The sequence below is a fragment of the Rhinolophus hipposideros genome, assembly GCF_964194185.1.
Source record: "Rhinolophus hipposideros genome assembly, chromosome: 13".
Classification (NCBI taxonomy): Eukaryota; Metazoa; Chordata; class Mammalia; order Chiroptera; family Rhinolophidae; genus Rhinolophus; species Rhinolophus hipposideros.
The window spans coordinates 70,097,514-70,241,692 of NC_138059.1; the positions used below are offsets into that span (position 1 = coordinate 70,097,514).

At 36.7% G+C, this 144,179-nt stretch overlaps 3 protein-coding genes and 1 pseudogene across 11 annotated transcripts; 3 read left to right on the forward strand and 1 right to left on the reverse strand.

The window, feature by feature from the left end:
• The first annotated feature begins 25,667 nt into the window (after positions 1-25,667).
• On the forward strand, positions 25,668-63,155 carry ZC2HC1A (zinc finger C2HC-type containing 1A). 2 transcript variants are annotated; one of them, XM_081070272.1, is made up of 10 exons: positions 26,064-26,166; positions 34,441-34,514; positions 36,041-36,157; positions 42,221-42,362; positions 44,412-44,560; positions 49,274-49,370; positions 50,024-50,123; positions 55,080-55,196; positions 58,189-58,296; positions 60,764-63,155. In XM_081070272.1, the coding sequence occupies exons 1-10, from the start codon at positions 26,151-26,153 to the stop codon at positions 60,927-60,929; spliced, it is 1,086 nt and encodes a 361-aa protein (XP_080926398.1). In that variant the 5' UTR covers positions 26,064-26,150; the 3' UTR covers positions 60,930-63,155. The 2 variants fall into 2 exon arrangements, with proteins under 2 accessions (XP_080926397.1, XP_080926398.1); XM_081070271.1 differs by lacking the exon at positions 55,080-55,196 and having other exon boundaries at positions 25,668-26,166.
• Positions 63,156-63,362: 207 nt separating this feature from the next.
• Positions 63,363-64,525, forward strand: LOC308506595 (nucleosome assembly protein 1-like 1; annotated as a pseudogene). The gene has a single exon. The product of its transcript is annotated as a nucleosome assembly protein 1-like 1 (transcript).
• Positions 64,526-67,351: 2,826 nt separating this feature from the next.
• IL7 (interleukin 7) lies at positions 67,352-112,976 on the reverse strand. Of its 5 annotated transcripts, XR_013994741.1 has the most exons (7): positions 107,203-109,416; positions 78,578-78,658; positions 77,373-77,504; positions 72,640-72,693; positions 69,808-70,477; positions 68,843-69,136; positions 67,352-68,379 (listed from the first exon to the last, which is right to left on the reverse strand). XR_013994741.1 is itself a non-coding variant. In XM_081070276.1 (6 exons), exons 1-6 carry the CDS (start codon positions 112,639-112,641, stop codon positions 70,358-70,360), a joined length of 531 nt encoding a protein of 176 aa, XP_080926402.1. In that variant the 5' UTR covers positions 112,642-112,976; the 3' UTR covers positions 69,456-70,357. The 5 variants fall into 5 exon arrangements, 4 of the variants coding, with proteins under 4 accessions (XP_080926402.1, XP_080926401.1, XP_080926400.1 ...); XM_081070276.1 differs by lacking the exons at positions 67,352-68,379; positions 68,843-69,136 and adding an exon at positions 112,632-112,976 and having other exon boundaries at positions 69,456-70,477; positions 107,203-107,336; XM_081070275.1 differs by lacking the exons at positions 67,352-68,379; positions 68,843-69,136 and adding an exon at positions 112,632-112,897 and having other exon boundaries at positions 69,457-70,477; positions 107,203-107,326.
• LOC308506596 (uncharacterized protein) lies at positions 77,640-113,509 on the forward strand. 3 transcript variants are annotated; one of them, XR_013994740.1, is made up of 6 exons: positions 77,644-77,859; positions 89,603-89,718; positions 94,100-94,342; positions 95,049-95,140; positions 107,104-107,348; positions 111,140-111,442. XR_013994740.1 is itself a non-coding variant. In XM_081070273.1 (4 exons), exon 4 carries the CDS (start codon positions 112,021-112,023, stop codon positions 112,666-112,668), a length of 648 nt encoding a protein of 215 aa, XP_080926399.1. In that variant the 5' UTR covers positions 94,661-94,699; positions 95,049-95,140; positions 107,104-107,348; positions 111,140-112,020; the 3' UTR covers positions 112,669-113,509. The 3 variants fall into 3 exon arrangements, 1 of the variants encoding a protein (XP_080926399.1); XR_013994739.1 differs by lacking the exon at positions 111,140-111,442 and having other exon boundaries at positions 77,640-77,859; positions 107,104-109,422; XM_081070273.1 differs by lacking the exons at positions 77,644-77,859; positions 89,603-89,718; positions 94,100-94,342 and adding an exon at positions 94,661-94,699 and having other exon boundaries at positions 111,140-113,509.
• The last annotated feature ends 30,670 nt before the right edge of the window (positions 113,510-144,179 follow it).

Here is a 144,179-nt window from a genome sequence, read left to right on the forward strand (position 1 = left end):
TCATCAATTAAGACATTTCCTAACTCCAGCCAACCTGACGGACATAAAAGTGGATTGAATCCTTGATACAATGAGCCCAGAGGAGTAAACAACTTCTCCATGTATTAAATACCCAGCAATATTTGGCCTGCCATTTGTTGGAATTACAATTGCTTCAGTGTTTTGTTTTGTTTTTTCTTCTTTTTCCCTGTTCTCAGAACAGTCCCTTGTTGTACTTCCAGCCCATACAAGAATATTTTGAATGAGTCTGACTTTGCAAAAGACAGCCCTCACGGTTGAGAAAAGGAAAACATGGTCATTTGTTCTCTCCCTTCATGGTTCAATCTGACAATATCCTAACACAGCTGTCTTCCTCCTCGACTCCATCCCACTCGCCCCACCTGCCTCATTCCACCAGTTTCCTACTTGAGCGTCTGCACTTACACTGTATTTCTCCACATTATTCTCCTCCTACAACATATCACTACTTTCCTCCATTTCATCGCTTCATGATTCTTATAACCCTCAAGAATACCCAATCAATTGCTTTCCATTCTCCATCCTCCCAACTCTAGCTTTCTCCCCTAACCCCTCTGCCTAGGATTTTCTGCTGTTAGCTCAGCCACAATTGAATTTTGTGTGGGAGAAAGGAAAAAGGAAACGAGCCCCATACTTCAGCTTCTAAGATCAATCCAAAGTTTGCTGGAAGTATGGAAATAACCCCTAGGTACTGGGGAGAAAAAGGGGTATAAAACAAAGTGGAGAAGAATAAGGTATAAATAGCACTGGCGGCTAGAGTAATTTTTCACCTCCATTACTATATATTTCCACGAAGTCATTTATCAACTGTGGGAGAGAAGGTGGGAGATATCCAGTGCCACCAACTGTCACCACCACCAGAAGTCAGACTTTTACAAGCGTCCTAAATATCAGAGATTTTCCATCTGTCCATTCGGTAAAACTCCAAATGACTGATAATTTTAGGAAACACTTGGAAAATACATTTAAGAGAGACAGATCTTAATAACATGAGCTCAGAACCCAGACACCTTAATATTAATAAATGTATGATTTTGCCAAATTTAATTAATCATGTTGAGTTCCAGTTTATCTGTAAGAGGAAATAATATAGCATCTCTTAGGAATGCTGAATAATTCTAGGTAAGAAGAAAGTTAATTAGTTAACACATATAAATCACTGAGAATATTGCCTGGCTCTTAGTATAAATATTAGCGAGTATCAATATTATGGTTGTTGAGTTCTTATATGAGATAGTATTTATAGTCTTAAAAATCTCAGAAGGCATAATCAAATGGCTCTCACCTCTTAATTAGTAGCACCTCTCAATGGCACAGAGGTTTTATTTATTCACTTATTGAACAAACATGAATGAGTTCCTTTTCCGTGCCAGGTATTTTTAGGATGTTAGCTGCAAGCGTGTATATGATGGCTTATCCACAGGGATAATCTACAACCCTGCGAAGCTCACAACTATCAAAACTCAGTTTAGTAGAGTCCTAGCAAACAATATACCTAGAGCACGTCCTTTAGTTTAATGTAGGGAAGCACATTTTGAGCAGCCAAATGTGAATGGAGAGAGAGAGAGAGAAGCTACTTCAGGACTGTCTTAGAGTCAACTCAACTTCATGTCTAACTTTTTCTCACAACTGTTACCTTTGCGGTTTCACAATATCAATAGATAGTAGAAGAAGACATTGTTCTCAGAACAGATGCAAACGCCTCAGGGGTTGGCACTGGACAAACAGGAGGATCCAGGACAGGCTCAGTCATGTGATGACACTGACTTCCTCTGTCATTCTCACTGGCACCTCTGAGAGCTGTTTCTTTCTAGTCTTCTGATTCGATGCAGACAAAAATCCCATTCTCTTGATCCCCTTAGAAAAACTGAGACAAGACAGAGAGTCTGATAAACACCACGGGGACCCAAAGGAAGAAAACTAGAGTACAGATTGTTTGGTTTACTAAAGGAAGGCTTCTCGTTTTTAATCTAGTTATCCACGATCTCCAGGCCCACCATCTCCGTGACGTCTTCTGTAAGAGACGAGACACTATCCAGAAAGTTCCCCCTTTTCATCTATAGACTGCTTCCTATCCCAATTTCTAAGTGTAGAAACAGGCTCGTCTTCCACTAGTTAGAAACATCTTGAAAGCTGTATTTCAATAACTACCTACCTCTAGCACACACTATGAATTATACGATTAATATAACACTCACACATTATTCATACATACTAAAGAAGTGTTTTTAAGTTGATATATACTTAAAAAACGGTCCTGAAGACCTCATAATCTCCACAAGCATATACAGAGGTTACAATCAGTCTATTTACTCAGCCAGAAAGCTGACTTTTAAAATTATAACAATCTTAAAATAAAAGGCTTTTTCTTCTTAATACTAAGCAAATGCTGTATAACAGATATTCTGGCTAATCACATATTTGCTATAATTTTCCTGGAATAAATATTTTGTGCTAAATCGGGCACATTTCTCCATCCGATAGGAAAACCAAGTCATTTAACAATAATTAAACGATTCTTTCATAGATCTCAAGTGAAAAATAAAAATATGCCTTCCTATTTTTCTATGTTTCTATATTTTTCTAGAATTCTATTTTATAATCTGCTGTGACTACTGATACCTATCTGCCTCCTGCTGGCCATATGCAGTTCTAAAGTTAAAAAAAAAAATATATATATATATATGTATATATATATATATATACATATATATATATACACACACACACACATCTCCTGTGTCTCTTAAAACACAACAAAGAGATTTTGATTTAGAATTTAGTTTAGAAAGGTGCTCACTTTGAAAAGCAATGGTAGGGCAGCTTGGTACAAGGAAGGAAAGAAGTCAGCAGTGGCAGCCAACAGTGTGTCTTCCAAGGGCACAGTGGAACACACTTCCCCTTTCACTTCAGCCTTTGAGCCATAAATAAATATATGCACATAGTCTCCAAAGAGTCCTGTCGAGTTTAATAAACTAAAATGTTTGCCTGGTAATTCTAAAATATTTATGATAAATGTCTTCCTTCAAGCCTCAAAGTCCTAAGGTACAGTGCAATTTACCTTTATATCCTTTAGCCAAAAGGAATAGTCTTCATATCTATTCCCCTGATGTAAGGTTTCTGTGTCAGTCAGATATCGCCAGAGAAATATCTGCTTCTTTGTTGGGTTAAGTGCCTTTCCTTAGCAATGGAATAAAGCTTCAGGGAAGGATCAAACATGCCTCGACAGAAACAGCATTACTTACAACAACTCTCGTAGAAATGCAGGAAGCTTGGTCAACAGAAAAATTGACGGAGGCAATTTTTAAACCTATGATTCATCAAAATCATAGCCAATGTTTCAAATGTTGCCTCAGTAGGAATAATAGCAAAATATGTTGTATGGCATGTCACTAATAAATATTTCACTTAAATATTTAAAAGTTTTATGAGAGAATAATTTTTCAATAGAAGGAACATGTTTCAATAGACAATCTGAGCAGCTAAGAATAATTTGTAAAAATCATAATTTTGAAATTTTTACATGAATCGACTAGCCTAATTAAGTACTTGAATCACTTTTGATTGCAATATGTGTGTTTACTTGGAAAAGTGACACAGAAGATATTTACAATTTATTCCACATATCTCACAGTGTTCCTTCAAGTAGAGCTCGTCTGAAGAAGGAAAATAATTGAAAGGCTATTATTTTAAAATAAGTAATAAACATAATAAACAAGTTAACTGAACCCAAATTACTGAACATACCTGTATTTAAAAACTTTTGTTAAACAGCATCAAACTTATTTTACTATTGTTTTGAGACTATAAAAATGTTGTATTCTCATAAAAGAGTGTTTGTCTTAAACAATTATAGAAACAGTGAGTTCATGAGAAGAAATACTGTATTTGACGACCAAGGACAAATAATTTATTTGACAGTTCTCTAACATGAATTCTAACTTTCAATACTTACTAATAGAAAATTTTTTAAATATATAACAAGTGAAAAATAGTATAATGAACTCCTTTCTAGGCATTACCAGTTCTTGGGGAATCCTGTCTCCTCTACACTTCTACAATCCCCAACCCAAATGGATTATTTTCAGGAAGGTGCAGACATAGTGTCATTTTAACTTTAAATACTTCCGATTGTATCTCTAATGAATAAAGACTGTTTTACACATTATCGCAGTAGTATTATCTCAACAAAAGTAAAAGCACCATGTCCTACTGGCAAATATTTAGCCGCTGCTCCTGTTCACGATAGTTTCACAAATGTCTCTACAGTTAGTTGCTTTGAATCTGCATCCATAATGGGTCCATACACTGTACTTACTGAAAGTGCTCTTGAAGTTCTGTGTTTTAATTGGTAGACTTTATTATTTAGAACAGTTTTAGATGTGGAGATTGAGCAGAGATGTCCATATGTAACTCACACACATTTTCCCCTTGATACATTTGCTAGAATTTGTTTTTTAATATTGAATCTTCCCTTACTAAAACCCCAGTTAGATTGTGGCTTATTATTTATTAATGTTATAAGAGATTCTATTTACTAATACAAGCTTTAGAAATGTTTGGTTTGATATATGTGAGATAGGTATGTTGTAAAATCGTATTTTTCTGCCAAGTATGGCAAGGATTTTATTAAATTTTACAAAATCTACATTTCTCCCTGAGTTAGCCTAAATAAGTTACCCGAGAAACATATCAAGGCTCCTTCAGTCAGACCTAGAGCATATTTCAAGGAAGAAGTGAAAAAGCTCCTTCCCCAATTGTGAGTAAGACTCCAAGGTCCAGACTTTGCTTCCAGGGGGCCTGGTTTTGAAGAACTGAAAATCCCATTTCAAACTTTAAAGAATATTGGTGTTTCACATTTTATAAAATATAAGTAAGAATGAATTGTGATTGCACATTAGATAAAGGCCTCCTTGAAAATAAGGCGTATAGGAGAGGCAGCTTCGTGGCCTCACTGAAATAGTCACTACTTGTAACCTAAAAACTTTGTTTGTGTGTCAATTTAGATATTCAACATGTAACACACTTGAACCACATTACTCAACTTCTATTAAAAAGAAAAAAAATGCCTCTCCAGAGTTAAGGCTGTCTTTAAACTCTCTGCTTTGAGAGGAGATCAGTATAAGAAATCACCCACAAAAAACGGTTTCTGCATTTTTATCTGAAAATCATAGATGAAAACACTGAGCAACATCCTTTATACACTGACCTATAAAATAAACTCCTCCTAAAGTTAATGTGACATCAGGAAGAATGCATTTTCTCAAGACCTTCAATATAGCATCTGCTCCCTGGAAAATCCAGCCTGAGAGATAACTCAGACATATGTGACTTGAATAAAATCAAACAATATAACAGCAACAAACTAGCCAATGATGTAGAAACAAATAGGTTCGCAAAACTCAAGGGACCACTCTGACTACCAACACTCCTCTTTCTCGGACATTCAAACAACTTCTTTCCCTGATAGGATTCTAGAGTACCACCATTGATCCTAACCTGATTGAATGTAAATTGTTCTGTACCACCTCGGTGCCCACTACGTTTTTAGTCTTATCTTACCTGCCAATGATACCTCCATTTCCTACTTGATTTTTCACTGGGCAGCTTTTGTGCCCGTCAGCCAACACACACAGAACCCATGAGCACTTGTAAGATCAAACCACATCCATAGTTACAGACACGGGAAGGTTCAAGTGTGTGGAGAACTAGTGAAATGTATGAAGAATTTTAACTTAAGGTTAGTTCTATGATTTTAATACTAGAGACAGTTCTTGATTTCCATTCTGTAAGTTTAATACAACAAATAGTATTTCTCAATTGCTCTCACCGACGACTTTGGCAAAGTCTAAGAGATATAACAGCTAACCATAATTTCTCGGCACCTATCGTACTGTCTGTCCTTTGGTCACCCTGAGGACAACAAAACCAGAAGTGTCACATTTCTGAATGTTATTATATACCTTCTGCCAACATGAAAATGGACACTGCTGTACTACTGAAATAGCTGCTTCTTCTGAGCGCAAGGGTAAACTGGCCGATTCTGATACAATGATCTGAATTCTCAAGTCTTGCACATGTCAGCATTCCAGGGAAGAACAAGAACAAAAGGGAGTTGTTTCCATTTGCCCAAAGAATCCACAGTCTTGAGCTGACTTGTCCTGTGTTCTCGGCAAACCACAAGTGGTGCTCTGCTTCTGAGAACCAAAATACTTCCTGCTATTCTTAACAAAATTTAAATTTGTCTCCTGGCTGTCCTGCAGTTGTCTTTGTCTGTTAAGCAAGACACCAAATGGCTCCTTTATGTACCAGCTTGCCTATTATGAGAGACTATTTGCTTGGGGGATGCAAAGCAGCTTAAGTTAAAGAATAACAGATTATTCTTTCCTAACTTTGGTTGAAAATGACCACATTTATTTCACACACACAGAAAAATAACTTATGATTTGGAATAATATAGGGTTTAGTAATGAAGTTTCTGTTACAAATACACAAAGAACATTCCTCCTAGGAAATAAACTCCTATCTACAGTTGCCTCAAAAGATTTGCTCTCCTGAGAATATGGGGTAAAATAATATTAAAGGTTTAAGGTAATTATTTTGATTTCAGCTGTGGTTGATTGTACTCTGTCACATTGCTCAGAAATTGTCACAGATTAAATATTTTGCAAGTATTGTGGGCTATAAAATTTGACTATACAGAGAGCCATCCACTGAGCATTGCTGGACAAATTATGGGGTATGTTCTTCTTTTCAGCCCCTAAAGTTATACAGATAAAATTAGGCTAAAATGAAATGTCAAGGACAGCTGTAAAGACATAAATGTGCTACAAATGGATAATTTTAAAAGTCTGGAAGGAGGAGAGGCCAAAATGTCTGCGCCTGGACCTCATAGCAGCCTTGAGTGTTGAATCTAGCAGACTAAGATGTAAAAAAATTAGCTTTTTTTGCCAAAGCTATCAATAATAAATGGCCTGAGGAACATTCAAATTCAGTTCACTTTGCTTGAAATATTCCTGTAGTTGTTTCACAGAAGGGAACTAGACAGCTTCCCCTCTCCTTGATATACTAGTGGCATAGGCATCAGCTTTATATTTAGCAGCAACTGTTACCATCTTTTTCGACTCAATCCTCCCACCGTGTCTCCTCAACAGACTCAAGCCTGTAGCAAGGGATCGATGGAGGACATTTAAGCACACCATAATGGACCTATAATTTTGGCAATAGGAAACTAACATGATGTCCAGTTTATGATCTACTTCTTATTCATGAAGAATTCATGTTTTGTAGTAGATACTCGGATATCCTGCTTTGACACTTTAAAATATATTAGGAAAAAGACACCCCCACCAAAATCCAATGGATTTCTAATGAAGTAGAAATACACTTCTTAGAAATACACTTCTAAGATTTATCTGTGTTCTTGTTAATCCCAGGCTCCAACTTTCTTGCTCTCAAGTAAAGAATACTGAATAGAATTATGCTCTCAGCATAGCATCTAAATCACTTTCCCACCTGTCTTCTTTTACTATAAATATTGACCTTGGAAATGCTAAATCATAGCAGAACACAAATTGTCAACTTTATGTGTACATTCAGAGGTCCTTCTGGGTATAAACTAAACAAAATAAATAAAAAATGAAGATTAAAAAAAATTAAAGAATTATAAGGAACAAAACCAACCTTTTTGCTTTTTAAAAAAAGCAAACAACTTAAGCTCATGCTAATATGGATAGAAAAAATATTCAGGAAAAAAATAGCTACTATTCAGGAAAAAAAATCTTAATATTATCTTTTGAGTACTAGACCTTTATTTTGTCTGCTTTTCACTGGAGATATACATTTCTGTTTCACAGGTGAGAACAGAGACATAGGAAATAGAGTACTGTTATCTGCCTCAAATCATATTTGTAAGTAGCCAAAACAGGATTCAAAAATCAATTTTTTTTCTTAACTGCCAAACATAAATGCTTACCAGAAACTATAAAATGACAGATAAACGTAAGCATTGCATCTTAGAAGATACAATAATAGTAATTATAAGTAGACACATTCCAACCTACAGTCAGTAGACCCAATATATAATGACCCTATTAACTCTGGTCACATTATTAAAATATAAACAGATAATTATTGAATATATTACTTGTTAATAAGAAGAGTAAAATAAACATCTAATAATTGTAAGTTTAGAGCAAGACTATGCCATTTCCATGAGCAGCTGCTAAATATGTTTTATCTTCCAAAAGGAATGTTTAAATTACTTTCTGAGAAACTCTTTTTAGGTCTTATTACCTTTTTCTACAGTGATTTACAGACGTTAGAATACGATGTAGATTTAATGTAATCAAATAGCCCTGATAACTGTATCCATTTTACATATATATATATATATATATATATATATATATAACTTGCATACATATTTACATATACATGTAACTACATCTATTTTTTTAATTAAATTTATTGGGGTGACAATGTTTTTTATTTTTGTGGTTTCCCGTACTAGTGTAGTTTCTCCTAATTCCTAATAAAAAAACCACTAGGGGGTGACCAAGCATCATTTCTTTTTCTTGCTCCAGTTACTAATAGTATTTAGATAATATTAACACTGTATAAAAGTTTTACTATAAATTAATTCATTGATATTCCTGAAGATTTTCAAGTTACTAGAAATATATGGACAAAATTGAACCTAATACAAATTAGCCACAAGATGTTTAAGTATTTCTGAATCCCCCATTCCGTTTAGTTTTAAACAAAGCATGTGATTAAGCAATTGCAACACTCTGAAAATCTGAATAAAGGTCAAACGTGAACTATGAATTGTTTAATCAAGCAGAAGTGAATTTTTTATTCCGACCGAGATTATGTATTACATAAGTTAACCACAAATTTGAAAATATGTAATCTGAAAACAATGGGTTTTAGGAATATTTCTTAGCTTTTGAAAATTTATATGCTAACATAAAGATAATAAACTATAATAAATGGTAAATCTATTTTGATAAAAGTAATCAATTGGCTGGCATACGGATAAATATTTGTCTTATTCTATTTTTCCTGAAGTTTATCCTGATAAACATATATTTAATAAATACATAGTTAATATTTTATTTAATAAATGTATATTAATAATCACAAATAGAAAATTATAAGTCTTTATTTAAAAGAAATGTTTTAATAGTTTCAACTCTCAAAGGTCTGAGGCTTAATAAGAAATTTGGAAAAATACAAATTAAATCATCTATAACCTTTCTGAAACAAGGAGCAACTATGCTATAAAAAAAGTATTTTATTTACAAAAACGGAAAGAATATTTCTTATTTCAATCAATGACAACAGAAAGAGAAGGGGTTAAAAAAAAGTAGCTACCTGCCCATTCTCCCAGCCTTTGGACCATGAGGCAGGCTATTATGGACAAACAAGTCAATGGCCTCCTCTTATTTTCCAGAAAAAAATGTGCCTCTGGAGTCAAACCACTGAGCTTTGACATCAAGCTCTGTCATTTGCTCTTTGTGTGACCTTGAGAATACTGGTTAACCTCTCTAACCCAAAATTGGGAGAATAAGTTGTTCCTCTCTCATGAACTTGCTCAGTGAATTAACTGAGATACTGTGTACGATGCATTACCCAGGATACTGGCACAGAGCTCCTACTTAATAAATGTGGAGATATTATTACATGAGAAGCTCTACATCGTGATGAGTGGGTTGGGCAAAATGCATATATCACCTTCCCAGTCCTGTTACCATTGTCTCAGAGTAGTGATTGTCATATACCAACCCCTCCTCTCTTAGCTTTCAAATTCTGTCTCATGGGGGCCTCAAAATATCCCATTTCAAGCATTTTAAATGCTTGATTTAATTCAACAAAAGCTTTTGGAATCATAAAATAGAATTATAATGAGTACACACCCATGCTTAGGGTCTGGCGTTATGCTGGATTCAATAAGAGACTGAATAAAATAGAAAAACAGGGTCTCCTTCCTGTAAGACGACAATGAGCTAGAGCAGTTGATGGGAAGGGAGGAGGCAAAAGGAGAGGGGAGGACATTAAATTTCTGTTGTTTTAAATCACGCAGTTTGTGGTCACTTTTTACAGCAGCTCTAGGAAATTAATACAGATGGACTTCCTTTGAAGTCACCACAGACACCAAGAAAGGATACATAAATAACTATAACTGGAAAACTAAAAGATTTATGGAAGAACTGTGTGTAATGAGTAATGCAAAATTTCGCAGTTGGATATAGATAGCCAAACTGAAGTAACGGTGACAGTTTTTTCCAAAGTGCTCCTAGATTTTCTTTGGTTTTATTTTTATGTCCACTGTGCTGCAGAACAAATGGAACCATGACTGAAGTTTCACAGTTTAAGAGATTGGCTTTTTCGTCCGGTTTTTTTTAGTTTCATCATAGTTACCCAAACACGTTTGTCCCAGCCCCGTCCTCTCACAAGTGCGCTGGATACACAGGTGATGGTGCATGTTTGCTAATGGACCTTTCATGCAATGCTCATCACTCCTGCGTAACTGAGGACGTTCGGAGTCCTCAGTTACTTAACTTCCAGAAAAAACAGAAACTGGAATTTATATGAATCTGTTCATAGTAAATGATTATGTGCCCGGCATTCTGTTAGGTATATTCATGTATTACTCGATTAATCTTTACAACAACCTTTTGAAGAGCTATTACTACCTCCGCTTACAGAGGGAGAAACTGAAGCCGATGAAGTTATCAAAAGTCACTGGAGATAGGAAATAGGATTAGGATTCTAACACGCCTATGGGCCTGTCCAGGGACTTAGCGTTTCATCGAAGTAGCCTTTTAAAGTAGGTAATCTGCCCTATCTGAGCAGTTGGCTCAGAGTCAGGGTATTACTAATAATACTTGAGATTGGCTTTCTACAGCCTGAGGTAGCAATGAAACAGGTAAGCCTTTAACAAGATAGTTTTGGTTGGAACAAACCCTACCCAGAGCTATTCCTTCCATAAATGGCTACAGAATACTACTAGGATCACAAAATGTACATGTTTTCAGATGGAAAGGATCCTAGAGTTAGTATAAAATCCCTGTTTTATGAAAGAAGAAACGGAAGGTGGAAATGTTCATTGATTTGCTCAAGGAGTACATAGCTAGTTAGTGGTTGAACTGGACTAGTATCCCCGGGATTCAAAAGGAACAAGATTGCAAATGTTGCACCTCTTGGAAAACATTTTTTAAAAGTCAAGTCCAGACTACTATGGAAGGAACCTTGCTTTTATAAAGAAATTTTTACTGAAATGTTATATTTAAATTACAGTAGAAAAGCATGCATACCAAGACACCCTAAATGTAACCACTAGATAGAAAAATTTCATCGAGTTTAAGTTACCTGCATGATTTTGGTTCTTCTTCAGATCTACTACAGCCATTTTTAAAATGCATTCTTAACATTCCAAACATTCCAACATTTTGTCAAACAGTCAACCAACGAGGTCTGTTATAATGCTCAAAAAAACAACAAGTTCATCTTGGACCAAATCTCTGCCTCCCTCTTAGTCACTGCTATTCTAATTAATGAAGTAAATAAAGAAATCACAAACTGGCATTTGGGTTAATTTTTTTAAATTTACACACAGTCAAAATAGTGCGGTCTTTGGAGGTTTTTTGTTTGTTTGATTGGTTTGGTTTGGGGGGCTTTCTTTGGGGTACATTTCTTTAGATTTTAACACGTGCATAGATTCATGTAAGGACCACCACAATAAGGACGCAGAACACTTTCATCACCACAAGATACTCCATGGGCCATCCCTCTATAGTCATTTACTTCCTCCCCCCACCCTTGCTCTGTAGCAACTACCAATCTATTCTCTGTCCCTGCAGGCTTTCCTTTTCTGTCACATAAATGAAATCATATAGAATGCAAGCTTTCCAGAGGAGCTTCTTTCACCTCATATAATGCCTTTGAGATGCATTCATGTTGCTGAGTGGATTGGTACTTGTTCTTTTATATTGCTGAGTAGTGTTCCATTGTATTGACTCATCAGCAGTTAATGCAATCATTGAAGGACTTTTGAGTTATTTGCAGTTTTTTGCAGTTATGAATAAAACTGCTATGAAATTCATATGTAGGGTTTTGCATAAACAAAAATTTTCATTTCTCTAGGCTAAACACTTAGGAGTAAAATTGCTAGGTCAAATGGTTGCATCTACATTTAACTTGAATAGTCTGCCAAACTGTTCTTCAGAGTGGGTGCAGCATTTTGTATTCATATCAACAAAATATGATACTTCCAGTAGCTTTGTATACAGGCCACCCCTTGTTATTGTCCGTTAGCTTGTTTTTGTTTTAGCCATCCTAATAAATGCATACTATTGTGTATTGGTATCTCATTGTGATTTTAATTTGCATTTGCCCCATGGACTATTCAGAAAGGTGTTGTTTAACTTCCAACTATGGGGGGTGGGGTCCATATATCTTTTTTATTAATTTCTAATTTAATCTCATTATGGTGAGAGATACACTTTGATTATTTCAATTCTTTAGAATTTCTTAAGGTTATCTATCTTAGTGAATGCTCCATTTGCCTTGAAAATAATTTGTATTTCTGGTGTTGTTGAGTGGAGTGTGTACACATGTCAATTAGTCCCAGTTGACTAATTCAACTGACTGATTGTTCAATTTTTTAAACGTTTTTGACAATTAAAAAACAAGCAGGCAAAACCAGTAACAGGGGAAGGAAGTTAAAAATCTCCAACTCTAATTTTGAATTTCTCTATTTCTTCCTTTTTACCATGAGGTGTCTGTTGCAAATACTCAACTCTGACATTGTAGTGGAAAAGCAGCCATTTTTATGTAAATGTGGATAGTTGAGTTCCAATAAAACTTTATTTAAAAACACAGGTAGCTGGTCCATGAACTGTAATTTGCCAACCCCTGCTCTAGAGGCCAAAATTCTAACCATTGAATAGGACTACCTCTTTTTCCCACACAAATCACCTTTTTCCCACCTAGCTCTCTGAGGTCGACCTCACTTTCCTTTACAACAAATAACCAGAATCAGTTATAATTGGATTATTGTGTTATTATAAATAAATGTATTTTTTAAAGACAGAATGAACTTTTTATAATTTCAGATTTCTGTTAGTTTATTTGTTGTTGTTGTTTTTTTTCACTATTTTTGTTACATCAACTCATAACTTACTGAGCAAGGCAAATTTCCAACCAGTCAAATACCTCTGTAGAAAAACACAGCCAGCCAGAAAATATTACCCAGAAATGGTCACTGATTCAACCACCTTCTAAAATTTCTGTCAATGCTTCTTAACGTTAGTACAAAGTTACACTGGAAAGTAATGTCAAGCAAGCAGCCAAATGGAATCACAGCTTTCAAAAACTGAGAAATGATAAAGGGAATGGAAGTTCTGGGAAATCGTAAAGACAAGTTGGAAAAGAAAAGTAAAAGTGAATTCAACATTTATTTCCCCAGAAAAAAAATAGCATGAAACACTTGCCTCAATTCTTGCTCTAGTTTTTCTAAATCCTATTATTTTCATAAGATGGTATTCATATCTAATTTTATCAATCTATAGACTTTTTAGTGCCCTAGGTTTCATAACATATATTCAACTTTATCGTATTAATCTGTCTTCTCCTGTGTTTACCCTTTTACTTGGAAAACATGACATTAAACTTCATTAAATTTTATATCCCACATTTCTAAGAGTCAAGGTAAAATAGATAGATGACACTGCTGTCTAAGAGTGAACCATTAGACTGAGATGTGAAAAATCTTGTAAATCATTTGGATATTTTGAAAGTTCTACCTAGAAATACATCTAAAACAATAAAGAGGAGATACTAATCTTTTCTCCTCTTTTTAAATCTGATAAAATGATTTAAATTGAAATAGAAATTTCCAATGATTGAAAATGCTATTGATTTACGATCTGACTCTAACATTTGTTTTTAATTTCACCTGTGTAGCAAGTTTGTTAAAAATTTATCTAAAACTAAAATTTAATAGCTGCTTGACACCTATTGGAGAGGCTTATAGAAGACACTTCAAGTATTCCTTTAATATTTTAGTTTTTAAGTAACATAATCAAAATTTGTGATTTCAGTGTATTATTCTTAAGACTAAGTTTCCACAGATGTACAATACATGTGGATGTTTATGGAAATGGCACTTAGGGAATCAAAGGAAAGAATCTCACGTCCACAGTAGGTTCACTGAAACAAAGCACCATGGGTAAAGTTAAGCATTCAGCCAAACTATGTCCTTGGAGTCAGATATGACCAAGAAAATATAAACCCTGTAAGTTGGCAAAAATCTTAGACTTCCTACAAAAAAGAGTGTTCAATTTAAATAAACTCCCAAAGGACAGACTGACCTCAGATAGGTCAATTCTGTTCTAGAGTTGGGTGAAAGCTATGATGAGGCTGTAATTTTTTAGCCAGACTTCACAGAATAACAGGGCAAAGTGCTCATTATTTAGTTGGAGCACCAGAAGTAATTTTGTGATTTCTATGCTGTTGTCTCTAAGGTAGAACTATAAAGTATTTGTTATGAAGATGCTTTACTCTATGGAAAGAAAACAAATAAAATTCCAACAAAAGCACAGAATTTCCCTTTCTATTTTTGCATTTCTAAGGTCCATTTGTAAAGGATACGCCATTTAAACCTCATTTTTAATTTCACAATAAATTTTCCTTTACTTCAATTTCTTGGCTTTATTGGTACTACTACGATATCTCTGGAAATAAAAATAGTAAAAAGAGTATACGAAACCCCTAATATTTAGATTTCATATGTGTAAGCTATACTCCAATACAAACCTAATCATGTTTATTTTTTCACTATGTCAAAATAGAAAGTATGAACCCATATTAATTATTTCAACTCTGGCTGCAAAAATACATCTGAAGCCAGAATATACAAACCTCAGTTAGGAGTTTAATGACAAATCTTGAAAGAATGAGAAACTGTTACTATATATGTTTTTGAACAAAGAGAAACTTAAGCCAAACATTATATTGTGCAAGATAGATAAGGAAAAGTTTATTGGATATTTATAATTCCAAACCCCCAAATGTAGGTTACATCTATTTTAATCTGTATCTTTTTTCCATAAAAATTTTATCTGTGTATTTACCATTTAATTTGTATTGGTTTATTTGCAAAGAAAATCAAAGCACTTTCATAAAACAGTGATATACTGTTTACACTTCTAAGGAAGTCTCACTTATAACTTTGAGGTAATGACTATGTGTTATTGTAAACTACAATGTTTTGGAAACGTATTTCTTCATTATGTTGAATCCTATCTTAAAAAGGGTGATTAAATTTACTCACCAATCTTGTGATAATTAATAAGACCTCAGTATCTAATGATAAATGTTCTGTATCTAATGATACAGGATAATTTCTGTAATTTCCAATATACAAAACAATGGTTTGACTTGTTAGTAACCATCAAAACTCATAGTTCTTCATATTTTGCTACAGAAATATCTGTTAAAAACAAGTCTGTCACAATTCATTTCTAAAAACCAACACAATCCAAGTTTTTCTTTGACAAATACATCTGATATACTATTGAAAATACCTATTTAGCTTTATTTTTCACTTTGTAAAATTTCAATCATTATGAATTACCAAATGTATATTTTTGTTTCAAATGAACTTCTTTGCCAATTTCCCTATTTCTCCAATTAGAATTTCTATCGTTTTAATTATCCAAAGAAGTCATCTTAATTTTCTTATTTGTCTGCAAATCTCATGTCCCACTATATACTGCTCTATAATTCAGTTTTAGGGGAAAGTTTCCTGAATAATAGGAACACTTCCTAACATCTGATAAAGAGATCTTGTGACTCATTTTATTTCTTCTCAGGGTAATCATAACTGTCAGAAAGCCATGAAGTAATGGTTAATCCTCAATTATTATAGCCATTTTATCCTAGTTTGCGTAATATTGACAGATAAATATTTATTCAACAAATATCTATTGAACATATATGTGGTTGATTAAGCCTAGTTTTATATTATAATTTTATATCTATCTCTGTGATTTTTTAATGATAAGATTATATTTTAATGCTGCTATTAGAAGTTCCCTTAAATATTTCTGGAAGTAGATGCTTGTATAAAAACAAAATGAGGGAAAAAATGCACTGACCCAAATCCTATGAATTCCTTCTTTGAAATATTTATTACACCCTTTTTGATTTCTGTATTATCTTAAGGGAAAACACATTCTCCCTCCCTATGTCATCTTTTGCATACATACTCTTTCTGGGTGACATTTAATAGTAAGAGAAGTCATTGTAAATTACAGTGCCATATACACTGTATGTCACTTTTAATTCTCCAGTAGTATGTCTAAATAAGTGCCGCTATGGACTGAATTATGTCCCCCAATTCATACTTGGAGCCATAACCCCTATGACTATATTTGTATTAATATATAAGCTTTAAGGAGGTCAAGGTGGTTAAATGAAATCATAAGGGTGGGGCTCTACTGTGATAGGATTGGTGGCCTTATAAGAAGAGGAAGAGAAAAAAATCTCTCTTTCCACCACGTAAGACCTGTGAGAAAATTAATTTCTTGTTTTAGCACCCAATCTATGGCATTTTGTTATAGCACAAGCTGCCTCATACTTATACTATGGAGTCCCAACAAGTTTCATGGTAGTTCTACAATGGAGGTATTGAACATTAGCCCAACCAATAATAAAGTGGCACTTTGTTTCACATTTTGCCATTATTTTTTATGGATAATCTACTTAAGGTATCCCATTGGTGACTGGAGTAATTGGCTAGGGAAGATTTGTATAAAATTGACCCTTGAACAAGGGTTTGAACTGTGTGGGTCCACTTACATGTAATTTTTTTTAACTAAATATAGAGTAGACTCTCCATATCCATCATTTCGCATCTGCAGATTGGACAAACCATAAAAATCTGTGTATGCAGATGACCGACTTAAGTTATCAGCAGGCTTTTGACTGCCCAGGGGTCAGCACACCAACCCCCTCTTTGTACAAGGGTCAGCTGTACTTGTGTCCTGGAGTATGATAATATCAAACACAGGAAGTCCTCACTTAATGTTTTCAATTGGTTCTGGCAAACCGGGACTTGAGGCAAAATGACGGATAATGAAACTGATTTTACCATAGGCTAATTGATACAAAGGAGAGTTAAGTTCCTACTGCATATTGCTGGTCACAAAAACGTCACCGACCTTCTAAATAAAGATCCAAAACACTTCTAACAGTAAACATTGAAGTAAATGGGAGTTACACATACATTTAACAAAGATTCATAAAAACAAGTAAGATGATTCTTTTCTAATCCACTATTCCAGTTCAGGGTGGCTGGTGGCCAGAGCTCATCCTGGCAGCTCAGGGCACAAGGCAGGACCCACCCTGGGCAGGACGCCTTTCCATTGCAGGGCCACTCACACCCACATGCACTCAGACCGGGACAGTGGAGACACGTGGAGTCACCTGCCATGCGCATCTCTGGGGTGTGGGAGGACACCGGAGGACATGGAGAAAGCCCATGAGGACATGGGAAGCACACTGCAAACTCCACACAGACAGGGTCCCAGCTGGGAATAGATATTTTTCCTCATCAACATTATAGCAAAACCACATTGAACAAAACGACATATTTGAGGACCTGCTCTATTATAAAATCACACCCTGGATTCTACCACCTCTCTTACCAGCAATAGGTTAGACAATCGTCATGTTTGGCTGCTGTCATTTCAGTGTCCTTCTGAGAGATCACCCTGCTCACAGTCTCTACCAGTTACAGTCATCTTAACCTAGACTTTAAAATGGTGTTTCACCCTGTTCAAAAATCATCAAGGCTAAAGAGCCTTCAAATGTGTCTAGGAAACACATTTTAATCTGAAAGCTTATATCACTCATGATCCTCAGCAAATAGTTGTGTAATTCCTTTTCTGTCTTCCTCACGTTCTCACTGTCCCCAGAACCTGCTATTATCATTTCTGCTATGTTTTGGCCTTGATTCATCCTGTGATCAACCCCCTACCTAAAATACCTGTCGTAATCCTATACATCCTAAGAGAGCAAATACTAAATCCATTTCCTATAAGAAACTTTCCCAATTCCAAACCATGGGGACATTTTTTCCCCCTATAATGTCTCTGCCTCTTTGGATCTGAACTTTACATTCTGTCATTGAGTGCATTCTGTGTGTGTCATGTATTCCTAGCATTTTTAATATCTCATTAACCCATTTAGATTGTAAACTTCTGTAGGGCTACCATTCTCAGGAGCCAGTCTTCTCTATTAATCCTTCCCTGGAAACTAATAACAATCTCTCTATTGTTATTAGTTAGGACTTATATTCTTTAGCTTTCATGTGTCCTTTTATTATGCTATTTATTTGTTATTTGTTATGTATTATTATTATTATACTCTTCACATGCTCTTGCTCGATTCACTAGATTTAAAGCTCCTGGAGGTCACAGGCTTTTATGCTTACAATGTCTAGAGCTGAACTATGTAAAAATGTGTTTACAGAGAGAGACACAAAATTATCGCCAGAAGTCAGAAGACTTGAGTTCCAGCCCTCGGTTTAGCCAAGCAGCCATATTAGATCATATGGGAAATGGTAAAATGCTAATCATAACCACTAGGCGTTAAACCTCTCTGCCTACTTAAAAGAATTGTTTGAAGGCCATACCATTCACTCTTATCTAGTCATACACTTAGTAAATATGTATTGAATACCATTAACTGAAGTATCAAACTAAGTTTTTCAAAACCGACAATGCCTAATGAAAATGTAGAGAATTATCAAAAGTGCTGAATAAATACTTGATATTCCGTAGAGTTATCATTAACTCAAGTACAGGTGGGCATAAGATGGAATAACTTTTAATAATAGCAGTAGGTTGTGAACTTGGCACTCCTATCCATCTATAAAGTGGCCGTAGGTCAGGTTCACCCAAAGCAGGGACCGAGAGAGGGCTTCTTGGGGAAGTGATTTGTTAGATATGGCTCCCCAGAGTAAGGGAAGCAGGTGAGGAAAGGAGAAATAGAAAGGTAAAGCAAGGATGTGGTGTTGTCTGAAGACTGGCTTCAGCCCACCTTGAGTCAAAGGCTAGCCTGTAGTACCTCAGAGTTAGCTCATCATTGCCATAACTTCTCAGTTATGGCAGTACTCTATGAAAAGGGCAATTTTTGGAGAAGGAAGTAGCTGTGTGTTATCAGCCAACATTCTCGTTATCTGGGGCTGGATGTTACCTTCCAGAAAAGGTTCAGAGCTCTGAATTTTCAAAGACTGACCACATCCTCTGTAGTCTTTTATAGTATTCAAATTCTTTGAAAACTGGTGTTCCTTGAATTATACATAAATTAAGTTTCTATGAATATTAAATTATTATGTGGAATTTCTCTTTTTTATGAAAATAGAAACGTTAGTGTGCTTTGAAAACAGAGCCAGAGGAGACTTTTTCTTTCCACTTTGTTGATTGCCTGTTAGCTGCTAAGAAACATAAATGTACATAGGCAACTCTGTGTTTATTGGAAACAGCAAGCAAACAATCGTTGGATTCATACGATAAGATTAGACAATATACCAAGTTTATACTTTTGGTATACATTCTAACTAAGAAGTAAAGAGAATGTTGTACTTTCAATGTAAAAGTGCAAACAAGCAACTTTCCTGGAAAGACAGGTTTGCAAAAGTGAGCATTTGTATAAATAGTTAATGGCAGACAATTCTAAATACATCTGTATGCACGATGAAAATTAGAGCTTTGGTTTTTTACCTTTATCTGTTTGTTCTTAAGGCAAACCCAAGTAATCAATTATATTAATAGTCAGCCTGTATTTATAGGGTGAATTCTCATAAAGCTATCTCCTTGGAAAGGTAGCTGCAGACACAACCGGATCCAATAACTACTTGTTTTAAGAAACAGAACCATAAAGCTTTTGAAATTATAAAGATGTGCCAAGATATCCATTTAGGTGATTTATAATGGAAGGATTTTCTTCTCTGTGATCATCATCAGCATTATGTAATATTTATTTGCAAATACTTTACAACATTTTAAAGGAAACTCTTTTAAAGGCCCTGGGAAGTTCCTATGATTAATAATAAGGGGAAAGGGGGAAAAAGGATTCTGGATATTTTTCTCATTTTTCATCGCTCTTCAACTAGTTGGGAAAAGGAACACCTGAAAACACTTGGCTTTCTTGGATAAAGCTGAAGTTCACAACTTCTCGAACAGTTCTGGGCATTGGTTCCTATGTGCATTTTTAGTTACCCCAAAATATAAAAGGTACCAGGAAAAAATGCTTTTCTTGTCCTTTCTGGTCTGTATCTAAATTGTCTCTGTTTTTAAAGGGTTAGGTTTAGCTATACTAATAGAAAAATGTGTAAGCAAATACCCTCATAATCTGGAGGTGAAGAAAGCTTCCATAAGAACTCAAATGCACAATTCATAAGGAAAATACATTGAAGGATTTGATAGAATTAAAGCTAAGGATTTCTGTTCACTGAACGGCATCATAAATAAAGTTATAAGATAACTGACAAAGCCGAAAGAGATTTTTTAAATAATCAAACTTAGCAAGCGGTTAGCATCTAAAATAGACAAGGAATTTACAAATCCATAAGGAAAACATAAGGATCCCAACATAAAATACAGATAAAACTAGGCAATTCACTGAAAGCCAAATCTGAATTAGCAATTATGCGAAGAGATGCCCAACTGTCGACTCAACAGATTGGCAAAATTAGAGGTAAGCCAGCCATTAGTGAGACAGATGGAAAAATGCGCTCTTGCCCACTGCTGATGGGAGATACGCTAGCACAGCCATTGTAGAGAGCAATCCGGGCGTACTTACTGGAAATGAATATGGTCCAGCAATCCATTCCAGGGATGCATCCCAGAGAAACTTGAGTCCAGGTTCATTAGGGGACAGGCACAAAGATGGTCATTGTAGCCACAGGGTACAGGCACCTGGTTGCTCATCACTGCAGAAACAGGTAATACAATGTGGTGAGCGCATACGGTCAAATACCACCCAGCCTTCAGAAGCAACAAGCTAGTGCTACATACAGCAGGATGGGTGAATCTCGAAGTGAATTTTTACTTTCGAAGTACAAACTGAATGAAAGCTACAGTACAATGCCATGTTTATAAATTACAAACAGATGCAGATATAAAACAGTACTACCATTTATGTTTCAAGGAACCACATATATCCAGAGATATCTGTGAGCTTAGAGCTGAAATGCAATATAGTGGTACTTACAGTGAGGAGGCTGCTAGAGTTAAAATGAAGGATGAAAGAAAAAATAATAAAACAGTAAAAAACAAGATGCCTCTGCATGGACAGTAGATGTATGAGCTGTGCCCCAGGAAGCACTGTTAACTCAATACCCTGCACCTGAGATCAATTATATAACTATAATGCCTCTACTTTGTAACGTAAACAGGACAAAAATGTTATGACATGAGCCAAAAATATATAAATATTCTCCTTGTTTCTTCACTGACTGTCCCAGCAGTGCCCAGCTTTCGTTATTTCTTAGGGAGACTTGTAACATTAGCCCCTCATCCTCAGTGATCTTTGCCTAGCCAATGACACCCTTCAAGACACAATTTAGGTTCTACTTCTGTCTTTCAAGTGGTTCCACTCATGTAAATGTCTTCCTGAAACCAATTATTTTTATAATCTGTACCACATCTAAGTTTTAATCACATAGTGACTACATTGTTCTCTATTGCTCTGTATCATGCCTCGCCCAGGGCTTTCTCTAGTAGTTGTTAGCTTCTGAGAGACTTCTCTGAAGCTTCCTGTTGGGCCTAGAAAGGTGCTGGGTACATAGGAGTATCTCAGTATTTGGATTCAGAGATTTCCAGTTGAGATTTGAAATTGTGGTGGCAAGAGATGGAGAGATGGGATCATAATTGAAGGTTGAAAACAATTATCCTTTTGCAGCTGGGAATGAGGTGTGAAAGTGGAGGAGAATAGAGGTACCTTTTGGAATTGGAGTTTCTTTTGGAACTAGAGGAGAAAAAGATAGAACAATGGCCATCACACTGTGAATGAAGTAGCTTTCCAATCAATGAAGGGGATGAAGTTTGCTTCAGCTACCTCTATTTTTTCCTTCCTTCTGTGTTTTCTTCTCCAGGACAATCACTAAGTTTTTCCTGAACACCTAAATAACTTTTTTTATACTTCAATCTACAAAATAAAGCTAACAAGAGCCAACTCAGAATGCGTTTCCTCAATCTAAAACAACTGTTCAATGGCTCCTTCTCCTACTTTTAAGGGAAATATCCTTCCTTTGTTTTTGATGAAAATTATCATTTTGTTATGATTATTAAATGTATGAATTCATTTTTATATACTAAATTGTGGTAGGTTATTCCTCTGTGGGCTGTGAAAGGAAAAGACGCCCTCCATAGTTCAGGTGATAAACTGAGTTGGATTCTCACTGAGATTCAAATCTCATTCAGCTGTGCTCTGCAAACAATCTGAATGAGAGCCAAAGGTCTCTAAAAGGGAAAATGATCTTTGTGTAAGAAAAACAGGAGGTTGGAGCTTTGAAACAAGAAGATATGTGTAGCTTACTCAGCCCTTTGGAAGGTGTAGAAAAGATATAAATGGATTGTCTCCAAGGAGCGGTGATTGAATGGAAAGCAATGCAAAGTGGAAAGAATTGGAAATATAATGTAAAAAGAAAAGGCTACAATATCTACGTCAGCTACTGGCTAGTGTTGGGATCTGGATTGAATCAGTAAACATCTTTGAACTTTTGCTTTCTTTTTTGTATAAGGAGGTGGGAATATCTCTAATTCATATTCATCTATGAATGTTATCATCAGCTAAAAGGATAACTTGGCAGCTAAAATAATTATGAACAGATAAGAGCTTAAGAACATAAGAGAAGAAAGTGAGGTTTCTTCATTTTGGTAACTGGCTAGTAATGAAAGGAGCCTGAAACATTATAGGTGTTTGACAGATATTTGTTGAATGACTCCATCAGAAAAATGGAATATGTCAGAGAGGAAGTAAAGTCAGAATAGAGCGCCAAGACCAAAGAGACGCTCAGACGCTCAGGCATGTAGGAGGCAGAGGAAGGAATTTAGGATGGCAGATAAGAAATTGTCCTCTTTACCCTGGGGTCAGGACCACGGAAAAGCTGCAGGAGCCAGGGTACCTGTAGCATAAAAGTGCAGAGAGCCCAATACCTGTAGAGGAGGAGATTAGCAAGCATAGTTTAGAGAAGATTCACAGTAGTGAGTTATACCTTAAAACAACATATCGGAACATTTGGATTTACATTTCAGGCACCTAAAAAGCAAAGTGAAATCCCATGAAATCCTTAGGTAGAATCAGACAAACCAGAGTTTAAATCCAAACTGCCATTCACTAGTGATATAAATATTGGCAAACAAAACACAAAAAACAAAAAACAAAAAAAAAAACAACCCACAAACCAAAAAAGTCTGAGAGATCTAGAAAATGAAGACTCTAATTCTAAAAAAGTGAAATTTATAGTATCTATTTGTAGAATTGTTTTTAAGATTAAATAAGTGACTCTATGAAAAAGACCTAAAACATCACTAATGTGATTTTTAAAAATTTGTATGCAAATAAGGTGTGTATCAGCCAAGTCCAACTTAGTCTTGACTTCAAAATGATGAACGTCTAAGTATTACCTTGTTTTGTACACCTGAAACTAATAAATAAATTAATTAATTAAAAAAAAAAGAACTTGTAATTTGTAGAGTAAATTACCTCTCCATTTTTGGGTTTTCTTCTATGTGTGCTTTTTTCCCTCCTTAGTGCTCTTTTTAAAGATCCCCTCTTACCCCAGTTCTAACTTAGTCCCAGCAACACTGAGGGAAAAGGCCCTTTCCACACTCAGTCCAGGTGGCTAAGTCAGCCAGGATCTCATATCTCAGACGAGCAGAACAACCAGAGCAGAACAACCAGAGCAGAACCAGAGGAAGGGCAGGAGACCACACAGGCATGGCTGAAGTTTTCCTTAAATAACTGCAAATAAGAGATGACCCATACCACATTCCAGTGCACTTAGAACACCTTCCCACTAATATCTGATGTCCCCCTCAAGTGTTTGTTTACTTGTTTATAACATCCTCATTTGAATGGAGAATAGAACTCTCGCTTCCTAAAGGCTACTGTAAGATACATGCTGTTTGTAAAAGTCATACTTTTAACACTGAACAAAGTTAGATATAACGTCAAGACTTTGCAGTTGAACAGGGTAATGAGAAAATTAACGTAAGATTTGTTATGGAACTTATATTAACGTTGATAAATTGCTGGTAGTTATACTAGGGTTAACAAACAATAGGGCTAGCTTTCACTGCTACATCAAATTTTCAAAGAAATTTAGTTCTGGTGAAATTAATGTTGAAGTTACCTTTGTCAACAAAAGACCTCTGCCCATGTCAACAGGTGGCCTCAAACTGGGGTGAGTGAAAAGGAGAAACTTTATTCAGAGGAACAAGTCGCAAACCCGGGAAACTAGCCCCCCAGAGACAAGTGAGAGGCTGCTGATATAAAGTGCCTGCCCCAATCCCTGATTGGTCCATTTTAATGCAAATGAGAAATCCAAATTTGCAGTTTGATTGGTCCATATAGCACTGTCCTGATTGGTTAAAATTGTAGGTCGTTATGGAGCAGCTCTGATTAATCAGTAAAGACGCAAATACAATACAGCTGAACAGCTACCTTTGAAGAGGTGGCTTCTCCCCAATACTAAGCTTGAGAGACCTTCATAAACAAGTCTAGACTCGTTAAGAATTTGGGCCCAGGTAACCACAAGGGCTAACCACAAGGCATCCTTTTGTGTGTTGTTGTTTTTTCTTAATTTCATTGGGGAATATTGGGGGACAGTATGTTTCTCCAGGGCCCATCAGCTCCAAGCTGTTGTCCTTCATTCTAGCTGCGGAGGGCGCAGCTCAGCTCCAAGTCCAGTTGCCATTGTCAATCTTTAGTTGCTGGGGGCGCAGCCCACCATCCCATGCGGGAATTGAACCGGCCACCTTGTAGTTGAGAACTTGCCCTCTAACCAACCGAGCCATCCGGCTGCCCCTCCGGGGGCTCAGCGGCAGCTCGTTGTCTTCAATCTAGCTGTGGAGGGGCAGCTCACTGGCCCATGTGGGAATGGAACCACCAACCCTGCTGTTAAGAGCTCATGCTCTGACCAACTGAGCCCTCCGGCAGCCCCAAGGCATCCTTTTTGGCAGATAGAGCCCTTTTGGGGTCCACGCCTTCATCCCCATGAGTTAGGACTCTGTTTCTAACAGAAACAGGCCTCATTGGGTCACGTGTAGGTAAGCTCCCGCCGGTAGCTCCCTGACCTAACTTAGTTTTGGTGATAACCTCATAGAAGGGGAGGCTGGCAGGCAATTCGAGGTCAAGGGTGATAAAGCAGAGAGACAAGGCAACCCTCTGGTAGATGAAGATGACGGAGGCCTGCGTTTCGCTCACATTTTTGGCCCAAGCTCTCATGTGCTCCGGGCAATCTCAGTTCCACAGTCCTAGACAGAAAGTGTGATTTCTATGAGGAAACGGTGGTTCAACTCAGAAAGCTGCCACAGTACAATCTAGGGACTACGCTCAGGTCAGGTCACATGACCAAAGGGCGGAAAATGAAGAGTGCGCCACATTCAAGTGCGCAGGACTTGCTGCTGTTTTGCTCGTTGGCTTAGACAGCCCCGGGGCAGAGACGCCCGAGGAGAAGAACTGCACCGACTGCTTGAGGGACCCGCCATGCGGTGCTGGGACAGTCTGAACAGGATCAGGAGGAGTGAGGCCAACACGGCCGGACTGGAACCAAGGCGCTGTCGGGCGGCGGGAGGCCGTGGAGGCGCCGGCGTTCACCGGGAGGAGCGCCGGGAACAGCGCCGGGAACGCTCGCAGCCAGGAGGCAGGGCGCCTGCGGCGGCGGGGGACGCGCTCCCAGGCCCCGCCCCTCCGAAGCCCCGCCCCGTCGCGTCGGCCAATAGGAGCCCGGGATGTTAGCGGGTGGGAGGTGCGGTCGGGTTGCCACAGCCAGAGCTGGGCGGTGGCGGGTGCTGCTGGAAGAGGCTCGCAGGTTCTGAGTAGGTGGCGCGATGGAGGGACTGGAAGGTGAGGAGGAGAAGGGATGCGGGCCGGGCCAGTGGAGCAGGCCCGTGGCAGTTATGGGGCCCTCGACACCGGTACTGGGGAGGCGATGGCAGCTCCAGAGAGCCGAACCACGCGGGGCCTCCGGAGGCCCCGGTCGGCGGGAGCCGGACCGCCCCCGACGCGGTGGGGCCGGTGATCCTCAGGCGGGGACCCCGCCTAGGACGGGCTGCAGCCGAGGTTTGCCGCCCGGATCTCGTATTGCCCCTGGCACACGCCTGCAAGTCCCTCGCGGCCGTAGTCAGGGCTCGCTAGATTCCTGGGTGTCCGATCAGCCTCTGGCCGGATCTGATTTTCCTTCCAAAGGGGACCCTCCACTCCTGCCCGCGGCCTCCCCACCTCCAGCGTCCGCTGGGGCCGGAGGGTGCGTCTGCAGCCTCGAGCGTCCCACACTTGCCGTGGCCACTTCCCTCTGTAACCGTGTTTCCATCTCTGCAGCATCTTCCGTCGGAAGGATGCCAAGGGCGTCTTCCAAGGAAGCGTCACTGAGCAGCGTTAGAGCCGGGACGATAGAGCAACAGGAGGATTGGAGGGCTTATTTGCCACCACTGTGTACGGAAGAGCCAGCATTGATTCCTTGTCTTTCGGTTTAGCCTTGTGCTGTAACCCTGACTCCAGATTTTGCTTTGTTCCCAGGCCTGTGCCTTTTCTCTGGTCTCTGTACCCATTTTATTCTGTGTAACAGAGCATTCGACTAAAAACAACAAAGGAAATGACACCCAACTAGCATTGGCATCAACAGTTTCAGATTCTTTTTCAAATTACGCTTACTACTTTGATGAAGAATAAGCCTGCAGAAACGAAAGATCTATTGTCTCAATTTAGCTTTTTCCCCCCTCCTAATTTACGTAGATTCAGGTGGAATTTAGAATAAGCAGAGGCATTTGAGCCTCTAGACGTTATTGCTTGCTAGAGAATAAACTATTTCAGGTTGTGTTACGAAGTGAAGAGTAGTAACCGGTAACTTTTTGCAGTGACCTAAGCTCACCAAAAAGCCAACAGAAGAATAAGCATGATAGTATTTCATGCTTTTGTGCCGAGGTGAAGTTCTCATAGTTAACACCTTGAAGATTATAATCAGGAATTCGGATACTTTTCTATTTGTGGGCAGCTGTACTTTTTATGACACATGTGGCTCTTGTTTTTTTTTTTTTTTTTTGCTTATTTAATGTACTTTAGGCACATCAAGTTTCTATGAAATAAGAATTGTAATGATAGTAATTCTACTTTCAAGATAGCTTTGTTTAGAGTACTCCTGGAAGCGGCTTTTTTTTTTTTTTTAATGATTTTTGAAACATGGTGGTATTATAGCACAGTGGGTAGGAGCATGGGTTCTGGAATTCTCCTAAGGTTATCATAATACACACAAAGTGCTTTACAGTAGTTTCTCTGCAGATTTGTATTCAACGTTTATAACAAATAAAAAAAATCAAAGCCCTGCTCTCATTGAGCCTATGTTTTAATGAAGTTTATATTTTAGCAGTGCCAAGAGATTACTATTGAAATATTACTAAGAATGCTTTTTAAAATGCAATGGAAACCTATTACATGGGTGGAGAAATACATGAATTCTGATGTAATATGGTATGTTCTGATGGACATGTTTTACGGGCCCAGCCTGTGATGCATCATGTTAAACAGTACTTGCTCTTTACTCTTCGTTTGATTTTTTTCTGTTTTTGTTAACAAAATGAGTTGCTGTCATTAACTATGATATGTTTAATTGTAATGAATTAGGTTAACATTTTCCTTTTTGGAGAACAAAACAATTGAATATTGGTAATTTCAAGTAGTTTAACAAAAGCTCAGAGTTTTTTTGTTGAAGTTAGGACAGTGCCTTTCTTTCTTTTCCCTCTTTTAAAATCAGTCCCTGTTAAGTCAGTTTGCAAAGATTAAAACTCTGAGTCTTAAATTTACCATTTAGTAATTCATCTGTGCTTTCATTTAATAAACATTGGTACAATGATAGATAACTTTTTTGCCCTGTTGGAAGTTCAAGTCCAGTACTTTGAAGGTATCCAATAAACATTATATCTCAGTATCCAGTAGAAAATCTTCAGGAGTTTTGCTTAACATGTCGTAGTAGTTGAGCAAATATTGCACCGTTTGGCATTACACTCATGTTTCTACGTGAAAATGGTTACCACGTTAATCTTGATTGTGAAACCAGAAAGTATATAAACCCCTGAAAAATTCTATTGGAGAACTCTTACTCTTACTCTTTCTTACTCATACTCTTTCTTACAACTTTATTTCCATGTAGTTCTTATGTCACTTATATTATTTTTGGTCTTCCTGGACCTTTATGCTTCCTGGATAGTCAAGAAATGAGCTATTAGGCTAAACACTATTTCAAAAGCAAATGATTGCTTATGAGTTTGTATAATCTGTATCTGAACAACTTGCATTGTGTGGGTAATTAGAGCAAAGCCTTTAATTTCTTTACACCTAAAGCTATATGTATATAGCTTTATAGGCCTATAGGTGTATCTAAGGGCAGAGGAAGTAGTTGTAGACTTGGGAGAGTTCTAATCTCTTAAGATTTTTATCTGTAAAATGAGAGGTGATAAACCCTAAGGAGATTTTGTCCAGTGTTTGTGTGTGTGTAGGAGTACATAGGAATGTGTGTGTGTGTGTGTGTGGCATTGACATTCCTTTTATAACACCTTAACAAGTGGTTGTTAACAATTGTGACAAACCATCAGGCTGCCCATTGCTCCTTTGGGCTGCTAAAGTTAGTAGATCTTAGCGTACTGCTGTCTAAAACTCTGATTGCTCTTTCTCCAGTGTAGTCCTTGATCTAGTTGAAGCCATCTTGTCCCATTAAGATTTCTTGTTTTGTTTTGGTTTTCCCTAGTCTAAGCACATACTAGTTCTTCAGTAATTGTTCACTTTTATTAAGGCATCAAGCATTCATTGTTCTTTGGTACTTAGTCAAATGCTAGATATTTGAATAACCAATGTGTTGGAAAGGCCTGTGTTTGAATCTTTGCTTTGTTTCTTTTTAGCTCTATGATTTGGGCATTTAATCTGAATCTCCATTTTCTCAGCTATAAAAAATGGAACTATTAAAGACCAATCTGTCTGAAGTATATTAAGTTGTATTAAATGATTTAACATATATAAAACATTTAACGAAGTGCCTAGTACATAGGAGACCCCCTTAGTACTTGTTTATTGGATGGATAAAATCACAGGAAGCGTGTTAAGAGTGGTTCAGTATAGGGAAAACAGCATTCTTACAAGGGATTATGGGCAATCTCACTAGATAACCATGGCAACAGGATAGACTGGAGAAGGGAGAGGCTGGAAATGCCTATATGTGATGAGGATTTGAATTAAGGCAAAGAGCAGGAATTAAAAAGGGAGGATAGATTCAGAAGACATTTCTGAGATGGAAAGATGAGATATGACTGCTGGATATCAGAGGGTAAAGGAATCAAAGAGAAAGCAGCTTTCTAGCTAGGACCAAAGATAATATTAATATCTTTAACCAAGAAGAAGGCCAAGTTTGGGAGATGAGGTAATAAGTTTGGCTTTCGAAATGTGTTTGTACAGTACTCGGGGTGTATCTGGTGGGAAAGTCTCATAGGTACTTGGAAATATCTATGTGGAATTTTTAGTTTAGTAGTCATCAGCATATAAATGATAGTAAATGGATGCATTCACCCATGAAAGTTATATTTCATGAAATGAGGCAAGAAACTTGGGCAGCACTAATGCTGTGTGGTTGAGCAGGAAGGGAAACTGGAGTGTGTGTGTGTCTTGGGGGGGTTCTTTAAAAAGTTTTAAAAAATTGTCAAAAAAGTGCAGTGAGGGAGAAACTAATATTTATTGAGTAGTGAATATAAGCCCCCCCAAAAGACTCGGACACCTGGTCTTCATGGAGGTCTAAGCACTAACCAGGTCAGACTCTGCTTACCTTGTGAGATCTGAAAAAACGAGGGCTCGGGAGAGATAATCTAGATCATTGAAGCCAAGAGAGAAGAACTTAAAGCTGGAAGGGACTGATCAGCAGCCTAATACTGTAGCAAGAAGGTCCAGTAGGACAGAGATTCAGAAGAGAGCTTCGAATATGACAATTAGTAGATTAATGGTGTTTCTTACGGTGTCTCCGCTAAGGTCTCCTTGTTAAAGAAGCTCTCCCTGATCCTGCCCACGTCTCACACACGCATACACATGGTATTATGACTGTCTTCTCTCCCCTTGCTCTGCTGTATTTTTCTGCATTGCGCTTATCACCACCTGCCATTATATGTACTTCATCATCTTTATTTATATTTTCCTGACTAGGAGAGTAAAAGCTTTATAAGATCAGGGTCTTTGTTTTTTCATCACTGTTTTTGTAGAACAGTTTCTGTCTCATGCTAGGTACTCAACAAGTACGAACTCGTTGAATCAACAAATGGATCTATTTTAATATCGTGGTTAGACCTAGTAGTGGTTTGCCTGATGTTTAGATAGGCAGTGAATGAGACATCGGGAGGAGCTGGTCAGTCAATTTAAGTCAGTGTTTCCAAAATGTGTTACCCAGGACATTAGTCCTGACTATCTGTTACTGGTGGAAGGATTCTGTGGGGGAAAGAACAGAACACGGGATCTCTTTTTTCAAGACTGGGAAAGTTGTGTTGTAAGAAAACCCATTTGTTTTATCTAGCATTTTTCCAAACATTTGGCCATGGAGCCAGGGATTTGAGGGCGATTGGTAAAAGTAGTGGAAATTAGTCCAGTTCAGAGAAGGTAGAAAAGGAAGTGCAACCAGGAATAGGTTATGAAGAAAATGCAAGTCAGTCTGAGATCAAGAGATTTAGAGGAAGGTAGAAGCCTGTGGTTAGAGACAAAGTTTGAGTATTTTAAGAGTCCAGAGGTAGACCCTTTCTAAGTTGTTTTAACAGTGGTTGTTTTTGCTTAATTGGAGTGCAAATGACTCCAGAGTGGAGTGGAGGGTGAAGGTTATGTGTTGAGTAGGTTAAGTATAAATATTGAAATCTAGAGTGAGCTAAAAAAGGAAAGTCTTGTGAGATATTAAAAGTTTTTGACCTGGAAGTAATCTGATGTTAAAAAAGGACTGTAGGAAGAAAATTGATATAACATGCTGTATGTTTCAAAAGAGAGGCTCGTTGACTTTTAAAAGTTGGATTCAGATACTGAGGAAATAAACATACTACTCAGAAGCCAGAACTGTTCTTAATTTTAAGACTTGTTTTCTTTTGAAAATGTTCTATTTTGTAAAAAAAAAAAAAAAACTATATATTTTAGAATGTCACAATGATTTAATAGCATATTATTTCCCATCACCTATATAATAGTATTATATAAAGATACCATTTCAAGCCTTATTATCACACAGGTTTTGAATTTCCTAACTACAGCAACTCCTAACAGAATCAATAATGTGTGCGGGATAAACTTTGTAAGGAGAGATGGGCTTCTGAGAGTTTTTGAATATTAAAGTACTTTGTATACTTTGTTCTGTCCATCAGTTTGAGTGCTGCTTTCCACAGTGTATGTTCTCTGCTATAATAATCACCCTCCTGAAAATCATCTCTGTGCTGTATTTTTATAAGCCACGCAGTTCACTAGCTTCTGCTACTAAGGAGAGATTGGTGGAGGTGGCCTGCGTGCCCTGGAGAGTAGTATTTATTTATTTTTTTTTGGTTCATTGGTAATGAAGCATTTTTATATATAACATCTCAGTTGATCCTCTTAATTTTAAGGTAGATTGAGCAGATATTACATCCTCATTTAACAGATTTTAAACTGAGGCTACGTGTATAATTAGTCATACGTTTTCCAGTTCATGTAGTGAAGATTCTTCCAACAAGGAGAGAGTTACATTCTTTTCTCTAATGCTTGCAGACCTCAGTTTTGTATTTAGACAAGTGGAAGTAACTTCCTCAACATACGAGTCATTCATTCCATCATCTGCAGTCGGTCAGTTGGTTTAATCATTCTTACATATGACCAACTTTTTCTTTTTCTTTTTTCTTTTTTTTAATATACGATCAGTAAGGGAGATATCTTACCGTCCCTGTACTTTTTCTGCTAATGTGGCCTTCTGTAGATTTTATTAAGTAAATATGTTATATTTATCATGATAGATTAGAGATAGTAGGGGGCCATGTATGTCATTTAACCTAACTTCCTTATTTTATCCAAGAGGAATAGAACCTTAAAGAGGTTAAATACCTTTTCCAGGGATTCATAGTTCTAAGTGACAGAGGTAGGGCTTGAATTTAGATAATATAGACAAATTCCATTGTCTTTTCTACTACACTATCATGTCTTTTAATGAATATGTGCCTCTGTGACTCTAAAGCCTAAGCTGCGATCATAACTTGTCGGTAGTTCTTTCCAGGGGTATTGACACCAACACACATGTATATGCGATATTTTCTGAATTATAACACTATGCCCTAAAACTAGCTGATATGAGAAAATTACAAATGTATACATCTTTGTTTTACTAATTTTGAATGAAACAATTTTTTTTTGAGATAATTGTTTCAAAGTGTTTTTTCTTTCATGCTATTACCTCTTTTTATGCCCTTTAGTGATAATGATTTTCTTTTCCTTTAAAGACGATTTAAACATGTTTGATAATTTATAGGAATCCCAGGAGTTGGATTTTATTATATGTTAGTTTTCTAGTTGCTGTTTTGTTAAGTTTTAGGTTTTTAATTAGAAAAACAAGGGAGATGATTTGGTTCTTTGATAAATGAAGGCGTAGTAAATCATGTAGACTGTTAGCTTCATGAGAGCAATGATTGTGTAACTGCACCCTGTGTCATTATTATATGATACATACTTGGCAAGTAGTGGTGCTTAAGGGGGCACTCACATTATTTCCATGTGTTCAACTGATTTTCTTTATAAGATTTTACTTTGTCATCTGTTTAACAAGGCGATACTGAAATGTACTTTTAAGTAAGTAAAATATGTGATACTTTTTAACATTTTATGTTGATGAATTTTTAAATCATTGTGTAGAATTTAAAGGAATTCATGAAAATCATAAATAAGCAAGCTTAGTAGTTTATGCAGCATGTGGTATCACTTTGACCATCATTATGAAAACACGTTTATCTTAATGTACCTAATGGATGTCATCCAGCAACTGCCTCAAGTTTCGGGATAGTGGAATTAAGTGGTCCAGATAAATGAAGTTCCTCTCCCTAAATAACCTAGCTTCTGGGATTAGAGGACAAATCAGGCAGATCTTAGCTTTGCTATTGTAGTGTCCACTGCCTAACTGCCACCATAGACATTGCCTCCATTTGAGATGACAAATAGTCACTATCTACCACTAAAATAGGGCAGTGGAGGGTTAGAAGAACGAGGAAACAAAACAGTTCTGTCACTGTTTGACTGGATTCCCACCAATGTCTACTTTGATTCTCCTGATTAGTTTTTTAAGTATCATTTTTATAAAATTATAGGTATGGAAATCAATTTAGGTTTGATATTTGTCTAGATAATAAAATGCTAAATTGACTCAGTTATGTGGAATCCCAAAGAATGTAGGTTTTTGTTTTTTTTTTATCATTTTCATAACAAAATGTATTGCATATAAATACATGCTAGATTAATCTTTAATTTAGAAGTTGCAGCTAGTTCCTCCTTATTTAATGAATTGTGCCCATAAGGCCCAATTTGCTGGTTCAGTGAATCTTAATATAATACACATAAAATAATGAACAACTGACATAATATAGGCAGTTTGCCTAGTAATTGGGTGATCTTTTACTGTCAGCATTATACTTTCCATTGTCTGGTGCTAAACAGGACAAAATTCTTTCTATCCTAGGTCATATCAGGAAGCTACCTCACACTGATCACCAGTGTTATTTCTTAATGCTTTGAAAATTTACGATATATAATATTAACCTTAAGATAAATTTGGTTTTTAAAGTTTAGTAATTTACAGTAGCGATAGCTTGTAAATTAAGATAATATGACAAATTGATTTGGTTAAAATAAAAGTAAAACAGATATTTCCAAAGTACCAGTTTGGTTACCCTTAAATCATGACTTCTGTATTTGGCATGGCCTCTCTGATCACATAAAACTCTTAAGTCTTGGGCCCTTTTTAATTGATAATGTTGTTTACTTCAAAATGAAACAAGACATTTTTCACAAGAACTGATAATTCACATATGAAACTAAGGGAAGACATTAAAATTTGAAAGTGACACAATTTGAGTTATAGAATTTATTGACAATCCTTTCCTGTTTTAGAAAATGGAAGTGTCCAAGTTGGAGAATTATTACCTTGCAAGATTTGCGGAAGGACGTTTTTTCCAGTGGCATTAGTGAGTATCTTTTCCTTTGGAGTTTGATAGATCAGTAATTATTCAACAGTTCTGGACAACGTCCATGGAAAGAAACTCCATGGACGTTGTCCAGAACTGTTGAATAATTTTCAAAGCATTCAGGTGAATTTTCACCAAAAAAAAAAAAAAAAAAAAAAAACACGTCTTTTTTGCCCTTATTTAGTATTTAATTAAATGATGTGTCACGATAACAACTATAACTTGTATAATACATCAGTTTTGGGTACAAGCACTGCATACTTTTGACATATACAACTCAATATGAGAAGATATGTCTACTACCGTGTTTCCTCAAAAATAAGACCTAGACAATCAGCTCTAATGAATCTTTGTAGCAAAAATTAATATGAGATCCTGTCTTATTTTAGTATAAGACTGTGTCTAATAAAATATAATATGTAATATAATATAGCATAGTATAATATAATACTGGTATAATATAATATAAATATAATACCGGGTATAATATAATACAATATAAAAGACTGGGTCTTATATTAATTTTTGCTCCAAAAGACACATTAGAGCTGATGGTCCGGCTAAGTCTTATTTTCGGGGAAATAGGGTAGAAAGTCACTGGCTAGCCACACTTTAATTTTTTTAATATTTAAAAGCTTTCATTCTAATAGCTATAATCATAGTGCTTATTTGTTGTAATGAAGACTGAGAACAGATATGTAAAACAATTAATTACTAATTGTGTATTGAAAATATGAGTGTATCCATGACATCAAACCAACCAGTTTGGAGGTTTCTTCCTTTCCTAGATAAAGTTTAACAGTTCCAACTTATTCATTCAGTGTTTGTCAAAAAAAAAAAAATTCATTTAGTGTACTGATGTCATCAGTCAACATGTTTCATTTATCAGAGGGAGAATGATAATTTTTGATAGGTTAACAGGAGGTCAGTTAAGAGAGCTTTCATTGTTATGTCCTTGAAATGAATACATGAATAATTAAATGAATGAGTTGGCAGCCATGTTAAGAAAACGAAATCTATCGGAGTGGAAGCTGGATAGCTCGAGAAAAATCCTTGGTAAAGAAAGGTAGAAAACTTGAGTTCCAGAAAAGGGATGATTGTGAAGGAAGGACACAAATCTGACCACTTTGTCCTGTTATTTTATGTTAATTTTTGGTTAACATACTCCTGTCATGTTAACATTAGTAATCCAAACTACTGCTATTAACTTTTGTAACCCTAACATTAATGTATTCTCCATTTATATTCTTTTTTTAGTATCTACTTTCAGGTATTTAGTAATGAAAATAACATTTTCCCCACTCAAATAGCTTTGATGTGGTTACATTACTATCCTTATTCTTAGTAGTGTGAAAACTTAGAGAATATTAAAGACCTCAGTAAAATTGAGATCTTATTTATATATGTATTATTATTATTTATTTCATCTTCAGGTTTTTTAACTGGTCTCCATGACAATTTAAAATTTTATAGTCTTCCCTTCTGTAGAAAAGAAAATGATACATTGCGTTTCTTCATCTTAACAGAAAAAACATGGACCTATTTGCCAGAAAACTGCCACGAAAAAACGAAAGACTTTTGATTCAAGCAGACAAAGAGCTGAAGGAACTGATATTCCAACAGTAAAACCTCTTAAACCTAGGGTAATTATATAACCTTTTGAACATTATGAATCTTGCTGCTGTGTATGTTGAAAAAATTATGATCATCTATTATGCTAAGATTGGTGAATAACCGGAATTTTGTGTCTGTTTAGAAATGATCAGAAACTTATTTGCTTTAACTTCTGCAAAGGGAAGACCAAAGTCTCAAACTCCAACTATTACAGTGAAGTTTTTATAACATTGGAGAACCACTTGCTTAGCTATAGGTCAGAAATAATTAAAAGTCGTAACGTGTTCTTTGTAAATTATCTCAGGTATTGTTTAAGTATAATTTCAAGTCTATCTTACCAGTAGTGTAATCCCTATATACACAAATAAGACTATTGTTTATAGACACCCTAGTATAATAGATATTGATTACCTTGATTGATTGTCAGTATTTGTGATTTATTATGTTTTCTGGGGAAAAGTTTTATCACTTGCTCAATTGTCCACCTATAGTCATTGTCAACTTATTTTCTATCTTGTAACCAAAGCAATGAATCTCCTATGACAATATCTCCTTAATCCCACTATGATATATTATACTGCTAGGAATAAATCACGTAAATACTTTGTCTGACAAAGTTTTAAAGAGTTATTTCAGCAAAATAGTCAAAATTTGAGTACTTGATTGAATAGGTTTGTTAAACAAAACCCTGCTTTCAGTGGTAATAACTTCTGCCAGTGATACAGGAAAACATTTCCCTATAGATGAGTTAATCTTACTAATAAAATCATTTCGTAATAGAAAAATCAGGTGGTCATCTTTGTATTTCTGTCTATTTATTTAAGGGAAGAATGGTGACGTTTGGTACATAAACCATTGTTTGAAGATTTCCTTAGTAACCTGCCAGATATGTGATTGTATTAGCTTTAATTAGCTTAGAAGATAAACTAATGAAATCTTTGGAGGAGGTATAACACAGTGGGTATAAAAAAGGGCTCAAGAGCCAGACTGCCTGGTCTTTAACCCTGGCTCTGCTATTTACCACATTGTGTTGGGTGAGTTACTTAATACTTCTATTTATTTATAAAATGGTGATAGTAGTTGTAGCGCCTATCTCGGAGATTACATAATCTCCAAGCATCTGGAGATTACCTAAGTTTATCCATGACGAAATCTTAATAAATGTTATCATTTCTTTTTAAGGGTTTTTGTAATTAAAAAGTTAATCTCAGAAAAAAGCCAAATAAAAACCATTGCTTTACATTAAGTATTTATAGTCTTGCTACTTAAAGCGCGGTCTATAGAGCAGTAACATCAGCACTATTTGAGAACGTACTACAAATGCAGACCCTCAGGTCCCACTCATACATACTCAATTACAGTCTGCATTTTAACACAGTCCTTGGGTGAGTCATATGCACATTAAAGTTTGAGAAGCAATGCATTAGAAGATTTTGAACATGGTAGTGTAGTTCTCAGTATATTTTTCTGTATCAAAGAAGTCCTACAAAATCAGAAGAGTGGAGCAAGCAAATACAAACTCCATTTTTGGAGAAAGTAAAGCCAGATGTATAATCCACAGACTATGCAATGCAAGTAAGGGCTGCCCAAGGAACTGAGATCCAGGAGAAACTACCAATAGAGGACAATGCAGGAAGTTGCTGGGTCCCCGTGGCCCTGAATCTGGGAACCTGCCACCTTCAAGGTGAGGGGTCTGATCAGGAAGTGTATGTCCCTTGTTTACTACAGCCAAGGCAGGAGCTGGGATGAGTGTGGCCGAGATAGACGAAAGCCAGGAGGGAATAAGTGGGGAGAAGAGGCACAGAGAGTTGAAGAGGCCCAGCCAGCAGCAGAGACTCTTACAAAGCACTAACGGGGGAAAATAATAATAACAATAAAAAAACCTCTCTCTGAAGGTGAGGGGCCCACTCTCTTGAAGTAGTTAGTGTGGGAACTGGGGGGAGTATGGCTGGCAGGAGTAGCCCTCTTGGAGCCACATGGTTTTAGAGAAGTGGGACAGGTACGTCCAGTTACACAGAGAAACCTTATTTGCGTCTGTATGTGATGCAACAGAGAAGAGAGCTATTGGTTTCTGTAACCTAGAAGGCTACGGTGGGCTTCTCCTTCTCCCTAAACCTCTTGTAAGTAGCTGTACCAGGAAAACCTAACTCATTCAATAATGAGCAATAAAAAAAAATTAGATCAGCATTGATACAGAGATACTATGAGGGAAAACATAGAAGAGAGCAGCGAAACTGAGCAGTAGATGAATAACACTCATTATGGAGCACATAAATGTTGTGAACAGACATTTCACTATAAAATAAAAAACTCAGCATGGTACTGGCATAAAAACAGACACACAGAACAATGGAACAGAATAGAGAGCCCAGAAATAAATCCATGCCTATATGGTCATTTAATCTACGATAATGGAAGCAAGCATTTACGGTTGGGTAAAGACAGTCTGTTCAATAAATGGTGCTGGGAAACCTGGACAGACACATGCAAAAAAATGAAGTTGGACCACCTCCTTACATCATATACAAGAATAAATTCAAAATGGATTAAAGACTTAAATGTAAGATCTGAAACCATAAAACTCCTAGAAGAAAATATAGGAAGAAACTTTACAGACATTACCCTCAGTAAGATTTTTACTGATATATCCCTACAGGCAAGGGAAGTAAGAGAAAAAAATAAACGTGGGATTATATCAAACTAAAAAGTTTTTTCACAGCAAAGGAAACTATCAATAAAACAAAAAGGATCCTCCTGAATGGGAGAAGATATTTGCCAATGATATATCCAATAAGGGGTTAATATCCCAAATTTATAAAAAACTCACTCAGCTCGACTCCAAAAAAGCTAACAACCCAATAAAAAAATGGGCAGAGGACACAAAGAGACATTTTTCTAAAGAGGACATACAGATGGCAAACAGACATATGGAAAAATGCTCAGTCTCACTAATCCTTAGAGAAACGCAAATAAAACCCACAATGAGATACCACCTCACCCCAGTCAAAATGGCCATCATCAATAAATAAAATAACAAGTGCAGGAGAGGCTGTGGAGAAAAGGGAACCCTATTGTACTGTTGGTGGGATTGCAGATTGGTGCAGCCCTATGGAAAACAGTATGGAAGTATCTCAAAAAACTGAAAATGGAACTACCTAATGACCCAGCAGTTCCACTCCTAGGTATCTATCCGGAAAAATGCAAAACTCTAATTCAAAAAAACTTATGCACCCCGATGTTTATTGCAGCACCATACACAATAGCCAAGACATGGAAACAGCCGAAATGCCCATCGGTAGATGACTGGATTAAGAAATTGTGGTACATTTATACAATGGAATATTACACAGCCATAAAGAAGAATGAAATCTTACCATTTGCAACAATATGGATGGAACTAGAGAACATTATGCTAAGTGAAATAAGTCAGACAGAGAAAGACAAATACCATATGATCTCACTTATATGTGGAATCTAAAGAAAAGAATAAATGAATGAACTAATCAGATACAGTTTCAGAGACATAGAGGAAAAACTGAGGGTTGCTAGATGAGACGGGGATAAGGGGGGAAGGTGAAGAGATTAGAAAGCACAGTAGGTAAGCACAAGATTGCCATGGGGATACTAAAGTCAATTTTGGGAATGTAATCAATAATGTAAAGATTTTGTAGGGTATCCGATGGACACGTGTCCCATTAGGGAGACCACCTCAGGGATGATGTAGATGCTTGATCACTGCATTGTACACCTGAAGCTGAACAACAATGAATGTCAACTACAAGTTTATATATATATATATATATATATATATATATATATATATATATATATATATATATTACAAGAAGCGGAGTACGGCATTAGGAATACAGACAGTGGAAATGTAATGGCTGTGTGCAATGTCAGAGGGGTAGTAGATGGGGGGATATAAATGGTAAATGTCTATTACATTGTTTTGTATACCTGAAACTAATAATAATAAAACCCTCAAAACCATCTCAATCATGTAAATGTGCTTATATTTAGAAAAGGTTTTTACATCTATATTCATGAGAGGTGGATCTATCATTTTTCTTTTTATCAAAGTTTTGTTGCTCTCATAAGACTAGTTGGAAAGTTGTTCTGTTTTTTTTGAAAGAGTTTTTGAAAAATTGATGCTATTTATTTCTTCCTTAAATATCTGTAAGAATGCAACAGAAAGGCATCTGGTCTAGAAGTTTTCTAATAGATTCATTTTAAAACTGTAAAACACTATGATTTTCTGTTTCTTCTGGTATCTGTTGTGTTTTTCAAGGATATTGAAAATTACTCATTTCATCTTAATTGTCAAATTTGTTAGCATAAAGTTTCTTTATAATATCTTCTTTCTCATGTTTGTAAGAACTGGATTATATACTATTTTCCATTCATGAACCATCTGTTGACTTTGTTGATTCAACATATATTCTTGAGTTAAAAATAAAAACATAATAGGAATACTTGGATATTTCAATAATATTACAAAATAAATCTTTTGTAGCACATAAGCTAGCATCATATTTAGTGGGAAGACACTTAGAGGTGGTTCCATTAAAGTCAGGAACAAGACTGAATTCCACCCAATACAGTAAGTACTAGCTGATAGTTAGGTAATAACAAGAAATTAGTTTCATAGGTATTGGAAAAGAGAAGATAAAACTGCCATTGGTAAGAGATGAAAACCCAAGAGAATCAACCTAGTACATTACTACAATACAGAAATTACTAGGTTTCATATTTCAACAAATAAATGTAACATAAAAATGAAGAAAAGACCTTTTATGAAAGAACACCACCAATTATTAAAATATTTAGGAATAAAACTTATAATAATAAAGGTACAAGACTTCCACAAAGAATATTTTAAAAAACTACTGGAAGACAAATGAACACTTTTTCAAATGGAAATATTTCTCATATTCTTGGATAGGTAGACTTAGCATAATAAAGTTTTTAATTTCCTTGTTTATGAACATAATGTTTAATTTTCCCAGTTAAAATAGTCTTTTAAAAAATTAGACCAGCTGATTTTAAAGTTCATATGATAAAAGAATAACCAGAAAAATTGTAAAAGCAGAATAAAGCAGGTTACCCGACCAGATATTAAACTATTATTATAAAGTCTCAATATTTAAAATACTGTTCCAGACACAAGGATAGTCACAATAATGGAACAAAAGAAAAAGTTCAGAAATAAATCCAAATACAAAAGAGAATCTGGTAAGTGTATTATCCCAGATGAGTGGGGAGAAAGTCAGTGAAGTTTGGTGAGACAGCTGCAGAGTTGTGTTCACAAACAAAAGATCAAGTTGAATCCATATGTCACACCGTGTTTCAGGATAAATTCAAAACGAATAAGAGATTTAAACATTTTTAAATGACACTGCTAAAGTTCTGGATAGAAATAAATTTGCATTTTACTTTGGTGTGAGCCTGGGATTTGCTGACCTGTGACTGCAAATCTTCAGACCATAGAGGAAAGATTTGTAAATTAAACCATACTTAAAAAATAATTCTTCACATAAGAAGATCCTTAGACAAGGGCAAAAGACAGACATAATTGTTGGGGAGGGTAGGGCTAATCTCTAAAGAGTTACTGGAAATTGTTTTTAAAAAAAAAATTAAAAGGCCAGTAACCCAATAGATAAGTTGATTAGCCATGTGAGCAGTTCACAGAAAAGGCAATACAGATGATTCTTAATGATATGAAACGATACTCAATCTCATTCATTATGAGAGAAAAACCACTTAAAACCATAGAGAACTAGTTTTCACCTCTGTAATCACCTTATATACTCTGTTGGAGAAACTGGGAAAACTAGGAGATATAATGTGAGCTTAAGTGTATATAACACCTACGGAAGTTAATTTAGTAGTGTCTACCACAATTGCAATCGCGTTTTAAAAATTGCATATAATCTACGCTTGTAGTTGCATAAAGTGTTTTTTTTAATAATTGTAAATTGAAAGAAGACCGGTTAAGTACTTCTGGTAAGAAAACTAAGCAATGTGGCATTTCCTCAAGTTTTATCTCAATTTACTTAAGTTCTGAAACTGTTTTTCTTTAATTACAGCCTGAACCACCAAAGAAGCCATCTAATTGGAGAAGAAAACATGAAGAGTTCATTGCCACCATCAGAGCAGCTAAAGGCCTTGATCAGGCACTTAAGGAGGGGGGCAAACTTCCTCCTCCTCCTCCTCCTTCTTACGATCCTGGTACGTGGGGTGCTGCTGGCAGAATGTTTATGTGGGGAGAAAATACTGATAGAATTTGTATACATTTTCCATTGTTACTGAATTTAATTCAGTGTTGAACACAGAAATGCATATTTTTATAACAATAGTTCTATTTAAACATAAAGCATTATAATATTTTAGAAATTATTATAGTAACTCTTAAATATTAATATTCCAAGAAATATTTTAATAATGGCTCACTGTGGATTGAAATGTAGATTTAGACTGTTATTGTCTAGTTCTTTTGAATCTTCTCTCTCTGGGAAAGAAAAAAAATTATAGCATTGCTTCTAAAATGTACAGTTCAGGTGGGGAAACTACCAGATAGACTGATATAACTAAATTATACCCTAAACTTACATACTATTGTGTTTTCTTTGTTAGGTACATAAAAGTTGCTTGTTAATGTTAAGAAAAGCAAGGCAGGATGCCGGGAACACATGTGAGATATTAAGATCCTGAAAGATTTAAAATAGCACAGTTGACACTTTGACGTTGGTTATTAGACTAGCCTAAAGAGGTCGTTATTTTAATACAACAAATTAGCTACATTAAAATTATGTTAGTATTCTAGATTGGGATTTATTTCTTAGTAAAGAGAAATTTCTTTAGAAAATGTAGGTATGATCATTTTTTAACATTTTATTGTAGAGGAGAAGTTGGCAAACTATTTTTATAAAGAGCCAGACAGTAAATATCTTAAGCCACAGGGTCTCTCATTTTTGCAACTACTCAACTCTGTAAGTATGGCAGGAAATCTGCCACTGTTGCAAGAAATCAGCCACTGACATTATGTAAATAAATGGGTGTAGCTGTGTTCCAATAAAACTTTATTTATAAAAACTGGCAGCAATCAGTCTGGATTTGGCCTGGAGGCCCTAGTTTGCCAACTTTGTTTAGAGTAATTAACTTTAATTTTCTGAGTGTTTTGGGGCCGTCCTAACTGGGTTTGGGTCTCTCCTAATCCTCCCTTAATTTTCCCCATAAAGTTTAATTTTCTCTCTTTTGAAGTTATTTGTATGTTACATCTTATTTAACATGATTATATTTCTCAAGTTTACATAAACCAGGGAGCAAGGATGCCTGTTCTTCAGGAAATTTGGGCTTTAGAAATTCTTGAATCTCTTAGTCCTAACAAAATAATTTCTGTGCTATTAGACATTTTAGACTTATTCCACTAATTAGCAGGATAAATTTCTAAGCTTCAGAGGAGTATAAATTCTAAAGTGCAAACTCCAAATCAAAAAGTAAAACTGTTGAAATAACTTGAGATATTTTTTTTTTTTGACATTGCTAAAATTTTTATATTCATGTCTTCTCAGTGTCTCAGTTGAGTTCTTTTACAATGCAATAACATTTGGTTTGCTTTGGGATAATTTGGAGATTTAATTTTAAAAGAAATTTTATTTACAATATAAATTGCTTCTTAGACTATGTATCATGGAACCATTTGTTCTTTCTTAAATTTGAAATAATTATTTTAATTGTTATCACTTCTTCCATCTGTTGTGACTTATAAAAAGAAAACTGTATAAAGCTGATTAAACTATTTCTTGACAGTTTTCCTCTAATTGAAATAAAAGATTTTAGCAGGTGATCCCAATTTTTAAAATATATTTTAATGTAATGTGATATTACTGCTTAAGTAGTCTACCAGATAAAAATATGTTTTTATGATGAAAACATACAAGTATGGCATTATAGAGGCAAAAAAGAAATAACATTTTTCTTCTACTTATTAATTTTTCATACTGAGGATTTATCTTTTGGGGCTTTTTTTTTCTCCCTCTCAAATTTGATTCTAAGTGGGGAGAAAATTGGAATTGATCATATATTAGCAGGCTGTTTCTTTAAAACTCTTTACTAAGTTTAGATAAGGCAGGTTGGGTGGTTATAAAGAAAAGAGAGTTTTGGCTTATCAAATGTTATTACTTATACATACATCTTAAATTAACATTCATAAAACCTTATAATTCTTTACATCCCATTTCAAGTATTACGTTAATTTGTTTCTTTTTTCTATTTTAGATTATATTCAGTGTCCATATTGCCAGAGGAGATTTAATGAAAATGCAGCTGATAGACATATAAATTTCTGTAAAGAACAGGCAGCACGTATTAGTAATAAAGGCAAATTCTCTACCGATACCAAAGGAAAAGTGACTTCTCGGACACAGGTGAAATGCTCAACTTAATCGTTTCTACAGACAAATGAGAAAATGACTTTTTCAAGTTCACTGTTTTGTGTTTATACTTTACAGAACATTTAAGTACAGTTCTCTCACCTGTAAAAATTTATGTTACTGTTCAGAGATTTAGTGAGCAATTTGAATGGCTAATTGAAAACAAATAATGAGAATTAATTAGTTTGAAATGGACTTGAGTTAGTAGAGATGTGAAATTATACAAATTTTAAAGAGGTTTTAGGAAGTAAGAAATTAAGTCAAAAACAGGTAAAGCAGATTCAGAGGAAACGAGAAGAGTTAGAAAAGTGAAAAAATGGCAATGAAATCCTCGTTTGAAAATCATGTAAGTACTACATGTTTCCATGTTATATATAAGTAATATACATGAGGGAATGAGAATATAGGGTGAAATACAAACTGCTACCTTTGAACTTTTAGGCAAATAACATTTCATGTATGTAAGCCTTTATATTTTCATCTGTGAATGGGTAATCTACACGATTATTATAAGTAGCAAATGAAATAATGCATGTGAAAGTACTTAGCAAACCATAAACCGTACATGTGAAATTAATGTTCACAGTATTATTGTTTTTCTTCAAGCAGGTTGTTATACACAAAAATTGATAATGTCATAATTCCAAGCAAATGTCATTGTTTACGAAGTTTTCATTTGTAAACAATTTTTTTAGTGCTGTCAATCTAGCAGGCAGAAAATACATTCATTTCTCTTGTTACTTATGAAAATTAAACATTAAAAGACCCCATTACAGTTGGGGCCTCCTTGAGGGAATCCTCTTACTGAATTTTTGTTAATATTATTGGAAATAAAGTACATCATTATTAGCATCATCATGTGGGAAATGAAGAGTGACTCCTTTTGAATAATTTCCAAAGCAGGTGTGAAACAATGCATGTCTTTTACATAAGCAGTTAGAAACATTAATAAGACTTTTTTGTTTTGTTTCAAGAATAAAGTAGTCAGTAGAACAAAGGAAATACAATAGAATATGCATATTACAACAACTTGGTGCCAAATGATTGGTTAATGTAAAATCCAGGTAGTCAATAGTTCCCACCTTAAATTGTATCAGTTCAGATTCTATGCACAGTCATATACAGAGGGTGCAAAAAATAATGTATACACATTTTAAGAAAGGAAAAAACTGTTAAAATTGTAATATTCAATACATACCGATAACAAAAGATGAATACAAGTCATGTGTATACATTTTTTTGGCACTCCTGGTATATTCATTTTAATCTAACCCTGTATTTTCTCATTTCTGTTCACTCAAGAAATTTTTATTGATTACCTTCTTTGAATGAGACACTGTACCAAGTACTGGGTCTATACTGTGTTTCCCTGAAAATAAGCCCTAGCCGGACCATCAGCTCTAATGCGTCTTTTGGAGCAAAAATTAATATAAGACCCGGGCTTATTTTAATATAATATGAGACCGAATTTTATATAAGATCGGGTCTTATATTAGTTTTTGCTCCAAAAGACACATTAGAGCTGTTGGTACGGCCAGGGCTTATTTTCGGGGAAACACGGTATTGGTAAACTAAATGGAATACTTTTCCTAAAGATGCTTAAATGCATCCTTCTTATACTCATATGTGGCAACTTTAATCTGGCCTGCCTGCAGGCTACTTTTTGACCCTGCTCTGATCAAAATAATGATACAAATATGATGAAGATTATTTCCTACAGGTCAAAACCAGTTCTACTATTTAATTAAACTTTGGTTATTATTATTAGTTAGGAATTTTATCAAATTCAGGCATGGTTATATTAGAGAAGACCCATGAAGAAACAGCAAACCAAAAATGTCATTTAATTTATACTAAATCAAAACATCTTACTATTTTAAATGAACAGATCATACTGAAATAGCCCATCTATAACTTGGGTCCTGAAGTACTCTTTCACCACATTTGGCTAGGTTAAGTTACCTTCTGAATTGAAAGCAATATGATATACAGTTTATTATTGAGGTATTTTCAGTATCCTCATTGACTGTTATCCTACCTATTCCAAAATAATGCAGTTTTAAGTCTGACCCGCTTTTCATTACTACAGGTTGGTTTTCTTTTTCTAGAGTTTCGTATAAATGGACTTGTACATATATACTGCCGTGTCCTTCTTCAACTTAGAAAAATGATTTTGAGTTTCATGCATGTTGCATGTGTCAGCAGTTCTGAGTAGATTATTTCATTGTATTATAACCACATTTTGTTTAGTTATTCACCTATTGATGGACATAGGGATTGTTTCCAGTTCTAGGCTATTATGAATAAAGCTGCTAGTAATGTTTATGTACGAGTCTGTGTGGACATACATTTTCATTTTTCTTGGGTGAATACCTGAAAGCAGGTGGCTGGGTGATACAGTGGTCATCCATTTAAATTTTATAAGAAATAACCAAACAATCTCCACAATGCATATACCGTTTTACATTACCACCAGCATTATAGGAGAATGCAATTGTTCCTCGTTTTCATCAGCACTCAATAATACCAGTCCTGAGCATTTTCAGTGTTCAGTTGAAGGTTTGGTTCAAATAGTGCTTTCTACCATTGTATCAGAAATGAATGTCCTCCACGTTCTTTAGGCTTTTTGCAATTTCAGTAAAACGTCTTTGTAAATATAAACACTAAGGAAATTTATTAGATTTGCGATCTATATAAAAACACATGAAATAAGCACCTAAAAATACTTAATGAATGAAATGTATAGTGCCATTAAAATGAATTTATACAAAATTGTTGATAGCTAGACTCATCCTGAAAACTTTTATAGAATTTCAGCCAGATGTTGTAAAATAGATAAAATACAGCTCAGTAAGGAAGGAGTCAGATTATCTAGGTCAGGGGAACAGCAAGTTACTGAGAGGCAGGTGAATATGCTTTACACAAGAGGCATTCAGAGTAGTATGTGGATTCATTGAGAAAACTAACCTGACTCGTTCTGGGTGAAAGTCCTGGGAAATCTTATAGGCGATAGATAAGGTGGGCTAGGTCCTGGATATCTCAGGAAACCTGACAATAAAACAAAGTAAAATGGTAGGAGGCCAAATATAGAGAGGGGAAAAACAGAGCACCTTTTGAAAGGAATATTCAGCCTTTTTCTATTTGTAAGCCACCTAGTTACTACTAAATTCTAAGATGTACATAAAAATCTTGAGTCCCTGGTATGTGATGCTATCAGGCCCCTGTTGTCTAGGTCCAGCCTGGACACTTGACCTCTCCGTAGGAGATACACTGCATCAGCACCCTGTGTTTATGCTGGTCCTTTTGCTGCGTTTTGGTAGTTAGCACAAATGAGTGGACCTTCAATTCTTAACCCAGTTGCACGGACCCTATTTTCAGTAGACATGTCTGATTTTTTTTTTAATTAGTTTTAAAATCTTGCCTAATGTCTTCATTGGTATTTTAGTGGGAGAGACTGATTCTAACAGATGCCCTTTTAAACCGGAAACACCGCTTAGGTTTTCCAAGAAACTGTCTTTATATGGCTCATCTCCAGAGTCTTCTAGTCATTTGTTCATCTGATCGTTACTGAAGGTTTTCTATTTCCCAAGTGCTTAACAAATTTCAGTTTCTGGCAAAATAGTTCCAGATGTGCATGCTATTTGTGTGTGTGTGTGTGTGTGTGTGTTGTGTGTGTGTCCCTTTTGTTAAGATTCTTTTTTGTCAAGACTGAATTTCAAAGGGTTGTAATGTTTGAGTCATTTTATTCTGATTATTGGTATAAAATATGATTTGATTTGTGAAAATTAGGTTAAAACCAGTTTTCTCATGAAGTCTTGAGCGTTTACATAATGCCTGAGGCTAAATCCCAAGGACACATGCCAGCACAGTGATGACCTTACAGTTTGAAGCACTGGGCTAGAACGGACGTGGCATGCGTCTTAATTTCTGCTCTCTTGTTGAGTTGGGGTGTAATCCCAGAGCATGTTTGTTTATATTAGAGCAGGTGATTGATAAGATAGTTTTGTATTCAGTACTGAGCAAAATTTTGCTCATTAAGTGACAGTACAATAAAATTAATAATGCTGTTCCTCTAGAGAGTAGAGAAAAAATAAAAATAGACAAGATAAGCTGAAATACCCTATCTTTTCTCAACCCATACCCCATTCATCTGACATGATGTGGTGAGAATAGTGAAGCCAGAATTAGCTCTTTTTCTTCACATTGGGGAAATCTAAACGGCAGCTATTATAAAATTTGTCCAGACTGATACATAATGCTACCAGTTTTTATCAGGAAATATGGCTGGATTACATATATGAAATACAGAACCATAGCCAGGAACATGTAAAAGTCTTGACCGTTAAAGCACCACCCAGAGCATCACACGTGTTTTTAAGTTTTTCTGTTAATGTTTGCGTGGAGTTTAAAAATCTTAACATTGAGGGAATATTTTTGACTAAACTGTTTTTTTCCCCCATGTGAACTGGCAAAAGTTGCTCTTCTTTTAGCGGTGAGACATCCGAGTCGCACTTTCCATATATCAGTTTTGAGAACATGTTTTAGCAGACCTCTCTGAGGTGACTTATTTTAACCTACACTTTTTCAGTGTGGCTAACTCAGTGGCTAAAAAAAAGAACGCTCATTTAAGGGAATGTGAGCTTTTGAAATACTAGTTTACAATGCACAATCAAAAATGATGTTGATATTTTATTTTTATTATTTTAGTATAAGCCACCTGCACTTAAAAAGTCAAATTCTCCTGGAACTACGCCAGGATCTTCACGATTACCGCAGCCGAGTGGCATGAGCAAAACTATTGGAGGTAATGAGACCCACGAAAAATCTTTTTTACCTTCCTTCCTTCCCTCCGTCCCTCTTTCCCTCCCTCCATCCCTCTCTCCCTATCACTCTTTTTCTCTCTCTTTTTTTGTTGTTATAAAAACACTGTTGGTAGAGAAGGAAATGAAGATGGTATTCTATTCTTGATTATTAAAATAGATTATAATTAGCAAGAGATGGAGAGGAATAAGTAATTATTTCTAAGTAAAAATAACGTAACTTTCAATAGCTTATACTTGAGACATTTTATAGTTTTTTTAGATTAAATGTGTATCCTTGATGTTAGTGATATAATATCTGTTCAGAATAGTCAACCAGATTCTTTTGATTCTTTGACCAGAGTATTTTTCCCTCATTTCTACCTAAATCTGAACTTGACAGTTGTATTTAATAGACACATTTAATGGTTTGAAAAAGATATTGATCACTACATTGTACCGTTATTTGTATGTAATTTGTAAGAAAGAAAGAAATTAAAAATGAAGGATGATATATGTTATTCCCTGGAAGTTTCATTTTTAAAAAAATAACTTGTTTTGATTATTGCCACTAAAGCATTGTTTTCCTTGTCAGATGCTCTGTTTTATGTGATATTTTTAAAAGTGTCATTAAAACTAATGCCTTTTTTATTGCAAGGTGTGCCTTCAGGTAAAGTGTCTTCAGTTAGTAGCAATTTGGGAAACAAACTTCAGACCTTATCTCCCTCCCATAAAGGGATAGCAGCCCCTCATGCTGGGTAAGTCTACATTGAACTTAATTTATTTTATATATATGATATATATACATACACGTAAAATACTGAGGTTTTATTTTGCGTGAATAATTGGCTTTTTCGTTAACCTTACTTTTTAGTTCTTTTGTCCTTTAACGTATTGCTGATCAGAAATACAATCACTGCTATTGATGGTCTAAATTAGTATAACCATATTAGAAAAAAATCTCGTGGCATTTAGCAAGAGTGTTAAAAACATTTTTGATTGAATGATTTTACTCTGAGAATCTAAAGAAATCATTTGAAATACAGAAGATTTTTGTAATAACCATAATTCATCAAGCTTTATGTATTAGGCACTGTGCTAGATATTTCACATATAATTGTATTAAAACCACTCCATTACCAGAAGATGAGAGGTTCAGAAGCAAAGTGATTTACTCAAAGCCATACAGGTGTTAAGAGTTGGAAGAGGATCCAGATTGGGGTATTTTTAGCTCTAAACATTGGCCTCTTTTCAGGTGTTTCATTATAATGTTAAAAATACAAAATCACCTAAGTATGTATAGCTTTGTTGGAAGAGCAAATTTTGAAAATCTATAAAGGGATATTATGCAACTATAAAATGTACATAAATTTTAATAGGATGGTTCAGCTATAACAAGAGGACTATAGGATACAAACTCCATGTTTGCTGTGATAGAAACTAGAAAATGTGTGTAGACAAAAAAGGAAAAAATATACTGAAATATTAATAGTGGGTGATTCTTTTCCTTTTACTTCATTATTTTCCAAAGTACTTTTTATCTTTCTGCAATTTTATATACGTGCTTTCACTAAAGTAGCATAATTAAGCTTTCAACAATTATTTTAATGTGGGAAAATTGTTGATAATACTAGAGACTTTAGTAGAAGTCTTCCTTTTCCAATAGCAACTCACTTTCTCTTCCATTTTGATGTCAGCAAATTAAGGATTACTATATGACCATTAGAATAAGGGATTATGTCTATATCTTTAGAAATATTCATTAAATTGATTTAGGAAATATCAACTTTAGGAAATATTATTTTTAGTTTGTATAGGTTGTTACTTTAGTTTGTATGAAATATATACGAGGGTATACATCAGATAACAGTACTTGACTTTTGTTCCCTAATTTGGATTATAATAGAAAGTGCAAGAGCTAAAAGGAATTTAATTATTGTAGAAAAAGAAAAAAATCAACTAACAAGATCTGATTATTTAAATGTTGTTGTTTTTTTTCTTTTTGGTGTGCTTCCAAAAAGAAAAGAGAAGAGACAGACTGTCCTTAAGAAAGAGAGAGGTTATCAGTAGAACAGGTAGTTGAAAAGTAAAAGGTTCTCATCTTCCAGTGATAAAAACTGATTTGATTTTTTTTCTCTACTGAGTTGACTTTAATAAAGATAGACAAAACCACGTGTTTTAACTTTACAAAGACTTTTTAACCATATCACAGAGAACTGCATTTCACATTAGTTTCTAGGGTTTATAGTATTATTTATATTAGGTTGGTGTAAAAGTAATTGTGTTTTTGCAGTTATTTTTAACCTTTTAAATCGCAATTACTTTTGCACCAAGCTAATAGTTTCATTTATACTTGATTATGAATTAAAAGCTGGTAATTTCCAGTATCTCTGCTATCATACTGTTAATTTTATCAATTGCAATATGAAGTTGAACTGATACCGTGTTCTTCAATAGGGCCTGTGAAGCTGGCTGGGATGATCACAGGGGCACTGATTTGGATTAGAAAACTAAGCTTCTGGGTCCTGCTTTGCCACTAAATAGCTGTGTCATGTCACTTTGTGCTGATCTCTTTATATCTCTTTTCTGTGTCTCTCTGACAACATTCCGTGACTCTGGTTAGATAATGAGAACAGAAAGTCTGATCAACATTTACATCATCCCTGGGAGAAAAGACGTTTTTACTAACAATCAAAGATTTTGAGCCCATAATTTTATATTATGTGCTCCTATACATAATGCCACGAAGATTTAAAATTTCTGGTTCTCCTACATCATATTAAACTGGCAAACATAACTGTTCAAATCCCAATTGTCCATTTATATATGATCCTTACATGTTAAAGGAATGTTTGTAGCTACTGGGATGAGAACAGTGGTGTTGCTTCTGGCTAACGTATTGCTATACTAACTGGAACATTACTGTGTTACTATATGAAATAGAACCATTCATGGCTGTCTGTCTAGTGGCAGACTTCATTCTTTTTTTTAGAATTACTGAGGTAATGATCTGTTTGTTTCCCTTTGGATTGTAAGCTCTGTGATGGTAAAGCTTTGCATGCCCTCTTGCTTACAGATGTAAGCACAAAATGTAGTATAATGCCCAGCTTACAGGCACAAAATAAATTTTTGACACATAAATGAAAAAAATAATGAATTAATAAATTAAATCCCTCGTTTGTCAACCTGTTGGCACATCATAGAGTCATGGTCCTGGTACATACTAATGGAATAATTATCTTTGATAATTATTCAATCAAAATCTTTGATTGAAGTTTGTATGGCAGCTATTATTTTCACTGACAGAGGATTCAGGATCAAGTAAAGGAATAACTGAAATGTTCAAGAAATTGAGCATCTTCTGATATTAGTAAAATGGAATAATTTCAGTGACTTGGGATTGTTTAAAACCTGGCATATACATAATCTTTATTGCGGTGTGCTTTAATCATGCATACCAGTGGTCTGTAATATTTAGCATATATTGGAGTCATACAGGAAAATTTATCTTCACATTTGTAAAAATTCTCATGTTTGAAAATTAATTTCTCAATAATCATCTGTGGGTCAACTGATTTTAACAGATTTCTTTTTTAAAGTAAAATGTAAACCCACTAGAGTTTTTTCCCTTATTCTAAAAGATGACTATCTCTAATCCTAGATTTTAGAAGTATGATGAAACACAGAGCTTTTAAATAAATATTGCCACATTTGAATTGTCACAGAGTTCACATAGCCATGCTTTGAGAATCGTGTTTTCTTAATGGTTAATTACCAGCTTAAATGGATAGTTTAGCTGATGATTTTCAATAGCTAAAATATCAAAGTCAAAGAATCTCTGTTCAGTTACTGGGAAAAAGTTTACTTTGGAGCAACAGAATGCACATAAGGAACATTTCTTAACACAGAAATTGAATGTGGATTGAAGCCTTTAAATTCCCTTTGATAATATCACTTTTGCAGAGATTTCATTTTTTTCCCCCCAGTTTCCCCTCATCCCTTATCTTTAGCTACGGGAGGTTGAGTCACAGAAATATAAGGGGTTTGATAGAAAAGGAGACATGAGCAAGGAAGTGTTTATGTTCTCTAAAATAAATGTGGAGATGGTACATGAGAAATGATCTGTTACATCTTCTGTCCTGCGTAGTTTAGAGAAAGGGTTAAGTGTTTGAAAGTTCTTTCACAAACTAATACTTAAAAAATTTATTTAGTTACCCCAACATTGACTTTTATTACATGGCATTCAAAAATATATGTGTAATCAAGATTTTATATATATATATTTAGATATGTTTATTTTATATATCAATCAATTTATATACAGAGGATGCCAAAAAAATATATATACATTTTAAGAAAGGAAAAAACTGTATTAATAGATACCGATAACAAAAGATGACTACAAGTCACGTTTGACGTCTGCAATTACAAGAGGTGCTCAAAGTGGTTACCATCAGCGTCCAGACACTTCTGATTATGGCAAACTACTGCTTGAACAACGTTGACAAAAGTGTTAACATCTCTTAAAATGGATATATATATATTTTTTGGCACCCACGGTATAATATATTTATATGTGTAAATTTTTGTATATATACAGTCTTGATTATACTATTGAGATTTATAAATTTAGGTTGTTTTGTATGGTTTTACCTTGATATCAGCATACTATAAAGTAGCAAATTATAGCAGAAGTTTAAGTGATTTTTAGTTTAAGAATAACATTTACTTACATTTAGCCTAAGTAACATTTGAATTGTTTGTGTATTTATATATTCCCCGAAAAAAGACCTAGCCGGACAATCAGCTCTAATGCGTCTTTTGGAGCAAAAATTAATATAAGACCCAGTCTTATTGTACTATATAAAATAAGATATTAAAATAAGATAGTTCTCCTGATTTCATAATTTTCCCTGCTCCCTACTATGAATGCACATTGGTTGGTGACTGTATGTGTATATGAGATTCAGTTATTTGATTGACGTACAATGAAATATCTACAAACCAGCAATTCTTCCCTTATCCTCTAGGTGGAAATCCTTTATACTTTTGGTCTGGCCTCTTAACATTTTTACATGCGATTTTTCACAATCACTATCCATATTTGTTCACATAGGATCATATTTTATTTTCTCTGAATAAATTTCAGAAATAGCTATTCTTTGCTAGAAAGTCAAATTGGGTAAAGATATAAATATTTATATGATTTCTTATTTTTGGAATTTTAAAATGCAGGGGAAATGATAAAATAAAAGAATAAAGAAGAAAAAAGAGAAAGGTTCTATGAATTCAGGGAAGGGAAACAATGAGATTATTTGGGAGCTCCATAAGAACAAGCATCAGATCTGTCTTATTTACTAGAACAACTTTCAGTTCACTTCTAGCTTCACCAATTTTACTTGAAACAGTTTTTGTCTTAAGTGTCTTCATTGATTGCATTGTCCTGCTATGTGTAAATGTGGCATTTATTTGGAAATTCATCAAAACTGGTAGCGTGGCCTAATACTCAAAATTTTTATATTTAATAATGGACATTGTGTGGCGTATCTGAGGATTCTTTTTGACATTGGTCCTTACCCTGGCAGTCAGATAATTAAGAGTTTGGGGCTGTGGGGACTTTCTGATGAATCAGAATAATGTCATTTAAAAAAATATATACCCAGAAGCAAACAATAGCAATCTCCTTATGGGTACACCTTTATATATTTTAATAGTAAGATGGACAAGTTAGGCCCTCCACTTCGAACTGGAAGACATGTGCAAAGGTTGTATGACAGTGATACAAAATCATACAGTGCCGTCAAAAGACATGAGTTATTACCCATTTACAAGTAAGTATTTGTAACTCAGTTTGGTTAATCTTTTTCAGATATTTCCTTAAAAACTTTATATAGTGGAATACTATAAACTCGTATATGCCTATACTTAAAAAAAAAAAATTCTTCATTGTTTTTAAGCCAAGAAATGCTAAATAATATTCTCGGACTTAAAACACTTTGATTTTTGGTGAACATTTCTATTGTCCTGAACCTTTTTAAGAGCGTACATTTTATTCCATTAAATTTTAATTTTTAGAGGGTTGAAATAGTAGTCACTTTCAATAATTGTTATTTTTATGAAGCTTTTTATAGGAGTAATATTTTTGAAAAGAAGAATATAGGGATTATGCCATATATGTTATATAATATTGCTCGATTATCTCATAGTTGATGAATTATTATAAAAAGGCAGGGAAAGAAAGATCCTAGAAAGCATTTAATCTAGGGATCCTCAGTCTCTTTGTGGATGGTTATAAATTCCACATAAAACGGGGAGGATATGGCAGTCATTTTGGAGCACATAAAACTTCAAGGTTCATTAGATTGGGCTCCAACACAAGTCTAGGCTCTCATTTTTAAAGTGATGAAATTAGGGCCTAATAAGTTACTTACTAAAGTTGAAAAATATATTAGCTATACAATAAAATAAAGATGGGAGAAGTCTTGAAGATAGTCGCAGCAGCCCTGAGTATTTTAAGTATAATAGTTAATGATAAATCCTAGAAGGAACAATCTGTGCCCTAAGCCATTTTTCTTTTCGGTACTAGGACTGCATGAACGAACCACTGACTAGCCGGAAGCTGTATTAAGTGCAATTCTAGTATTAAACCTTCTCTTATAACTTCGTGAACTATAGCGGGCAGATTCCACTTTTCAGACTCTGGCCAGGAAGAAAAATGTGTTCCCCTTGTGAGACTGGGGCAACACGTTTCAAGTACTGATCAGGACTCTGTTTCCCAGTCTCTAAGAACGGTTCTTAACATTCAGATTCTCTCTCTTAAATGTTACTAAAAATACCTGATTGACATTTAATAATGGCAGCTATTATTTAAAATCGTATTTTTTCTCTAATGTTTTTACTTTCTAATTATTTGAACAACTTTAAATTATCGATATGGTAGTTGTGTGTGTGTATATGTATGGGTGTGTTTGTATTATCTGTATACCTCATGTACATACTATGTAAAAGTGATAGGATTTCTAACAGGACTTTGTTCTAGAGCCAAACAATAAAAAATGCTTCCTCTGCTTATGACTGTCACTGGAGGAATTGCCATTCTTTGGCAATGATTGTTTAGAGGTCGATTTTCTAAAAAGGGACTGTAGCAACATCCCTACAGGGGCTATATGAGAGTAGAAAACACCTCAAGATGGACTTGCAGTGACCATTTGAAGGTTATTTGAGGTCCGGGGTAACCCATGCATTCCCCAAGGTGATTTCTGTAGAAGTTTAGAAATAATTTAAAGTAACTATTCAAAGCAGCGTGCCTTTGAATGATAACATTGCATTTAAGTATAAGATTTGTAATATGACCCACTAAATGCAAGTTCAAGTACTCTGATCATGTAATAGCTTTGCAAATTACTGAATCTCTCTGACTCTTGAGTTTCTTCAGCTTTAAAATGTGTTCTTTTCTGAGTTTTTGTGAAGGTTAAACAAAGTGAAGTATGTATCATGTCTGACATCATATTTGGCATGTAGTGGGCATTTGAAAAACAGATTACCTGTATGTATTTTCAAGGTCACTATTTAAAATTCTGGGAAACTCTCTTCAACTTTGCTGTGTAAGTAAAGAAGGAAGACTCTCAGCCAAAGTTTAAGAACTTCCGTTCTAAAGGAATTTTAAAAAGTATTCTGCATGTTCGTCTAACATAACATTGCTTATCTCTGAAATGAAAAGACTCAAGTAAATCTCTCAGGAGGGGGAGGGAACTAATTTACTGAACATCTGACCCCAAGTTCAGCAACCTACTGACTGTCTCACTTTGGGTAAGGTACTTAACTGCCCTTTGCCTCTGTTGTAAAACGGAGTTATTAAATCTCCTTACTTGATAGGATTACTATGGTGATTAAGTAAGTTTATATATGAAGGCAATGAGAGATGTGGCTATACCAAATGTAGTGGGCACCATAATATAAATGCTAACTTGTAGTAGTAGCAGTAGCCACAGTGGTAATGAAATTATCATCATCAACTATTCCAAATGTTCAAATAAATTACAGTTTGTATCTCGTAACGTCCTATAAGATAAGTGATGATGGATTCAGAGAGGGTGACCACTATCACCAAGTTGGTCAATAACAGTGGGATTTGAGTAGATTCATTAGAATCCCAAAGCCTATGCTTTTACCTTTATACCGTCATATACTCTCCTAAGTTTTCTTTGATTCCTGAGGTTTCCGAAAGGGAATTTAGAGATGATCCAACCACAACTCTTCCAGTGATACCAGATAGCCAGGCTGTGTGTTGGTGAAATTAAATCTTTGAAGGGAAAATTATATTAACCCATTTATTTAGTTGCTGCTTCTCACAATAGAGTCTCAAAAATAAACTATTAGCCCCTCAAGTGGCTGGCTCATGTTTAAAGTCGTTAGTAATGTTTAAAGTCTTTTACTCCATCTCACATGCTTAGCATATTATTTAAAAGTTATTCTTTCATAGGCATTAACAGAACAGATCTCCATTTTGAGGAAATTGTATGTTTTAAACTTCAAAAAACTTGAAGCTTTTCAGACTTACTAACTTACAAATTCCATGTAAAGCATATGTACCTATTTTAATTGATCTTTTATACCATCAGGATAGTGTTAGTAAATGCAAAATGCTTTGATTTATCTTTAGTATTAACTACCATTGTTTTCATATTTAAAATAATTATTTGGATTTTAATCCTTTGACTTAACCTCTCAACAGCTTCTAATTATTTTTTTAATCATGCAAATAAGCAATTTGAGAAATAAATGATTACTATTCAATACTTTTTCATTATACCACCCTTCTAGAACTAACATCAAACCTCGAAATTCTACACCACCTAGTTTGGCACGAAATCCTGCCTCAGCTGTACTTACAAGCAAGAGAAAAACATATGCTGAAAGCTACATGGCCAGGTATGTTTTATTTTAATAAGTAAACTAAAAGTGAATACAGTTTTCCAACGACCGCCTACAAAAATATGTATCAGGCTTTTATACAAAATCTGATTTTTTTTTTGCTATATGATTTAATCTGGCTTTTAAATTGTACACTAAAGAAATAGTTTGTACATCAATCATATTTTCCTATACCTGATAATTATTGTTGTAAATTCTCAAGGATAGTTTGTTCAGTTACACTGAATTCAGTTGTGTTCTTTGTATCTGCATTTTTAACTGCATCATGGTTATTTTTACCTCTACAAGTTGAATAATGCAGTAACCAGTGCTATTACAATTTTCAGCAGCATTCTAATTTAAACCCCTGCTGAGGCTGTGACTATCCATGTACTTCCCTTTCTATTCTGTCACAAGGTTTGTATAACTTTGACATTCATTCTGTTTTTAAGCATATAATGAAATTGTCCCAGTTACAGATACTTATTTTTTATAGAGATCCTAACTTATTCTAGAAAGTTTTAAGGCAAGGTATATAAATTCATGATGTACAGTATGGTACAATGTTTTTTTAAATGAAAGTAGAAAGGAAAAATGAGAGTTAAAACACAACAGTGAAAAAGGAGTGAAGTTAGTCCACAAAATATTCCAGAAAAGTTTAAGGCAAGGTCCATGAAGCAAGATACTTAGCTCTCAGAAAAGTAAGAGAAATTTCCACAAGACAAAAATATGCAGGAAGCTAGAGGTCAGATTGGTAAATTACCCCTGGCAGCAGCTGCACTGAGGTTTTGACTGATCGTCACTACTTGGAGGCGTGGGCTTTAACGGCATTGTGGGAGAGAGTTGTTTTCTTGGACTGACACAAAGGGGAGCATTAGAACTCAGTTTTCCCTTCCTCTGCTCCCATGCCTCTTCCTCCAAGCCAGGACCCTGGAAATGCCCACCAAGGGGTCATCTCAGGCTCAGCTAGAGATACTCACATGACAGCGTTACGTGTGGCATTGGACTTATTTACAGGAAGTACGAATGATACCGTGTTTCCCCGAAAATAAGACCTAGCCAGACAATGAGCTCTAATGTGCCTTTTGGAGCAAAAATTAATATAAGACCCAGTCTTATTTTACTATATATAAGACCGCGTATTATATAAGTAAATGTAATACCGGTCTTATATTAATTTTTGCTCCGAAAGACGCATTAGAGCTGATTGTCTGGCTGTGTTTTATTTTCGGGGAAACACAGTAGCAGGGCAACATCAGGTGTCTCTCCTATTGGAGCCCTCGCTGCTGTCCTGGAGCTAGTCTTCTTTGGCTGACCAAGCGACAGCTTAAGTGTGAGAACAAGATCTCATAGGTGGCTGTAAGAATAGTTTAATTAGAAATTATGTGTCCCCAAGGGAACCAGTAGCTCTTAGGACAGTCCAGGGATAAGTCCTGAGGGATATGTTCAGTTTCAATCAACTATAAGCCTTCTTACCTGGAAGAACAGCTGGCATTCCACCATTATTAGGTTTTTGTTAAACAGAGCCAGGAAGTTGTCCCAAGGCCAGATGTGTCCACAGAAAGGGAGAAAGAGTGCTGTCAATCCTTTTCTCAACAATATTCAAAGGGTTGTCTCTCAGTGAAAGGATGGATTAGGAAAAAAAGATTTCATCAACCAGGACTCCATGGAAACTTGAGTGTCTCAGCCACAGCTCAGAACAATGTAAGAGTTCCCAGATCATTCATAACTATAGGCTTACGTTCACATGAGTCTAGGGTTAAAAGTACAATATCTGCCTGTTCTAAGAAATTCTTATCTGGTTAGATAACTTACGTAGACGTAGTGTAGTAGCTCCCTCAGAGCCCCTAAAAGCAAAAGCAAATTGTCTGGTGTGAAATGCTCTTAACCTAGGGCTTTCTGGTTCTCAGAGGTAAGCAAACATGAGCTCACAATTCTGACTTACAAGATACACATGGAAATTCCAAACTATACTAAGAAACTAGCAATCAGTCACAAGAGGTAACAGAAAACAAACACAAGCGCCCATTGCTTAAGATTTTGAAATCATCAAATATTGCTTTTAGAATAAGTCTGTTTAAAGTATATAAAGAAATAAGAGAGAGAATTGGACTCATAAACAATAACAGTATACTATCACAGAAAGATTTGAACACCTTTGCAAAAGAACCAAATAGAACTCAACATAAGGAAAAAAAACTTAACTCAAAAGATCATTTAAATTATAGAAGTCACAACAATATACAAGAAGTGAACTAGAGGATAGATTTAAAGACATTATTTAGGGACAAATATAATTCCAAATAAAACACTTCAAATTTTAATAGTTACAAAAAGGTTCTTTTTTATCTGAACTAGAAGAATATTAAAAATGAGATTAAGAAAGCTTTTAGTTATACTTAATATGCCCTTTTTTCCCAGGGTTATGGGTTGAAAACAACTGAAGTGAACTTTGTGTTTCTATTTTTTTCCTGTAATTCTCCAGGCCAGATGGAGACTATATATCTTCATTCAATGGTGGAAACATTAAAGGCAATGAAGGAAATTCATCTGGACACTTACCAAAATTCTGTCATGAATGTGGGACTAAATACCCTGTAGAATGGGCAAAGTTCTGCTGTGAATGTGGCATTCGAAGAATGGTTCTGTGAACAAAATCCCAAAAGAAAAAGAGCTAAGTCCAGAATTTTATGACTTGCTGCTTCCAGCTAGAGCACTTCCTCTAGTTATTTTGTGCTAAAATTATTCAAAATACTTTTTCCAGCAATTTTTGGAGTATACTCCTTTGACTATGTAATGTGTGTGTGTGTATGTATGTGTATATATATGTACATAATAAATGTATAATAAATACCTGATACCCCAAACTGTGCCATTCAAGGAAATATTTACTTATCTGTCAGAAAATAATTTCAAGTGGAATCATTAACTTAGGTATTGGTTTTATATTGCTGTCGTTAAAATCCAGTAAGTATATGTCTACAAACCTTCAGACTCTAGTGCTTGGCCCTTCGCACTTTAGGATGATTATTATTTGAACAAAAAATCAAAATAAACATTTTTATTATTGGTGCCTATTTTCACATATTATTGGTATCTGTTATAGTAAGATGGGATGCTTGGAATTTTGGAATTGAAGAGAATATCTTTAGTTACAGTTAGTTATGTGAGGTCATTTTCCTGTAGAGCTCTTCAATAGTTCATTTATAAATATTTTAAAAAATAGGATAAAAACCAAAAACCTTAAGGTCTATGTTACCCTTTATTTGGTGTATGATTAATTATATAATTTAAATTTCTTTACTCATTCTCTGAAAATGTAATTATGCAATTTCCTTTTCAGAGACACAAGGCTGAAAACACAAATATACCTTATTCAAGTTATAACAGAATGTTTTGTTTTACCTCTATGTATTAGTTGAAAGTATATTCTTTTTTACTGATTACACTCGAAAGTTTCACTTTCCTTTCTATAATCTCATGACTAAAGAGTATTTTTAATTTGCTACTTCATTTTTGCAGTTTGAACATGTAATTATTTAATGTAAAAATGCAAACATTTCTTTCAAAATCTTTCACGTTTATTTCTATATATCTGAATGTAGAAGAAATGACTCTAATGGATTTTAAAACAAATCACCTCACCTAATAATAATTTTGGTAAATAATCACTAGTGCAGAGCATGGAGGTAAAAGTATTCAAATTCAGTCCCTTGAAGTATATAGACAGATGTAGTTATGATTAGGTTAAGAAAATATCTAATTTTTCCTACTCATGTTTTCTTTTTAGTTTTTAATGTAGAAACACCATTCACATCACAAGGCATTGAAAATGCGTTGCTTTAATGCACAACTGACTTATTATGTGATTAAACATTCACAAAAATTTAATTATACTGTAACTTTGGCTAAGATACAGTTTTTATCATTGTCACATTCAATGTAACGTAGTATTCAGTACAAAATCTCTGTGCTTGTGCAGCCATTTTCAGTAATTTAGTAGTTATTTCTGTTGAATCATACCTAATAGCTTTGATCACATTATAAAGCACAAGCAAATCTTTTATAGGCCATTTCTAGCTTCTTGTTTATGATTCTGATCAACTATAAGAATCAATGTAGAAATTTGTGGCTTATAATTTTCTCTGAAATTCATTTATGCTTATACTTTATAATTTTATTCATTAGTCATTTTTTCATTCAGGCAGGGGATATAAACAATGGGAATGGGAATTGTCGTTTTACTTGCATTACTTGTCCTAATTGTCATCAGTCACATGAAGAACTTTTAACTCTTGTTTTATCTAGAATGGAGTTCTGTTTTCTTTCAAGTATTTTTTAAGACCACATAAATTTTTGTCTGCTCAAGGAAAGGGTAAATAAATGGGCTTAAATAAAGTGGCACATGTTTGATTCTCACTGAATTTTATAGTAGCAAGTAAATGTTATAATGTACTACATGGAAAATGAATTCATTAAGGAATCATCCAATTCCAGAACACAGATTATTATAAATAGTAAGTAGGTGAATATATTAATGAATTATGAAACATGTTATAGCATTGTATTTAAATGCATTTTTTTATATTACTTGCATATGTTCTCACATTGATTTGTTGTGCAATAGTTCGATTTTTAAGAAATTTTCCTAGATCTGTGCATCATTTATTTTATTTTTATTTATTTTCACAAGTATTTGCCAGTGTGGTAGAATTAATAAAAAGATTGTAAGCTTAAATTAAAATGTAAAAATTGCTTATATATCATTCTGAAAGCTATTAGCTTGAAAAAGATTATTATGACTGTTTTTTCTTGTTCACTCTTTTTATATATTACAAATAATGTTTTCATTTTTGAACCTATTCAATAAAGACATGAAAAAAAAATGCTAGTTGGTTTTCACTGATGCCTTATCCAGACTTAGGTAGAAAGATAAGAACACACAGAAACATGAAGAAAATATTCGAACATTTTCAGCACCATCTGCTCAGGGGCCACCTCCTGCTCTTCCCGCTGCTTCCCTGAGTCACCACCGGCACAGCTCGGGCCGCCTGGCTCCCCGTGCTATTTGGCGTTCTTACAACATGGCAGACATCGATAACAAAGAACATCCTGAACTTGATCAAGATTTGGATGATACTGAAGAAGTAGAAGGGGGAAAAAAGTAGAAGAAACTGGTGAAGAAACAAAAATCAAAGCACGTCAGCTGACGGTTCCGATGACGCAAAATCCTCAGATCCTCGCAGCCTTTCAAGAAAGACTTGACGATCTGCTAGAAACACCAGCAGGATGTGTTGAAAGCTTGTCTGGGGCAGTTAAACAACGAGTGGTTGCTCTCAAAACCCTTCAAGGTAAATGCACAGATAGAAGCCAAGTTCTATGAGGAAGTTCATGATCTTGAAAGAAAGTACGCTGTTCTCTATCAGCCTTTATTTGAGAAGCCATCTGAAATCATTAATACACTTTCCGAGCCTACAGAAGAAGAATGTCAGTGGAAGCCAGGTAAGGAAGATGAAATTTCAGAGGAGCTGAAAGAAAAGGCCAAGACTGAAGATGACACGAAGGATGAAGAAAAAGAAAGACCCCAAGGCAATTCCTGAACTTGGGATGACTTCTTAGGAATGTTGACTTGCTGGCTCATGTGGTTCAGAACATGAGGAACCTATTCTGAAGCACTGAAACGGACTAAAGTGAAGTTCTCAGACGCTGGCCAGCCTATGAGTTTTGTCTTCGAGTGTCACCTTGAACCCAGTGACTATTTCACAAATGAAGTGTTGACAAAGATCTATAGGATGAGGTTAGAACCAGATGATTCTGATCCCTTTTCTTTCGATGGACCAGAAAATACGGGTTGTGTAGGGTGCCAGAGAAATTGGAAAAAAGGGAAGAATGTCACTTTGAGAACCACTAAAGCGCAGAAACACAGGGATGTATAAGAGTTCATACTGTGACCAAAAGAGTTTCCAATGATTCCTTCTTTAATTTTTCTGCCCCTCCTGAAGTTCCTGAGAGTGGAGATCTGGGTGATAAGTCTAACGGCAGCCTTACTGCAGACTTTGAGACGGATCGTTTTTTACATGAGTGTATAATCTTAAAATCAGTGTTGTACTTGACTGGGGAAGCTATTGAAGATGATGATGATGATGATGATGAACAAGCAGATGAGGAAGGGGGAGGAAGAAGGTGAGGAAAATGATCCAGATTGTGGCTCAAGGTTCAAAACCCAGCAGAGTGCAAGCAGCAGTGAAGCAGGATGGATAATCTGTCTACACTCATCTACCTTCTGCTTCCCTGGAAAGGATGAATTTTCATCACTTGACAAGCCTGTTTCACATTCTTTCGTGTTTGCTTCTTTTTGCAGCCTAAAATAAACATGTCAAACATAATTTTAGTTCTCACAAGAAAATGTCTTATTTTTGTAATTCAGGTAGAAGCAGAGTCCTAGCTTGAATGAAGCCTTGTACCCAGTTAACCATATTGAGGAAAAGGTGCCAACTTTGGAAGAGGTGCACTGCATCTCCTAATAAGACAGTGAAAAAAAGAGACAAAATCTTGAATGATGTTAATTTTTTTTTTTTTGAAGAAAGATTAACATGTTAAGTTTTACATCCTTTAGTTAGAATGAGAGAGGGCCCCAGGCTTCTATGGTTAATTCCAGTTCTTATTGCTTAAATTACATTGTTTACCAATGTTTACTATATATTAAAATGGGTAGCACTGTTTACTTAACTACCTCACAGATGTGTTAGGAACATTACATTTTATGAAATGTTTCTCAACCTTATTAAAAGCTTAACAGTTTGGAGCTATTTGCACCACAAGTGTGATATTCAGCATTTTATTCTTATGGTTTGATAAATTGGAAAACAAGTTACATACTTGATTCTAGATCTAGTCAGGCAACACTCTTTGTGTGACTCCTATTTTAATACAAGTAGATGGATAACCAACTATTTCAAAAAGTCCAAGAATTGTTTTTAGGTATTTTAGTTATAATCATATTGCAGAGATCATGGGACTAAAATAGAAGGCAGGCCAGTTTTGGGGGCAAAGGGGAATGCCATTAAATTTGAGACTGTAGAGTCACATTTAAAATACCTCAGACTAATTACTGTTAATTCTTTGTGGTGAGCTTAAAAGCTTTGACAGAGTGGACTAATTAGATTGTAATTACAGGACAGTTTAGGGTTTCTGCACTTAATAAAATTACACTAGGTTCATTTTTAGAAGTAACAAGCTTCCATTTTGAAAATTTAGTATTAAGGTCTTGGAATGTGAACACATTTTGTTATTTCTATAGTATTATTCATTCTTCTCCTGAGATTTTAATTAACTACTGGAAATCCTTAACCAATTGCAGTCGTTTGTAGGAAAAAAATACGCCATGAAAGCACCTTACGTTTTCCCTCTTCATTTCAAAATGATTTTGGTTGCTTTGATTAGACATTCTTTGCTGATTTTTTTTTTGTACCCATAGCTCTTTTGAACACAGCTGAACTAAAATTTTTTAATCTAAAGACAATTCCAGTTTTAATGAACTTATAAAGTAGCAAATCTACTTTTTTCCCATTCCGTTAGGAAATAGCTATTGCCAAAGTGAAGGAATAGATACTGTTTCTTGTTATATAAGGGTGATGTGCTTTGCAGAGGAATTGTTCTCTTAATAAAGTTGGAGTTTTAAGGGATATCAGTGTTCGTCTATACCATCTTTCCAATTCCAGAAAGGTTCTGTTCCATTTTGGAAATTTGAAACATGTAATTGGAAATCCTTAATAAAATTTGCATTTAATTAAAAAGAAAATATTCAAAGTCAAAACATATGTTTTTTAAATGAGAGAGTGGCTTTTTATTGGCCGATATTTTTGGTGTGTGTGTGTGTGTGTGTGGTTATGCATGCCATTAGCTGCTAAAGAAACTTACTATTTTATTAAAGTGTTTTTGACGTCAAAATCTTTAAATATGTTTTGTCACAAGATTCTTAAGGCATGGAAGCATTCTCTTCACAGCCAATGAAATTAAGCAGTTGAACATTTTAGGGAAGTCCAAAAGTTGATAAGAAACATTAATCATGTTTCTTAGATCATATACAGTTAGATAATATACAGTTTAATGGCAAAAAGTATTTGTCATGTGTACTTAATAGTTTAGCGATCATGTATAAAATCTTATACAGGAGTTTTTTGTTATCTCTAGTGAAAATGTGATCAGATTAGACATATTTAAATTGTTCTCAATTTTCCTTAGGCTAGAGGTGAACAAAAAAAATAATAGAAGAGGTACACAGCTGCAGTCAGCAGGGTTCTTGTGTCTATTTGCAGGTATATGTATTTTATAGGGTAAGTATATTTTTGGTACTGAGAGGTTGATTTTTCCAACTGACTATATTATTGAATAGAGCAGTGCAGAATCGTTAAGACAAAGTGAATGATAGCCACACTCATTTTTAGTCTCATTTTAAAATTTTTTCACTTAAATATTATTGTCAGGATACTCATTAGTTTTATTCTGGTTGACCACTAGGGGGTGCTTTTGGATAATATTTCCAGCCTCATCTTAAAGCCCTCTCAGCAGTATAGGTCTGAATTTTTATTGGGGGGGGACATGAAATTACAGAGATTTATAAGAGGTAGTTGTTTTTTGCTGTGTTTTTGTTGTGATTTTGATAATACATATGTTAATTTCTCAGAAACCAAGTCTAGCTCATTTTGGGCAACAGTGTACTTGTAACTGATAGAAATATTTAATATTTACCTCAATATTTTGTTAGCAAAATTATACATCTCAAACATAATATTCATGCACATTACCAAATAATCCTGTACTATTACTTTTAATATTTCATCTTAGTTGTACAACAGTTCTACTCTTCCTTAAGATATTTTTTCAATCATCTAGCCTAACTCACATAACATATGAGAGTGACTGACATCTATTTACATAGTTAAGTAAGTAGTTATACCAACTAATGTAAGATGCACAAAGCTAAAGCTGTATACTTACAAACACTTAAAATATGCTTTCTATGGTCTTCATTCTATGAAGTGCTAAGAATCAAGAGAAATAAGATGTGATTAAGTTTCTGCCCTAAAGTTGATATAATTTATTTGGAGAAGTTGATATGTAAACAGACAATTACAACTTAGGACAAAGAGAAAGATTTATTTGAATAGGACTTTGTTATAAAGGTACCAACAAAATGCTGCAGAAGAATGAAAATGGAGCTTCTTTCTCATCACAATTTACATATTTCCTGTTTTCTATTTTTCTCCCATGTCCCTACCGGGAGGAAACCTGGTAGACCATGAGCGAGAGCTATATGACCTTTTAGTGGGGAAAAGGCACGTGGCGGCGGAAAGGATGTTTGCGGGTGGTGAGGTCCGCCGGCGCTGTGCAACGTGGACTACGTTTGTCCTGATAAATGAGAAAAAGCGGTGTTACATACAAGTTACTGGTGATTCCATGTCTTCAATCTTACCTCCCATAACTCGACACTTTCACTTTCCTATTTTTCTTTTTCTCTCCAAGAATCTTAGTTTCTGTGCTTATTTGAATTTGCAACAATAAGGCTGGGAAAAGGAGGGTGCCAGTAAGTAGTGTTAAGTACTGGTGAGTATACTCAACAATAAAATACTGGTTTAATTCATCAAATCAGCAATCTTAAAATAAAACTGAAAACTGTAATGGGACATTAAGATGAATGACCTTATACACTGATGGTGGAAATATAAATTGATAAACGTTTGTAAAAAGTTGACTGAATTTACTTTAAAAGCCTTTATTATATTCATGTCCCATCACCTAGTGATTTTATTTATAAGAGATACTTGAAGGAGTAATCTGAAGTATGGAAAAATATTTCGGCAGGACACGTTTAATAGTCTCATGCTCGTACATTCTTGGTAATAAGGTACCAAAGGTTATACAAGTTCATGCACTTGCCACCATGTGCTTACATTGGCAGCACTGTACAAACAGCTCAGGAAGGTTTCATAACCTTGGTCTATCAGTGTCTCACAGCTGTGTTCGTGTCGACGGGTGGCGGTGTCTTGCTGAGTGGCGTTTCTTGTTGTTCCGTGTTTCTGTGCCATCACCAGGTCTGAGCTTTAATTGGAGCAATGAACAAACATTACATTTCTTGTTAAACTTGGCAAGAGTGGAAGTGAAATCAAGGACATGTTAGTCCAAGTTGATGGGGATAATGCCATGAAGAAAACGACAGTGTACAAATGGATTAAACGTTTTTTCTGAGCAGAGAGAACGCATCACTGATGAAGAGAGGTCAGCGCGGCCAGTAACAAGCAGAAGTGATGAAAACATTGCAAAAATTAGTTGAATAGTGTATCAAAATCGTCGGCTGTGAGAAGCATAGCAGACCAAGTTCACGTTGATAGACAAACAGTCAGGAAAATCTTAACTGCAAATCTTAGCATGAGAAAGGTGTGCACAAAAATGGTCCCGAAGGAGCTCTTGCATCACGACAATGCCCCAGCTCACACGGCACTGCTTGTGAGGGAGTTTTTAGCCAGGAAACAAATAACTGTGTTGGAACACCCTCCCTACTCACCTGATCTGGCCCCCAATGACTTCTTTCTTTATCCAAAGATAAAGGAAATAGTGAAAGGAAGGCATTTTGATGACATTCAGGATATCAAGGGGACATCACGAGAACAGCTTTGATGGCCATTCCAGACAGAGTTCCAAAACTGCTTTGAAGGGTGGATTAGGTGCTGGTGTCGGTGCATAGCTTCCCAAGGGGAGTACTTCAAAGGTGAGCGTAGTGATATTCAGCAATGAGGTATGTAGCACTTTTTCTAGGATCAGTTCACAAACTTAATTGTCACACCTTCATACATGGAATCTAAAAAAGAAAAAAAGCTCACAGAAAAAGAGATCAGACTAGTTAGTAGACAAGGAAAGTGGACGGAGGAGGCAATTGGAAGAAGGTGTTCCAGGATACCAGCTTCCAGTTATAAGATAAGTAAGTACTAGGGGTGTAAGGTACAACATGAAGACCATTGCTAACACTGCTGTATGATACATAGGAAAGTTGTTAAGATTAAATCCTATAAATTCTCATCGCAAAAGAAAAAAATTTTTCCTGTTTTCTTTCTTTTCCCAATAAAATTGGGGAAAAAAAACAAACCTGTTGAGGTCCGTTAAAGTGAATCTGACAGTGTTAGTATATAGGTGATTTATTATCAAAGGAGAAATGTTATACAAAGTAAGCAATTTGTAATACTGTATGAAAATACTTTTATATATAGCGTCAAAATTAAATATACATATTCCATTAATTAAAAGACCATCATATATTATTCTTTTAAAAAAATACTTCCCAAATTGCAAACTCATTTAGACAAGTTTTATTACACATAAATGACAGAAGAAACTCAGTACTACGGTTTAGAATCCTTAGAACAGGTGACTTTCTATTCTGTGAAATTGTTCTTTCTTTTCATTTTAAAACATTTGCTATGCCATTATTGGAGGTACTGTGTTATACATTCATGTTTAATCACATCTCAGTACCTCTCTTAAGTATCTTGGACTCCTTTATGGTGTTGCTTTATGTCTCTCGTTCGCCTGGGCATTATCCGTATCTCACTGTTAACTCTGAAACATTTCCAGCACAGACGATGACAATTTCCACTCACTGCAGTATATGGATGCACAGTAGGCCTCAAAATTATTTTGATAATAAAGCAATGTTAATTTTTAATCCTTGTAACCTTTATATACTTCACAGATTACATATGTCTTCTTCTGAAAATTTTTAACAGGTTTAAAAAGTATTGCTGCAACTAATACCTTACATGGTTTGTCTTGCAAAATGAACACCAGCTGATACATGTCCGCCATACATATGAAACAGTTCGTTGATTGCAGCATTCGGTTTCCATTGTTAATGTCCATCTTCTAGTACCACAATACGTATTGCTCAATTGCTCTAATCCATTTATACCAGGATTCATTCAGTAACTTCTAGGAGGAATTCTACCCCCCAAAATTGCATGAGCAGACAGATTCTTGATGGGTACAACTGAAGTTCACATGTTTTTACATTGTCACTCCATATTTTTCAATGTTCTTTAGTGCCTCTCAAAATTTTATTCCAACAAGTTTTTATCTGTTGTAGTAGCATCTTTAGGAAACACATGTCATCCTGTTTTCTCTGTTCCTTTAAAGATTTTTTCGCTTCCTACAGAAATATATTTTTAAAAAAAGTTTTAAGTTCACATTTTGATTAAAAAACGTGTTTTAAAATATTCAACCTATAAATTCCATCATGTTAGGTTATACTGAAATTTTGGTGTAACAGAAAAGAAGAATCTCGCATGATATTTTTAAACTATGATTTCTAACCATAGTTGTGATAATTGATGTATCTGAAATTCAAAGTTGTAGTTTGAGGTTTAAAATTCATTAAAGAGCTATGTCAAGTGGCTGCTGTTTTCACCCCTGCAACAGTGGACATACGAATGGTGTTCAAACTTCTGTGAGAAAGATTTTTTTAGATTACTTAAGTATTTTAATATGGAAGACAATGTATTTTTTGTAGAAAGAATAGTTAACACTGAAAATATCCAGAGTATTTTGACCAAGATGATTACTAAGGATCTACCCGATTGAGTGGGAGTCCTAAGGGCACACCAACAATCTTCACTACAGTATGGACAACACCTCCTCATGAGCTAGTTTTCAGTTCCTGATGAGAACCTTAAAAAGTGTTGCCTGTACAAGCTACAGAGAGGAGAAAGAAACAGCTCACATGGAATAGACATAGGGGAGTAATTGCATATACTCAGTTATATTCCCGTGAGCCCCTGGGAGTGGGCTTAGTACAGGGCAGGGGAATTCACTTAGACAACAACCAGTTATTGGTCAGGTGTCGTGCTCAGTGCTTTACAAACATTGTTTCCTTCTTATCTGCTTAACTGTGAAAATTGACAGTTTAAGCCTCCTTTCACAGATGAGGAAACTGAGCTACAAAGAGGATAAATACGCTGCCAGATGACATGACAAATAAGTATAATTACTGGGTCTTGAGCTCATCTTCCTAGTTTTGGTTTAGTCACAAATTCGATCACTCTTAGTTATATATTTAATAACATTAACACATACCCTCTAAATAATCCTTTAAAAAGATTAGACAACAGATTTCAAAGATAAATATGAAGGGGAATTTCTCATATTATTTTTAACGAGAGTCCCAGAACATATTTAAAAAGTACAAACTGACATTTATGTGACAAAGCAGATTTAAATACATAGACGTGAAAATTTCATGACTTTTCCTCAGAGACCAAGATTGAACATTCATTAAAAAGACCAAAAACAAAGAACCATGATTCTGTCTCTGTAATCCTGGGAACAAAGATGTGATCTTTCTTTTTAAAACTTCCTTTCCAAATTTTCTTAGCCCAGAAGCCCTCAATGTATTATATTGCTCATGCAATATAAATTTAACTCTTCCATTTCAGGTGAAATTTCTAGGTTTCTTGAGTCCCAGGGTATGCAAATTCGCCCTGCTTCTCTAGGAGGAGTAAGGAATTTCCATGTTCCCTTATATCTTTTGCATGAATGACGTTATAATAACAATAATGGGAACGTAAAAGAAGAACCCATCACTCTCATGAACGAGGTGTGTTCATTTTCACATTCCCATCCTAGTTAATATTTATATCCTTTTAATGTTTCATCAAATTCAATTCAACATTCTGAGTTTTTCATTCACAAATATTTCTGTATTGCTATATAATTTTGTGCAATATCTAATAGTATGTATAAATATATAAATATAGAATATTCATATACTATTATACATATATAATACACACGGTGCCAAAGAAAGTATACATATTTTAAGAAAGGATAAAACTGTATTAAAATTGTAATAATATACACCAATAACAAAAGGTGACTACAAGTCATGTGTATACATTTCATTGGCACCCCGGTATATATTTAATACTGTATACTAATAAAATAGATATAAAATAGGCTCTCACTTTTACTTTGTATTTTTTTACTAACTCAAAAGGATGGCTGTTTTTCTTCATACGCTTTCTAGTTTTTTCCTCTGTATAAATAGTTTATGACTTTTGCCTATTACCGACTGATGTTTCAATGTTTCGATTTGCTTTAAAATAAAAAATCAATGCTCTGATATTTCTCCTAGCTTCTTTTATTTTAAAATAGTGTTGTTGTTTTTTAAATGGTGTAACTCCTTCTATTAACATTATAATGAATATTTTCAAAACCAACCATAAGAAAGAAAATTCAAAGAGAAATATTAAGGAGTAAAAAAAAAAAGTTGAGTAAAAAGCTGATAAAGAAAGAAAATTATACAATTATTCTCACCAAATTCTTAGTGGGTTGGGCTTCACCCAGGGAAACTTGTTTTTTTCCTTTGTCCTTAAAAACAAAGTTACATTTACAACATTGAATATTAATCCTTTGTCACTCCTCCCATTAATGTAATTGCTAATGTTCACATGCCTCTCAGCTCATCTAATCTATTTGAGAATCCACTTCCAATTATTTATTGTTAGTACAGCAGAATAATTCCATTTAGAAACAGAATACAGGCATACCTTGTTTTATTGCGCTTCATTTTCTTTAATTGCTTCACAGAGAAAGCATTTTTTACAAATTGAAGGTTTGTGGCAACCTGCATTGTGCAAGTCTGTCAGTCTCCCTGAAAATAAGACCTAGCTGGGCAATCAGCTCTAATGCATCCTTTGGAGCAAAAATTATAAGATAAGACCGGGTATAACATAATAATAATATAATATAATGTATAATATAATAAATATAATATAATTAATATAATATAATAAATATAATACCGGTCTTATATTAACTGTTACTTAAAAGACTCGTTAGAGCTGATTGTTCAGCTAGGTCTTATTTTCGGAGAAACACGGTATTTTTCCAACATTTGTTTGTTTCCGTATCTCTTTGTCACATTTCAGTAATTCAATATTTCAAAGTTTTCCATTCTTATTATGTTTTCTCTGGTGGTCTGTGATCAGTGATCTTTAATGGTACTGCAATTGTTTTGGGGTGCCACTAACTACACCCATATAAGATGGTGAACTTAACTGATACATATTGTGTGTGTTCTGACTGCTCCACAGACCAGCAATTCCTGTCTCTCTCCTTTTCCTTGGGCCTCCCTATCCCCTGAGACACAATCGTACTGATTTAGGCCAATTAATAACCCTACAATGGCCTCTAAGTGTTTATGTGAAAGGAAGAGACGCACATCTCACTTTAAGTAAAAAGCTAGAAATGATTAAAGCTAGAAATGATTAAGCTCAGTGAAGAAGGCATGGCTCAAGCCAAGACAGATTAAAAGCTAGGCCCCTTGTGCCAGACAGTTAGCCAAGTTATGAATGCAACGGAAGCGTTCTTGAAGGAAATTAAAAGTGCTACTCCAGTGAACACACGAATGATAAGAAAAGCAAAATAGCCTTATTGCTCATATACAGAGAGTTTTAGTGGTCTGGATAGAAAATCAAACCCACCAAAGTTTCTTTAAGCCCAAGCCTCATCCAGAGCAAGGCCCTGACTCCCTTCAATTCTAGGAAGACTGAGAGAGGTGGGGAAGCTGCAGAAGAAAAGTTTGAAGCTTGGCAGAAGTTGGTTCCCCTGGGGTTGAAGGAAAGAAGCCTTAACATGAATGTACATAACATGAAAGTACAAGGTGAGCAGTAAGTGCTGATGGAGAGTCACAGCAAGTTACCCAGAAGTTCTAGCTAAGACAATTCATGAAGAAGGTGGCTACACAAAACAACAGATTTTCACTGTAGATAAACCTGCCTCATATTGGAAGAAGATGCCATCTAGGACTTTCATAGCTAGAGAGAAGTCAATGCCTGGCTTCAAAGTTTCAAAGGACAGGCTGACTCTCTTGGTAGGGGCTCATGCAGCTGGTGACTTTAAGTTAAAGCCAATGCTCATTTGCCATTCTGAAAATCCTAGGGCCCTTAGGAATTACATATGCTAAATCTACTCTGCTTGTGCAACAACAAAGCCTGGATGACAGCACATCTGTTAACATCATGATTTACTAACTATTTTAAGCCCACTGTTAAGACCTCCTGCTCAGGGGGATAAAAAACAACACGAAGATTCCTTTTAAAATATGACTGCTTGTTGACAATGCATTTGGTCGCCAAAGCGCTCTGATGGAGACGGACAATGAGATGAATGTTGTTTTCATTCCTGCTAACACAACATCCTTTCTGCAACCCATGGATCAAGGAGTGATTTCAACTTGCAAGTCTTATTATTTAGGAAATACATTTCAAAGGGCTATCGCTGCGCAGACAGTGATTCCTGTGATGGATTAGGGCAAAGTCGATTGAAAACCTTCTGGAAAGGATCCGCCATTCTGGATGCCATTAAGAACATTCGTGTTTCATGGGGAGAGGTCAAATAGCAACATTAACAGGAGTTTGGAAGAAGTTATTTCCAACTCTCTGGGATGACTTGAGGGGGTCAAGATGTCAGAGGAGGAAGTCACTGCAGATGTGGTGGAAACAGCAGGAGAACTAGAAGTAGAAGTGGAGCCTGAATTTCTGCTCTCTCATGATAAAACTTTAATGGATGTGGAGTTGCTTCTTATGCATGAGCAAACAAAGTGATTTCTTGAGATAAAATATAGTCCCGGTAAAGATGCTGTGAGGATTGTTGAAATAACAATGGAGTTAGAATACTACATAAATTACTCAGTTGATAGAGCAGTGGCTGTGTTTGAGAGGATTGACTCCTATTGTGAAAGAAGTTCTACTGTGGGCACCATGCTATCAAACAGCATCACATGCTACAGAGAAATTGTTGGTGAAAGAAAGAGTCAATGATGTGATAGACTTCGTGGTAGTCTTATTTTAAGAAATCGCCACCGCCACCCCGACCTGCAGCGACCAGCATCCTGATCAGTCAGCAGCCATCAACATGGAGGAAGGACCTCCCACCAGCAAAGTGATTATGACTTGCTGAGGGCTCAGATGACGGTTAGCATTTTTTAGCAATAAAGTATTTTTCAACTATTTTAGCAATAAAGTATTTTTAAAATACTAAAGTATTTTAAGACATGTACATTTTTAGACATAATGCTATTGCACACTTAATAGACTACAGTGTAGTGTAAACATAACTTATATGCACTGGGAAACCTAACAATTTGTGTGACTCGTTTGATTGTGGTATTCACTTCATTGCGGTGGCCTGGAACTAACCCGCAATATCTCCAAGGTCTGCCTGTTTCAGGAAAAAGGACAAAGCAAGGAGGTTAGCCTTCTGAAGACCCTGGATCCATGAGTTTGCAGGTATGCCCAGCACTGCGTTAATGACTGTGAAGAATGGAAAACTAATATAGCAGTGTACAGTAACAGAGACAAAACTAAAATTCTCATCAACATGAAAATAAAGTTATTCAATTGTTACATCCTGATTATAATTTTTTTTATACTTTACCCATCAGAAGCAAAATGAAATGAACAATAAAAGCCTGTAGCATGTCTGACTCATGAAGAAAATTCAACGTAGCTGAATTTTCAACATTTCTAACATCTTACCTTATCATTTCAAGACAAAGCTGGATTGTATCAGGTTAGTTAGTGTTGTAACATAATTTTATGTGATTTTAAGAATCAATTATTTGTGTTTCCTTTCTCTACAGTTACTTGATTTTGGGACATGGTGATCCATGCAAAGCTCAACACATGGAAAGAGGAATTGCAAATACATCGCATACCCAATAGCCCTACCCCTTCCCTAGGCCAAGAGGTGATATCACTAATTTGTTCTGTAGTTTTTTCAGGTAAGCCCTGACTTGAGGCTTATTCTCAGCACAGTGTTTCCAATAGTTGCTACTAAGCAATTGGATGTGGAAGCAACACGAAACCTGTCTGCCATTCCTGCATTAGACAGAATTTTGAAATCACTATAAATAAGGATTGAGAGCTGGTAGGCTAGAATATGAAGTCTTCATGAACTTGAGCTCTAGCGTTATAGAATGCAAAGAACAGAACAGATCAGATTTATAGAAAAGAGAACAGTAGAAATTCGATACAAAGGACTACATAAGTAAGGGGACAAAATGGGAAAGAAGCTTAGCAAATCTAGGACAGAAGAGCAGACTGGCTTGCCTCACATAGATAACAATGATAAGTGATAACATAGTGATAACTGATATCATCTTTTATTGTTGTCAATGTCAGTATAGCTCAAAAACAGTCTTAACATTTTACCTTCTGTGGGCAACGATTGGTGTTAAAAAAATAAAAGCAGACACAACCCTTTTTCCTATCATAAAAATGTTAAAAATTTCTTTTTAAAAAAATCCTAAGAAAATTTTTGGCTTTGTGTGGCAGCTGGTAAAATTCCTGAAGAGCAGGGTAATAGTAATAACAATATAACATTTATTAAAACCTTTTTGTACTAAGCACTTTAATGAATTATGCAGTGTAAGCCTTTAATATCCTATAATGTAGATATTATATTCTTCCTCTATTTTGTAGATGACATAAATATTTTCTAGTTTCAAGACGTCTTCCAAATTTTTATTTTTTAGTAACCACTAGCAGAGGAGTACGGAAAAGTTAGCCCTATACTTATCAAATTTATTAAAGCAAAAAAATAGAAAGTTGTTGGACATATATATGCCCAGTTTTAACATATAAAGATGTTTGTTAAATACATGCGATTACCTGGGTTTTTTTGGCTATGAGTTTTTATAAATGTATACATATATGGATTAAAATTATTAATGAATTTTAGAGATAAAAATTTACCATTTCCCACCCAACTTCTCACACTGGACTCCCTGAAAGTTACTATGGCAATGAAGTATGCATTCATTTATTTTTACTCCCATTTTATAAACTATTTAGTTGCCCTCACCAACAGATGAGTAGGCATGTTCCAAGTGGAGATTTTCCTCGTCCAAACTGAGTAAATGTATTTCAACGATAAGTTATAATCTTTTAGAATTCTATGACACTGGATATGATCACCAGAGAATGATACTACCCTATCACGGGAGGAGTGTATATTTTTGTTAAAGAAAATAGCCCTCAGCTTACCTTCCTGGTGCAGTTCAACAGTTTTAATGTGCCCTGGGAAACTACTGATAAGTGGTGCTTTAATTCCTCATGGATATTCGTGTTAAGAAAGTGCTTCAACTTGCGAGCAGCAGTTTTTAAAAACGTAGCTTCCTATTACAGAAAAAAATCAGAAGGGCTATGGTTCAAATAAAATATTAAGAAATGATAAGCTTTCTTAAGGATCCTAAAGCCAGAACTGTATTGCTAAGTAAAGCCCCACCCCCACGCAGGCTTTCTATTTCGGTTAATCACATGACTGACAAGTAACTAGACTGAAACTGTTTAGCTCCTAGGTGACAGTCTGAAGTGCCTAGAACTTGGTTTAATGATTATCTGACTTTTTCAATTCTCTTTCTCTTTTGTATTTGAGTGGTCTTACCACATATGGGTGAACATATCACAAGTTTATTTCATTTCATACAAGATAACCAAAGGAGAAGTCTCCTAGAAGCAACAATAATGAAAGGTATGTGTGATTTTACTTGTTGTTATTAATTTTTCACCTTTGGAGCTATGGATGAATAGCTGGCGATAAGGGTCATATTCACCTAAATCAAGTTTTTCAGATATTTAAGAAATTTTAAAAAAGAATTTATGGATATACTATTAGAAGTCCTGAGGTTAACTCGGCTATTATGAGTTTTATAAAAGACTGTTGAATACCACACTAGTTTTTGTAGAAAGAAATGACAACTGACTTCCAAACTTTTTTTGGAAGTTTTGTAAATTGTATTATTATACCAACTAGAAGTGGTAGTGGTGTGAAGGTTAGCAAATATTGAAAGAAAAAATTTCAAGATGCCTACAACTAAATTATGCCCATAACTTATGTTTATGTGTGTGCAAGCAATCGCTCTAACAAGTACTGTCCTGCATAAAAATTTCAGAAATAAGAGATGTGTGTCTTTGAATTCAGCAGTTCTTCTAGTGTTTTCTAGGTGAAAAATGAAATGCTAAAATAAAATAAAAATAATCAAATAAGCACAGGGCTATTTGTAAAATAAAGTATAAAGAAGACCATAGTATAACTTAATAGATCAGTGGGAACTAGCTGGTTAGAACAACAACAACAAAAATGTTATTAATATAATTAATATAATTATCTAACAGAGAGATACGAAAAATATAGGCTTCTGTGAAATCAAACTCAAGTGACATATAAAACTGCAAATAATTATCATTACCTTATCATCATCACATGAATGCTTTTTAAAAAAGTTATGTTCATTATTCAGGCAATTGCTATCATTCTCTCCTATCGGTGCCTGTAATAAATAATATAAAATTATATGATTAAACTGGGGACTTTTCTAATATGTAGTAATTATAAAAATAACAAAGTTTAATACTTGGTATTTATATGTACATTTTAAGGAAATAACTTTAGTGCTGCTTAGGTGACTAGGCATGAAGAATAGTTTTCTATAGTTGAAGAATAAACAAGTATATATACAAACCCTCACATATGTAGAGCTCCCCCAGATTCCACAGTTTAATCCCAAAAATCACTAAGAGGATCTAGCCCATTTGGGCAAATAAAAGGACTTATTTTAGAAGTTATACTATACAGACAAAATACTATAAATTTTGAAATAATGAAGTTGAGGTTATTTGGTCCAATTTTCTGCCACTATCAAACAAAAACAAAGGGAATTTACATTAGAATGAAGGAAAACCTCTTGACATTGAGAATAAAGTTTAAAGTCATTCTATAGAATTTTTAACAATCCAATTTGTCTGGGATGTTTGAGGTAGAATTTAGCTAAGAAATGATGGAATTGAATGTGTGTGTATTGTAATGTAGGAGTGGAGGGGCAGACTGATACATTCTCATATTTCATTTCTAAGGAATGTAGTACTAGAAGGTGGGGATTGCCCAAATCAAGAATTTAGTTGAGATACTAGGAAGAATTTTCTAAGGATTCAGATTCTCTTATGCATAGTGTTGGACAAGCTCTGTCCAGCAAACTAGCAATCCCATGCTATCAGAGCTTCTAGAAAGACTTCAAGCAATCTTAGCCTGGATGTTGTCACGAAAGAAACAGGATGAAAAATGGAATAATGGCAGGATTTAGTCATGGGCCTCTGATCTTCATCTCCCTCTCAGAAAACTGTGCATTATCTTGCCATCTGCAAAAAGCGTAAGTACTCTCTGGGTTTATTCTGACTTTAAACAAATATACTCTGTTTTACTGACAGGAATTACTGTCTGAACATATACTCATTTATTTAACCATACGACACTTACTACGGACCAATCTGCAAGGTCCTCTGCCAAACCCTATGGGGAAACAAAGATAAGAAAACAGTCCCATTTCTTGTGCCATTTGATAAAAAGGGAGGGTGCTGCATGCATTGGACATTGTTACATCACTCCTTATCTTTGGAAAAGAATGCTTTTGTAAACAAAAGATTTGTTAGTACCAACCACCTCAGTAATACTGCAAATAATCTCAAGTGCAAATAGATATATTTTCTAAAGCTCTCCTTATGTTGCTTTCATGCACATTCCTAAAATGGTAGTAGAGAATTAATGTTTGCCTATAAAATCATTTTCCTATTTATTTCCATTTAACCTCAAGAAGGATAATAAACCACATATACATTTCTCTTTGATAAAGCATGCATTTAATTTTTGCATCCTTCGGAAAAAAAGAAGACAAATGTGCAGCTAATCTGTGTGATGTTTTCCAATTTATCAAAAATATTATATGAAATATGTCCAGAACTCGTACCAATTTCTTGGAGAATTTAACAAGTCACATGACACATAAATATTTGAAAAGCCAAAGCCATATTGCTTAAAGCATTGCTCCAGGTATTAAAAAGAATTCAATTTTGGCAGATACAGATAGATAATGTTGTACCAATTGATTTTTTTGCCAAGTGTTTGCTACAATATATAGAGATGTTCATTATACACTTAAAAAGTTGACTCATACACAAGTTACAATTATTATTAACTAGTTGACTTGAGCGCATTTTATGAATAAATTTAACGTAAGTGTACATGAGTGCCAACTACAGTTGCTTTCTGAAATTTCTATTCCAACCCTGTAAGAAGGATAAGATTATAGAATGAATCATGGCATTGGAAACAACCTTATATATCCATTGTTTAACAAATAGTAGAATTACTTTACCAATAATAGTTTCTTACAAGCATCTTGACATATCTGAAGCTCTTTGTATAGATTATGAATATGGTAAATTACAAGAGAAAAGCCAATGTCACATTGACTCTGAACTACAATATTTTCTAGTATAAAACATTATGTTATATAAGTTGTTCCTAAAATACATGTCGTTTCAGTTTTTAGAATTATATCTTCTTTCATTTCAGTAGAGTTTTCTTGTATCTTTGAATTTTTTTCTATTGCAGTAATCTCTTCTTCAGAAACACTAATTATGTATACAATGACTTTTTAATTTCACTTTTTCTTTTACATATTTGTCTTTGATTTTTTAAATTCCATTTTGTATAGTTTTTCTCCATCATGTCTTTCCATATACCTCTTTCTTCAGTAGAGTTTTCTTGTATCTTTGAATTTTTTTCCATTGCAGTAATCTCTTCTTCAGAAACACTACTTATGCATACAATGACTTTTTTATTTCACTTTTTCTTTTACATATTTGTCTTTGATTTTTTTAAATTCCATTTTGTATGGTTTTTCTCCATCATGTCTTCCATATACCTCTTTCTAACAGGGCAATCATTTCTGGTTTTCATTTTATTCTCCACTATGCCCCCTAAATTTAGAGCGCTCACTTTCATTTTTTTGTATCTCTCCTCTGAACTCTTTTTAATTTGGTTTCTTAGACAGTGTTAAGAATAAAATTTTTGACATTTTCTACTGCTTTCATGGATAAGTCATCTGTGATCTGAATTCTTCATTTTCCTTATTTTTGTACTCATTTGATTATTTATGTGTTCATTCATTTGTTCATTTATTTAGGTAGTATCAATACACAGTGTTTCCTCTTTGATCTTCCGATTATTTTTTGAAGGGATGCTACAGTAGATTAGGTTGTTCAGTCAGTATTTAACTACTCCATTGGAGGATGTCTTCATTTCCTAGGGCTGCTCTAACAAACGGTACCAAAAACTTGGTGGCTCAAAACAAGAGAAGTTTATTCTCTCACAGTTCTGGAGGCCAGAAGTCCAAATCAAGGTGTCACCTGGAGACTCCAGTGGAGAATTTGTTGTTGGCCTTTTCTATCATCCGGTGGCTGCCAGCATTCCTTGGTATTTCTTGGCTTGTGGCCACAGGACTCCAGTCTCTGCCTCCATCTTCACATCTCTTTCTTCCCTGTGAATGTTTGTCAAGTCTCCCTCGCTCTCTCTTATGAGGACACTTGTGATGGTATTTGTGGATAAACCAGGATAATCTCACCATGTCCAAATCCTTAATCATATCTGCCAAGACTGTGGTCCTTATAAATTAACAGGGGTTAGAACCTGATATCTTTGGGCGGCCATTATTCAGCCCACTACAGAGAAGCGTTTCTCAGCCTGTGGATGTTGCATTTCACCAAAAGACTTTGCTTTGGGTCGTGGATATTAGCCGACTGTACAAGAGCAGAGGCTTGAAATATATTTGCACAACTGAGTTCGGCCCCCTGTACTTTGTCTCTCAACAGGAGGAGAATAAGCCTCTGGTAGCATCTTGTGCTCATTGTCTATTACCGCATAATTAATTAACACACACAAAAAATTAGCAGCTGCAAGCAACACACTATCATTGTACAGTTTCTGTGGGGCAGACATTTGGGAGGAAATTAACTGGGGGCTTCCGGCTCTGCGTCAGGGTGTTAGCCACGTCTGTAGGCATCTCAGGCTTGCCTGTGGCTAGAGGATCAATCCACTCTCCTGACGCCACATTCCCACAGCTACTGGCAGGAGGCCTCAATTTCTCACCCCATGGGTCCCTCCATAGGCTTAGCTACATGTCCTTACAAGATGGTAGCTGGCTTCCCCCCAAGCATACAATTCAAGAGGGAGAAAAGAGGAGGCCTCCATGCCTTTTACGCTAGAGTCTTGGAAGCCACACACTGCTGCTTCCTTCTTATTCTGCTGGTTCGAGTGTCACTAATTCCGGTCTATACTCAAGGAGAAGGAAGTTAAATTCCACCTCTTGAAAGGAGGAGTGTCAAAGGATTTGTGGGCATATGTTAAAACGAGCACATCGCTGCTCTGCCATCCTGTGGCCCGGAAGGAAGCCTGTGGAAACGATCGGCGCAGCCCACTCGCATACCTGTGAATCTGACAGACATGCATATTGCTAATGCGTTTGTGGCTGTTTGCTGTGAAGTGAAAGCTTCCTGACACAGAATTTTTCCTTTTTGGATCAATTAACTGTCCAAATATAAGGTGGGAAGGAGCAAGGGTAATACATTAGGGCAGCCAGCACCTTCAGTTCACATATGTTGCTTCAGAACACATTCTTACCCATTTGCTATATTCTGTGTCACGGAGAGAGTTTCCCTCTTAATGTTTTCATGTTTTTTTCTTTTCCTTTCAAAAGAGAAGGTCAGTATGGCTCACAGTCAATCTTCATGGTCCCATACACTGCACTATGTGAACTAATGTCTATTTATTCCTGATAAATAATTCTGGTCAGCAGCTACGTAACTGACGGCTGTTTCTTTTCTATTCTCCTTCTGTTCATTTTTGGGGTCTGGTTCTAAGGATTGGGGTTTTGACAGAAAAGAGAGATTCATATCATTCTCTGAAAGTGAACTTGGTTCCTGCAGGAATATTCTTCATTTCTGATCATCACCATGCCAATCCATCCACGGTCCAAGGCCTTGTACCATACAGAGACTCATTAGGAGGACCTTTGTGAAAAACGTGAGACTTATTTTTGATGAAATCTGTAATCTGTATGAAGTTTGAAAAGGTATATATTTCAAACAGCATGTATGTTCTTGGAATGCTATTTCAAATGGTACAAATTGTACTATTCGTCAAGCAGCATAGCAGATTATAGTATGAATTGTTAGTTGATTCCTAATTTAAATGAAAATTCATTCATTTATTCTTCAATCAAATACTTGCTGAACATCTATCATGTGCCACATAATAGTGGAGATAGAGCTGTGATCAAAATCAGAGATGGTTCCTTCTTTCAAGAAGTATCCTGTCTGGTGGTAAAGACAGACATCAATCCAATAGCCACAATCAAATCTCAACTTAATAGCTGTTATGAATAAAAGGTATATGCTACCATGAAAGCCTATACAAGAAGCATGTTACTTAGAAACCTCATTGAAGACTTCCCTGAAAAAGGAACTCTTCAACTGAGATCTAAAGCGTAAGTAAACTCAAGAAAGGAACTAAAGGAGAATTTAAGATGTAGAAAACAGCATGTATGGTTGCATTTAAGTGGGAGGGAACAATAGCAGGTATGCTTCTGGAAAGAAGGAAGCAATGGAAAGCTGGAAAGAAAGCAAGAGAAATCATGGTTCCACATGAAACGAGAGGTACTGGAAGAGATACAATTACTCAGAGGCTTAAGGCATGTGAAGGAGCTTTGTCTTTATCCTAAAATCAACACTTAATGACTCAATATGCTTTTCAAAGATCACATTACTAACAGCATAGTGAATGGTTTGGAAGGGTTCAACTTCCGACTTACTATAAACTACAGTGGCCAAAGAACAGACAAATAGATCAGTGGAACAGACCAGAAGCCCAGAAATAATCCACATAAATATAGTCAACTGATCTTTGACAAACGAGTAAAGGCAATACAATGGAACAATGATAGCCCCTTCAACAAATAGTGCTGGAATACACGGGCCATCTACATGCAAAGAAATGAATCTAGACAGAGATCTGCCACACAAAAAAGGAACTTAAAATGAATCACAGTCCTAAATCTAAAACAAAACAATAATGCTCCTAGCAGGTATCAGAGGAGAAAACTTAGATGACCTTGGGACGGCAATGGCTTTTTAAGTGAAAGTCCAAAGGCATGATTCATGAAAGAAATAATTGATAATCTGGACTTCGTTTAAATCAAAACTTCAAAATATATACATATCCATATCTATATCTACCTCTTTTCCCTGGTTATAGAATTATCTATGTCTGTCTGTCTGTCTGTCTGTCCGTCCGTCTATCTATCTATCTATCTATGGGATATGAACATGTATAACATATGCAAGGTCAAAAAATTAGGTTCATGAACTCATCCTAGAAAAAGTGCTGCATACCTCATTACTGCATATCACTACGGTCACCTTCCAAGCACTCCCCTTGGGAAGCTATGCACCGATGCCAGCACCTAGTCCACTCTTCAAAGCAATTTTGGAACTCTTTTTCTGGAATGGCCATCAGAACTGTTGACGTATTAACCTTGATATCCTGAATGTCATTAAAAGGTCTTTCTTTCAATATTTCATTTGTCTTTGGGTAGAGAAAGAAGTCATTGGGGCCCAGATCAGGCGAGTAGGGAGGGTGTTCCAATACAGTTATTTGTTTACTGGCTAAAAACTCCCTCACAGACAGTGCCGTGTGAGCTGGTGCATTGTCCTGATGTAAGAGCCATGAATTGTTGGCGAAAAGTTCAGGTCGTCTAACTTTTTCATGCAGCCTTTTCAGCACTTCCAAATAGTAAACTTGGTTAACTATTTGTCCAGTTGGTATAAATTCATAATGAATAATCACTCTGATATCAAAAAAGGTTAGCAACATGGTTGCAACAAGTTCGTGAACTTAATTGTCTGACCTCATATACTACTATACGTTATGTAGTATATATTGTATAATATGATATAACATATGTAGTATAATATCTAATACATGTATATTATTTATATATAGTAGCACTGTCCATATCCATACTGTATCTTATATCATATTATTTATATTATTTAGAGTATATATTACACACAAACACATATCTTTTTGAAAACAAAGTTTGCAAATTAAACTGTTTCAGGGACTTGCTTCCTAAAGTTGTTTACATAGACAGGTGGGGAATCAACAGAATATTAACATGCTATCATTTAATGACTGCATCTGTGATTAGACTTGCAGACACAAAGACTAATTTCTTAAGAATCTAAGTGTTTTTTAAATGGTAGCATTCCACCCAGAGGGATTTTACTGCTGAGACAAGGTAAGTACAACAGGTCCTCAAGTAACATCGTTTCATTCAACGTCATTTCATTATAACATTGATGAGATGCTCTAGGAATTTAACTCTTGTTTAGATCAATTAGCTTACAGTAAAATTGGTTTTGTTAGATGTCATTCTGCCAAGAACCTATTGCTGACATTAAATGAGGTACCAATCAGAAGTGGTGTGTATATACATATATGTATATAACTTTCTTTTATATTAATGCTTGTGTTTGTGTGGAATTGGTTCCTATAATTGAGATTTGCTGACAAATATTATATATTTGTTAAAAAAATGATTCAGACTTCCACCAGCAAATAAAGGAGCACCAGATGTTGTCAACCTTTAAATTTTTACAAATTCCAATATTTGACAATTTGTGCCTCATTCTAGTGTAAATTCGTATTTCCATGACAACTACAGGATCAGCACGATTTCATGTTGACGGGGTTCGTGTTTCCTTTATATGAATAGCCTGTTCTTTTCTACTTTCTAAGGTTGTTTGTCTTCTAAATGATCAGTTTTTACATTTTATATTAGGAATTGTTTTTAACTTTCTATGTTTTATTTCAGGTGTAGCCCTCAAATAACACGTATTTTTATAAAGTTAGTTTTATTTAATTGTATAGTTTAAAATAATTCATATTTACTGTCAGATATTATTATGCTTTTTTATTTTACAAACTTTGTTTTATAATTTTGGTGTATGAATTTTAGTATATAAAAGACAATTCTTTAGAAGTGCTTCCCAAAAAATATTAAAATTGTATTCTCTCTCAATATAAACAGCAAATGTATCTATTGTCATTTTAAGAAGAGGGATTTATCATCTTTTTTACTTTCAGTCCTCCTATAACCACATGCTTTGCATATTGTTTTTAGGTGAAATGTGTTATGGCAGTGTTTCTATATTACAATAACTATCTAGACATCACTAAATAGTTCAGTATTTAGTAACAGTCATTTTATGTCACCATTTATTTATTAATATTTTGTCCAGCTGGAGTAATTTGAGAGTCAGCTTTTTGTTGTTATTGTTATAGATAAGAAAGTTGTATCCTTGCTAAGCTCTATATATATTTATTTTCTTGGCACATTCAATAATACCTGCCTAGATATAGGATTGTGGCTTTATGCTCTGGATTACAAATCTCAGAAGAAATTGGCCAACTGGAGGTACAAATTGGTGAAAAACCGGAAGGTAGCCTAATTTTCCTTTATTGGAAACCCTACCTCCCTATTGTTTCAGGAAGAATGCTTGCTTGAAAAATTTCTCCTTGGTATATACCCTAGTGTTTGTCTCATGCTATTACTGTTGACTGATAATCAACTGATTATTTTTTTAATGCAAAAATAGATTTCTCTTCAATTCTGAAATTTTTGCTTCTATTTCATCTGTTATTCTTTTTCTTCAGAATCGTTTATTCTTTGTAGATTAGCTCTCTGGATTCTGTCTATGTTATCAATATCAATTACCTTCTCTTAATTGTATATATGCACATATACGTACACAGATTAATACATGTGAGAGAGAGAGAGAGAGAGAGACAGAGAGAGAGAGACAGAGAGAGAGAGAGATAAAAAGATAATACTGTATAGTTATATAAAGCCTTTGCTTTTGCTTTTTGGGATACTTTACATGTGTGTCTATGCAATGATTACAACATAAAATCACTGCTCTTTTTATACACACGTTATTATATGCCTTTGACTGCCTACCTGATGGAGACGAACTCTTAAAGCCCCATGTGATTTCTGAAATTCCCCTGGTATTATCTAAGGTGTGCTCTTCAATCAGCCCCTCGAGTTCTTCCAGTTGGTCTCCTCAACTTGCTGTCAACGCCTGCCTCTTGAGATGATGACCTTTTGAAATCACTACTTTCCGGGGTAAAGCTGTTTTTCTAGTGACAACCACTAATGTACCCACTCGTGATGTGAAGAAGGACCTTGTCCCTTAAATCCAAAGCACTTTCCTGGGTGTTGGATCCAAACATTCCCAGTGTAAAGGACATTGTAGTTTTCTTTACACATCCTCCCCTTTTCATTATTGAGCAGTCAGGGGGTTGTTTCTTTGTTTCTCTGTTTTATGGAACTTAATTCTACTGTGACCTCTCGGCTGGACTTTGATTGGTCTAATACTTAGACACTAAGTCCGTAACAGGTATCCCAGAGCAACGTGTCAAATAACCGAAATCTAAAGTAATCAGGGTTTTGGTATTCCACTGGCATAAGGGTCGTTTCATAGGTAATCTAATCAGAGTTTGGCTCGGAATCTGATTCATTAGTTATAGACAAGAGAATGATCATTATTCTGCATTTGACAGAAGCAAGAAACTCTGGTTGCTACCCGCAAGCCACAGCACAAAGCCAAATGACACATGGAAAAATGCAGTGTGAAAACAATTGTAAAGAAATAGAACTGAAGTCCTGACTAAGCCCCAGCTGGAAGCACTCGACTGCTGGACTTTTCACTGAGGAAAGCCACCAACACTTACTGAGGTGTTCACGTCACTTATGTTCAGTTTTCCAATACTTGTGAGTGACAGCGTGCTGATAAAGCTTCTCCAGCCTGGAGGATTTCATAACCGATACTCTGGGTTCTGGCTGCTCTAAAACAGTCCTCTTCTGGTACAACTACCTCTACCAATGAAAATCTGTGGCCTGCTCCTGCCTACCTTCAGATGGGCAGCGCAAGTTCACCTTTAGCATTAAAATAGCTCTAGTCCTCTCCTGAGATTTTTACAGCAGTGTATTTCTGGCCCCAAAATGAAGGGAGTTTCTCCTCCTCCCGTTAAAAAAAAAAAAAAAAAAAAAAAAAAAGATCTGTCACATTTCCAGGAATGTCTTCTTCCTAGAATGACTGGGCAAAGAGTACTGAACACAACAACAGTCACCACAATCATTATGCCCTATAATCCCAGACAAAGCATTTTCACAAATAGACTAGGGAAAATGAACAATTGGCAGAGTTAGCATACAAACAGGTTTGCACAGTTACAAAGCCCATGGTTTTTCTACTGTACCAAGTCTGCCATCTAAATAATGTGAACTTGATTAAAAACTTTCAATCAACAAAGTTTAATAAAAGAGTTGAGAGTATAAGTTCTAGAAAAAAAAAGAAAATATATTATTTTCTAAATGCTGAATCCTGTCCACTTGACATAGCTTACAATCCTTTTTGTTGGCTTATTATGTGTCTCCTTAAAATATTTATTGGATGTACATACATATTCATATTTTATGCAAAAATAGACTGATAACTGCCTTAATAGTATCAAGATAAAATACTATAAAGGAAAGGTTACTTTTGACTGATCTTATGAATGAAATATAACCTGAGCTCGATCCCAAAGGGTACGTCAATTTAGCAAGTGAATATCTGGGGAGAAAGACGGGAAGAAAAACTTCCAAAATGGGAGAGCACAGCGCAAAGGCACGGCAGTACAAAAATGTGGGGCTCATTTGGGAAATAGTAAATAGTCCAGTTTGGTTGTGGTGCAGGGAGGGTTAGGGGCAACATAGAGTGGTGATTGGGCTAGCAAGGCAGACTGGGGGCAGATTATGCTTCCCGAATGCCCAGATGAGGGATTAGCCCCCAATGCAGTAAACAATGAGTGGTCACCTATGGAAAGTTGCTGGGCACAATTTCAACTCTGCCTACGTTGATTAGTAGACGTCGGTGAAGTTCATTCTGCTTTACTCACAGTGGTGCTATGTCCTTTGCCTGGAGAATCAAATGAGGTGGTGGGTAGATGTAAATCACATGAGAAATACAGAAGAATCAGAAGGAAAACTGTTGGTAAGAATTCTGACTGATAGGAAATGTACACCTGGGGCAAGCCCAGCTGAATAAAGGTACTGGCTCCAGTTTGGAGATAATGGCATTAGGTGAGCAGAAAATCTTTAGTTTGGAATAGTCACTGGGACACACGTGATACATTAATCACTACAGACTTATAATCATGTCCTCAAACTTCTACCAAAATGTTAGGAGACAGAAAACACATACAAAACCCATACAAATATTTGTGCACTTGACTGTGCTTGCCCTGTCTAATCTTTTGCATTGTTCTTTCCAAGAATTCATCCTCAAATGGACAGGTTTGGAGAAGACATCACATATTTGCAAAGACTGAAACAACACATCCTTATCAAACCCTGTTTTCCTGTCTTCCCGTCATCTCCAGCCCAACATTGTAAGTTAGCAAAATGGTGGGGGAAGAGCAGCTAAAATTTTTTGGCTTTAGCATTTATTCTTTTTTATTAAATAAATAAATATAAATTATGCTCTGACATTCCAGAAACGGGAGATATTTAATACAGCAATTTAATAGCCAAAACATATTTCCTACTAAATTTTATGCTAAAAATCTAAGGTGACTAGATAGTACTATTAACTCACTAGTCTAAGTTGATCAAAACTCGGAGGGGACCAAAGTTAATTCCCCAGTCTTTCTGTTGACGAAGAGTAACCCCTGTAAAGCAATTCTAATGAGATTTATTGTCACTTAACTTCTTCTCATTTAATTTACACTTATAATATAACATGTTTTATATTGCATGTGTCCATAATACATAAACAACAGCAGAAATAGAAAGTTAAACGTCTTTAACAATTAAAATTGATGGTCATCCACTGTAAGAATAAAGAACACCAGTCTAAAAATAACATTGAAAATGGCTATATTATCTAATATGTTGTTTCAAAACATATTAGGGGCATATTAATATGTTGTTTCAAAATATTTTAGGGGCACTTTTATATTGAAATATAAAATGCTTTGTATGCAGAAGAGTTAGAAAACTTGTGTTTCCATTAGTAAAAATACCTCTATAGAATTTCTTTGATGAGGCTCAATTTAAAGAAAATCAATCAGCAAAAAGCATTAGAAACACGTATAGTGTTGTGAATATAGAACAAAGAAGGAACCACAAAAGGATAATGAATTAATCTTAATTGTTAAATCCATTCTTTATCCTGTGTCAAGTTCCATATGCATTGGAGGCCCTTTTCTGGAGGTGAATACCAGGGGTGCCAAAAAAACGTATACAAGTAGACACTTGGGTCAACATTGCTCAAGCAGTAGTTTGCTGTAATCAGAAGTATCTGGACCCTGATGGAACCACTTTGAGCACCTCTTGTAATTGCAGAAGTGAAGTGTGACTTGTGTTCATCTTTTGTTATCGGTGTATATTGAGTATTACAATTTTAATAATTATTTTCTTTCTTAAAATGTGTATACTTTTTTTTTGGCACCCTCTGTTTATATTTTCTATCCATGGGAGGCCTTTCTAGCTTTACCCACACACCCTAGATATTCTCCTTGGTTTTTTTATTCATTTGTGTTCATCTAGGTTGGTTATATATGCTTGGGGACAGAAAACGGTGTTCTAGAAATATATGATTCAGCAAATGGCAGATTTCCTCAACTATCAGTGTTCCTCAAAATATATTTCCTCAAAATATCAGTGTTCACATCAAATGCAGATACTGAAGAATTACTGACAGCAGGCAGCATAGCCACCTGCAGTTAGTATAGTGCCACAAGTGAAAGATGGTGCCTATCTTACCATGGGTATAGAGGAATGTTACGAGATTTATATAAAAGTTTCGTTTAGGATATGCATCTGTGTATTTTAAATAGACTGTAATCCTACGTCTGGGCAATGGTGAGAACATTGAAACAGAGGTGTGGATGACTGCCACCTAATATTTCCACTAAGGGCATTCATTAATTTTTCAGCAGGAATGGGTCTCAGAGATTATGCAAGCCCACAATCTAATGTGATGAACGATTGATTTTTTAATGCCCTCCAGCAGCAAATGGACTTGTCTAAAGTCTCAAGCCAAAGTGGCAAAGCTGGGACTCTGACCCCAACATTTTCATTCCTAGACCTGCTGTCATCCTGCAGCTCTGCTGACACGATGCAGCTCCTCCTCGAATGTCCTCAGCTATGAAATGGGTACACTGAAACCGAGCAGTGGTTTTCTCAAGGGCCAGTTAGAAATGTGCATACGACGATACAGAGTAGCCAAGACTCGAGGCCTCAGGAGAGTTTGGTGTAGTTTTTATTTTTTTTAAATTTCATGAGAAGATAAAAATTTGAAAACCACAGTTACTGAGGATATGCTTCTAAGTTCTAGAAATGCAAAATTATCTTGTATGCACGCAACTTTAGAGTTTCACTCTCATAAATCAAGCAATTGATAGCCATTCAAAAACAGTAGTTTTTTGTTTGCTGCTGCTTCTGAGGATGTGAAATAGGAAACTTAGAAGGGATTGTTGGAGACATATTATTTCTAACAAGAAAAAATTAGAAGACCCATTGCTTTTTGAATGTTTATTAAGTCCCAGGCATTGTTTCATGAGCTTTGAATATATTAATTCATTTAATCCTTACAATAACCTCATGAAGTGTGGGTTCTCATTTTATCCTCATTTTAAAAATAAGGCAACTAAAGCATTGAAAGATTAAGTAATTGATCCAATGTCACATAGCGAGCAATATTCCCAGGGTCCATTGGGTCATGGCAAATAGGTTCATTCTAAATTACGTTCAAATTAAAACGTATCTGTGGTCTTCACGGTGCACAGAAACCTTTTATCTCTAAACTACATTTCTAACCTCATTGTCATCAACACCAGTGATGGTCATTGAATTAATAACGTGCACAAATAATCACCATTCACTGAAAACAACGGAAGCACACATATTATCATTATGTGATCTATAAGATCAGCAACACCTTGATTGGTTAGCTGGCTGTGGGCAACCTTTATATACACATGGTAAAGAAGCCAAATTCTATAAAATTTACCAAATCTATTGCCAAATCTAATATTGCCAAGTCTAATTCTGGCATAGATCTGGATTCAAAATTAATCTAAAAATTATCAATCAGGCAATTCTTACAAAATAGCTATTAAAGGATGGGCGTATTAGCAGCTCAAAGATAAATGCGCTGATTTCACAGAAGCCTGGACAGGTCTGAGGAAACAAGTCTTTCATAACAGGCACCTGTGAAAGGGAATTCTGAAGGCGCCCTCGGACAGACTGCAATCCTGCTGGGACTCTAGCCTTCCTCTAATTCCCCCCACTTATAAGAGCCTCCTCTCTCCAGCTGCTGGGACCTTTTCAGTCCCATTCTCCTTTAGAGAATCTTGCTTTACAAACTCCATCCACTCAGTTTTTGCTGCCCTTTATTTACTTATTCCTAGTGCAGGAACTACATTTTACCCATTTTCAGTTTTTCCATTGCATGTTCATATTTTCAGAACATCACTGATTGAATGACAATGTCACTGGTCACACAGTCCCAGATTTTCAGAGGGCATCAACTGCCACATGTAAACTCTGAATGCTGAAATCACCCATCTTTCTGAAAGCTTCCTACCCCCAGTTTATTTGATATGAGCCACGCAAGTTCTTTCTGAAGCTCAGGTCTCACTCTGAAAAAAAAAGAACAAGAAGGAAAAAAAATCTTTCATGTCTTCCGTTACCTAGTCCTAGGAAATCAAATTCACGTTCCTCAGGTTGGCATGTAAGACATTCCAAGATCTGATCCTAGGGTAACCTCCAAACTTTCTACACTCAAATCTCCACCGAAGCTCAAGTCACAAGTGGCCACTGACTTTTAATGCAACCCACAAGCTCCCATACTGAACTAGTTGCTTTATTTAAACACATTTCCCTGTAATATCAGCACTATCCCATTGTGTTGAAATTCTTTAAGAGCCTGTCTATCCTCCAACACTTTGACCTTCATGAGACTGGGACCCAGTCTAGTAGACGGGCCGTTTTTATACTCGTGTTCAAAATCTCACAGCTTGCATGGAACCACTAACAGGCATTTCATAAATGCAGGTCAAATTGCACTGAAAACCCTCGACTCCATACTTAACTGTGCCCCTCTATATCATTTCTTTTTTGCCTCCTTAACAGTCACCAATTCATCAAAGTCCTTTTTAAAACTGTAATGCTTCCTTCAGTCACTAGTGTTCTGAGAGAGAAAGAGAGGGGGAGAAAGAGAGAGAGAGAGAGAGAGAGAGAGAGAGAGAGAGAGAGAGAGAGAGAGAGAGGAGAAGGAGAAGAAGAAAGAGAGAGACATTATCAATCTCTGACTTGGCAGATTCCAATCACATGCTGAAGTGAACCATTAAGGAACAGAAGTTGAGATTCTACCGAGATCTGGAAATATTGATTAACAAACCTGCCAAAGTATGCACATTGATCATTTTAGAGATTTTAATCACTCATCAGTCTTAAGGTTAATATGTGGTAACGGTATATACTATCTTACAATTGTGGAGATCACGAATCAACAAAGGGCCAAATAGAATTTGTAATCACCACTGCTTGTATACTCTGCTTTCTAATTACCATACTATTGGCCTGAACACTATATGTCACTTTCAACTATAGGACCCATAGGATTGTATTAATAAGAGACTATGGGTAGGCCAAGGATCAGACTGAACATATTTAAAGATTCTAGTGAACCGAAGTGGAGTGGTCACAGGTAGAAGATACAGATTTACTGAAGAAAAATGCCAAGTAAATATTGTTTGCTCACAGTTCGGGAGGCCCAGTCGGAAGCCAAGGTCTTCGCAGGGCTCCATGCCCCTCTCCCCGCCTTGGGAGGCTGCCGCCATCCCTGGCATTCCTGAGCTCACAGCTGCCTTGTCTTCACGGGGCCTTTTCCTGTGTCTCTTCTCTACGCTTCACTTCTAAGGACACTTGTTGGATTCAGGACCCACCTGATCCAGGAAGTTCTCATCTGAAGATTCTTAATTACATCTGCAAAGACCCTTTTTCCAAGTAAGGAACATTCCCGGGTTCCACGTACACATTATCATTTGGGGTGTCACCGTTCAACCCACTAACCACCTATCTGATTGTTTTTGGAGGGTGTTGTTTAAGGAGAGGCTGTTAGTCATGTGGGTTCTTGAGAGGTTTTTCTCATTCTCAGGCTGCCCGTTTCCAATGACTTTTTACATAAAGAAGTGCCTTTTCCTTAGTGTGATCTTCTGTTTTATAGTTTTGCAAGGTTTTAGTTACCCAAGTTTAGTTCATTTTAATGCGCTTCTATCTGTCGTCTTACCCCAGCAGTACATTTGAAATCCTGAATAACAATGAGACATGTGCCTTGAGACTCTTCTGTGATCATCTAAAATGGTATGTTAAAGCCCATTAGGAAGGTTAGAATCTGTTAGATCGTTTCTCTGTGGTGAAGAGATCACAGCAGTTTGCCATTAAAACAGGCATGGGACACCTCCGCAGATTGAGAGCACTCAGGTCCTATCTTCCCGATTTTTTCCGATTTGACAAGTTCTATCCCCACTTGCTGGATTCACAGAAATCTCTCCTTTCAGTCTTCTGAATTGTCTGAGTATGCTGAGAGTTGATTCAGCGCAAACAGACCACGTTGCCTTCTATTTGCCCTGTAGAGAAAACGGGACTCTTTCTGACTCATCCACAGCTTTTGGCTCATGCTTTTTCTTTCTGTTTTCGATTTCCGTTGCAGCTACAAGGTATCAACACAGAAAACCCACACAACATATGATGTTCTTGTTGATCCAGAAACGTGTACAAGCTCCAACCGTGCACAGGGCTCAGGTACCAAAATTATGATTATTTAACTCGTACTTCTATGCCAAAAATTGTCTCCAAAGAGATCTGCAATGGCAGGGTACTCGGATCTGAAAATTGTACCAGTCCTTCCATTCCTTTCTAGAGTAAACTTTCCCCAACAAGTATCTTCAACCTGATGTTGAGTCCAAGTAACCAGTCAGGGTTCCTTTCTCTCATGATGAATGTCCCCCGTCAGCGGATATCAGTCTGCGACAACTCAGTCTTTCATAAGCAATCCAATATCACAGGACTTCAAAAAATAAGAACTTGGGTTCTTGATCTCATCCTGCCCAGGAATATATCTGTGGGAATGTAATTATTTCTTCCCTGATAACCAGTTGTGCATATCAAGGGATGCTGGATTCGGAGAACTGATGTAGTCATAACATAAGTAATGCTAATCTTTTTTTATTGTTTAATTAACTAATTATTTTATTTCATGTTTTAAAATAGACTTTATTTTTAAAAACGGTTTTAGGTTTACAGAAAACCTAGAAGAAAGAACAGAAAGTTCACATATATCCCCTCCACTCCGTCCAGTTTCCACTGTTATGAATGTCTTGCATTAGTGTGGTGCTTTTGTTATAATTCACGAATCAATTATCGTTACATGGTTAATAAGTGAAGTCTATAGTTTACATTAGTGTTCACTGTTTGTGCTGTAAATTTCTATGGGTTTTGACAAATGTACGTCACGTATTCACCATTATAGTGTCACATAGTTTCACTGCTTTATTACCCTGTACACCACAAACTCCTCCTTCCCTCAATAACCCCTGGCAACCACTGATCCTTTTAATGTCACCATAATTTTGCCATTTCTAGAATGCAATATAATTGGAATCATCTGGTATGTAGCTCTTCAAGACTGGATTCTTCCACACAATATGCATTTAAGACACTTTCATGTCCTTTTGTGGCTTACTGTCTCATTTCTTTATCACTGATTATATTCCACTGAATAGAACGCTAAGGGGTCTGTCCAGGGATGTTGCCCATTTTTTTAATTGGATTATTTGTTTTGTTGTTGTTTTTTTTTTTTGTTGTTATTTCTTGTGTTATTGAGTTTTAACAGTTCTTTGGATATTTTGAAAGCAAGTCCTTTTGCAAATATTTTCTTCCCTTTTGTGGCTCGTCTTTTCACTCTTGTAACAGAGTTTTAATCTTAATGAAGTCCAACTTCATTTCTTTCTTTTATGGATTGTACTACTGGATGTTGTATCTAAAAAGTTATCATTAAATCCAGGGTTGTGGAGATTTTTTTACTATTATTTTTTCTGTTAGTTTTATAGTTTAGTGTTTTACATTTAGGTCTATGATCCATTTATGAAAAGTATAAGGCTGGTTTTTTATGTGTGGATATTCAGTTGTTCCAACGCTATCTGATGAAAAAACTTTGCTTTCTCCTTTGAACTGGCTTGGATCCTCTGCAAAGAATAGTTGACTATGTTAGTGTTGGCCTACTTTGAGCTCTCCTATCGATGTGTGTGTTCTTTCACCAATATCACATTGTCGTGATTACTCTAGCTTTATAATAAGCTTTGAGTGTGGACAGTGTCAGCACTCTTCACTTTCCTTTTCAATACTGTGTTGACTATTGTGGGTCTTTTCATATTCCTTATAAACTTCACAATCAGGCTGTCGATAGCCAAGAATGACTTGCTCGATTTTGATTGGAATTGCATTGATCAAGTTGGAAATCACTGACATCTCAAAAGTACTGAGTCTTCCATGCTCAAAAATACTGAGCATGGAAAATACCTCTCCACGTATTTAGTTCTTTATTGATTTCTTTCATCAGGGTTTTATAGGTTTTCTCATATAGATATTATACGTATTTGTTATATTTATACCTGTGTATTTCCTTTTTTGATGCTAATGTAAATGATTTGTTTTTAATTTCAAATGCCAATTGTTCATTACTGATATACAGAAAAGCAATCGTCTGTTGTACATTAACCTTGTATCTGCAACCTTGCTATATTGCTTATTAGGTCCAGGAGTTAGTTTGTTGATTTTTTTTTTTTTCCAGAAGGCAAGAGGGACGTCCTCTGTAGACCAAAAAAAACACTTTTATTTCATCTTTATATATTTTATTTCACTTTTCTCGTATTATTGGATTAACTCGGACGACCCAAATGATGCTGAGTAAGGGTGTTGATAGGGTACATCATGAACTTCCTCTTAATCTTAAGATAAAGATACTCTTAAGTATTAAAGAGTTTTTAAAAAGGAAAGAGAGAATATCAGATTTGAATTTTGGAAAGATAACTCAAGTGCCAGTGAGATAATGGGATCCACCAGGAGCCTGCTGAAGGTTCTGGAAGTGGTCCCACTGGTATCTGGTGCCTCCCTGAACCAAGAATACAGTGAATGACTTACACAGGTGTGAAGGAGATTCACTAATTTACAGGATTTGGTGACGAATTCTATGAAGGAGCCAGGGTGTCAAGGATAACGGCAGGCTTTCAGGATTGAAGGACTGGGCAGTGCAGACGCCGTGACCTAAGACGGAGAATGCAGAAGCAGGAACAGGCGAAAAGTGATGGGAAGTAGTTCTCTGTTGTGCCTGATGGGCCCCGGGACATCTGGCTAGTGGTTTATAACTGACATTTGCACTGAGTGGTTCTAAAGCTCACGAAGCACACCTGAGGGTGTACTTGGGAGCTATCTAAACAAAGACAGAAGCTGAAATCTGTGAGGACTCCTAGAACAGAGATAAAGTTAAAAAATCAGAACTTGTAAAAGTCAATTATTAACCTATTAGTCACTGGATATTAAATTTTATAACTGATAGTAAAGGACAGCCTTTCATGTACATGTATTAGACTGAGTCATTCTAGAAAGTATTTGGCCTTCTCCAGCAGCCTTTATACTCGTGTTTTCAACCAGCCTCTATTCTAATGACTAAAAGTTACATAATTCAAACATATGAGTCATGGTTAGGCAAAATATTTTTATGGATAAAATAATGTATAACATCCAAAAGTTAGTTCCTATTGGATATCAGAAAAGTCCCTGACATTTGATTCATAACAAATTTACAAAGAAACAGATGTTCAAGAAAAAGACTTCCTAGCCTATTTGAAACCACTTCTGGGTTCCTGTTAACTTATGGTATTGTCTTATAACTCAACGTATTATTTACCATATATTATTGCAATTCATGTTATTATTTATATGAAAACTACTAGGTGCAAGGTACTGTGCTGAGCATTCTGTGGGATACAAAGAGGAATCAAACATAAACTGTCCTTAAGATCCTTACAGCCTAGTCTGGGGAAATAAGACACAAACTTAGGTAAGTATTCAAGGAGCACAGACTTAAGAATCACAGACAATTTTAAAATGAAATGAAGAAAACAGTCCCACTTACAGTAGCATCAAAGACACATAACATACTTAGGAATAAATTTAACAAAAGAAGTTCAAAGCTTACAGTCTGAAAACTACAAAACATTACTGAAAGAAATTACGGAAGATCTAAATAGAAAAACGTCCCATGTTCATGGATCAGAAGCATTCTATGCATTGTTAAAAAGACAGTACTCCTCCAACCCCCAAATTGATCTGCAGGTGCAACGAAATCCCTTTCAGAATCCCAATTGATTGCTTCCTAGAAATTGGCCAGCTGATTCTAAAATCCATATGGAATTGCAAGGGGCCTGAAACAGCCAAAACAAGAAGGAGAACAAACTAGGACTCACACTTTCCAATTTCAAAACTTCTCCAAAGCAACAGTAATAAAGATAGTGTGGTACTGGCACAGCATAAATATGAGATGAGTACATAAATGCAATAGAATTGAAGAGTCCAGAAGTAAACTCATATCATACATCTATAGTCAAAGGGTGCCAGGATTACTCAGTCGGGTTAAGAATAGTCTTTTCCTCTCTAAATATGGCTCATCTATTGCTTTATAAGACACGCATTTCTGAGTAAATTTCACTTCAGTCCTTGATTATATGTTGTTCACTGGAAACGACCTCTCCTCATTATTATTGTTGTTGTTGTTGTTGTTATATACAGAGCATTGCACGTAGTAGGGGATTGATAAATATTTATGAAAGGAAGAAAATTATCAAGACGGGTCAGCCATAAAGGAAGGGGTGAAGGGGGCAAAATGAAAAAGAAAATGTGATTTTTACTTTCCGTGTCTCAAAAAATTTGAGCACTTTGAAGGACCTCAGGGATAACTCAATTTACACATTTTATAGGGAATTGAAGAGTCCCAAAGAGGTTCAATGAGGTATCTAAGATCACAGCACTTGCTAAGAACAAAGCTAGTCACCAATTAGATCTGATTCTTCATTCAGTGTCCCTACACTCCACTGCAATGCTGGTTCACTGAAAAGCAATCTAATCAAGGGTGTCCATGAAAATATATTTTTCCATATTGCAGAAGATTGCTTCATTTATCCTGAAAATGGACGTTCAATCATAGATTCTAAAATAAAATATCTAACTTTAAAATCATTGCTAATTGGATTTATGGTTCAGGTTTTTTTTTTTATCCACATTATTTCTATTTTGTGACTGTGGTTGAGCTAAATACTGAAAAAACAAACAAGCCAGTAAACCGTATCAGCTAATACCCACAGAATGCAGTATGTGGCTTTGTAGATCTCATGCCACAGAATTTAGGATTCAGACTAAACTCAGGGTATTATTCTAATTTTCCTTGAAGTTTATTAATTCTTTCCAAATGAGGGAGGGACATACATGACGTTATCTAGTGGGCCTCCCAGATAACCGAAATTCCTCAAAAACAGGAGGGTGTGGCCCTATAGTTTATGTTTTAACAAGCCTTTCAGTTCATTCTGAAATACCCTAAAGCTATGAATCACTATGTTGGTCCACACCCATCAACAATTTTCACCCAAATTACTGCAATTATTTACCACTGTCTCCTTGTTTTCCATTCCTCCTCAAAATTATCTACATGATTGACAGAAAATAAAATTATAAGGTAAAAATCTTATGGTGTTATTAGTTCATTTTTCATTCATTCATCAAACAGTGATTGAGAGTGCTAGTCCGTCAGGGTACAGCAGTGAACACAAAAGACAAAGATTTCTATTCTTCGGGCACTTACATTGAGTGTCTTTTTTTTTCCCCTACAAACACTCCTCAGTGATTTCCTGGTGCTTAGGGAAAAGTCCAAACTCCTTTGTATGGTGGCACAACACTCAGTGGTCCAGGCTTCCTCTGAGGATTGGGGTCTCATCTTGCATGCTACCATCCAACCACACCAGGCAGGTTGGTTTCTTTACATTCCTTTGCAAGGTGATTCATCCTCTCCCTGGAGAAGGGCTCCCCCCAACCCTATTCTGCTACTTTCAGTAACACCTACGCATACTTTAAGATTCATGAATCACGTGTGACCGAAAGTCATGCCAGAAGAAACATTTGATCTGAATAGGCCTATATGCATTAAAGAAATGAATTAATAATTAATAACCTTACAAAACAGAAAGCACCAAGCCCAGACGGGTTTGCTGTTAAACTCTACCAAACACTTAAGAAAGAAATTAAACCAAATTTCTGCAGTTTCTTTCAGAGGATAGAAGCAAATGGAATACTTCCTAATTCATTCTACGAGGCCAGCATTACCTTAACACCCAAACCAGACAAAGACATTACAGGAAAAGAAAACCACAGGCCCCTATCTCCCAGGAACACAGACAAAAATCCTCAACAAAATCTTAGCAAATTACATCCAAAAAAATACAAACAGAAACATTTATCAACAAGCAAGATAAAGAAGTAAATGATAAACTGGAAAAATGTTTTCACAAATATGACAGTTATGAAGTTATTATACTTAATATATAATAAGCTCTTGGCAAATAATAGAAATAGTATTAAAAGTCAGTAGGAGAATGGCAAAGGGTCTCGAAGGCTATAAATGAGAAGCAATAAGCTCATCACCACCCTCTGCACTATCATGTTTCTGCCCGTGCCACTCATTTAGCCATGCCTACAACTGTGTGGAGTTACGTGGTTTAAGTATTGCAGAGAAGCATGGCATCACCAGAGAGTTTTCCATTGCATTTGAATTCTAAAGCTTTTTTAAAAACAGAGTCCCTTAAAAAAAAAAGTGTAGACAATCCAAAGGATAAATACCAATAACTGCTTAATAGAAATGATGAGGACCCATAAAACCCAAGACAATCTTTCAAAAGAACATAGTTGGAGGACTTACACTTCCAATTTCAAAACTAACTGCTGAGCTACAGTGATGAAGGCCGTGTGGTGCTGACATATAGACAATGCAATGGCACTGAAAGGCCAAACATAAACCGAGACATTGGGATTCAACTGATTTTCAATAAAGGTGCCAAGACAGTTTGACGGCAAAAACAGGTGCAAGAGGTACAAGAAAGAATAAACTTGGACACCTACCTCCTACCATATACAAAAATTAACTGAAAATGATCAAAGACCTACATGTGATCTTAAACTATAAAACTCTTAGGAAATAAATATAGGTGTAGATCTTTGTGACCTTGCATTAGGCAAGTCTCTTAGATATGATACTAAAAGCATGACCACCACCACCAACAACAATAACAAAAAATCCCAAAATAAATAAATTGGACTTAATCAAAATACAAAAACTTTTGTGCTTCAAGAGAAAGCACCAAGAAAGTGAAAAGACAACCCACAAGATAGGGGAGAATATTTACAAATTGCGTAACTGATAAGGGTCTAGTATCCAGGATATATAAAAAAAACTCTCACAAACAATGAAAAGACAGCCCAATTTAAAACTGAGCAAAGGATTTGAAGAGATGACTCTTCAAAAAAAGATATACAAGTGGTCAATAATTACAGTCATTATGAAAAGATGCTTGACTGGTTAACCATCAGGGAAATGCAAATCAAAAGAACAATGAGATACCACTTCTCACACACCAGAATGCCTAGAGGGAAAAAGCCAGAGGACAAGTTTTATGAAGGTGTGAAGAAACTGCAACCCTCACACATGGCTGGTGAGAATGTAAAATGGTGCAGCCACGTAGGAAATAGTTCAGAATTTCCTCAAAAATTTAAGATAGAGTTACCACATCACCCAGAAGTTCCATTTGTAGGTATATGTCCAAGAGAATTGCACAAAACATTATATACCAACGTTCTAAGCAGCATTACTCATAATAGCCAAAGAGTGGCAGCAACTCCAATGTCCATCAACTTATGGATGGGTAAACCAAATGTGCTCTATCCATACGTAGAATATTATTAATCCGTAAGAAGAAATGAAGTAGTGATTCAGGCCGTACTACAGGTTAACCTTGAAAACGTTATGCTAAGTGGAAAATGCCCCAAACAAAAGCTATCTATTGTATGATTCCATTTATACTGAAAAGCCTGGAAAGGACACATCCATAGAGACCGAGAGTAGCCCAGTGGCTGCCCCTGTCTGATGACAGGGAATGAAAAGTTACTGCTAACGGTTTTCATCACTCCTTGAGGTGATGAACATGGTCTGGATGTAGACAGCAGTGATGACTGTGTAACTTGTGACTATCCTAAAAGGCACTAAATGGTACACCTTAAAAAGTGCGTTGAATTGACTTTGATGGGTCTTTTCTGGAAAACAATTTGATAACATGTATTAAGAAGCTTAAAATGCTGATTCTATTTAACTTAGTCCTTCCCAAATCTAGGAATCTGAATTCCGTATTTGGCAGATCGTATAAAATGAAGGCCTTTATCATTTATTACAAACTTCCCTTTCCCTCTGAGGAAGACAGAAAGAGTGAGTCTCATTATTAGTCTGGACCCTATTTGGACTCTGTAATAGTTCTGATCATTTCTACCCACCCTTTCCACCATGTGGATGTACTCTGGATGACTGTAACGGTATTCAGAACATCTGTCCAGCTCCCCATCTCCTGTCTCTACAATTCAAACAGTCCAGTCACCATCTCAATGTTCCCAATATCCTTCTTTCATTATGTTATCAACATGTTCTCCCTCAAAAAAAAAGTTATTAACTGCTTTGCCTCATACTAGGAAGAGCATATTCTGGAACCAGATTGCACTTGGGTTTGAATTCCAGTTTTACCACTTGCCATCCATGTGATCTGGGTCTCAGTACCCTCATTACATAAATTTTTAATACATGGAAAGCACTCAGAACAGCATTGGCACATAGTAAATCCCGAATGTGTCATTATTATTATTATTATTATTATTATTATTATATTATTATTATCATCATCATCACTGCATAGATATATCACAAAACTCAAATGAGATATTGTGCATGAAACTCACTTGGTAGTACAGTGGCATATGTCTCCCTCATCCTCATAGATTATAAAAGAACAAGAACTATTACTTTTTAATGGCCCCCATTGCACATAGTAAGTGCTCAAAAATATGTAGTGTAATTGTTACTTTTATGATCACATCACTGTGGACGTTTGGTTATGTGTAGACTGAAGTCTGAACACCATCATATGGAGATCGCTCATCTTACCACGGTACACAGGTCCACTGGTATCTTCTGTCCCATCTCTGGTCTTCAAAGCGGACTCCACAGTGGACAGTCCACGGCAGCGTGGAAGGGAAAGTTTAGAGTCTACATTTTGTTCCTATCTCATCTTTGTAAATATTCATTTTCTGTATATATCATCATTCATGGATGCAAAAGTACTGTGAAAAGGCTAGACTAGGTAAATATTATATGTATTAGAAGTACATGTTCATTTTTTTTTTTTTTTTTTACTAAAGGCATGTACTGTCTCAAACGCCTGGAGATCAGCGCATTCTCCCACCACATGGTCTCTCTCCGAGCACCAAGCTGACCCACACCTCCTCCCAGAGGACCGTTTACCTCTTTGTTTCCAACCTGGCTCGTAGCCAGTGTGTTTGTTAGAAATGACAGGGTGGCAGCTACTTCTTTTCAAGCTGCAACTTGCACTCTTTACACCAAGACTTAACCATTTGCAAATGTAAGCTTTATGAAAGAAGTGTCTATACCTGGTCCATCATTGTATTATGCCCACTCTTCTATCAACGAACGACACCAATGGGTTTTCCGTAATTTTATTATCTGGGCGGGGAATCAGCATAACAGGCTCCAAATACATGTGTGCTGGATGAATCAACTAAGAGAGATTGCTGGTGCGAGGGAGGGGAGTGCGCTGGTTAGTCAGAGACTTACATGCCTCTTACACCTACAAACTGGGCAGCCCCGAGCCTCGGATTCTTCCTCTGAAAGGAAGGTAAGGATACCTCTCTGCTAGGGACATCGTGAGGGTGAAATTCGTGACGCTGGGAACCTAACAAGCACGTCATAAGTGTTGGTACCATTGTGATCTCCCTGAGATGTAAAGATAGTCATGTCTGCAAAGCCTCCAGTACACGCCGTGTACTGAGTGAATAAGTGACCACATCTTCTCTACCAGTCATATTGACACGAACAATTCTTTGTGACGTTCTCCTTCCCTCAAATTCATCAGCTCACGTTTACAGACAACTTTCTTGAGATGGTCACGGTTCTATTCACTTGGATTGATTAGTTAATGTGCTCGTCCACGTCTTATGACTTAATCTCCTTAAGAAGAGTAGCCATGCTTTGCTTTGTTTGAATAGCATCCTCCTTGCTGCTGTGTGTTTTAATGAGACTAGCTCCTCTATGTTTCCCGGGGGAAAAAATGAGTCCGGTGAATCAAACTCTTTTTGAATTGCCAACAGCACATTTTTTTTTGCAGTTTCACACACATGTAATTATTTATAAATGTTGCAGAACTAATACAAGTTGATTCCCTGCCCAGATAATAAAATTAAATAAAAAATATTAGCGTGACTCAGCAAGATTAATTTACTGATATCATTTAATGCAGAAAAAGTCAAAAAGTCATGAAGTATAAAATGGGGCAATTACCATTTAGTGTGTATTATTTTACTTGTCAATGTGCAAAATCAGGGACCACTTTGGCATAGTGTTCAATATCATTTTAAATTTCCCACATCCCTCAAAGAAATATAACGCTGAATTTCCCAAGGGTCATGCCACTTCAGTATGAGTATGTAGAGAAGACAGTGGAGGGGAAGGAGGGTCATATCGGACAATGTCTCCCATCATCCCAAATGATGAACATTTGGGAGGGTTTTTCATTTTCCATGTGGGGCTTCAAGGATTGGTTATCAGTTAAATCAACACATCTCATTACATTGATCCAACTCTTAAAGTGTAAAAAAAATTATTTTGTAGATGCCATAATTGTCTAAGTAGAAAATCCCAAAGAATCAGCAACAACACCTTTTGGAACTAATAAGCAATTGTAGCAAGGTCTCAGGATACACGATTAACATAGAAAAGTCAGTTGCTTTCCTACATATCTGCAATGAACTAGAATTTCAAATTTAAAACACAACTCCATTTGCAATAGCATAAAAAATATGAAATACTTAGGTATAGATCTAACAAAATATGAACAGGATCGATCTGAGGAAAAGTACAAAACTCTGATGAAAGAAATCAAAGAAAGATCAAAACGAAAGGAAAGATATTCTATGATCATGGATAGGAAAACTCAATATTGTTAAGATGTTAGTTCAGATACCTCAACCAAGAAAATATTCAGATGGCAAGAGTACCTGAAGGATCCCCCACATCAGATGACACTAGGGAATTGCTAATTAAAACAGCAACAATTAGCTACCACAACACACCCATTAGAATGGCTAAAATTCAAAACACTGACACCACTAAACTCTGGCGAGGACGAGGAGCAACAGGAACTCTCACTTACCCCAGGCGGGAATGCAAATTGGTGCAGCCGCTCTGGAAGACAGTTTGGTGGTTTGTACAAAGCTAAACATAGTCTTACCACATTAATCCAGCAATCACTTTCCTAGGTATTTATCTAAGTAAATTGAAAACTCACTTTCTATGTCTACAAAAAACCCTGCACACAAATGCTTATAGAAGCTTTATTTGTAAGTGCCAAAAATTGGAAGTAACCAAGACATGCCCTTCAATTGGTGAATGGAGAAACACACTGTGGCACATCCATTCAATAGAATTTTATTCAGCAATAAAGAGATTAGGTGTCCAGCCACAGCCACAGTAAGTCATGGAACCTGAACTACACATTGCTAAATGAAAGAATCCAGTCTAAAAAAGCTACTGCATGACTCCCAACTATATGACATTCCAGAAAGGCAAAACTTCAGAGACCATAAACGAATCAATGGTTGCCATGGGTTCAAGGCAAGCGTGGGAGCCAGGGGAATCAGTGGAGTACAGGGGATTTTTTAGGGCAGTGGATCTATTCTGTATGACATTGAAATGGTGACACGTGACATTGTTCATTTGTCAAAACCCACAGGATGTACCATACAAAGAGTCAACCCTAATGCCCACTATAGACTTGAGTTAAGAATAATGTGTCAGTATTGGTTCACCAGTTGTGATACATGTACCACCCAAATGCAGGATGTTAATAATAGAGGGAATTGTGCAGAGGAAGATTGGGTATATGGGAATCTCTATTTTCTACTCAGTTTTTCTGTAAACCTAAAAGTGCTCTAAAAAATAAAATCTATTATAAAAAAATTGTCCATAGTAAACAGAAAAATTAACAGCAAATTATACACACACACACACACACACACATTCAGAAAAAAATAACTATACATCTCTTTTCAGGATAATTTATAAATGTTATATTCTGTTATTTTCCCTCTCCCAATATAAGGCTTCTACAGGGACTGTCAATGGGAAGTGAGGAAATGCAAAGCGCTATGCTAAATTATGCTTCCATGTATTTGGTAGTGAAGGGAAGGAACCAGGGCTGAGATGGGTAGTTGTAGGAGTCCAAAGGTCTGGGAAATAATTGTTTTTAAAGGCTGTAATGATGCCAACAATGAAAGTATATAGTCAATAGCTCATTGAGTTTTCTTCTTTTCTTATTTCACTTTCTTTCGAGGAATACACATGGATACAGGAAGGTACAACTGGATAACAACAGTATCTATCAAATTTTACCAATGAGTTCAAGTGTGAGAAAAAGCAAACAAGCACGTACCAGGACCTCGAAGCTGACCGTGAGAACGTGCCGATACTCTTCACCATTTTTACCTTCGATCTCACAATCAGATGACGCTACTGGCAACAGCACAAGGATCAGGGGAGGAATTCCAAAGATATACCTAAGAGAAACTGAAGTCAACAGTAAGTAAGAAGAAGCGAAACATACTGCAGGTTTCATCACTTAACCCCTTATTACCTAACTTGATTATGGTGTCTCAGCTGGCCTGACCACTGATGTCTAATAATTGTATACACGCACCTCGGTTTTTGGATAGAGTGGGAAGGACCCTAAAATTCAATATTGTGTAACCAAACAAAGTAGGACGATATTTCAGTGTTCAGGTTTCCTTCTAACTAAACTTTTTAGTTTAGCAATTACTCTTTGGGGAAGTGCAGAACACGTGTGTGATAACGATAGATCCTTTGTGCTTCTGAAAACATTCTAGGGTATAAATACTGTTAATCCAATGTTGACTTATATTGAACATCTGCAGGTAAACTACAGGTAAAACAGTTACAGTTGTTTTGAAATTTGATGACACTCTGGCATGTGATTGTATATTTATGTGAAAACTTGACAGCTGTCCAAGTATCCAGCTACTTCCGGCACGCAGCTTTGCAGGTTTATCTCCATGGGACTACACTGTGATATAATCTTTCCTTTTAATGATGGTTCTTAAAGGGTTTCCCCTTCCCAGAACTGTGACGGAGATAACATTCATATTTGAGACTCCTCTTCTTATCTTTCCAGTATCTCCTGTTTCTAAGTGCCCCAAAACCCATATTCTCTTCAAACACAGATCTGTCTAGCTTCTTAACATGTTAGAACACTCAAGTTCATGCCCTGTTAACTAATGATTTATATCTGTTTTGGATAAGCTTTCACAAATATGGGCAATTGTCTCAGCAAAAGGAATGAGATTATAAACGGTATCATTGCAGGAAGTAATACTCTGGACAGAAAACCAGTGGTTCTCTCGGCCATTAAAATCTGGCTATATAGTGACTTATTTCTTCATAAGCTTGCCAGGGCTTCATGTCTGCATCTTTCTATAAATGTAACTGTACTTGTTAAGTGCAAGGCATTTCACACGTGTGCCTTTCCTGAGGAAGACTGCAAACAATACTCTTTGGAACCCAAGGAACTAACATTGTGACAATGACCTAAAAGACTGTTGAACAGATCATAAAGTTCACAATGACACTGTCATTCATTATACCATTATCTAAAAATTAGTAGCACTCCCCAATAAATTACGTGCTATTAGAGACGCGTATTTTTCCAAATAGAGTAGGTTGGCTAGATAGCAGATATGGAAACACATGATCCGATATGCATCTCATCTTCCTCTGCCACTGACAGTGACAAGGTCAGAAACACAACACGAGACATGGAATGGAGTCACTGCTCTGCCACTGTGTGTCTATACACATGACAGGGAATAACTCCAAAGACATGCACGGTGATGATGATGCTTATTGCCTTTAGTGGACCACCTAGCACGTGCCACGCACTGTTCGGTGCCACACACATTTTCTCTCCAAAGATCAAGAGTCCTGCAAATTCATCTTTTCCTAAAACACAGGTGCCTCACCAGGGTTTGATCAGATATGACCGTATCTTTTGATAACACGTAATCACTTTGGTCTCGTGACTGAAAACCACTCCCACGTCACATTATGCAACTCTGCCTCTCTCTCTTCTACTACTGGCCGCTCATCCTAAAGATTCTCGGACAAGAACAATTACCGGGTCCTAACTTTAAAGTCAGATGTGTATGGATTGTATAGAGCCAAACTCTTCTCTGTCACCTTATAGGTATCTGGGAGGTATACTTTGGGAAGATTAGACAATAAAGGAAAAGTTATATAGCACGTAATTTGAAACGAGCTTAAGTGAAATGTAACAATTAAATACTAGAATGAAAAAGACATGTTTAACATCATATATAAATGTTATTTCAAAGGTCCACCTCTTATATTTTAATAAGGAAGGTTGTTTTATTTTCTATACAGAACAATAGCTGTTATATCCTCTTCACCCCGAGCTTTAGTAATTATTGTTCCCAAATTCACATGAGCCCATTTATTCACTGAATGGCATTTTACTAATGCTTTCAAATGATGTTGGTGGAAAATTCAGTCTTTATGTGTGTATGTGTGTATGTATCACAACTAGTTTCTCAAGTTGAAAACATAATTTGACTTGTCCGTTAAGAGTATCTTTTGTACGACTGTTAAATAAGTTAGCCCCAGCTACTCTAAGGCAAGTATAGCACAACGGGTTCGCAGGGTGGAGACTTGGGGCGTCTGTGTTGGTATGACAGTGGGTTGGTTGTGTGACTGAATGAATGACAGAACGTCTTCTAAGCTTCACTTCTCTGATTGGTAAAATGAAATCTTTCCTCTAAACGAGACCTTCAGGTCCCTTCCAACTCTGAAGCACCTTAATTCTAAAAACTGACTTGGCCATCCAAATACAGTGACTCTTTAGATCTGAACTAGCCTCATAGACGATGTTGCAAACACACCCAGGCTTCGGACCCACGCATCATAGGTTCCCACCTCACACATCATAGGTTCCCACCTCTCTCATTAATCATTCGCACTTTGCTCTGTAATTAAAGTCTTTTCTCCACACCACGTAAAAAGTAACTTGAATATCGCTTAGCCTGAGCTGGTTTTTGATATTGTTGTCACAGTGGGAAAGGGACTCTTGTTTTGCTTTGTTTCAGATTATACACAGACACCCACACCTTCCCCTAACCCTGACCTTTTCATTAGGTCACAGAAAAGATAAACTATAAGGAATAATGCGAGGCGAGCTTGGGCTTGTAGAATTTTCTTTAGATCTCCTGAAGGGATTGAAACTGGAGAGTTTGTTTTCAGTAGGGAATTTGGTTAAGCCAAAATGATGGCTGTCTAAAAAAAATTCCTGTTGGTTTTTAATTTAAGCCAAATAATACATTCAATCCTCAGCTACTTAAGTTATGGGGTCAAAGTGAACATAAATAAATTAGTTTCTACAATCCACCAAATCCAATCTTTCATCAGCTTTTAAGACAAATGAGTGTTAACTGACTGTCCATTATAAACATATATAGACCATTTTCACTGGGAATTAAAAAAAAATGTTCAAAAAACATTCAGGATGAAATGAAAGACATTATCTGAATATATGACTTGGCTTTAATGTGCTTCATTGGCACAAGCGAATGGGTGAATAAATAAAAAGTTAACGAAGAGTAGAAAACAGCCACATGTTGTATGGAAATCAGCTTTCTAAGGTTACAAAAATGAATTTGATTTTGCTCACGTAAAGAAATCTAATATCTGCCACAAACACATTAAGATTGGACTGTAAATTCTATCCACACATCCCATGATAGACACTTAAAGACATTTCTGAAGCCATCCTATGATATGGCATATAATGTTTCACTGAATCCCCTCACCATTCCATGAGCTAAATACTGTTAATTATTTACATTTTGCAGATGGAGAATCTGGGATCCAAAGAAACTTGCCCCCGACATAGAATGTGTCTAGTAAGAGGCAAGTTTCAAATCCAAGTTTGTCAGGGTAAAAAGTGTAGAAACTTATCTTTTCGCCACTGAGCTACCCTGCTTCCTACAAAAATAACACAGTGTGTGTGTGTAGTCAAGGGGAATACAAACACCACCTTCCTCCAGGCAAACCTCACTAAAAGGGTTTCCTTGCATCAAACAGTCTAACTTCAGGAACACACTAGGCTGTGTGTCAGAGGTGAGACAAGAAAAAAAATTTCCCATGTGAATGAGACATGTAAGTTAGTCCTATAGAATAACCTTTTCCATTTTTGTTTAAGGTATTTAAATATCGATGTGATGCCTTGTGCGAGTCTCCTTTATCCTGTTCAGGCTTCCTAATCTTTCTCAGTTCTCTGTCTCTAGGACCGAGCCATTTTCCAGTCTTCACATATGATGAAATTATCGAAACCAGACAGCAGGGCTGGCATGCACACAGGCGGTCCCTCCACCGCTTCAACTCGCAAAAGAAGTAGCAAAGAAAACAGACAAAGAGTAACCCTATCCTGAAGCTTCTAGTGAAATCTCCCGAAACAAAATGCTGAAAGCCACTCACTGCTGCAATCATTAGGAGAAGTTTGGAATAATATTGGTTTGCTGCTAACAACTTACGGTGCGTGATTCACATAGATCTACTCAAGCAGTAAAGGCTCCCCGTGGGTCCCGCACAGCCCAGCGTCCTTGTCTTGCTTTACCCCTGCACTTTGGATCAGAGGTGACACAAGGATTAGACAGAGCCCTGGAGATGCAGGGAGCAGTCCCTGCAGGGGCCCATGAGCATCGCAAGGAGAACAGGGATAGAATATCTAATTCTCTGAACTTCTGGAGGAGGCGCAGGACAAATCTTCTTCCGTAGTTGTCTCCTTTCACCCTCTACCCCCCACCCCACCACCACCCTTTTTATTTTGTTACTGATCCGGTACTCCTGGGCTCCATCAATTCCTGCTTCTTTCATAGGTTTCAGCGGGAAAGGGAGCCTTTTCATCTAATGGTGGAGCCAGGAGGGCGCACAGACCAGGCGCCCAACGCAGGAACAAGCTGCTCCCTACTCCTGCACCGTCCCCGCCTGCTTCCTTTGCTGGAGGAGGTATTTACTGGAACACATTCCAGTTTCCCCGGGCAGGTCCTCTCCCCTCGCATCTGTTTTCCCCACTTCTCCTTCCAGTAAACTTTCTGGCCCCGGTGGCTGCCAACGGACGCCGGCTCGCCCCGACTCTGCCCTTGTCCATGCTCCGCACAGGGAGCCCATGCTCCGCACAGGGACATCCACTGGCTCCCAGCAAGGGGCTAGAGTGGCGCCGTGGGATCCTGTCCCCGTCGAGGGGCACCCGAATAGAAACAAACAGACGCGCACAGGGGCCTTTCCCAGCGCCAGCCCGTGGACCCGTGTCCCGGCAAAGCGCACCGGGACAGCCCCGGTTGGAAACCCCCAGCGCCGCCGAGGAAGGAAAACGGGGTTTTCCAGAGACCTCTCTGTCCCCTTCGGGTTTAAAAACGCGTCCCGTGGGAGCTGCGCGCTCACTTCTCCGGGGACTTGGGAGCCGCAGGAGCCCAGATGCTCGGGCTGCCCGACGCCGGTGAGTAGCGCCGCGACGCCGCGGGGAGACCCGGCCCGAGCCCCCGGGAGCCGCGCGGGGCCGCAGCGCTGGGTCCCGCGACGGAGGCGGGCGTCGGGGACGGCTCCTCGCAGCCTGCGGGCGCAGCCGCCCCGTGCCGGTGGCTTCGGGCCAGGGGACTCGGGACAGCCGGTGCTCTCGGCAGGTCCAAAGTGCAAGGCCGGGCGGTTCCCGGGCGCGCCCCGGAGTCCCCCTCGTGCCCAGCGCGCACCTGCGCGCCCGCGAGCGAGCGGGGCGCTTACCATGGACCATGGTCTGCGGAGGCGGGCGTGGTCATGATGACCGCGGCGGCAGCAGGAGCGGGCTCTCACCGCCCATGGTCGCCTCCAGGACCCTGGGCTTCACGCAGGTGCCGCAGCCGGTGCGCGCCGGCCGCCTCTGCCGCGGGCCCCGGTCACCCGCGCCGCGCGCGCCGCGCCATCCATGCCCGGGGGGGCGGCCGGCTCAGCGCTCTGCCTGCCCCATAACTTCCGTAGGATCCGCCGCGACGCACTTTCAGTTTCTACTTGGCGCTGGGTCTGCAGGTTCGGGCTCCGCGCTCCTCGCCGGCGCGCTCCCCGCCCCCTCTCCGCGCACCTGCGTCCTCCCCTCGCGCTCCCTGCGCGTCTGGACCCGGACCAAGGCGGGGGGCGCGCGCTGCCCGGCGCCCCGGGAGGACGCAGCCGGCCTTCGGAAGCAGCGGCCAGGCAGAAGACTTTCCAGATGACCTCTGACCGCCCCGGGGGAGCTCGGCCACTGGGATCCGAAAGTATCTGTGCCAATGTGTCCACCGAAGCCACAACCCCGTAGGGCGAAAGCTGGGCTGAGGCGTCGGGGCTCTTGCGCGGAGGTGGGGGACGATGCCAAGTCTTGTAAAAAGGGAAGTAAGAGGGGGTCACGCCCTCCGCCCCTGAGTCCCTCCGAGGGCCTTTTTCCGCTGTCTTTTTTACATGCACCTGCCCAGGTGAGATCGCACAGAAAAATAATGCTGTGGGTCCACCTGCCCTGGGGAAGTGGTGTCTCTGCACGCGAAAACCAAAGCCCAGATTAGGTGGAGGAAATGGAGACTTACTGTAACGGTTACTGTGACCGTCACATGCGCACTTGTCGGAATTGGCTAATAAATCACGCTGTCCGTTTTGACTGTGTGTGGCTGAGGAGCTGGTTTTCTTTCCAGGCCTGAATTATTTAGGTATTTCCTGTTTTAGTTTGGTTTCTGATATTCTGCAGAAACCCTGCTTCAATGAAGGTTGGTAATGTAATGCAATAACGGTGATATGATAACGGCTGTCGTTCGTCTCCCTTTTGCTCTGCGCCACTATTGTGCTAAGCATTTCACACATGTCATCTCATGCAAATTTTTCTTAGAGTTAGGCAGTTTTCTTAGCTGCACTTCATAGATGTGGGAACTGAGACTTCTTCATGTAACTTGGCTGAGTTCGCGGAGCTGGTTGGAGACAGAGCCGTCCCAAATCTGCTCCATTTGGGCTCTAGAGCCCACGGTGGAGCCTCTGTGACAGAAATCTTTACGAATAATGTACAAATGGGTGCCAGGAGAGGACAGGGTCAAGTGGCCTCAGTATGGGGACCTCATGAAAGGTTTCTGGAGGTTGTGAATTCTGAATGGAGATCTCAGCAGGAGTTCAGCTGCGGAAGGCAGCATTCCCATTCCATTACAGTGTGAACAAAGCCAAGAGGAAAAGAGGGGAGGGAGAAAGAGAAAGAACAATGAACCAGAGACTGGGACAGCGGCTCAAGCCTGAAACGTGGATCCCTGATTCCTTTCTGTCTCATTTCCCACACCCTGTGCATAGGCCAGTCCTGTCAGCTGTACCCCTAAAATAAAGCCTGAATCCAGTCTGGCCACTCTGTGACTCACCTATGGACAAACCATTAAAACCCTGCAGTCAGGGGTGTCCGGCTTTCACGCTTGCTCAGGACTCCCTCTTCTCCTCCTAGCAGCAGGATATCAGATTTACACTCGCCACCCTCGGGACCACCCTCTGGCCACTTCCCACTGCATCCCAGACCTTTATGGCACGGGGTGACCTGGGCCCTGCTACCCTCTCTGGTGCCCACCTCACTGCCCCAGCCACACTGGCCTGTCTGTGCCCCAGCCAAGTTTCCTTCCACTTTAGAACAGTGTCTAGAACACAGCCATTCAGACAACTGCTGAGTGACAGAATGAGAGAGAACCACTGAGTGAGAGAACCTGCATGAGAACGTGTGAAAGCATGTGAGGGCACAAGGGAAACAGAAGAGAAGAGGGAGCAAGCAAGGGAAACAAATGAGAACAGGAGGCAGAATGGGGGGGGCAAAGCCAAGTGGAAATGTGACTGGAATCTGGGGGGGGGGGCAGCGTGGAGAAACAGGAGGTGGAGAGACTTAAAAGGGAGCTCTGCAACTAAACACAGTTCTCTTGGTTAGACTCCTACAAGGATCTTGACTTAAAATCCCAGGAGCAGCTCTAAGGTATATAAATTGCACATCACCTGCACAGTTTTGTTTGTTTTTCACTTTTCAGAGACAGATAAAAGAGCATCCAACCATAACGTCCTCCAGAGGAAATCTGCCTTCCTTTGTCATGCAATCACCATAACACCTGGCACAAAGCTTGTGCGTAAGTGAACTTTCGGGAAGCATGAGGGGAAATTATTCAGACCTCCAGGAGAGATATAAACTCCTCACTGGTCTCTGACCCTGAATGTGAAGAACCACTCTTAGGAAAATATTCATCAAGGATTTGGAATTTTTATTGTTGTACGAAAATGGGCACATTCTCACTACATCAAGTTATTACGTTTCTGTCTGAGAGAATTAATACCATCTGGAAAAAAATCCAAAATGAAGTCTTAAATTAGTGGTTGATATTTTGATAAACTGAACGTTATTTTTCATAAGACAGATAGGCCAGTATAAAATGTTTGAAGAATTTTTATATGCTGATGTCTTATAATTAGAGAAATGCAGTAGTTACTATTATGTTTACCCATAGACTCAATGAATTATGCAGAAAAGTCAACATGGAAACAATAGAATTTAAAGTGTATGAATTATAACCAATAAATATTAGGCGGGGAAGACAACATTCTCAGAATAATACAATGTAATACAAAAAATTGAAATAAGATATGAAAGTCAACTTCAAGAAAGAATTGTTAAAGGTTTACCAGTATCTTGTTACACGTTTTACAGTCTTCAATCAAAAGCCAATTATTGATAACCTGAAAATATTTTCTTAACTTATTATCTGAACTAGTTTTACCCAACTTAATATGACTGTTCTTTATAGCCTGAGATTGTTTGTCTCTGGATATTTTCTGAAGTTCCTATGACTTAATTTTCCAGGCATAATATTCAATGTATTTCAAACACACATACACACACACACTTGACACACGTGATCTGTGTAGTCACACAGGGACCCATGTTTAGAAGGGCTCCATGCTTGGTTTAATGCTCTGATGTCACTGTCTTTGAAATTCATAATTATTTTTGGACATAGGGACTCTCATTTTTGCTTTTCACTGGGCGTGCGCAAATTCCGTTACTGGTCATGTACACAACTTATTAAGCGACACATTGTAGATAGCAATGCATGTCTTCAAATGGTTTCAGTCTGGTGGGGAAAACAGATGTTAAATGTGTAATTTCAAGGATTAATATTATTATGAAAAGGAAAGAATAAGATGTCATTTCAAACCATGGATTTAATGCAATGTAGACAGAACTGTTTTAAAAATTAGTGAATCTAGGGTCCTGAAAAGGTTAATTTACCAGTCTAGTGGGAAAATAGCTATATAGATGGATAACCTATAATTTAAATCAGATCTGTTTGATTTTCAAGCCTGAGCTTGAGGATGAATTTTGTTTTAGCAAATGACTACTGAGCATCTTTTTACATGGTCCTGTTTTTTCTTGTTGCATTCCCAAATAAATCACAAATTTACCATGATGCTAAATTTACGTTGATAATATTTAACTCCGAATTTTGCAATTATATGCGTAACTGGTATATGTTTCTTCATATTATATTCAACTGAGCATGGCTTTTTGTCACATTTTCTTACCTTCATAATGGGATTTGGGGACTGTTTTCTAGAAAACGTAACTGTTTAAGCATTATATGAACTATTTATTTGTGGATTGTTGGCTAGAGTTCAATAATAAAGCATGGTTAATTTCATGCAATGAAGCTCAGAGATATGATGAGACTGCCAGTTTCAAGCATTATAAGAGGGAGAATAAAAAGGTTTCTTTTGAAGGCTGAATTCGAAATGGCCACATCAAAATATCAGGACCCCTGCTGGAAATGTGTATGTCAGTGTATTAATGATTACTTGAGCCATGGAAATGAATGAAATTACCCAACCTGCAACTTAGGAGAGGGAAGAGAGAGCTAACGTGAGAAGAACTTTTGAGACATGAACACCAGGTAGATGGAGAAATGGGTGCCCACCAACAAAATGACAAATAGTGGGCAGCAAAGTGGGAGAGTCAGAAGTCAGTGTCCCAGAAAGCAAAGGAGGATACAATTTCAAATTAGATTAAGCATTCATCATTTCCAGTTGTCACAAACAGGTTGAACAAGATGAGGACTAAAAAGTGTGTCCATGGAATTTGGCAGAGGAGAAACTGTGGTCCTCATAACAACAGTCTGAGAAAAGGGTAGATAGAAGCAATATTTCCAGTCTGTGGGGTATAAATGAAGATGCGAGTAAAAGGAGAGGAAACAACTTTTTAAAGATGTCTGATAAAGATAAAAAGACTAGGGTAATGGTTTGAAAAGCATGCAAAACATCACGGAAGTTTCTGTTTTCATGTATGAGAGGTACTAGACCATATTTATATACTAACTGATAAAATTAGGTTCTTCTGAAGAAGTAGGAAAGGATGAATCCAAGAAACCCAAGATATCTTTTTTTTTTCCTATGCTCTATTCATTTCTCTCTCCTCATTTCATTTCAGTCCTTAAATTCTGTAATTCTAACTAATCACGATCCACTGTGTGTCTGGTGCCTACATTTGCATCCCTTATTGAAATGTTCCTTGTAACACTCTCTCGTCTACCTCTGGATTGAGCACTGGCTAGTCGAAGAGAAAAAACGCTTCCCAAATTGCCTTTCAGAGGGAGCAACTGGGGCTTATGTAGTTTGTCTTGTCCATTGTATTTGTACATATTTGTACATTAATGGATATGTTGTTGGCATTCAGAAGGTATCGTTTATATACTAAATTTTAGACAGATTATGCTTTTCTCCACTGACTTTATAGATGACTAATGAAAAGATTACACCTATGACAGTTTTCTTCATGCAAATTATTTGAAGAAATGGAAAAATGTTTTCCTTGCTTGTCTCCAAGTCCCTGGACAGATTCCTTTAATATCATCCAGCTACTATGGGAAGATGTTGAGTTGTTCTTATGAGCTCTTAAAAAAACCATGATCCTGTCTTATTCAACTTGGAATTCTCTGAAGTCAACAGAATTCCTTTCATGATACAGATTCCACCAAGGGTGACTTGTGGAAAAGGGAGAAGTCAGAAGGCACACAGGTCTTGTCTTGTTCTCACAGAGAACCGGTGCTTCCGAAGATCCTGCGATAACATCAAGGAATGTTATAGCACCAACTACTGCTTGACCTTGAAATGCCGAAGGTTCTGGTAAGCTTGTCAAAATTCTCCTACTTAATGGATTTAGACTTTTTTCCCTTTTAAATATAAAAGGCTGGATGACCTATTTAAATATTTCTATTATTATATTAGAGAATTAGTCCAATCTGCCTCTGGTTCAGGCGCACCAGCTTTGTTTCAGCACATTCTAAGTGCCTTGGACTGTGAATGGACTCTCAGAATATCCACTGACTTGTGTATGACACGGCATGGTTAAGTGTATTGTAACAGTAATGAAGTCAATAAACCCTAATCTAAAAAGATCTAGTACTTTTCCTGAGCTCTTCCATTCCAGCCATGGCTCTGTGCCAGAACTGTGTCAATTAATAACTGGCCTCCTACAAGCCCAGAACTACTTAAGTCCTTGCCGTAAATTTTAATATATTAGCTGGCAGTGACAGATACACCTCAACGAGAAGAGCACAAAAATGGAAGTTTTCAGGAGACTGACACAGAGAGCTATCGAGTTTGGCATATCAAAGTGGAGTGTCATATGTTTCTTGAGTAACGTGCCCTATGAAATGGAGGTTACATGCTTTGATTTCCTTGTTTCTTTGACTATGTTGGCAGTTCTCACTAGTGTTTAACAAACAAATTTTCTTATCATGATCATGTCTTCCTCATTATATTTTTGTGACCAACACTTCTTTTCCTGATCTGTCCTGGATAAGACATTGTTTTTACCCGTGACATGTCATGTTTTCTATGTCTCGTTATTTCCCTCCTTTCAAAATGATATTCTGTGCCATTTCTGTTCTCCGAAACCTCTAAATGTTTACTCACATTAGAAAAGTTAGGATCCTTTTATTCTAATTTCAAAATAACCCATTTTATAACCTTTTCTATTCTAAAGTAAATTTTATGAAATTATTGCTGCTTACCAAATTCAAGTATGACCCTATGCATTAAGCTACTTGAATTTACTTTTTAAGCTTTTCAGTGTATATATCTTCACTCTATACACATGGTCTAAGTGACATACCATGAGACTTAGCCAAAAAACCAGACAAAAACAAATATTGTGTGCACTGGTACATGGATGATTTAAGAATGATCTGAGGTCAGAGGTTTTTGCAGGCATTCTCCAATAAAAGACAGATTTAAATAAGTGATTTTAAAGTAAAACCCATAAATAATGAAAACAAAACAGCAAAATTGAGGCCACATGGATGACTATCAAAGGTAAGAAAGATCAGAGACCTAACGAAATCTCAGGAGGTTGAATCTAGAAAAGTGCCGGGAGATATGGAATAGATCAAATTCATACTTTTGCTGATGTTGTTATTATAGCTGCGCTGTGTTATTCTTGATTGAGACTACTATCTTCCTTATCGCTTTAGTTTCTTCTAGGTCTTTTGTTGCCCTTAATAAAGATCTGACTTAATACAATTCCTCCTTTTCTTCCTTCGGCTACATCTTTATTGAACATTAAGCTGTAAAAGGAACTACCTATTTCTGCAGGTAGATCTCTTAGGCAGTTCTCTTTTGGTACTTTTCCTGTTATTTGGTACAGCTGGTTCAATATGCCATACCAGTAAATGCAAGGAAGTGGACCTTTGTTTTTCCATGATAGTATGTACCAGCGCCAACAGTGTGTGTTTCTGAAATACAGTGTTATGAAAGTAATGAGTTCCTTCCCACCCCCGCTGAAAAAGCACCAACAAAATTTTGTGTAGCTGTTTGTTCTGGCAGTGCCTGTTATGTTACTAGAAATAAAGGCCACATAGCAAAGACACAGGAGGTAATCAGTTCCCCTCTCACTGGCTTAGAAGACATTCTGCACAGCTTTTATCTGTTTACTCCAATATGTGTACTATATATGCTCTAGGAAGACATACAAGAAATGTCATGAGGATTGCTTCTACCATCCTGAAGTTCATGAATTGGGTTTATCTTTTTTCCTGGGAAGAGTTAAGGTCAGCGCATAAATGAGCTCAAGTCTCTCCCAACCCTAAATAACCCTTCTTTTAATTCAGCACATAGTTATCAAGTAATACTATGTGCCATACTCTGTTCTACCGTGTTTACCTGAAAATAAGACCTAGCTGGAAAATCAGTTCTAATGCATCTTTTGGAGCAAAAATTAAAATATAAGACCGGGTATTATATATTATATTATATTATTCCTGTTCTTATATAATAGTAAAATAAGACTGGGTCTCATATTACTTTTTGCTCCAAAAGACGCATTAGAGCTGACTGTCCAGCTAGGTCTTATATTTGTGGAAACACAGTAGGTGTGAGGGCTACATTAGTGAACCAAACAGACTAAAATAATTTCTGTTAAGTTGTGTTTCCACTCCAGGAGAGGAGACAGACAATAAACAATCAAAAAGTAAAAATTACATAAAATGTTAGAAATTTACTAAGGTCTATATACCCCAAGTACGGTCAGGGAGGTGGGGGGATTTGTGTATGTGGAGCAAAGAGGTGGGGTGGCAAAGAGTGTCTTGATTTTAAATAGGCTTCCGTGGGGAGGAGACATTGCATGAAGACTGAAGCAAGGGGACTGCGTGAGCCGCACAGATGTGTGTAAGAAAGCATCTTCCGGGGAGCGGAAAGCAGCGCCAAAGCGAATGCAGAGAACGCCTGTCTGTAGACTGAGCTGTCTGCTTTTCATTCCTCTCCCTGCTCCCTCCTTTCTTACATGCTGACTCATCCTGAGTAGTTTTCACTTCGTTTCCATGCCTGGTCAGCCTTCACCACACCCTGGCTTCTGTCTGCTGCCTGTTAGTCACCAGGGAGCTATTTGGCCACTTGATGATGTTCCTTCTCAAAGTGTGTTTTCAAAATTATGAAAGCAGATCGTGTAAAGGATAAATAGCTAGTAAATGGAGACAAGCGAAATTTAAAAAATTAAAACCACATCTAACCATGTGACATGACACTTGTGACAATCGTGTGTCTAATTTTTTAACCCAAATGAGATCATACTATATATATATTGTCCTGCAACATGCTTTGTTCTCAGTCACCTATCTTCACCTTTACATTTCAGTGAATTCTTCTCTAATACTCAGACAGTCAACGGTCCCAAATTGACCCCCAAACGTCCACTGCATTGAAGCTCTGGTTTCCTTCAGTAGCTCAGCAGAGAAGACAGCCAGAGCACCGGAAGTGCTCAGTTTCTAGGCCATTTCAGTGGTCAGAGGTGGAAAAACTGAGTTACATTTTCATAGTTCAGGTTTATTCACTTGTTCTTGTTTGTTTGTTTGTTCATTTAAAATGTTATCACTTTTATCTTTCACTGAAAATATTTAACTCCTCAATCATTAACTTAATTATTTTTTAACAACAGATATAAATAAGTTGCAAAATGTTGATACTAATATTACATTAAACAATATAACTACTAAGTGGATTTTAAAGTGTCTTCAGAGTTCTTTCTGTTCCTTGGATGACTCCCTCCAAGAATGTATATAATATCAAAATACTGTATCCCAAAGTCACTTAAAAATCAATCTTTTCTACTTATGGTTATTTTACCAATTTTTGTACATGAGAGGGTCCGTTGTTTCCACTGGTATTTTTTAAAATTTAGCTACACAGAAAAGCCTGCAGACGAAGTGCTGTGTGTTATGTTCTACCTCTTTATTCTTGTATCCTTTCCTCCCTCCCCCAATAAATAAAATTTCCCCCATACCAGAACATAAGACCTTTTCTGATCCTGGAAATAGCTGCATTACATACAAATGGCCCATTCTTTTCTTCAACCAGAACCCTCCTGCCAGCCGCTTGGTTTGGTTGCAGTCTTGCAAAAACATGTTGGGTACATTTCACCACTCAGTTTACTTGACATCTCAGGCCCATTGGACACTTACTCTTTCTTGGATTTTTTCCCCCTCCTATGTTTCCACTGACATCATTGTCCTGATTTTTGTCCTACAGACTTAAAGTCTTCCCTTCTCATTCTATGGGTTGAGTGCTTCTGCCAGTTTGTTGTAACTTTTCTATTCCTCAGGGCTCTGCCTTTGCCCCCTCTCAGGCTGCAGTCACTTCCGGAGTAACCTGGTCCACCCCGGTGCTGCCCACAGTTTATATTTCCGGCCTAGTCCTTCAGGCCTCACATTCCAACCGTGGTATCCAACAAGCTGGGGTGCATTTCTACCTGAGATATCTCAGACTCAACATGTACAACAAACACGTACTTATTTTCAACTCTAGTCTTCCCACCCCATATCCTTTCAGAATATATAGTTCAACTGTACATTTGATTTCCCAGGCCAGAAACCTAGGCATGATAAAATTAATCGCTAAACTCTATTTGATATTTGACACCAGTTGCTTGCTGCTAACTGTTCTCTTTCATCCATTCCTGCTGTCTTTCTTCAGCTCCTCTTTTTATCTCTCCTCAACTACACAACCTCCTTAAACGATGCTTTTGAAAAATAATTGACTATGTCACTCCCTGCTTAAAGCTTTCCAGGGGCTCCCTGTTTCCTAAGGGCAGCGTCCATACACACTCTGCATGGAATACAAGGTTTCTCATGACTGAGCGCCACCCTCCTGCCATCCGGTCACGCAGACGCCCCACCCAGCAACCTGGACCCTCAAACCATTAGGCCTTCAGCCTTGCCTGCGTCTGCACATGCTGTCCCGTCAGCCTGGTCTGCCCCTGTCCACTCCATCCTTCATGTTAAGCTCAGGTTTTATTTCCTGAGGGATGTTCTATCTCATATCTCTTGCGTGGACTAGGTTCTCATGTTATCAAGTGCTTATCAGCTATACTGGAATAGGTTTCATGATTTTCTCCCTAGAGTGTGAGATCCTTGAAGGTACTGACTTGGTTTATTTATGGCATCTTTTGAGCCCAGCTCAGTGGTGGTCTTGCTTTAGGCAATTGGTATAAGTTTGTCGGATGAATGAATGGCTATTTTTGCTGTTGCATGTGTTACACTATTAGGTTTGCACAGTTTCCTGAGGACAGACACCTCTCTTGCCTGTGGTTCTCTTCTCAATATTTCACACAGCCGGTAACCAATGTCATCTTAGAGATAGATGCGTGTATACATGCTGGTAATTTACTCATTAGCTCATAAGCAGGATTTAGATTAATCGGAATATTTCACTCCTCAGAAATTCTAGATACAGACAGACTCCATCTTTTAGACACATTCAATTGAGTCACATATTTGAACAATAAATCCACTATTACGATTTCATCATGCCAATCTGATATCAACAGTGAAAACTAGAATATTTGGCTATATTAAAAATGCAGTTTAAAAGGTCTTCGGACCTCACACAATCTAGACAGAAAGACACTATAAGGATGAAACAAGAATGTTTTTGAAATGGTCTCCAGACGGATTTAATGTCAACTAAATACATGTATTTGTGTGAGTTCTACACCTGACAATATGACGTGAGGAAAAAGCAGTGTGATGGGGAAGAGGACTGAGTTCAGTGTAAAATAGCTTCTTATGTCAAACACTTCTTATTTAACCATTTCCATGTATATACACTAGTAAATTGACAATGTTATTTTCGTTTTAAGACGTGCTTTAGTGACTTTATCCTCCTCCTATTCTTCCAAAAAAAACAAACTAAACCATCTGAAATGGCTGAGACTGGTTCTAGAAAGTATTTCGGAATCACTTGTTTTTATTTGCTAACATTTGATTTGCGAGAATTATTCAGTTATATCAATATTTATAATGACTAATCATGGTTTCTAGGCAGCATTGTAAATAGAATTTTGTAAGTATGTGTCTTGGCACCTGGAAGGTGATATTGCATAAACCGAGTCCATAAAATATGTTTTATGAAATGGTGTAGGTGTTGGTTTTGCTGTTGGTTTTGAAGTTTATTGGTATTTTGGAGCTGGTGATTTATAAACTACTTAACTTGAATGGGCAATAATTTGAAAACCATATTACACTTGTTGATGAAAAGATATTTGCACGGATTTGTAATTAATTTAGTTAAACTCTTCCATATTGTCCTACATATATTAAATACTTTCAAAGTATGAAATGTCACTTCTACTTCATTGTATTTTGGTAATGCTGATAGAACAAGGTCAGTCACAAGAAGAAACTGTTCTAACACTAACAATTTCTGTTGAAATAGACACACATTGAACAATATCAGTATCTGTATAATATTATATACCTTGATCACTAATACAAGGTATTTTGAATATTTTAACACTCTGGATATTTTATTTCCTGATTTTTTTCCCCTTCAAATGGCTATCTTGCAAATTTGTATACCTATTTTGTATTTGTGCTACCTTTCTTCCAAGTGTATTCTGGGACCCCCTCATAAAGTAGGTTGCAGAGCTACCTACTTTAAATTTGGGGGGGGTTTGATTGTGGGTTTGATTTTCAAACACAGTGAAAAAGCAATTTAGAAACAAACAGAATTATCAAATTCTTTTAAAAAAATAACTATGAACTTTGCAGGATTACAAACTGAAATGGCTCCAGGGGCCGGGTGGATGCTATAAGGTGAGTGCAGATAGCCCTATGCGGACAGCAGGGCCAAAAGGGAGAGCCTGGACCCTGTCTGACAGACACGAGAATGCAGGGACGACATTGCCCGGTTTTCCAATCTTGCAGGCACAACTGCAATTTTGCATATTTACTGGACCCTCCCAATTTTTAAATGTTAGCTCAGCTCTTTTGAGCACTTGCAGTATCTGCAATAACCCTTCATAGCACTTATACTCTATGTAAGCTCTTCTAAATGTTTCCATAAAGTCAGCTTTCTTTGAATGAATTCATCAGTTTCCCTCTCTAATTTATCAATAACATTACAGCAAAGACTAAGAGCAGAGAGGAAATATATCATATGGTCTTACCGTGTTTCCCTAAAAATAAGGCCTAGCCGGACCATCAGCTCTAATGCGTCTTTTGGAGCAAAAATTAATACAAGACCGGGTCTTATATAATGTAATATCACCTTATATAAGATATAAGACCCGGGCTTACAGTAAAATAAGACCCGGTCTTGTATTAATTTTTGCTCCAAAAGACGCATTAGAGCTGATGGTCCGGCTAAGGCCTTATTTTCGGGGAAACGGTGTATCAGTGAGTTCTTCCCCCATATAAAGCAGTAATTCTCCCCCTACTTCATGCCCGTATATTTTTCTCCATCTCATTTATCAACGTTTGACAGATAATATATTTACTTGTTTGCTCATTGCCTTTTCCACTATAACATAAACCCCATGAAGATACGATTTGTTCCTAATGCATACTTACTTCCTAGAACATTTATTGGCAAAGAGTAGGCCCTTAATAACTAGGCATGGAGTGCATGAATATTCCACAAATAATTGACTACCTGGGAGAAATAACTCAAGAATTAGGGACATGTCACTTTGACAAGAAAGGACAACCAGGACTACAGCCCAGCTGTAGGCAGGGCCCACACGGGGGCTGACTGCATGCCCTGCTTCCCCACTGCAGCAAACCCACTGGCTGCTTGAAGCCAGCCCTGGTGAGACTGTCTCCGCCACAGAAACCAGCAAATGGTACAAATGTTGTATCAGTTACCAGCACACCACTGGACACAGTAATTGTGCGATACTGACTGAGCCAAAGAAAGCATTTTTTAGCATTTAGAGCCATCCAATATCAGAATGACCTAACTCACAGGCAGTATTTAGGTCTATTTTAGAGATTTCCTTTTTCAGGCGATGCGCTGTACAATGCAGGCAGGCAGCTTGGGTTATAGGGCATGTTTCTCTTTGGAAAATAATCTGGCCATTTTTTTATGGCTCTTTTAAGACCTCCCTTCCTATCGGCATTAATTTTTCTAAAGTTTTACTATCATGTGTCTAGGTGTGGATTTCTTTTTATGTATCCTGTTTTAGATTCATGGATCTTCTTGAATCTTTGATGTGATATCTTTCATCAATTCTAGAAAATCTCAGCTCTTATTTGTTCAAATACTTTTTTTCTGCCACATTCTCTGTCTTCTTCTTCTTCTGAGATATTATACTTTTTTTTTGTACCCTCAAAATCTCTTACCTTTTCTCCATATTTTTTATCACCTTGTCTTTTAGTGCTTTACACTGTTTAGTTTTTCCTAATGTTTCTTCCAGTTTACTAATTATTTATTCAATTATGTCTATTCAAATGATAAATCCCATAGAAAGATTTTTCCAAAGTTATTATTTTCTTGATTTTTAAAATTTGTTTCTTTTTTAATGTACCATATCACTTTTTATGATGAATAGTACCCTAATGAAATAATTGACATTGGTCTTTTATATTTTATTGAATAAAGTAAGCCTGTATATGTCCATTAATTTATGGGTATTTGTGGATTTGTTTTTATCTCCTGTTGTTGCTGCTTGTTTTCACTCATGGGGTCCTATTTCTTTGTGCCTCATTCTGATTATATAATATTGTGTGCTACACATTCTTTCAGAAACCTCATTTGTAAGAATAATTGGAAGTGTAAAGTGATAGACATCTTTCTCCAGAGAACTTTTGTTTGCTTTTGTTAGGTAACTAGAGGTACTTCAGGTCTGGAACCATCGTAACCCAAGATCAGGGTTTAAGATTGCTTGGACCATCCCGATGATGAAAAGCCAGGCTTTAAGTCTATGCAGGGGTTGTATTATTTACAGTGCCTGCTTATAATGAGGCTATAACTTTTTGGTGTCTCGGTTTAAAGCAGTGAATGGTAAATTAGAGCCCCCATTTTTGAGCTCTTATTCTCTGATTCTTTCCTCTTTTTATATAGAAGCCTATTCTTGATTTGTGACTGCAATGCTTTCTTTTGTGTTGAAAGAGAGAGAAAAATATATTTAAATGTCTGTTTTTTTTTTACCTGCATTGTCTGCACTTGTTTGAGTCTCTTTTTTCTTTTTCATTGTTTTGTTCCCTGTATCTCCTATTAAAAGCAGACAAGATTCTTCCAGTCTCTTAGAAGGGACAGTTGGTATAAACTTGGCTACCAATGTCGAGGTGAAGCAAGAGGTTTGGAAATCTACTCTTGCATGATGACTTCTCCTTAATCCCCTTTATCTCTTCTCTTCAGCGTAATTTTTTCTCACACTTTGCTTACTGTTCCAAAGTCAAAGTGCTAACATGTTTGGATTCAATAAAGAACTGAAGCCATTTTTGCAATGTTTTTACTCATATAGGTATTATCCTCATTTTAGAATAGACTGGCTAATTAACCAGCTCACAGTCATTCAAGTGATTAGATGGTGGCACTAGTGTTTGCATTCAGGCAGTCTTGCTTCACTCTGTGCTCTTAACTTCTACATTCTACTTTCTCTCGTGAGGTATATTAAACTGGTGGGAGGCATGACAGAGGAAGAAAGGCAAATGATATCAAAGGGGCTTCGAAGTAACTGTAAAGAGAAGAATGAACAAGCCCCATAGAAAAAGAAAAAAAGGTGTCGGCAGGATGAGTACCTGAAAAACCCTCCTTCCTTTATGCAATGAGGAAAGGTTGGCCTGTAGTCTGTGGGTTTGGGGAACGGAGAAGGCACGCCGTTCTGTGGAAGGGAGCTGGCTGACAGGAGGCTGCAGCTTGTTAGAACTCATCTCATAGGCATAGCATCCAAAACAATTCACTCACAAGGATAAGATCTCGGTAGTATGAGCAGTTGGGGAAAGGGTTTTGCACCTTCTTGTACTTGCTGCAGCATTAACTTTAATTCTTATAGTTTGGTTGATGACGTTGGTTTATAATGCCTAGTTTTTGTAGGAAACTGACATGGGGATATGATCTCCCCCTCGTGAATTAACATAATAGAGCTCCCCAGATGTGTTATGGGAAAGACGTTCTAACTCTCAAATGTAGACTTTTATTACTCCATGCACACATGCCTTCTGTGATCTCTCAGGCCCCCGTTTGTCCACCACTATTTTGCTAACTGTGAGAGCAGAAAGACTCCCTAGAATAAACACTTTATGTACACAGTGAGAAAGGTGTTAGCAGTGGAAGATGTTGTTACTTTTGATATGAATGACAGGGGACTCGGGAAGCTCACCGTTCTCATTGTAAATCCCATCAGGCTAATGAGCTAGATTCATCCATTCACTCACTCAGTTGTTTACTCATGTGTGCCAGGAGTAGTTTTGAGCTAAAGCAGTGGCCAAAAACGGCAAATATCCCTGCCCACACAGAGCTTCCATTCCAGTAAGAAGACAAAAAAACATGGTAAATAATGAAGTTATGTGATATGTAACATGTGCTATGAAGAAAAATAAAGCAAAGTGAGGGAGTTGGGGAATACCCAGTGGGTTAGGAGTTGCAAGAAGTTTAAGCCTCATTGGTGAGGTGAGGTCTGAGCAACTGAACCCTGTAGATATTTTGGGGGCAGAAATGTGAGAACGTTTTTGTGTAGAGAAGAGATCAGATTCTAGAATTAATTTGAAGGTAGAGCCATCAGGATTTGTTAACGGACTGGATGAGGCTGTGAGAACAGCACGTGCGAAGGCCCTGAGGTAAAGGGTTCCTCGTGAGTTCATTGTAGCTGAAGCAGAAGGACAAGGGAGAGGGTAGCGGGAGGTCACGGAGATAACGGTGGGGCCACATGTGTGCGATTTGTAGGCAAATTTAAGAATTCGGCTTTTGCTCTAAAGTGGGTAGTTATTTAATTCATATGAAGAGTTATTATATGCACATTTATTTTATATTCAGGGTTTTAAGCAAAGAGTGACATGATGTGACTTACATTTTAAAATGATCCCTCTCGCTGCCTTGTTGAACACAGACTGGAATGGGTCAAGAGTGAAAGCAGGAAAGCCAGTTTGAAAGATGTTGCAATAATCTAGCTGAGAAGAGTTAGCGACGGACCAAGGTGATCACAGTGAGGGTGCCAGGAAGACATATAATCTGAGCACTGAGTCACCAGCAGCCGTTAACACATTGAATGTATGGCATGAAGAAACGAGAGGAATCACAATAAGTCCAAGGTTTTTCACCTGAGCACCTGAACCAATAGTAATTCAACTAACAGAGATGGCAAAGAGAGCAGCACTTGAGAGAGAAGAAAAGCTCGTTTGGGATATGACAACCTAAATTGTAAGTGCCTCATTAGAACCTTAGCTATGTGGTATGTAGTTCGGGGGAGAAGTGTGAGCTGCACGTATCAAGGTGAGTGTTGTCCATGAAAGGGTGATACTGAAAGCCGAGAATCAGGATAAAATCACCAACGCGATGGAGGTAATTTGAGGCAAAGCACATGAGCACCAAAGATCTGGAGATGAGGAAGGAAACAGAGTAGGAATAGCCAGCGAGTAGGAAGAAAAACAGGAGCATGTCTTGAAAGCCAAGTAAACAATCATTTTCAGTGCACTGGTTGATCAAACAAGACGAACACCGAGTATCGATGAGGGGATTTATGGAGGTCACTGGGGACCTTGATCTGAGCATGGCTCAGCGCGTGGCAGAGGCGGGACAAAGAAGGCAACAGGGAAAGTGTGTAGGGGCAGAGCAGTAGGGTTCAATCTGAGAGAAGAAATGGTGTCAAGAAAATGGAATGTGTGTGTGCTCTTTTTTATTTTAATAAGAAAATATAACAATGTGCCTGACTGCTAATGAAAATGATCAATGGAGTGGAATAGTGATGACGCAGGGAGAGATTTGAGGAGCCGTATCCCCAAATAGGCAGAATGTGAGTGAGCGCCTAGCTGAGAGGTTGCCTTAGAAACAGACGCAGGCAATAGGAGGGTGGTTACTATGGGAAAATACGATGGTGGGAGCCTGTGAGGGTGTCGTCTGATTGCTTCAGACTTTTCAGCAAAGTAGGAAGCATTAGTGGACAGTGATGATTCGTGGACAGTTTTGGAGGCATGAGGGAGGGACATTTATGAAGAGTCATCTAGGAGCACGGATTAGATAATCATCATGCACAACTGTGTGGGGTGGGTGGGAGGTGCCCTGACCATCATAGCATGGGGTAATTCATGCTCTATGGTTAGGAGAAAATGGCTGGAGTCCCACCCTGAGCCTGTCTCCTCTTTTGCTTCTGCTTCCAGGGAAGTAGACTTGTAATTCCTCTCCCTTTCCTTGCCGGAACTGCACTGCTTGCACTGCCTCCTGTCCTGGGCACCAACTGTTTGCACTTTGTCACTTATTTCACTATTACATTAATAATTAATGTTGACCATGGTGGCCATGTTTGGCTAAACTAGGATTTCAGATAAGGTTTAAAAGAAGGATCTGTTTGTTTCTCAATCAAGTTTGTGGATTGGGATCATGGCAAAGTGATTAGAAATTAGTATAACCACTTTGTTAATAAGACAATATCCAGCATCTGGCCATAAAACCTTTCATTCTGTTGAGTTTCACAAACGGGCAAGGAGGACACGTATTTTGGTGAATGGACAGGTCACCTTTATCTGTTTCTGTTCTTCGATGGACAGGAAGGAGGCCAGAGGGCAGATGAGCCATTGAAAAGGAGAACATTTTCTCATTTTTAGTTTTATCAACTTAGTAGAAAATAAGTATCTCCTGGCTGTGGCAGAGTGGTCAGTATTAGATGAGAAAAGATACACGTGAACATTTTCAATGCCCGGCTAGCCTGAATCCCTCAATCTCCGTTGATAAATTTTGGCTCCAAGCTCAAAGTATTCGTGTGAGTTGAAAAAAGTGGTTTATTAATACTCTCAAATCTATGTTAAAATAAAGACCATCAATAACTAAGGCATTATTATTAATGTAATGGAGAGTAAAGTGGATAAGGAAATTAGGTCAAAGTAAAGGAAGTGTGGATTCAAAAATCAGAAGTTCTGCATTTTAATCTCGGCTTTATCATTGACTAGAAACCTTAAATCCTGTAAACTGTCAACCCTAAATTTCCTATTTGAAAAGAGGGCTTGAGTGAGACATCTTCTAAAGACTCTCCTAGTACTAAAAATATAGTAAATAAAATAAAATAAGCAATAAATAAAATAAAAATGACTAAAAAATACTCCTATGGAGTGAGTATTAGTACATCACCTATTAAAATATAATGGTAAAATTTGTTGACGTATTTTATTTTTCAATTTTTAAAGAAAACAGATCTTTGTTATTGATAATAAAATTAACACGTGTTTTTTTGTTTGTTTTTATAAGCAGGATACGAATTTTAAAAGGAAGTGGAAAAAAGCACAGGTAATTCCATCTCTCACATTTTGATGTCTGTAAGGCTACTGAATAACAACTGCTATTGTAAATGGAGTATCTTTATATTTTTCTAAGTACTTATTTACTGATATAGGGAAATAACATTTAAAAATATAAATTTTGTGTATTTTGCAGCTGCCCTTTTGTAGAAAGCACTTTTCCTAAATAAATAAAAAGAAACAAAATAAATAAAATATAAATTTCATCATTGGATGCCTTTGCAAAACAATTATTTTATGTCATTTTTAGTCAATAGTTTTGTTTTCTTCATGTAGAAAACTCTTTTATCTGCAAATTAAAATTATTTAACAATTTTGAGCCCTTACTATGTAGATGTTCCTTTCAATTATTTATACTTCATATTCGGAGAAAACATTTTAAACAATTTCTTTGTTATTTCTGGAATAGTATTTAAAGCAATATGTCTAGAACAATACGTCATTTCTAGAACAATATTAATAGTAGTTTTGAGAGTAAAAAGTTCTGCTGTTAGTGAGGTTTTAAAAAACATCATTAAAGATTTTTATTAAGAAGTTAAGAAAAAGGTACAATGGGTGTTTGATGACTTTTTGGTACCGACAGTAATTACAGAGTATTTTCTTCCCCATCTTTTTCTCAAGAGAAATTATATTAAGAAGCCTTCTAGCATTAAATCATTCTTACATTCCGAGAATGAGCATGGGTTAGTCATATAACAATGAATTTCATTTTATTAACAATTTTTATTGCTACATTTATATTGAGATGAGTCTGTGGTTTTATTTGTATGTTGTTTTGGTCAGGTTTTATTTCCGGGTTACATTCATTTCATACAAAGTAAATTGAAGCTTCTGTGCTCTTAGAAGTAACCTCTTTGAAATCTGAAAGAATTCTGCTGTAACGCATTCTTTGTTGTTATATAATAGCTTTGTCAGTACTTTATTTTATTGTTGATTTGTTTTGAGACAATTTGGTTCACTTACATTTTTCCAGTAAAATGTCAAACATTTTCTAAGTTATAACCATAGAGTTGAATGTTTCATATAAATTTAATAACTTCCCTGGGAACTTGAAAGGAAAGGAAATGACCTGGAGATAATAGTTCATAGTATTTCACATATTTATAATTCTCTTGACACTCTATTTCCTCTTTTAAATTTTCTTCTTTTTTCTGGAGTAAATCTTTTTGCAAAGAATATGATTAATCTATGTTTTGCATGTTCTTTCTGCCATATTTTAAAATTCTTTTACAGCAAAATAAAACACAAGAAAACAAAAAAAATGTAGAGATCAATGAATTATTATAAAGTGAATAATCTTTGTAAACTACTGGATTGAGGTATGATTGACACATAAAAAGTTGTACATAATTAATGTACACAAATCAATGAGTGTGGGGATAGGTATCCACCCATGAAACCATCACCACCATCAAAGCCATAAACATATATCCTTCGACTTTCACAGTTTTATCCTACTCCCTTAATTATTGTCATTTTATTTTGTAACTTAACATAATATCCACCCCCTTAACAAGTTTTAAGCATAGAAAACACTATTGTTGGCTATAGGCATTATGCTATAGAGATATCAAGAACTGAACTAAAATGAGTACTGTCATAACCATCACTTAGGTCAAGAAATAGAACTTTAACAGCCATCTTAGAAGCCCCTCCACTTTTTGCCACCTGTTTTTTGTTATTTTTTTCAAATTTTATTGAGATATCATTGACATATAACATTGCATTAGTTTCAGGTGTACAACATAATGTTTACATGTACATATACGTATGTGTGTGTGTATATATATACATATATATACATATATATATATACACGCACACATATACATATATACATATACCCTGTTTCCCCCAAAAATAAGACTTAGCTGGACAATCAGCTCTAATGTGTCTTTTGGAGCAAAAATTAATATAAGACCCAGTCTTATATATTATATTATACCCAGTCTTACATTATAGTAAAATAAGACCGGGTTTTAAATATTAATTTTTGCTCCAAAAAAAGCATTAGAGCTGATTTTCTGGCTAGGTCTTATTTTCGGGGAAACGTGGTGTATATATATATATATATATATATATATATATATATATATATATATATTCACTGCAATAAGTTAACATTCATCACTATAGAGTTATGAATTGTTTTCTTGTGATGAGAACTTTTAAGATCCACTCTTAGCAATTTTCAAATATCCAACACAGTATTGTTAATGTAGTCACCGTGCTGTACATGACAGCCCCAGGATTTATCTTTTTGCCCATCTTACTCATGGCTCTACTCCCTCCAGAAGTACCCACTATCCTGACTGTTACAAGAATCACTTCCTTGCTTTTCTTTATAATTTTATCACCCAAGAATGCATGCCCACTTTAAAAAATTTGTATTACTTTTACTGTCTTTTAATCTACACATTCTCTCTCCTTCCCTTTCATTCCATTATAACTATCTTGAAGAACCTAGGGAATTGGACCTCTCGAGTTTTTCACAGTTCACCATACTACTTTGTCTTCTGCATTTCCTGTAAATTGCCAACTGGGTCCAGAAACTAGATCACACTCTGGTTCAATTCCCTTGCCAAGATCATTATCGTGATGCATTCTTTCATTAGAAAGCACGTGATGTCTATTTTTTCTTTTCTTTTCTTTTCTTTTCTTTTTAAGTTGTCATCCACTAGTGCTCAACACTTAGATCCATTAAATCATCAGGAATCCTAAATGTTATTATTCAAGTTCTCTCTTTTCGTTTTAACAGCTGGAATAATTTTATAGGGAGAAGCTTTTTCTAACCTATTTGGTTACTCAATGGTTCAGTTAATAGGAAAGTGAAGATCAATGTTTGAAGCATTTCTTTTATTTTTAGCAATTAAAAGATATTGCGTAAGAACACAACATGAGCTCCACCTTCTCAACAGGTTTTTAAGTGCACAGTGCAGTACTGTTACCTATGGCGCACAGCACATCTCTAGAAGAAGCCAGTAACAGACACACAAATATTGTGTGATTTGGCTCTATTTTTAACATATTTTTTTTGTTTTGTTCACCTTTGACTAAAGTAACGACTGCAGGACTGCAGGATAATCTATCATAGGTAGATTATTCGTGGTCCCCACTTCTGCTTACCTGACTCCCATTTAATTCATCGTTCAAACTTAAATATAAATTCAGTCATGCTACACCTGAGGCAGGTAGGCAGGGCTGTGGCCGGGGGAAGCTTTATTTCTGTATGTTCTGCTCTCTAGTATATGTGATGGGGAAAATGCACCAGGTTTTACTTCTAGCAGGCTCTGTGAGTTGTGTGTGTGGACTGGGGGTGATGGGGGAGGAGTTTCATGTTTGTCCTCAAGGAGGACATGAAGTGCACCTCTTTTCTTCTAGATTGTTCCCCCACTTTAGCTAGCCAGATGTTAGGGACCCAATGTTTGTGTTCCCTCCAGATTCATATGTTGAACCCCCAATGTGATGATTTTGGAGGTAGCCTTTTGGGAGGTGATTAAATACAGATGCAGTCTTGGGCCTGAGGCCCCCAAGGTGGAATTAATGCCCTTCGAGGAAGAGCCAGAGGAAGCATATACTCAAAAGACAGGCTGCCTGAGCACACAGTGAGAGAAGGTGGTGTCCGGGGGTCAGAAAGAGGGTAGCCATGACACCCACTCGGATTGATCTTGGATTTCCAGCTTCCAGACTGTGAGGAAGTAAATGTCTGTTGTTTAAGCTGCCCCATCTGAGGTCCTTCATTACAGAAGCCCAAGAAAATTCAGACAGAGGTGAAAAGTCGGGTTGGAGAAAAGACAGGGCCCGTGGTCTTTTCAGTTTGATGAGGCCACATGTTTTGTTTTCCTGTGGCTTGCATAACCACGTTTGCGTCTGTGGAAATTAGGGTTTTCCGGCAGGTTCTTGGGAATTTTTTTCGCTTTCCCGTTCCCGAATCCTGAGAAAAGTTGGTCGAGAAATCGGGAAAATCGGCTCCTTGAACCCAAGTATACCCACAATGGGAAATAAACGTACTCCTCACAATGCATCTCTTAGACATTTTTCCTATTTAACGCTATCTAAAGTTACATTGTGTTACAATATTACACGCCACCAGACATGCACACGCGACACCAGAATCACATATCACATGACCAGCTAATTTTAGCTCTTGTAAATCGAGCACATTTGATCATGGAGGACAGAAAACAGTTGTATTTACACAGAGAAATATTTATTTTCACAACCCAGGATTTGACTATAAAGTCATCTTCAGGTGAACTAAGGAAATCTAAGGTCGTTTACCTTAATATGACATTGTAGTCAAATCCTGGGTTGTGAAAATAAATATTTCTCTTTGTTTTCTGTTCTCCACGATGAATCGTTTCCACAAAGTGACGGCCATACTACCAATCACATTCCATCACTTTGTTTGCGGCTGACGATTGTGATGTATGTGAGTGTTCTTGGCTCTCTCAGCTGCCGTGGGTAAGGCAGTCTATTTAAAAACAACTTGCACTGCTAATACTTTATTCCAATATTCCAATAATTTCCAATCTCATATCATAATGATGTTTTGTGGCACTTTTTAGCTATAAATATTCATTGCACAATATAGGTCTTAATTTTATCGATTATTATTTTGAATAAATACATATTTTAATATTTTTTTTATAGTTTGCCATCACAATGAGTAAAGAGTATAAAAAATGTTGGGAATATTTTAGAAAAGATAAAGATAACGAATCCACTCGTTGCCAGATATGCTCCAAAACTTTGCGATGCAAAGCATCATCAACCAGCGGTCTCCATAGGCACCTAGAATACATCCACGGAATGAAAAGGAAGAAAAAGTCTGAACTGAACAATGATGAGCCAATGCCTTCACCTTCCAAGAGACAAACGACAATCTTACATTATGTCAGGGGACTGGATTTAGAAGAAACCGTAAGCAAATTAGCAGCCTTGGATGGGATATCAGTCAACACCATCACAAACAGTGAGTTTATCAGGGAAAGTTTCACAAGCAAAGGAATGCAGTTGCCAAGAAGTCCATCTTCAGTTATGACACTAATACTTATTATAGTAAAGTGAAACAACTGTACATCCAGAAATTGAATGTATTCAAATGCGATAATAAAAAACTGAGTATTTCAATAGACGAGTGGACCAGTTGCAAGAATCACAGATACATGAATGTTCACGTATACTGCAATGAGACCTCTATGAACCTTGGTTTAATAAGAATACATGGCAACTGTCCTGCAGAAAAAGCGTTATCCTTGCTTCAGGAAAGATTAGAAAACTTTCAGTTAAAACTTGAAAGTGATGTGGTTGCAATCACAAGCCACGGTTCAGCTGCTGTGGAAAAATTTGGAAAATTATCACCCACTATTCAACAGTTCTGCTACAACCATGCGCGACATCTAGCTGTAACGAAAGTCTTTTATGTTAAAAAATTGAAAGGTGAAGCATCAGTGCCTTGTAGCAGTGATAGTGAAGTCAATACAGATTCTGAATACGAGCAAGATGGTAACAGTGATTCTGAGCTAGTTAGTGTGGCCCGAGCTGATCAGTATGATTTGCGAGACGATCTATCTTCGGCAATTAGCAGCGTACGGAGAATTGTGAAAATTTTTAAATATTCTCCAGTAAAAAATTCTCTTTTGCAGCAAGAAATAACCGGGAGTGAAAAGAGGGAACTAGAAGTCATTCTGGACTGTAAAACACACTGGAGAGAATGATAGAGAGATTTTTAAAGATCATAAATCCGATTAAGACTGTTTTACGAGAGCTGAAACTCGATCACTTATGGAAAGAAGAGTATTATGAAATATTAATAGGTATGTTGAATTGCTTACAACCTGTAAGATTAGCAGTTGAAGCCTTAAGCAATAGAGGAGTGAATATTCTCACAAGTGAAGGAATTTTTAAGTTCCTGTTCAGTAATTTAGAAAAACAGAATTCTTCAATGAGCCAAATGCTTTTAAAGGAAATAAAATTTGAATTGGTGAAACGTAGAAATAGAGAACTTGTGTCTCTCGCAAAGTACTTGAGCAACTTTAGTTGTCTATGTGAGATGGAAAAGGATGAATTTGTTGCCTTGTCAAGTAAGAATGAAATTGCACGGTTAGCAAAGTCATTAATGGAAAGACTTTTTAAAGGAATATTTAAAGCAGAAGAAGTTCCAAGAGAAGAAATAAAGGATATCCTTACAGAGAGTTCTGACATTAAATCAGAATCTGATCTGAAGTGTGAATTGACTAAAGCAGTATCAATTTTGACATCAAAGCCTAGCCTTATGCCTGGAGACAAAATATTTGCTTCCCTAAGGAAGGAAATGAGCTTATGTGAAGCAACGCATCCTCTCACTCCCAATTTGAAGATGCTTTTAGACGCACTCATAACAATTCGACCCACGTCTACAGAAAAGGAAAGAAATTTTTCCACATCAAGTATATTTGTTACAAAGCGAACATCACGATTGTCTGATCAGGCAATTAATGCTCTATATTTCTTAAAGTTTCATTTTAAAAATGACAAATAAAAACTATTTGAAGTATTTTTTAAATTTTCCAACAAATAATATTTGGATTTGTTTTGTATTAATGTTTAATTTAATAAATATTTAAATGAGACTGGGAATGTTAATACATTGTGTGATATATGTAAAAACTCACTGTATACTATAAGATTTGGTTAAATAAAGTTTGTATTACTTACATTGTTTATATTTTGAGAAAACCTGAAATATAACAGAAACCTAAACAAAATGATACCATAGTGACCCCTGTTTAGCGCTCAGGGCAAGAGATGCACTAGTCATGAAATTCCAGTCGACCTCCATTTAGGAAATTTTATTTACTCAAGTTTTGCGCCGACATTTTATATAGAGGAGTGTCTCAAAACCTCTGAAAGACTGTGACAGGGCCCCGAACCGCGGTTGCCCCACCTTCTCTACAGTGTTTCTGTTTATTAACATTTACTGTTATAGCCATTATTACAGATGATCAACGAAAGTTAAATCAAAAAGATTATTTCGGGAATTCTCAAGAATTCTCAGGAAATACAATTTCCCATTCTGGATTCCCGAAGGTTTCAAAATGTCGGGAATTTGGGAATCCTACTGAAATTGCTTACCCTTGCTTCTAGAGGCTCGAGATTATAAGAATTCCCCTACTGCTTGGTTGAAGAAAATATGTTGCATTTAAAAAGATCGCCACCGTTAAATAAGCAATAGCAATGTGCTGAAGGACGGTTGTTTTTTTTATTATTATTATTTTTTCAAAGAAATAATTTATTTGAGGTTGGGAACAATATGATTGCATGAATATATATACGTCCACTTGACATGGTTGTTTGCCTTTGAAGAAGGTAACAACTTCTATGTATAGGTTTTTTAAAAATATATTCTTCCTTTTGTTTTGAACTTTTTAAAAATTTATTGGGGTGACAATTGTTAGTAAAGTTACATAGATTTCAGGTGTACAATTCTGTATTACATCATCTATAAATCCCATTGTGTGTCCACTCCCCAGAGTCAGTTCTCCTTCCATCACCATATATTTGATCCCCCTTACCCTTATCTCCCTCTCCCCACCCCCTTACCCTCTGGTAACCACTAAACTGTTGTCTGTGTCTATGAGTTTTTGTTTCTCATTTGTTTGTCCTGTTCTTTTGTTGTTTTTGGTTTATATACCACATATCAGTGAAATCATAGGGTTCTCTGCTTTTTCTGTCTGACTTATTTCACTTAGCATTATACTCTCAAGATCCATCCGTGGTGTCACAAATGTCCCTATATCATCTTTTCTTACTGCCGAATAGTATTCCATTGTGTATATATACCACAACTTCTTTATCCATTCATCTATCGAAGGACATTTTGGTTGTTTCCATGTCTTGGCCACTGTAAATAAAGCTGCAATGAACACTGGAGCACACGTGAATTTATGGATAAATGTTTTCAGATTTTGGGGGAAGATACCCAGGAGAGGAATTGCTGGGTCATATGGTAATTCTATTCGTAATTTCTTGAGGAACCTCCACACTGCCTTCCATAACTGCTGCACCAGTCTGCATTCCCACCAACAGTGTATGAGGGTTCCTTTTTCTCCACAGCCTCTCCAACACTTGTTACTATTTGTCTTGTTGACAAATAGTAGCCGTTCTGACTGGGGTGAGGTGATATCTCATTGTGGTTTTCATTTGCATGTCTCTGATGATTAGTGATGTTGAGCATTTTTTCATATGTCTATTTGCCATTTGTATGTCCTCTTTGGAGAAATGTCTCTTCAGGTCCTCTGCCCATTTTTCAATTGGGTTGTTTGTTTTTTTGTTGTTGAGTAGCATGAGTTCCTTGTATATTTTGGATATTAGCCCCTTATCGGAGGCACTGTTTGCAAAAATCTTCTCCCATTCAGTTGGTTGCTTCTTTATTTTGTCGATGGTTTCTTTTGCTGTGCGGAAGCTTTTAAAGTTTCATATAGTCCCATTCGTTTGTTTTAGCTTTTACTTCCCTTGCCTTTGGAATAAAATTCATAAAGTGCTCTTTGAACCCAAAGTCCATAAGTTTAATTCTTATGTTTTCTTCTATGCAGTTTATTGTGTCAGGTCTTATGCTTAAGTGTTTGATCCACTGTGAATTAATTTCGGTACATGGTGACAGATAGCAGTCCAGTTTCATTCTTTTGCACATGGCTATCCAATTCTCCCAGCACCATTTATTGAAGAGGCTGTCTTTCCTCCATTGTATGTTTTTAGCTTCTTTGTCAAAAATTATCTGTCCATATATATGTGGTTTTATTTCTGGGTTCTCAATTCTATTCCATTGGTCTATGTGTCTGTTTTTCTGCCAATACCATGCTGTTTTGATTATTGTAGCCCTGTAGTACAAGCTAAAGTCAGGGAGAGTGATACCTCCAGCACTGTGCTTTTAAACAGTTCTTTATTTTCCACATTTGCTTAGCCGTGGGGCAGGGATGGTCTGGGGCAGATGGTTCCTTTCAATGCCGCCTGTGCTTCCTGCTCTTCTATTGGTGATTGCTGGCAGAATTTGCTCTAGTTTCTGCTCTGAAAACTGCACATTTTCAGGTCAGGAAGTTCCACATCAACCTTTGATATTTTTTCTTCACACTGATTCCAATGTACTGTATTTGGTTGTAATTCCAGCCAAAGATCTCAGATATATTGTTGGCAGGACTTGCTAGTTTCAGAACTGATAAACATTTTCTTTCTCCTTTTTATTTCTTGTTGATTATATCTGTCAGTTTCCAAGAGGAGGCCTTTATAAGGGGTTCCCATAACACACTGCCTATTTTTCCTTCCAAATAAAAACAAATGAGTTAAACACCCCTTGGTTATGTGAACCATGAGACAGTTAACATCTGTAGCCATTCTCAAAGTGCATCCCTCACGATCCAAATCCACATCATGACAACGGGAGTTACAGGTTTCCATAGTCAAATAAATGTTAATGACACAAGTGAAACAAAATTAACCATGATTCTTGACTGAAGGGCTTTTCAGTACATGTAAGAAGCAAAAGGGCATTCATTGCAAGTTTAAAGACAGACATAACAGGCAGTGTTTCCAGAATTTTCAATTTTCATAATGCTTTCGTTTTTTAATTTTGTACATTTTTTTTTTAAATGTGCAATTTGCATTGCCTTCTCTTCTTGTTTTTGACAGGTTGTTTTCAACTGTAATTGGGGCAATCAACTCAGGTTAGAATTGAGTAGAATCTTTCTTCTTCTCCTTTTACTCTTCCTCTTCCTCCTGCATCATCATCACCAATACCCTGATGGGTGCCGTTTCTTAAAAAAACTTTCAGACGCTACAGCAAGTTATTCTACAGAGATCATAGCTTTTTTCTGGTTTTGTGTAGCATCAGTAATATAAAAATGATATTTTATTCAACCACCAGAGGGAGTCCCGTAGTCTAGGGATTCTAAAAGGCACCAAGGGTAAACTAAGGAGGAAATTTTATGTTTTGTGGTTGAAAACCAAAAATTCCATCAGCTGTGTGTCGCAGCACGTGGGCTCACAAATCAGGTCTTTTGTACATAAAACACCTAAAATCTTGTTCTGCTACAGATACCATCTCATTTTAATGAACAGTTAGTCTATGGTTTCCCCCCTAGGAGAATCAAGTGTTTCAAGTATTTTTTCTCCCACAAATATTGTGTGGGTGTGGAATGAGAAAGGAAATCAGAGCAGACCCCCAACAGGCTCTTTCTCTCCAATAATGTAGAGTCCTGGACCTCCCACAAAAATCCTTTCACTTCTCAGGAGTCTTATAAGCAGGCCTCCAGGTCACATTTCCCCGTCCCTTGCCAGGTGTCCTTTACTAGGACAATTATTGGGGATAGGGCAGTTCTTGGGAGCTCTCGGGTGTTTATCTATTGCCTCTGTACCTGCCTTTAAAGCTCCCCAAAGTTTTCTCACACAGTAACTCAATGAACCCAATTTTGTGCCTGTGGAAATTGTTGTTCCCACAGGTTAAGCAAATTACCTAAGGTCATGAAACGGCTGACTGAGACCTGGGAGTGGGTCCAGGACTCCCAAATGACCAGGTTGGTATACTATCTTCATCGCTTCACAAGGCCGTGAGCTGGCCTACTTCTTCCAACACATGGAATTAAAATCCGGTATTTTAATTCCCATTTTGAATGGAAGTCAATGATAGTTCACCACCGTAACTAGACTGTTATCTCAACAGAAATAAACTGCAAACACTGAGTAGTGGTGGAATACATTCCTTGGGGGCTAACATCGATGCAATCATCCTTCTTCAGCTCCTTTAACCTCTTATTGTCTCCAGGCTGCTGACAAGTGCATTCAATGTACCAACAACAACTTTTAATAAACACGCTGCCTGAATACTAGCATTTTGAACCAAAAAGAAAAAGTCTATGGGATGTTAGCGTAACTCTGTATTTTAACTAGGTATGTATCTCTCTGTGGATAATTTAGAAAGTATTTGTTAATAAAGTAAAATATTAAACACATACGTTTTGACTTACATTATCAACAAAGCACAGCCCCTCCCTAACAAATACATATTTAAACAGATGGATCGACTGTGGTCTTGGACAAGCTAGCCAGAGTCACTTGTCTTCAAATATAGACGGCCTGCCTGAGCCACGACAGGGTCACCCAGACCCCCAGGAAACAAGCCCGGTGCCTGACTGTGATTATGTCCCGTGCCTGCGTCTGTGCAGCTGCTGTCATAGGCACGCAGGAAATATGTCACAGTCAGGTCCACAATAGTCTAGCTCCCTGAGAAGCACTGGCGTCCGGGGGACCTGTCTTCCCTCCCCGAGTCCCCCGCTGTCCCTGCCACACCTTGCAAAGCCACAGGGCTGATCTGTGAGGAAGGACGGGGCCTCATCATACAGGGTCTGTAACTCGCACACATCCATCTGACTGCTGCCTCCTTGGCCTACCACAGGGGGCAGGCGCCAACTGAGAACGTGCTCAAGGAAACAAACCCCCAAGGGCAAGCAGGGAGCTCCAAAAAGGGAAGGAATACATTTTAAAACGCATTTTATGGGGCCACCTTTAATAACGCATCACATAAGATGGAGTTTATTTCACTCGTTTACAAATAAACAACTCTTCGTTACTGCTGAAGGTGTATGAACGTAAGGTTTAAAGCCAGAGTGAGTTCAAAGCTTTCTGCAGAAAATGAGTAATATTCTCTTCTTTCCACCCTTTAATATCAAATTGCATAATTCTACGAATATGTTTCCCTCAAATGTGGTAATTCCCCAGATGAATAAGACGTGCTTAGAACATTTCCTTCCCAAAGGAGGAAGCCCAGGAACATTCCTTTTACGTTCCTTTGCCAGTCAGTGATTTTCACCCTGTACTATGCTTGCTAAAACCCTGGGCAGAGGCACATGAAGCATTGTTATTCTCACTGAGATGAGCACCGCAGAATTCAAACACCTCAAACCTGTGGGAAGAGTTATGAAGAAGTATCACTACTGGGTACTGCTCTGTATAGACATGCCTGTGCTGTTTTAACCTTACTTTTCAGAGTGATGGTGATGGACACTGAAGCCTATCTTCTAGGACCTGAAATTTTGCTTCACCACATACTGAGTTAACTTGGACATATTATCATTGCCCTGTGCCTCAGTTGTCTCATCTGTAAAATGGAGAGAATAATAGTACTTATTAAGTCATTCTGAGGATTAACTGTTACTATTTGTAAATTATGAATATTAAAAAATATAAGGGATGACCGGTTAGCTCAGTTGGTTAGAGCATGGTGCTAATAACACCAAGGCTGCCGGTTTGATCCCCCATGGGCCACTGTGAGCTGCCCTCTCCTTAAAAAAATAAATAAATAAACAAAACAGTACATGACAGTAGAATTTGTTTAAATAAAACATAGTTTTTTCATAGTACTACTATTCTCGAGGTCAACCTTTTCCAATTAAAGGTTGGGTCTCTTTTTCCCTGTCCATCCAGAATGCTTGTATTTGAAGTTTATTTGACAGGGAGGACAGTAAGATGCATTAACAAGCTATCTGGGTCCCCATTTTCTCATCTACGAAATGGTGATGCTGATCTTGTCTTGAGGTCTGACGAGGAATGGCAAGAGGTAGCACCCATGGAATGCTTAAGAAAGGAGCTGACTGATAATACGCACTCGATCAGGGCTCACTGATAGGCACAAATAACGATGTGCCAAGACATCATAGAAACTCAACCAAACCAATCTTCATTAAAGATTGAAGAAGATAAAATGACTATCACAGAAACAAAACAATTGCCCATTAAAACGTTCAGATTGTTTTGTTTTTGTATTTATCAGATTTAAATTAGAAATTTTTAATCCACACTTTCAAAAGAGATTATACAGAATTTCTGAAAATTTCATCCCTGCTGGGTTTTCTAGCTATTTCTTAACTTACATAGGATAACAATTGCCAATATATTAATAATAAAGTTTGGCCTATTGAAAAAGCCTTATAGAAATACTGTTCAAGTTTACTTAGATGCACAGAAAACAATTGGAACACTTGTGCGTTTTTCTCCTTTTTGTGCCGCTCAGTGGAGGAAGAAT

What these genes read in the sequence shown, in the direction of transcription:
- ZC2HC1A (XM_081070272.1), top strand. An exon ending in CGTTTTTTCCAGTGGCATTA is followed by an intron (nt 34,515 to 36,040) that starts GTGAGTATCTTT and finishes TCATCTTAACAG; the next exon opens with AAAAAACATGGACCTATTTG. An exon ending in TAAAACCTCTTAAACCTAGG is followed by an intron (nt 36,158 to 42,220) that starts GTAATTATATAA and finishes CTTTAATTACAG; the next exon opens with CCTGAACCACCAAAGAAGCC.
- IL7 (XM_081070274.1), bottom strand. Translation starts at nt 107,385, where the DNA reads ATGAAACCTGCAGTATGTTTCGCTTCTTCTTACTTACTGTTGACTTCA. An exon ending in CGGTCAGCTTCGAGGTCCTG is followed by an intron (nt 78,659 to 107,202) that starts GTACGTGCTTGT and finishes TATTTATTACAG; the next exon opens with GCACCGATAGGAGAGAATGA. An exon ending in CCCAACCCACTAAGAATTTG is followed by an intron (nt 70,478 to 72,639) that starts GTGAGAATAATT and finishes ATATTTCTGTAG; the next exon opens with GAAGCGAAAAAATCTTTAAA.
- LOC308506596 (XM_081070273.1), top strand. Translation starts at nt 112,021, where the DNA reads ATGCTCCGCACAGGGACATCCACTGGCTCCCAGCAAGGGGCTAGAGTG.